The sequence below is a fragment of the Musa acuminata genome, chromosome BXJ3-10, assembly GCF_036884655.1.
Source record: "Musa acuminata AAA Group cultivar baxijiao chromosome BXJ3-10, Cavendish_Baxijiao_AAA, whole genome shotgun sequence".
Classification (NCBI taxonomy): Eukaryota; Viridiplantae; Streptophyta; class Magnoliopsida; order Zingiberales; family Musaceae; genus Musa; species Musa acuminata.
In genome coordinates this window covers 3,757,476-3,901,654 of record NC_088358.1, presented here as the reverse complement: position 1 = coordinate 3,901,654, position 144,179 = coordinate 3,757,476, and the positions used below count along the sequence as shown (strand labels likewise).

Here is a 144,179-nt window from a genome sequence, read left to right as displayed (position 1 = left end):
CTCTAGGACTTCTTTGTCAATTCTGCCAGAACTTTCGATAAACGTCCGGACTTCCGACGAACTCTCGAACTCCCAACGAAATCACGTTCTTGACTCTGGGACTTTATTTTACTTTATGCCTTGCTATCATAGTTAATCCTGCATATGTAAAAACACACTTAGATCTAGACAATTATTATTAAGCATGAATCATGTTGTCCGACATGTCATTGGTCCATCGACGCTTCGTTCGATTCTTCGACGCATCATCCTCTCTTGTGGCCTATTGCCCAATCGGCCAATTGACCTCTGCAATTCTGATATCCTTAGCGCAATTTCCAATCTTCTTAGCCCGATGCTCAAATCCATTGCCCGAAGCCTTCTATTGATATGTCATCTGATCCTCCGGCTAGACGTCCAATCTTCTAACATGTTCCACCGGCCCAATATGATTGTTCCTACTTTAATTGTCTCATCCTAATCGAATCATCCTACATTACTCAAAAATGTAGATCAATTCATAAACACCTATCAATTGATTTCATCATCAAAATCCAAGATTCAACAAGCGGTACTACCGTTGCTGGTCTATCATTGGGCGGTACCATCATTGGCAGCATTTACTATCGGTGGTACCACTACCCAGAATTCCTAGGATGCTGACTCCCAAGTGTTAGGAATGGGGTCGGCACTAAGAGGGGGGTGGGGGGGGGTGTGAATTAGCGCAGCGATAAAAATTACGTCAGTTATGGAAATTTCTTCGTACATTGAAAATCGATTTCGAAAACTTAACTTGAAACGCGTTCATAAATGTATTGAAAACAGTAAACTATTAAAGAGTGTAGTAGATGTAAAGCAAGTAAAGTGGTTTACAGTAAAGTAAATTACAAAAGAGAAATGCAAACCAGATTTTTATAGTGGTTCGGTCGTCATGACCTACATCCACTTCGCTGATTCCTCTTCCGTTGAGGCCACTGGCAACTACTATCGGTTTTCTTTCAATGGGCAAAGACCAACTACCCTTTTACACCCCTCTTCTCCTTTTCACATGTTTAGGAGATAATCTTTTACAACCCTCTTTTATAAGGTATCCCTCTCACACCTCCCTTAGAACTCTCTCTAAGCTTTGGGAGGAGAGAACTCAACTTTCTAAAGTTTACAACTTTAGAATCATAGAGTTTTGCTCCATATTTCTTACTAATCCATGGAGAAATAGCTGGGGTATTTATAGGCCCCAAATGGATTCAAATTTGGAGCCCAAAATTCAAACCCCCGAAATTTCAGGGTACGGGCAGTACCACCGCCTGCACTGGGAGGTACCATCGCTTGCAGCCTGACACTGGGTGGTACCACCACCCAGATAGTCTCGGATACTGAGTCTGGGTTGTACCATCGCCTGACATAGTCTCGGAGATTGTGCCATGACGGTTTCACTTGTTTGGTCACTGTTTGGGCCTTTCTCTTGGCCCAACACAGCCCAAACTTGGCCCAATTATAATCCCTATTATGTGCTAACTATGAATTTTAAGACATTTACTAAGCTAAACAAAGTCCGTAAGTCTAGGTTTCTTCGGATGAGCTTCTAGCGAACTTCCGATAATCCCTCGGTAATTTTCCAGCGGACTCCCGGCAAGCTCCTGGACTTCACGATGATCTTCTTGGTGAGTTCCGATGAGCTTCTTTGGCAAGCTCTAGGACTTCTCGATCAATTTCAATAGAACTTTCGATGAACGTCCGGACTTCTGATGAACTCTCGAACTCCCAACGAAATCGCATTCTTGACTCCGGGACTTCATTTTGCTTTATGCCTTGCTATCATAGTTAATCCTGCACATGTAAAAACATACTTTGATCTAGGCAATTATTACTAAGCATGAATCATGTTGTCTGGCATGTCATTATTCCATCGACGCTTCGTCCGATTCTTCGACGCTTCGTCCGATTCTTCGACGCATCGTCCTCTCTTACTGCCTATTGCCCAATCGGCCAGTTAACTCTGCAACTCCGATATCCTTGGTGCAATATCCGCTCTTCTTGGCCCGATGCCCGAATCCATGGACCAAAGCCTTCTGTCGATATATCGACCGATCCTCCAACTTGATGTCTAATCTTCTGACATGTTCCACCAGCCCAACATGATTCTTCCTGCTTTAATTATCTCATCCTAATTGAAGTATCCTGCATCACTAAAAACATAGATCAAATTATAAATACTTATCAATTGGTTTCATCATCAAAATATGAGATTCAATAATCTCTTCCTTTTTTATGATGACAACCAATTGATGACGGAGTTAACCTTAACTCTCCCTATCAATATATCATATTGATAGAATCTTGAATTCAAGCTGAATTCAAGTCATTGTAAATTTCATCATAAATATTTGCAATACGTCATCATGCATAGCACGATCATACTTCTCCCCCTTTGTCATCAACAAAAAGGAGAAGTGTAACTTTCATTTGTTTGAGATACAAGTTCAATACATTGCATCATAAATCTCCAATTTTATCATTATCATAAGTTAAAGTATAACATGCATAATACCAAATTATCACGTATATTTCCAAAATATAAAATGTATGATTCCAAATCATTACATCAATATTTCAATCATAAAAAATGAAAGATCAAGTCTAAAATTCAAGAGATCAAGATCATAATCCGAAAAATGTATAAGAAGAATTCATGCATTTGGAAGATCTAATATGTCTAGTTTATCATTCAAGCTAGCAAATTTGGTTCTCTTTAAGATGCTAGCTATTTTCATTCCCACTTTTTGTCATTCTAAACAAGAAACAAGAAGTAGAGTGGAAGAATACAATTTTCACATCAATGCTCTACTTATTACATGAGGTTTACAACCACAAATACAAAGGAATTTGCATATCATGTCATGAAAGATAATAATATCAAATCATGAATGCTACAAGACATGATTTATTTAATCAATTTTTTTTTATAAATAACAAAAAGAAATATAGGAGATCAAATGATATAATATCTTGATTCATGCATAAGAAATCTCAAGTTATAAATCTCAAAAAATCAAGATAAGTCTCATTCAAATTCAACTCATCAAAATCATTTTCATGCTCCAAGAGATTCATAAAAGTGATATAAATAGATTCATTAATCTCCTTTTTGGAAAAATGGATAAAGTAGGGAAAATTAATTTTTTCAAGGAGAAACCTTTCCTCTTTTCAGTTGTTTCAATTCATGTGATTTATTTTATTTATACCAAATAAAAATATGCATCAACATTTAAAAACCGAAAAAGCCACTTTCATTACCATAAAAATCGATAATCTATAAATCTTAAGAATCATCATTTATAATTTCGAAATTTATTAAGCATGATCATTATGCATTACATCAAAACATGTTTTTAAAATATTTAATATTTTTATTACATAATTACATCATTATGCATCATCGAAATTGATTTCATCAAACATAAAGCATTTTTCATCAAGATCATTTTGTTTATAGTAGTCATGCATTTTTCTTTTTAGGTGAATCTAACTTTTCATTCTTAGTTTTCCATACAAAAGCCATGCATCATCATTAAGCATGATATCAAACCTCTTAATATTTTCATTAAGACATCAAACATGGTTTCAATCAAAATCGAAAATCATCAAGATACACATTATTTCTTTAAAATATCTAGCATGATTTAAGTCCAAAATTTTGTTCCTTTATCATAACACATACAATTTTCAAGATCATTACTAGAAGGATAAGCATGATTCCTAACTTTTTTGTATTTTCATTACATTATTAAACATGCAATTTTCAAGAAAAATGTATATAATTTTCTTAAACTAAATTAAAAAATACTAATGAAAAATATCAAGTAATTTCAAAGTAAACTAAAGGAGTTTCGTTTGAGTTGTTTACCTCATTGACGAGAGTCACCAAAGCAAGGTTCGCCACTTCGTCTTCATCGGTTTGCTCCTCTTCTTCGGATGCATTTGTTTTGTCCCAATTTGTGTTCTTTTTAAGTTTGTTTTTATTTTTTGATTGTTGTTTCATGGACCTTTTAAATTTCATGAGTTCAAGTTCACCATCACTTGAGCCTATGCTTGAGTAGTTTTTAATTGTTCTATGTCCCAAATCTTTCATGTTCTTTGGAAGGTTATTCTTAAGTTCTTTACGTGCATTGCACGTCATTTTATAGGTCATCAAAGACCCTATAAGATCTTCAATTGATAAATGGTTCAAGTTTTTTGATTCTTGAATAGCCATTACTTTTGAATCCCAACTCTTATTAAGAGAACATAAAATTTTGTTTACAAGTTCAAAATCCGAAAAACTTCTATCAAGTGATTTTAAACCATTGATGACATCCGTAAAATGGGTGTACATGTCAACAACGGTTTTACTTGGCTTCATTCGAAAAAGTTCAAAATCATACATTATAAAATTAATTTTTGAATCTTTAACTTTGCTAGTGCCTTCATCTATGATTTCAAGAGTATGCCAAATTTAAAAGCCATTTCGCACATAGAAATTCGATTAAACTCGTTTTTGTCTAAAGCACAAAATAAGGCATTCATAGCCTTTGCATATAAAGAAAATGTCTTCTTCTCCAAATCATTCCAATGGTTCATTAGAAGAGAATACATTCGAAAACTATTTTCAACAATGTTCCATAAGTTCAAATCTAAAGAAAGCAAGAAAACTCTTATTTGAGTTTTCCAATATGTGTATTCCGTCTCATTGAACAAGGGAGGACGAATGAGAGAGTGACCCTCTTGAAAGCCGAAAAGAGTCATTTCTCTTGATTGTTAAACCAAATGAGAAATACAAGGCTCTGATACTAATTCTTAGGAATGGGGTCGGCACTAAAAGTTATATCGGTTACGGAAATTTCTTCGTATGTTGAAAATCGATTTCAGAAACTTAACTTGAAACATGTTCATAAATGTATTGAAAGCAGTAAGCAATTAAGGAGTGTAGTGGATCTAAAGCAAGTAAAGTGGTTTGCAGTAAAGTAATTTACACAAGAGAAATGCAAACCCGATTTTTATAGTGGTTCAGTCATCGTGACTTACATCCACTTCATCGATTCCTCTTCCGTCAAGGCCACTAGCATCCACTATCGGTCTTCTTTCAATGGACAAAGACTAACTACCCTTTTACACCCCTCTTCTCCTTTTCATAGGTTTAGGAGACAACCTTTTAAAATCCTCTTTTATAAGGTGTCCCTCTCACACCTCCCTTAGAACTCTCTCTAAGCTTTGGGAGGAGGGAACTCAACTTTCTAAGATTTACAACTTTAGAATCATAAGGTTTTGCTCAATATTTCTTACTAATCTATGCAGAAATAGCTGGGGTATTTATAGGCCCCAAATGGAGTTAAATTTGGAGCCCAAAATTCAAACCACTAAAATTTCAGGGTACGGGCGGTACCACCACCTTCACTAGGCGGTACCACCGCCTGTAGCCTGACACCACTCAAACTGATGGTACCACCATCCAGACTAGTGGTACCACCACCTAGATAGTCTCAGAGACTGAGTCTGGGTGGTACCACTGCCTGACATAGTCTTGGAGACTGTGCCACAATGGTTTCACTTATTTGGTCACTGTTTGAGCCTTTCTCTTAGCCCAACACAGCCCAAACATGGCCCAACTGTCCCCTAATTGGGTTGGCCCAATTATAATCCCTATTATGTGCTAACTATGAATTTTAAGACATTTACTAAGCTAAACAAAGTCTATAAGTCTAGGTTTCTTCCGATGAGCTTTCGGTGAACTTCCGACGATCTCTCGACAATTTTCCAGCAGACTCCCGGCAAGCTCCTAGACTTCATGATGATCTTCTTGCTGAGTTCCGATGAGCTTCTTTAGCAAGCTCTAAGACTTCTTGGTCAATTTTGATAGAACTTCCGATGAACATCCGGACTTCCGACGAACTCTCGAACTCCCAACGAAATCGCGTTCTTGACTCCAGGACTTCATTTTGCTTTATGCCTTGCTATCATAGTTAATCCTGCATATATAAAAACATACATCGATCTAGACAATTATTAGTAAGCATGAATCATGTTGTCCGACATGTCATTGGTCCATCGACGCTTCGTTCGATTCTTCGACGCATCGTCCTCTCTTGTGGCCTATTGCCTAATCGGTCAGTTGACCTCCACAACTCTAATATCCATGGTGCAATATCTGCTCTTCTTGACCCGATGCCCCAATTCACGGCCCGAAGCCTTCTACCGATATGTCGATCGATCTTTCAGTGCGATGTCCAATCTTCTGACATGTTTTCCTCCAACCCAACATGATTTTTCCTGCTTTAATTGTCTCTCCCTGTTTAAAGTATATTGCGTGACTCAAAACGTAGATCAAATCATAAATACTATCAATTGGTTTCATCATCAAAATCCGAGATTCAACACCCTTGACCCATTGTTTGGGTCACTGATTGGGCCTTTCTTGTGGCCCAAAACAACCCCAACATAGGCCCAATTGGCCCCTAATTGAGTTGACATGATTACACTCAAAACCAACTCAATTAGCCATCTAAACTACTTCAATCTAAACAAATTATTATAAGCAAGAATTCTAGGTTATCCGGCATGTCATTGTTTCATCTAGTGCTTCGTCTGAACCTTCGGTGCATCATCCTCTCTTGCGGCGTATTATCTAATCAGCATGTTGACCTTTGCAACACTTGATCTCCTTGGTGCAATGTCCAATCCTTCTGGCTTGATGCCCGATTTCATGACATGAAGCCTTCTGTTGACATGTCGACCTTCCTCCGGTCCGATGTCCAATATTCTAACATGTTCCATTCCGGCCCAACTTCTAATTCTACTACTTTAATCGAATTATCTTCCCTGATCGAAGCTAGTTCTGCATCACTTAAATGCACATTAGATCATAACTTTATAAATTGGTTTCATCATCAAAATCTTATATTCAATAGTTGCTACAAGTAGAGGTTCGGTTATGAGATATCCGTTGGAGCCCCTATCTTATTGGATATCCAATAAGCCCCTGATTTATTTGATCCTATGGATGAGATCCAATAAGAGCTAATAAGAGATTATTAGGTAGAGACCCACTAATCTTAAAGGCTTGGGTAGTTGGATGGAGATCCAATACCCAATATGGTAGGATCCATAAGGGTCAAGTTGATAGGGGGCTTCTATAAATAGGAGGGAACTAAAGATCCATAGGCTAGAGGTTCTTTTTGGCTGCATCCTCCTATTCGCATTTCTCCCTCTCCTCCTCATACTACAACCCCTATTTGGGGTGTGTGGATAGCAAGAAGGGGTAGCCTATTAAATCTCGGATTTTGATGATGAAATAAATTGAAGTGTTTGTGATCTAATGAGCGTTTTGAGTAATGCAAGACTAACTTTGATCAGAAAAGGCAAATTGATTAAAGTAGGAGGAATCAAAAGTTGGGTCAGAGCAAACATGCCAGAAGATTGGATGTTGGGCCGGAGGAATGGTCGATGTATCGGTAGAAGGCTTCGGGCCGAAATTTGGGCATCGGGCCAAGAAGATTGAACATTGCGCCAAGAAGATCAGATATTGCGAGAAGACAATATGCCGATTGGGTAATACACAGAAGGAGAGGACGATATACCGAAGGATTAGACGAAGCACTAGATGAACCAATGACATGTCGGACAACCAGGATTCGCTTGTAATCAATTATGTATAAATCGAGTTAGTTTATAGTCTAATTGAGTTGGTTTAGAATGTAATTAAGCCAACTCAATAGGAGCCAGTTTGGCCCAAGTTTGGGCTGTATTGGGCTAAGTAAAAGGCCCAAATAGTGATCCAACAAGTGGCACTATCGTGGCACTGTTGGGAAATCATAGGGGGGCGGCATCATATGCGCAGCGAAAGAACAAAAAAACAAAAATCCCCGATTCCCAAAAAGATGTTCATCGTCGTGCGAAGATTGGTGCGCAAAATCCGCAAAAACACAAAACTACGTATAGAGATTGTGTTACCTAGGGAGATCGTATATCCCTGTTTCCTTGCAGATCCTTAGGAGAGGGTGAAGGAGGTCAAGCGTCCTCCTCTCTAGCGGTGATCCACACAGCAGGGTTGCGACGACGCTCCTCAAAACTCCAGGCCTACTCTGAGGTGGAGAGGGAGAGGAGAATAGGAAGGGCAAGCAAAGACTCTAGCCTATGAGGCTGTGAATCCCTCCTATTTATAGAGATCCCGTGTCAAAACCCTAATGGGTCCTTTCCCTAGTGGGTATTGGATCTGCATCCAATAAGACAAGGGCTCCGTCGGATATCTCATATCCGAACCTCTACTCATCGCAATGCCTACCATATGTGTGTGACCCTCTAGGCCCAATATCGAGCTGGCCGTGAGTCATACCTGTCAGAACTCCTTCTAACTCAGTGAATTATTATCTCTGTAATAATTCACTCGACTCATCGACTACGGAAGTACTAGGACACTACGCCGTAGTCCCCAGACGATACAGGGGAATCCAATCCATTGGACCTGTCTGTCCTCAATTACCATGTACCTATAGTCCCTCATCCATCTAATATCCCAGAGACCGTATATTGAGCATGGTGCTGTCAGACCCATACGGTTTCTACTCGAGTCTCGCTCTAATCGGATTCTCCCGGAGATCTCTTTCTCTCTCAACCCGAATGACCCTGGCCAGGGATTTGTCTGAGCAAGAACACATGGGATATTCCTCTCATGATACCGAGAGTGGATGATCCTCTATCGACACTCAATAGCCCTCGTAAGGTCGACTACCACTCCCAATGACCAGCTGTACTAGATCTGGGAACAGCCAAACCTATAAGTCTGGTATCAAAGAGTGGAGCACTCATACAGGACATCCTTGGTGTCTCAAGTCTAAGAACCAGATACACCACTAGGACTACGGAATCGTTGTCTGACAATAAGGCATCATCAACCATCCAGCATTCCGTAAGCGGATCAATCAGTGAACTCATTCTCCAATGAGCACCTGTACTGTATCCCTAGTGTCCCTACACGAGCAGCTATGAGACCAGCTGCATCCATCATATGGACGGGTATACAGCACACCAGTCTATCCGGTTATCACGATGTCCCTCTCGAGTAACCTATGACCGGGATTATTTAGGATATGTGTTTAAAGGTGAATCGATCTCATTATCGTGATCTCATCACGATCCGATTCCCATTGCACAAATCCAAGGACATCACAATATATATGCATTTATGCAATAGTTATAAAGTGATATACGCCAAAATATAATAAGCAAAAAGATTCTGTATCAAGTCACACGTGCCATCACTCACGTGATTGGCTTGTTGGGCACTTATGACTAGCAAACTCCCACTTGACCTAAAGCCAATCACCTATGTGTCTGATCCCCATCAGACCCCTGTGACGCTCAAAGACAATCTGAGACAATGGCTTTGTTAGTGGATCTGCAATGTTATCTTCGGATGGAACTCTTTCCACTGCTACATCTCCTCGGGTCACGATCTCTCTGATAAGGTGGAACCTCCTCAGAACATGCTTAGATTTCTGATGAGACCTAGGTTCCTTCGCTTGAGCAATTGCCCCGTTGTTGTCGCAATATAGGGAAATCGGCTCCTCACTATCCGGCACGACTCCCAAATCTGTGATGAACTTCTTCAACCAGACTCCCTCCTTTGCTGCATCTGATGCAGCAATGTACTCCGCCTCTGTGGTCGAGTCAGCAGTGGTATCTTGCTTGGAACTCTTCCATCACACTGCTCCTCCATTCAAGGTGTACACATACCCTAAATTCGACTTGCTATCATCGACATCAGACTGAAAACTTGAGTCAATGTAGCCTTCAACCTTAAGGCTATTACCTCCATATACTAGTAAAAGATCCTTAGTCCTTCTCAAGTACTTAAGGATACACTTTACTGCTTTCCAGTGCTCCAAGCCTGGATCCGCCTGATACCTGCTCGTGACACTCAGAGCATGCGCTATATCAGGCCTAGTACATAGCATGGCATACATGATAGACCCTATTGCTGAGGCATAAGGTATCATATCCATGTTCGCCCTTTCTTCTGGAGTCTTTGGGGACATACTCGTAGAAAGCGATATCCCATGTCTCATCGGTATGAGACCTCTTTTGGAATTTTCCATGCCAAACCTTTTGACAATAGTTTCTATGTACCTGGACTAGGACAAGCCAAGCATCCTTTTGGATCTATCTCTATAGATTCTAATCCCCAAGATATAAGATGCTTCTCCTAAGTCCTTCATGGAGAAGTGTCTAGATAACCAAGCCTTTATTGTGGATAGCATTCCTATGTCATTCCCAATGATGAGGATGTCATCCACATATAACACCAAAAAGCTAATAGCGCTCCCACTTACCTTTCTGTATACACAAGGCTCATCTTCGTTCTTAACGAAGTCATAAGATCTGATTGCCTCATCAAATCTTATGTTCCAACTTCGGGAAGCTTGCTTTAGTCCATAAATGGATCTAAGCAACCTACACACCTTATCTGGGCAGTTCTTGGACACGAATCCCTCAGGTTGCATCATATACACCTCCTCCTCCAGGTTCCCGTTGAGGAATGTGGTTTTCACATCCATCTGCCAGATCTCATAATCATAGTGTGCTGCAATAGCCAATAGAATTCTGATGGATTTTAGCATTGCTACGGGTGAGAAAGTTTCGTCGTAGTCAACACCTTGCCTTTGACGATACCCCTTAGCCACTAGCCTTGCTTTATAGGTCTCTACCTTTCCATCTACTCCGATCTTTTTCTTAAAGATCCACTTGCAACCGATGGGTACAATACCTTCGGGTGCATCAACTAGGTTCCAAACCTTATTGGAGTACATAGAATCCATCTCAGAATTCATGGCTTCTTTCCACTTCCCGGAGTCTATACTCATAATAGCCTCCTCGTAGGTCTGAGGATCAATATCCTCTACATCCTCTGCTCTAATATGTCCCACATATCTCTCAGGAGGATGGGATACTCTATCAGACCTGCGTAAAGTTGAAACTTGTGTATTAGATACCTGAACAGACTCGGGCTGTAGAGTGGTGCTTGAGCTTGGTTCTCCAACCTCGCTCAATTCTATCATTCTCCCACTGTCTCCGTCAAGAATGTGTTCCTTCTCAAGGAACACTGCTCTCTTAGCTACAAAGACCTTTTGGTCCTCGAGATGATAGAAGTAATACCCACAAGTTTCCTTGGGGTATCCCACAAATTTACATCGCCCTGTCCTTGATTCTAACTTATCGGGGTTGTGTCTTTTAACATGGGCAGAGCAGCCCCAAATCTTAACTACTTTAAGATCAGGCTTCTTCCCTTTTCATATCTCATATGGTGTAGACACCACCGACTTAGTTGGAACTCTGTTCAGAAGGTAAGCTGCGGTTTCTAGGGCATATCCCCAGAATGAGATGGGTAGGTCAGCGAAACTCATCATGGACCGTACCATATCTAATAATATACGATTTCTCCTTTCAGAGACACCATTGAGCTGAGGTGTATAAGGAGGTGTCCATTGGGATAATATCCCATGGTCCTTGAGGAAGTGAGTAAACTCTGTACTTAAGTACTCACCTCCTCGATCTGATCGAAGAGTTTTGATACTCTTTCCAGTCTGGTTCTCCACCTCATTCTTATACTCTCTGAATTTCTCAAAGGCCTCGGACTTGTACTTCATTAAGTACACATATCCATACCTTGAGAAATCATCAGTAAATGTAATGAAGTAGGAGTAACCTCCAATGGCATGAGTTGACATGGGTCCACATACATCACTATGTATGAGTTCCAACAACTCAGTGGCTCTCTCTCCAGTTCCACTAAATGGAGAGTTGGTCAGTTTTCCACGAATGCAAGGCTCACAAGTTGCATATGACACATAGTCGAATGGATCTAGATATCCATCATTTAGCAACTTTTGAATCCTTCTTTCATGGATGTGACCTAGCCTACAATGCCACAGGTATGCACTGTTCAACTTATCTCGTTTCCTTTTGGACACATTTATATTCATGATATGTGGAGTGGTGTCTAACATAAATAAACCATTATGCAATGTTCCTTTCGTGATGATCTTATCATCTAATAATATCGAACAACCATTGTTCTCAAAAATAAATTTATATCCACTAACTGTTAAACATGAAACGGAGATAATGTTTTTGATAATAGAAGGAACAAAATAACATGCATCTAATGCAATAAAAGCTCCACTAGGCAGATGTAGGGCGACCTCGCCAACAGCTAATACAGCAACTTTTGCTCCATTACCCATCTTGAGGTCCATCTCGCCTCTCTCTAGTCTCCTAGGCCTTGCCAGAACCTGCAACGAATTACATATATGATAAGCACTACCGGTATCTAATACCCATGTGTTATCATAAGAGTCTGACAAATGGAGACTGATCATGAATTTACCTGAAGCTTCATCAAGCTTTTGTTTCGCCCTTTCTGCAAGGTACTCTTTGCAGTTTCTCTTCCAGTGCCCATCTTTACCACAGTGGAAGCACTGGCCTTTGTCCTTTGTTGGGTCTTTCTTAGCAACCTTTGCTTTACCTTGTTTGCCCTTGCCCTTTCCCTTCTTAAGGGACCTTTCTGCTTTCCTTTTCTTTCTGGTCTCACCAGTGTAGAGAACTGGCTTCTCTTTCTTAATAGTACTCTCTGCCTCCCTCAACATATTGAGGAGCTCTGGGAGAGTCACCTCAAGCTTGTTCATATTAAAATTCATTATGAACTGTAAAAAGGAATCTGGTAGGGACTGAAGCACAATGTCCACACACAAGTTATCCTCTAGGACCATTCCTAGACCTGTGAGTTTCTCTATCCACTCAATCATCTTTAGGACATGGTTCTGAACCGGTGTCCCCTCAGTCATCCTAGCGCGGAAAAGGCTCTTGGATATCTCATATCGTTGAGTCCTTCCCTGTTCCTCAAACAATTTACGGACATGTAGGAGAATGGATCTAGCATCCATCTTTTCATGTTGTCTCTGTAACTCTGGAGTCATAGAGCCCAACATATAGCACTGAGCAAGAGTGGAGTCATCAATGTACTTCACGTAGCGAGCGATCTCATCCTCGCTTGCCCCTTCTTCGGGCGTAGGCATCACTGTATCAAGGACGTACACGATTTTCTCCGCTGTGAGAACAATTCTCAAGTTACGGAGCCAATCCGTATAATTTGGACCAGTGAGGCGGTTGACATCAAGTATGCCACGTAAGGGATTTGAAAGCGACATTTTCTGAAAATAAAGATGTAGCAAAAATGAATAACATGCAGATTTTGCAAGAAATAAACTATCAAGATATGGACTTCTATCTTAATATGCTCCCACTATTTTACTAACGAGTCACGCAACACCCTCAGCACGTGAAACGGAAGTCTCCGGCAGACTTCTAGTGGGGATCAGGATCCAATCAGCGTCTTAGTGTAACCTCGAGGGACTCGACCAATCACACTAAGCCTAAAAGGTAGACAACTCTTGCCGATCACAACTCCTTGTGATTCCCGTCCTGTTCGGCCTCCGAATCACCATGGCCTCGAGGGACTCGACCAACCATGATGCTCGGTTAAGTCAACACCTTCGTTACAAGATGAGTCTGATTTGATGATATACCCTCGAGGGACTCGACCAAGCATATCATGCCCTCAGGTCACCGGTGACATCTCTATGTCGTAAGCAAGATAGCGAATCGCGATATAGGTGAGTCTCGAGGGACTCGACCAACTCAACCTACACCGGGATTCGGTTCCTACTCATAACGATGGAAGGCCACGTGGGTCAATCTAATTGCCTCACGTTTACCGACTTAATATTATCGAGAGATGTTTCTATGATTTGGTCTCCTAATATGACATGTCACACATATACATATTTAATATATATCTACATCGCATGCAAATATATATACATATCTAGTATGTGTATAAGCAATCACACCAGATGATCATGGACCACAACCTAATATGATTAGGCCCGAGCCAGTAGGCCTAATCACTCACATCAAGATCTATGTGTGCAACGGTGCATCTCCATGCCTTGTGATCGTCCATCTCGTCCTCGTCGGTTCCGTCGACATCTTGATGCATCTCCATGCATCACGATCGTCCGTCTCGTGGGTCCCGCTATGGCTTCCACGCTCCCGCTGCGCCTCCTCATGTGATTACAACTTAATCATAGGCACGCAGGCCCGACAATAAACGAGAAATATAATAGAGGTTCGCAGACCTCAATAATAATAATCACAAGTACACACATCACACGGTCCATGATCATCCGTCCACTCATCATACATCACATGTATAAATAATCATCATCATGTAGGACTACTAGATAATAATAAAAATAATAATCAACTAAACCTTTTAATTAATTAATATTTTCTGAAATCAGGGATATATAGGGAATTTCTCAATTCCTAAGGGTATTTTCGTAATTTGGACAAAAGACAGAAACTGGAATTTCTCAAATTCCGAGGGGCAAAACTGTCTTTTGCGCAGAAAACCCTAATACCCTTTCCCCTTTTCGCTGCTGCCGCCGCCGCCACCCTGCCGGCAGCGGCCTGTGCGGCGGGGCGAGGGCACTGCCCTCGCTTGCAGGCGGCACGCCCGCTGGCGGCGATGCCGCTGCGGGTGGGCGCCCTCTTCGGGCCCCGCCGCCTCCGCGGGCGGTTCTGCCCGCGAGTCAGCGCCCGCAGGTGGTGCTGCCTCGCTGGCGGCCGCCCCTGCGGGGTTTTTGTCCGTGGGAGCAGCGGCCACAGGCGCCGCTGCCCTGCGGTGCCTCAGCCCGCGCTGCTGCCCCGCGGCGCCTCTGCCCGCGGGCTCAGTGGTCGCAGGCGCTTCTACCGAGCGAGCTGCCAGCCCCGCCGGCCGCAAGCCTGCTGCAAGCAGACCGCCGGCCGGCTGCTGCAGGCACAGCGCTTGCGCATGCGCCGGCGCTGTGCTGCCTGGCTGCGGCTGCGGCTGGCTGCAGGCATGCAGATCGAGGGCAGCAACTGTTGCTGCCCTTCCTTGCTTTTGCGTCAACGATTTTGACGTTAATATTCTTCCTAAACACAACACACGCAGTTCAAAAACCAATCATTCGCACGAACAACCTGGCTCTGATACCACTGTTGGGAAATCATAGGGGGGCGGCATCATATGCGCAGGGAAGAACAAGAAAACAAAAATCCCCGATTCCCAAAAAGATGTTCATCGTCGTGCGAAGATTGGTGCGCAAAATCCGCAAAAACACAAAACTGCGTATAGAGATTGTGTTACCTAGGGAGATCGTATATCCCTGTTTCCTTGCAGATCCTTAGGAGAGGGTGAAGGAGGTCAAGCGTCCTCCTCTCTAGCGGTGATCCAAACAGCAGGGTTGCGACGACGCTCCTCAAAACTCCAGGCCTACTCTGAGGTGGAGAGGGAGAGGAGAATAGGAAGGGCAAGCAAAGACTCTAGCCTATGAGGCTGTGAATCCCTCCTATTTATAGAGATCCCGTGTCAAAACCCTAATGGGTCCTTTCCCTAGTGGGTATTGGATCTGCATCCAATAAGACAAGGGCTCCGTCGGATATCTCATATCCGAACCTCTACTCATCGCAATGCCTACCATATGTGTGTGACCCTCTAGGCCCAATATCGAGCTGGCCGTGAGTCATACCTGTCATAACTCCTTCTAACTCAGTGAATTATTATCTCTGTAATAATTCACTCGACTCATCGACTACGGAAGTACTAGGCCACTACGCCGTAGTCCCCAGACGATACAGGGGAATCCAATCCATTGGACCTGTCTGTCCTCAATTACCATGTACCTATAGTCCCTCATCCATCTAATATCCCAGAGACCGTATATTGAGCATGGTGCTGTCAGACCCATACGGTTTCTACTTGAGTCTCGCTCTAATCGGATTCTCCCGGAGATCTCTTTCTCTCTCAACCCGAATGACCCTGGCCAGGGATTTGTCTGAGCAAGAACACATGGGATATTCCTCTCATGATACCGAGAGTGGATGATCCTCTATCGACACTCAATAGCCCTCGTAAGGTCGACTACCACTCCCAATGACCAACTGTACTAGATCTGGGAACAGCCAAACCTATAAGTCTGGTATCAAAGAGTGGAGCACTCATACAGGACATCCTTGGTGTCTCAAGTCTAAGAACCAGATACACCACTAGGACTACGGAATCGTTGTCTGACAATAAGGCATCATCAACCATCCAGCATTCCGTAAGCGGATCAATCAGTGAACTCATTCTCCAATGAGCACCTGTACTGTATCCCTAGTGTCCCTACACGAGCAGCTATGAGACCAGCTGCATCCATCATATGGACGGGTATACAGCACACCAGTCTATCCGGTTATCACGATGTCCCTCTCGAGTAACCTATGACCGGGATTATTTAGGATATGTGTTTAAAGGTGAATCGATCTCATTATCGTGATCTCATCACGATCCGATTCCCATTGCACAAATCCAAGGACATCACAATATATATGCATTTATGCAATAGTTATAAAGTGATATACGCCAAAATATAATAAGCAAAAAGATTCTGTATCAAGTCACACGTGCCATCACTCACGTGATTGGCTTGCTGGGCACTTATGACTAGCAGGCACAGTCTCCGAGACTATGTCAAACGGTGGTACCGCCAATCTGGGCAGTGGTACCACCCAGACATAGTCTACGAGAGGTTGTCAGGCAGTGGTACTGCTAGATTGGATGGTGGTACTGCCCAGTGGCAGGGTGTCAGGCGGTGGTATCGCCGAGTGTCAATGTTAGTGTCAGTACTACAGGCGGTGGTACAGCCCAACACAGGCAGTGGTACCGCTAGTACCCAAAAGACTCAGGATGAGATATTTTTAGGCTCAAGTTTGAATCCACTTGAGGCCTATAAATACCCCTCTCATCTCTGGTTAAAAGACACAATAATTAAGAGCAAAATATAAGAAAAATGCTATTGTAATCTTGTGAAAGCTCCTCTCAAAACTCTAAGTATTAGTGTAGTTTGAGAGAGGAGTAAGTGGGGGTATAAAGGTTCTCTCCTAAGCTTACAAAAGGAGAATAGAGTTGTAAAGCGGTGGTTAGTCTTCGCTTATTGAAGGAAGATCGATAGTGGATGCCGGTGGCTTCGACGGAAGAGGAATCGGTGGAGTGGATGTAGGTCACGACGACTGAACCACTATAAAAATCTGATTTGTATTTCTTTTGAGTAATTTACTTTAACTGCAAACTAAATCTTTACTTGTCTACTGCTTTCAATATATATACAAATGAGATTTGAAGTTATCTTCTTAGTTCAATTTTTATCGTACAAAAAAATTTTTAGAACCAACATAATTTTATCTGCTGCATTAATTCACCCCCCCTCTTATTGCCAACTCATTCCTAACAGTTGGTATCAGAGACACATTTTTCTCATTTGGTTTAACACCAAAGATAAATGGCTCTTTTTGACTTTCAAGAGGGCTTTTCTATCATTCGTCCTCCCATGTTCAATGGGACAAACTACACTTATTGGAAAACTCGGATGAGAGTTTTCTTGCTTTCCTTGAACCTTGATTTATGGAATATTATTGAAAATAGTTTTCAAAAGTCTTCTTCTCCAATGAATGAATGGAATGATTTTGAGAAAAAAAATTTTCTTTAAATGCTAGAGTTATGAATGCTCTATTTTGCGCCTTAAACAAAAATGAATTTAATCGAGTTTCTACTTACAAAATGGCTTTTGATATTTGGCACACTCTTGAAATCACACACGAAGGCACAAGTAGGGTTAAAGATTCTAAAGTTAATATTTTGATGCATGATTTTGAGTTGTTTCGAATGGAACCAAGCAAGACTATTGGAGACATATATACCCGTCTTACGAATATCGTCAATGGTCTAAAAGCTCTTGGTAAAAGTTTTTCGAACCTTGAACTTGTGAACAAAATTTTATGATCTCTTTCTAAAAATTGGCATCCAAAAGTGACGACAATACAAGAAACAAAGGACCTGAACAACTTTGCTCTTGAAGAACTTATCGGGTCATTAATGACCAATGAAATGACATGCAAGGCACATGACGAACTCGATGAACATAAGAACAACCTTCTAAAGAAAAGGAAGGATCTTGCACTTAGAACAAAAGAAGTCCACTCGAGCGAAAGATCAAGTGATGATGAACTTGAACTTCTCACAATAAAGCTTAAAAACTTCTTAAAACAAGAATGAACAAAAATAAACTTAAAAAGAACACAAGAAGAAGAAAGCACTCCTAGATAAATCAAGCTCATCTGAAGATGAAGAGCAAATCAACAAAATAGTTTCAACTTGGACTAAAAGGTCATCATTTATTTGAATGATGTCTTATTTCAATATGACATATTGACTCCGAAGGTGACATATCCTTCATTTATGCTAGTGAGCTTAGAGAATTGAGATGGATCTCCGGTCATATACCTTGAGCATCCACAATCAAGGTACCATCTCTTGTTCCTAGCTTGTGATAGTATATTTTTCTATAAAAAATGATAATTTTTAGATATCCATTTGACCTTAGGTGCCTCAAAAATCGATCTACATAGCTTATCATATTGCATTGAGTCATTTGAGATTCTTTTAGGAACCCAAATTAATTATGTGGACTACATTTCTTGAATTGACAATGATAAGCTACATGCCTAAATTTATAACAAAAGTTGCATTTGTTTCGGGATGAAACATGCAAAGTAGGGCCTTTAATAAAGGTGGTTAGATTTTGGTGAGAGCTACTCACAAATCCGATTCCGCCTTTTCTATGAACGTGACCCTTGTTGGTAAGGATCATGTTCAAGGACTTACTACCAACCTCAAATTTTTCTAAGGTTTATTTAAGTAGCAAGTTTTCCTTTCTAGGTATTTCTAGTTCATCATATTTCGTATATGGAGCTAAACTATCATTATGCTCAACTTTTAATCTATTGTAATCACTAACAACAGAATCATGCTCGTTTTTAATAATTTATATTTTTTACTAATTGATTTGTAATTATCAAATAAATCATGAAAAGTATTTAATAGTTCATCTAATGATAAATTTGCACCAAATGAACTTGTTACCTCATCTCCAATGGCCATTAGTGCATAGTAAGCAACTTGCTTGGTGATGGTAGGCTCCTCTTCTTCGGATGCACTTGAGTCATCCCATGTTGTTTTAAGAGCCTTCTTCTTTGGTTGCCTCTTCTTGGCTAGGGGACATTCGTTCTTGTAATGTCCCAGCTTCTTATATTCGTAGCATATTACTTGATCTTTCTTGGGTTTAAATTTATTTTTTGTGTCATTTTTAAATTTGTTCCTTTTTATGAATTTTTTGAATTTTCTTATTAAAAGTGTCAAGTCTTCATCAAGGTTCTCATCACTTGAGTTTTCTTTCAAGTGATCTTCTTGGGTTTTTAATGTCATATCCTTCCTATTCTTTGGAAGGGTGTCCTCAAGCTATTCATGAGTTTCACAAGTCATCTCATAGTTTATTAGTGACTCAATTAGTTCTTCGAGAGGAAAATTATTTAGGTATTTGACCTCTTGGATGGCCGTGACTTTAGGGTCCCAACTCTTTGAAAGGGATCTTAAAATTTTATTAACAAGTTCAAAATCTGATAAACCTTTACCAAGTCCTTTTAGACCATTGACGACATCCGTAAATCGGGTGTACATGTCTCTAATGGTCTCACTCGGTTTCATTCGAAATAACTCATAAGTATACACTAAAAGATTAATTTTTGACTCATTCACTCTACTAGTGTCTTCATGAGTCACTTTGAGTGTATGCCAAATATCAAAAGCAGTTTCACAAATGGACACACGATTAAACTCATTTTTATCTTAGACACAAAATAAGGCATTCATGGCCTTTGCGTTTAAAGTGAAAGTCTCCTTGTCCAACTCATTCCAATAGTTTATTGGAAGATAAGACTTTTGAAACTCATTTTCTACAATATTCTATAATTTAAAATCTATTAAAATTAGGAAGATCCTCATTCTAGTCTTCCAATATGTGTAATCCGTCCCATTGAATATGGGCAGACGTGTAATTGAATGACCCAATAGGTTGTAAAAAAATGTCATCTCTCTTGGGTTTAAAACCAAATGAGAGTGAACCTTGCTCTGATACCAATTGTTTGGATCAAGAGCGGCACTAAGGGGGGGGTGAACTAGTGCAACGGAAAACTTTTCCAATTTCAGAAAAATATTTGTTTCGATTAAAACTGATTCCGACGAAAATGGTTTCGATTCAATCTGTTTTGGAGAGAATATGAACTTGAAAGCTTTCATAAAAGTGCAAGAGAGGATTAAGGAGATTTGCAGTAATGTAAATTACATAAATGTAAAGCAAACCAGAATTTAGAGTGGTTCGGTCAATGTAACCTACATCCACTTTCGGATTCCTCCTCCGACGAGGTCTTCGGCATCCACTAAAGGTCTTTCTTCAATAGACAAAGGCCAACCACCTTTTACATCTCTTTTTTCTTTTGTCGAGTTTAGGAGACAACCCTTACAAGTCTCACTCCTCTTTCTTGGATGGTTACAACGCTAACAGATGAAGGAGAACTCTTCACTTTTACAACACTTTGACTCAAGAACTCAAGATTATACTAATAGCTTTCGTGCCCTTTCATGCAGAAAAGGATGGGGTTTTGATAGGCCCCAATGGCTTCAAAATTGGAGCCAAAAAGTGTCTCATCATGGATCTCTGGGATACTGGCGGTACCACCGCCTGACACCGAACACTAGGCGGTACCACCGCCTGACAGAGCTCGAAGACCGAGCTCTGGCGGTACCACCACCTGACAGGGGTGGTACCATAACTGGCAGCATTAACTGCCAGCGGTATCACCGCCCAGAAATCCTGGGGCACTACTTTTCAAGTGGTGCCACCGTCGGCCATATTTTCAAGGGTTGAATTGGCTACTCAATTTGGCCTAATTCAGCCCTGTTAAGAGCCCAATTGGCCCCTAATTAAGTTAGTGGGATTACCTTCCAATCCTAACTTAATTTATGCTCTAACTATGATAATTAAGACATGATTACAATACTTCTTGTTCCGGAGTGTCAATTGCTCTTTCGACGAGCTTCTGGTGTACTTCCGGCGAACATCCGATAAACTCTCGGTAATGTTCCGGCGGACACCCGATAAGCTCCTAGACTTCACGATAATCTTCTTAGCGAGTTCCGACGAGCTTCTTTAGCAAGCTCTTGGACTTTTCAATTGGTTCCGACAGAACTTCCGACGAACGTCCAGACTTCCGATGAACTCTCGAACTCCCAATGAGATCTCGATCTTGACTCCGACATAACATCTGCTTTATGTCTTACTGCTATCATAGTTAATCCTGCACACTTTTCTCAATATATAGATTAGATCAACATAAACTTATTTCATAATTTAACCCACAATTCACACATGATTTGGTCTTTTGTAGTGACTTCCTTTTTTAAATTCATATGTCTTGACCCTCTTGTTATCACTTTCTAATTCATTTTCAATCATATTTTTATTGTTTTTCACTAGTGCTCAGCCTCTACTTCCAACACAAAAGTGACAAAAGAAATCTTTTAATCGTCAGAATAATTTCGTACATCAAATATCTTCTTCATTCATATCACCCATTATTCTGCTACTATTCTGCCACCAATGAATTAGGTTCACCACGCTTCTACTGCACCACTCTAATTTAATATCCTCAATCAATCCTATCATCCCTCTTAATTAATTAGAAGCAAATGAAGTAGGAGGATCAAATGTTCTCGTTATCCTAAATTCCTAAAAGACATCAAATAAAATTTTTCACTGATCACTATAGTTTACTAGACCTTAATATAATTTACTAAGCCCCAATGTATTTTTCACACCAAACAAATCAAATATCTCAGTGATCCTCAAACCATGCTCTAATACCACCTCTATCACGCCCTCTGAATTTAATTCTCATTCAGGAGGTGTGAACCTAACTCAAAATTAATAATATTATAAATTAACAAACAATCCAGGATCAAAACACACATTTAAGGCTACTAAGAAAATATTCAAGTCAGAATTCACCTCTATAATCCATAATTCATAAAACCTATGCAGTTTATAATCATACATCATATCACTTAATGATTCATAAAATTCAAAGCCAACTCAACTAAACCATAACAACATCATAAATCCATAAGTGTGGGAATCTATACAATCACAAAACCAACATGTACTACATGTTTATATTATTACATAATTTAAACTTAACATTCCCAAAATCTCGATATGAGAGGTACTTTTCACTACATTTACAAGATACATCAATCCAGATTTGTTGTTAATATTTTATTACATATAAAATGTACTTATAAATCAACCACCTTTCAACTACAAAAGATTTGCCCCAAAAATCTTCTAGCCTTTACCTCAGCCCAATTTAAACATTTTAGCGAGCAACAAGCTATCCTAAAAAAATTATATAGCAAAAGAGTGAGCATATAAAGCTCAGCAAGCGACTAACATATCCATGGCAAAGAGGACAGTTTCGAACAAATAAGGTTTCAAAATACAAGGCAGAGATACAAGAGTTTAAAGATAGCCACTCATTGAATGCAGAATTACAATGTCATATCGTTTGAAGCATGTTTTGTTCATAACAATGGAGTAAGGGCTAATTGGAGCATATCATTGGCATAAAGAGCATATCCATAACATATGAAATATTTCAAAGCATATCAATGGCGGATGAAACATTTCAGAATATATCAATGCATATGAAATGTTTTAGAGTATATCAATAACAAATGAAATATTTCTGAGTATATCAATGACATAGGAAGCATTTCGGAGCATATCAAAGAACAAATACGAAACAGAAGCTCAAACGTCGCATTTGAAATTGCATATATTTTATTCTTATCCAAAGCACATATAGAAGCACATAACCAAAGTTTTGGATATCATATCAAACACATAGATGGTGATGTGGGATCATAACATAATATGGTCTCTCCATTTCTAAATGACTACCAAACATAATCTAGAGCATCGCGGGCTCTAAGCACATACCCTTTACCATTTCTGGCAAAGGTCCAAATAATCTCTTTACCATTTCTGGCAAAATTTCATATTATCCCACAAACACCAGAGTACAAAAGGGTATTGTGAACAATAAATTGGGACATATCGAAAACACATGCAGAACAACGAACTGCATGTGCCTATACGAAACATTACGATACAAACATGAACTTTACATAATAGATTCAAGTATACAAATAATTGAAGGACAAGAGTATACAAGAATTCAAAGTAATAATGTAAAGCTCAACTGAAGTAAGGATATTAGCCGAAATCAATTTCCAAAGAAATAAAACAAGAATAGATGAAATCGACCAAAACTCGATTCTGATAGAATTTAAGAGGTGAATTGCATGAATTATTTGGATAACCAACTATACTCTAATTTACACAAATTAGATGTCATTTGAAAGATATATCAATCTAGATTTAGATAAATTAAGTTTTGAATGAATTGGAGATTCCAACATTGAGTTATCAATAGTTTAGTTACCAAAGGTCAGAGAATATTATCTCTATTTTGCATAATTCATAGAGTTGATTTGAACAGATTTTCCAATAGGCATTTATGCTCCAAATCTTTCAAATTAGGTATGTATAGAAATATATGAGTGTAGTTTCCAATAAATCATATTTCATATAAATCAGAGTTTCTAACATAGAGTTATAAGTAAGAGAATACCGAAAGGTCAAAACTAAAAGTGTCTGTTTTACAGATTTCATAGGGTCAGTTGAAACAGTTTGGATAGGCAAATAGACTTCAAATTTACCAATCTAGGTGTCAAAAGAAGGAGCTATGAGTCTATCTTCAGATGAATTTAATTTCTCTAGAATCCAAATCAATATAGAAAGTTATGGGTAGAACAATACAGAAAGGTCAAATCTTCAAAAAAATCTAAATTCACAGTTTTATTTCCAAACGAAAGGAATACCATGTATAAAGCTAAAATCTTCCAAATTTTCAGGATTAAGATGAAATCAGAGATCAAGAGTTCTATAGGAAGGGGTTAAAACACTTGCCTTAGAAAAGTTTGATTCTCAAATATGGGGAAATTTATGCAAAACCTCAAGCAAAGCAAAGATTCTTCATCTTCTTCTTTAATTCTTCTTCCCTCCTCTTCTCAAACCCACGGTTGTAGCAAGTATCCCTCATTTATTAAGTTTTCCTTTAATGTCTCATCTAATTACTTGGGTTTGTCTAACACAAGGGTTGCAAGGTGGCAAGCATGCATGAAAGGGGCTCATGTGTCATCCATAGAATAAACATAGGTGGCACCATACTTAGGTTAGCTAGTGACATATGTCCTCTATTTTTTTTTAACTTAATGTGAATCTTTGATAAATCATATCAATTTTCTAAGATTCATATTTAGGTCCCTAGCCACAAACTTCTAATATAAAATTATTTAATATAAAATAATTATTAGTTAATCCTCATATTTACAAACAAGCTTCTATAAAATTTTTAAAAATGGGGGATGTTATAGGTACCACCGCCTTTAGCACTGACATTAGGTGGTACCACCGCCTAGTCTAGTGGTATCATCGCCCAGACCAGCAGTACCATCGCATGACACAGTCTCGGAGATTGTGCCATGACGGTTCCACATGTTGGGTCACTGTTTGGGCGTTTCACTTGGCCTAACACAGTCCAAACTTGGGCCCAGTTGGCCCTTAATTAAGTTAGTCTAATTACATTCTAAACCAAATCAATTAGACTCTAAACTAACTCGATCTAGACATAATCAATTACAATTGAATCTTATATTTTCCGGCATGTCATTGGTTCTTCCAACGCTTCGTCCGATCCTTCAGCATATCGTCCTCTCCTTCACGTATTACCCAATCAGCATATTATCTTCTCACAACATCTGATCTCCTTATCGTAATATCCGCTCTTCTTAGCCCGATGCCCGAATTCACAGACCGAAGCCTTTTGCCAACACGTCGATTGATCCTTCGGCCTAACGTCCAATCTTCTAGCATGTTTGCTCTGGCTCAATATTTGATTCCTCTTGCTTTAATCGATTTGCCTTTCTGATCGAACACATATTAAATGACAAACACATCAATTAATTTTATCATCAAAATTTGAGATTCAATAATTAATAATTTAGGATTTATTTGAATCAAGATATCTTATTTGATCTCCTATGATTCTATTTATTATTTACTAAAAAAGAGATTTGTCAAGATGAATCATTCATGAATTGATCTTTCATATTAATATCTTTAATGTCATGATTTTTATATAACTCCTTTGTAATTATGATTTATATATCTCTGAATCATTAATGAAAAAAAGGAGAGATTAATGAATCCATCTATCTTTTTTTATGAATCTCTTGAAAATGATTTTGATGATTTGACGATATGAATTTGAATGAGCCTTATCTATAACATAATCTTGATTTCTTTTGGAATTATAACATGAGATTTTTTATGAATCAAGATCATTTACTATGATTCTTCTTTTTGCTATTTGAGTCATCAAAAAAGAATCATAATTTTTCTCTTGATTTTTCGATATTCACAATTTGAAATTTGGTTCATGATTCCCTTATATTCATGAAGTATATATCTCATCACCCAATTAATTTTTCTTGATATTCTTCATGTGATGATATGAAATTATGTATAAAATACTCATGATATTATGTTGATGCATACAAATGAGAAGTAATGATCATGCAAGGTAGGATGTAATATAATTTGACATTTTGATACCATCATGATTTGAAATATCTATGATTTGGAATGATGCATGTAATATTTATGATTATTTTGATGAAATGATGTGAAAGTCAACAACTATCATTTTCTGAAATGATACCTTATTTCAATATACCATATTGAAATAAGATTGATACTTTTTCATTGTCATGATTTGGAAATTGATGTAAAGGAAAAAGAATTACAATATTGTATTCTTCCTTCTTTTTGACAATGACAAAGGGGGAGATAAATTTCTAACTTATATTTTCTAAAATATTATAAAATTTGCTAGCTTGTATATTCAAAAATGATATAAAACTTGTTAAATTTGCTAGCTTGCACATTGCAAAGGAAGAAAAACTTGCTAGGAATCAAAATTGCTAGCTTGCACTTTTCAAAAGAGAAGAAAAAACTTGCTATCTTGAACATCATCAAGAATTGCTAGCTTGCAATCTCAAGAGAAGCAAAAGTGTTATCTTACTTATCTCAAGAAATAAAACTTGCAAACTTACATATCTCAAAAAAGAAGCTAAATTTGCAAACTTGCATAACTTAAAATTATTGCTAGCTTGTATGTTGTAAAACTTACATATCTCAAAAACTTGCTAGATACACTTCTCTTTTTTGTTGATGACAAAGGGGGAGAAGGAATGATGATGATTTGAATCATGTGTTGTCACGCCCCCCGAATTTAGATCAACAATCCATTCCAAGATCCAAACACACATTTGAGGACACTGAGAAAAACATTCAAGTCATTCACCTCTATAATCCATAATTTATAAAACCTGTGCAGTTTATAATCATACTATCATATCACTTAATAATTCATAAAATCCAAAGCCAACTCAACTAAACCATAGCCACATCATAAATCCATAAGCACGGGAATCTATATAATCACAAAACCAACATGTACCACATGTTTATTGCTAGTCATAAGTGCCCAGCAAGCTAATCACGTGAGTGATGGCACGTGTGACTTGATACAGAATCTTTTTGCTTATTATATTTTGGCGTATATCACTTTATAACTATTGCATAAATGCATATATATTGTGATGTCCTTGGATTTGTGCAATGGGAATCGGATCGTGATGAGATCACGATAATGAGATCGATTCACCTTTAAACACATATCCTAAATAATCCCGGTCATAGGTTACTCGAGAGGGACATCGTGATAACCGGATAGACTGGTGTGCTGTATACCCGTCCATATGATGGATGCAGCTGGTCTCATAGCTGCTCGTGTAGGGACACTAGGGATACAGTACAGGTGCTCATTGGAGAATGAGTTCACTGATTGATCCGCTTACGGAATGCTGGATGGTTGATGATGCCTTATTGTCAGACAACGATTCCGTAGTCCTAGTGGTGTATCTGGTTCTTAGACTTGAGACACCAAGGATGTCCTGTATGAGTGCTCCACTCTTTGATACCAGACTTATAGGTTTGGCTGTTCCCAGATCTAGTACAGCTGGTCATTGGGAGTGGTAGTCGACCTTACGAGGGCTATTGAGTGTCGATAGAGGATCATCCACTCTCGGTATCATGAGAGGAATATCCCATGTGTTCTTGCTCAGACAAATCCCTGGCCAGGGTCATTCGGGTTGAGAGAGAAAGAGTTCTCCGGGAGAATCCGATTAGAGCGAGACTCGAGTAGAAACCGTATGGGTCTGACAGCACCATGCTCGATATACGGTCTCTGGGATATTAGATGGATGAGGGACTATAGGTACATGGTAACTGAGGACAGACAGGTCCAATGGATTGGATTCCCCTGTATCGTCTGGGGACTACGGCGTAGTGGCCTAGTACTTCCGTAGTTGATGAGTCGAGTGAATTATTACAGAGATAATAATTCACTTAGTTAGAAGGAGTTCTGACAGGTATGACTCACGGCCAGCTCGATATTGGGCCTAGAGGGTCACACACATATGGTAGGCATTGCGATGAGTAGAGGTTCGGATATGAGATATCCGACGGAGCCCTTGTCTTATTGGATGCAGATCCAATACCCACTAGGGAAAGGACCCATTAGGGTTTTGACACGGGATCTCTATAAATAGGAGGGATTCACAGCCTCATAGGCTAGAGTCTTTGCTTGCCCTTCCTATTCTCCTCTCCCTCTCCACCTCAGAGGAGGCCTGGAGTTTTGAGGAGCGTCGTCGCAACCCTGCTGTGTGGATCACCGCTAGAGAGGAGGACGCTTGACCTCCTTCACCCTCTCCTAAGGATCTGCAAGGAAACAGGGATATACGATCTCCCTAGGTAACACAATCTCTATACGCAGTTTTTGTGTTTTTGCGGATTTTGCGCACCAATCTTCGCACGACGATGAACATCTTTTTGGGAATCAGGGATTTTTGTTTTCTTGTTCTTCCGCTGCGCATATGATGTCGCCCCCCCCTATGATTTCCCAACATTTATATCGTTACATAATTTAAACTTAATATTCCAAAAATCTCAATATGAGAGATACTTTTTAAATATTTACAAGATACATCAAACTAGAGTTGTCATTGATATTTCATTACACACAAAACAAAACTTATACAATATCAACCTATCAAGTGCAAAAGATTTGCCCCAAAATCTTCTAGCTTTCCACTGCCTCAGCCCAATTTAAACATTTTAGCGAGTAACAAGCTATCTTGAAAAAATTATATAGCAACGAAGTGAGCATATAAAGCTTAGCAAGTGACTAACATATCCGTGGCAAAGAGGATAGTTTCAAACAATAAGGTTTCAAAGTACAAGGCAGAGATACAAGAGTTCAAATATAGCCACTCGACGAATGCAGAGTTATAATGTTATTTCATTCGAGACATGTTTTGTTCATAACAATGGAGTAAGGGCTAATTGGAGTAAGTCATTGACATAAGGAGCATTTTGAAACATATCAATAGTGGATGAAATGCATCGGAATATATCAACGGCATATGAAGCATTTCAGAGTATATCAATAGCATAGGAAGCATTTCAGAGCATATCAATGGCATATGAAATGTTACGAAACATATCAATGGCATATAAAGTATTTCGGAGCATATCAAGGACGTATGAAATGTTTCGAAGCATATCAATAACAAATGAAACATTTCGGAATATATCAATGACAGATGAAATGCTTCGGAACATATCAATGGCATATGAAGCATTTTGGAGTATATCAATGGTAGATGAAATGTTTCGGAATATATTAAAGAACAAATATGAAATAGAAGCTCAAACGTCGCATTTGACGTTGCATTCATTTCATTCTTATCCAAAGCACACATAGAAGCATATAACCAATGCTCTGGATATCATATCAAGTAAATAGAAGGTGAAGTGGGATCTTAAACATAATCTCTCACGTTTGGGAGCATCATCCATCCACGTTTGGATGAAGCCAAAGGGGGCTGGCAGACAATCGCGGGCTCTAAGCATATATCCTTTACCATTTCTGGCAAAAGTTCAGATAATCCCATTATTATTTCTAGCAAAGATCCAAATAATCTTTTTACTATTTCTAGCAAAGGTTCAAATAATCCCACAAACACCAGAGTACAAAAGGGCATTGTAAATAATAAAGTTGGTATATATCGAAAACACATACGGAACAACGGAATACATATGCCTATATGAAATATTACGATACAAACATGAACTTTACATGATAGACATAGGTATATAAATAATTAAAGGATAAGAGTATATAGGAATTTAAAGCAATAATGTAAAGCTCAACTAAAGTAAGAATATTGGCTGAAATCAATTTAGAAAGGGAAGAAAAAAAAGATTAGGCGAAATCAACCAAAGCTTGATTCTAGCAAAATTTTATAGATATTATATAAAGTATTTAGATAACTAATTATACTCAAATTTATATAAAATAGGTGTCATTTGAAAGATGTATCAGTCTAGTTTTAGGTAAATCAAATTTTGCATGAATTGGTGTTTACAACAGGGAGTTACAAATAATTTCATAGTGAAAGGTCTGAAAACATCAGCTCTGTTTTACTGAATCCATAGGGTCAAAGAAAATAGATGTTTTCAGTTTGCATTTATATTCTAAAAATTTCAAATTAGGTAAGATCATAAATAAATTTGAGTCTAATTTCCAATAAATCATACTTTGTATGAATCTGAGTTCCTAGCAGAAAGTTACAAGCAATTAAGCAACAAAAGATCAGAAATTACAGTCCTTATTTTGTAGAATCTGTAGGGTTAGTTAAAATAGAAGTATAAGTAGGCATTTAAACTCCAAATCATTCAATCTAGGTATTAAAATAAAGGTCTTTGAGTCTAATTTCAAATGGATTAGGTTTGCCTAAATTAGAGTTTAGTACTAAAAGTTAGGTCCGAAAATATGTATAGAGATCAAATTATCAAAAAATTATAGATTCATAGCTTTGTATCAAAACGAAAGAAATGTTTGGTGCTAAGCTGAAATCTTTCGAATTATATAGAATTAAAATGAAAACGGAGGTTAGGATTTTTGTGAGATGGGTTTAGAACACTTGCCTTAAAAAAGTTTGATTCCCAAATATAGAGAAATTGATACAAAACCTCAAGCAAAGCTTTTCTTCTTCTTCTTCTTCTTCTTCTTCTTCTTCTTCTTCTCTCAAACTCACGCTGGCCGCAGCTCTTAAGTTTTCCTCTAGTTAAGCTTTCCTTTATTTTCTTCTCTAATTGCATTAGGTTTAGCTAATACAAAGCTTGCAAGATGACAAGCATGCATGAAAGAAGCCTATGTGTCATCCTTAGAGCAAACATAGGTGACACCAACCTTAGGTTAGCCAGTGACACATGTCCACCATTTTTTTTTTTTACTTCAATCTGAATCTTTCATAAATCATATCAAATTTTTAATATTTACTCTTAGGTCCCTAGCTATAAACTTTTAATATAATATCATTTAATACAAAAAAATTTATTAAATAATCCTCATATTTACAAACAAGTATTTACTAAATTTTTAAAAACGAGGGATGTTACATGTGTGATATGATGTATTTTTATATTTTAAAATATTATATGATTTTTTAAATTTAAAGGTTCTATCAATATGGCATATTGATATTGGGAGTTAAACTCCGTGATCAATTGGTTGTCATCATCAAAAAGGGGGAGATTATTAAATCTCGAATTCTGATGATGAAACCAATTGATAATGTTATAATCTAATCTGCATTTTGAGTGACACAAGACTAGCTTCGATCAGGAGAGACAAATTAATTAAAGCCGGAAGAATAAGAAGTTGGGCCAGAATTGAACATGTTAGAATATTCGACGTCAGACCGGAGGAATAGTCGACGTGTCAATAGAAGGCTTCATGCCATAAGTTCAGGCATCGGGCCAAGAAGATTGGATATTACGCCAAGGAGATCGGATGTTACGAGAAGGCAACATGTCAATTAGGCAATATGCTGAAGGAGAGGATAATGTGCCGAAGGGTCGGATGAAGTGTCGGATAAACCAATAACATGCCAGACAACTTAGTATTCTTGATTGTAATAATTTGTTTAGATCGAAGTAGTTTTAGTCATAATTGGGTTGGTTTAGAATGTAATTAGGTCAACTCAATTAGGGGTCAATTGGGCTCGAATTGGGGCTATTTTGGACCAAGAAAAAGGCCTATTTAGTAACCCAAAAGTTGGGTCAGGCGGTGGCACCACCGGTCCAAGCGGTGGCACCACCAAAGGCTCAGTCTCCGAGACACAGTCTTAAAGACTATGTCAGGTGGTAGTACCGCCCGACTAGGTGATGGTACCACCTAGTGTCAGGTGGTGGTACCATCCAGTGTCAGTGCTGCAAGTGATGGTACCACTAGTACCCAGGAAACCCAGGATGAGACATTTTTTAACTCTAATTTCAAAACTATTTAGGGTCTATAAATACCACAGCTATTCTTGCATGGAGCAAAGAGAATTAAGCATGAAATTAAGTTGAAAAAGGAGGAAATAAAACTTGAAAAAAATTGGGAAACTCTCTTAGGATTTAGGATGACTTCTTCGTAGTATTTAGAAGTTTGTCTAAATGGAGAAGTGAGGTCTAAGAAAGAGAAGCTTATAAGGGTTGTCTCCTAAACCTATGAAAAGGAGAAAGAGTGTAAAAGGGCAATTGATCTTCGCATATTGAAGGAGGATCATTAGTGGATGCCGATGGCCTCGACGGAAAAGGAATCGAGAGTGGATGTAGGTCATGATAACCAAACCACTATAAAACTCAATTTGCATTTACTTTAAGCTCTTTACTTTCATTGTAAACTACTTTATTTACTTATTCACTATGCTTCCATATGCTTTCAAGTTAATATATTTTCGATTCGGATTTTCATCGAATGAATAATTTTCAAACCAGTGATTTTCTTCTAAAATATTAATTCAAACTCCTCCCAAACTCTTAGAGCCGACTCAATCCTAATAGATAATTGGATAAAGATCCAATTTTTATTAAGCTAAGGATAATTGGATGGAGATCTAGTATCCAATATGCTATGGTACTTGAATGAAGATCTAATACCCAATTGAGCAAGATCCATTAGGGTTAGAGACAGGAGCTTTCTACAAAAAGAGATGTGGGACTAAAAGGGTTATAAGGCTAGACCCTTAGCCGCCACCTCCCTAACCTCTCCCCTGCTTCTTCCTCAGTCAACTACCCCATCTCTAGTGTGAGAGGGCAATAAGAAGACTACCCTTGCTACGTGGTGGTGCGCAAAAGCGAGGAAAGAACACAACACGAGAAAAGGTGCGTCATCGCTTTATCTACCATATAGATCATCGCTAAAGAGAAGAATGCAAGATCTCCTTCATCCATGGATTGGGATATGCAGATCAAGGATATACTAGTTCTCTTAGGTGCAATCGTCCAATATCTTTCACAGCTTTTGGATTTAACGAGTTTTCCACTCTCGATTATCGTAGGTAATTTGATATAATTTTATTTTTAAAAAATTAATTTTTTCACTGCACATATAATGCTCTCCCAGGTTTCCTAACATCTATACTATTTTGTTAAAAATAAAAAATTAAGAAAATAAATAAATGATAGATTTTTTAGATCTAAATAAATAAGAATAAAATGGAATAAAATCTCTAAATTAAATATATATATATATATATATATGATATATATCCATATGGTAACAATGTAAATTATGAAGATTTTAAATGATTTTAAAAGATTTTAAATTATCCATATGGTACCCTATTTTTTATTTCACCCCAAAAATAGAATATTAGATATCAGGAATTGACTTTTTTGACTAAATTTTTATCATGAGTTATCCACCTATTTAGATACTTAAACATCAAGGAAAATAACATGGGTCCACACTATTTTGCTTGAAATAAAAAAATATAAAGAAAATAGAAAAAGGATAGATTGTTAATATGCTGAATAAATCAAAAAAATAAATATCTAAATTAGAAAAAGTATGATACATGTCCGTATGAGTGTAATGTAAACCTCTCATAAAGATTTCAAATGATTTCGATGACTCATCTTTGTACACGATATGTTGTTTTTTATTTGTCCCAAGAACAGGATATTGTATACTAAGAGTTGACTATTCTACAATATCACTTTATCATGAAATTGACTATTCTAGATCAAATATTTATACATGAAAAATATATCAACTAAGAATGGCTAGTTCAATATTGGATTGAACTAAGAGGTGGGACATAAAAAATACTGTTTTGTGTGTTTGTGCATAAACACTCTTTGTAAGCTTAGTGCCAAATTTCCATGATAATAACTATTTTCTTAACTTGTCATAATTTATTTCATGTAAAATTAAAAATACTTCTTTTTGGCAAAATGTGACAGAAGCTTGAAAACAAGCATTGTCAGAATGAACAAGGTATCGTATATTTATTGGAACTCGATGGCGGTAGTGGTGGAAGTAAATTATCACAATAGGAACTCGTGGTGGTGATGATGACACTCGAAGTTAACGGTGAGAACAAGGCACTCGTTGCGATAGTGTTGGAAGTTGATGGTGTAAGGTGTTGAAACCCTAGACCCCAACCAATTCTTGTCGGAAGTTAATGACAATGACATTGGAACTCAATGGAGAGACATGATGAAACTTGATGATGGCACTAGAAATAGAAGACATGATGAAACCCTAGACTGTCCTTATTGATATTTGAAAATTTAAATGCGAATGGAACTAGAGATGAAACGATAATTGTGAATAAATACGTTACATATGAAAGGTTATACAGTATACGTTTTTCAGAATTGGTTCATATCAAATCAGTTTGTTTCCTGGTTCAAGTCAATGTGACCATAATTAGTTAAATAAGGATATTTTTGTTATTTTAAAAGACGGGTGTTGTATCAAAATTTTTAAAACTTAGGACGTTTTATAAGAAAAAACAAAGTTAGGAACCTTTTTTGATCCTAGGTTATGTGGTTGGAGTCTATTGATTTTTAAGAAAAAAGATCATAATAATAGCAAAAAATACTAATAGTACTAAATAGTATAACAGTGTGCAGTCCATTGGATTAGATTATTACAATTTTAGTACTAAATAGTATCAATGTCTTTCAAACTTGTGATATACTTATAAAGCAATATTTTAAGCATCATTTATGGGTTCTATTAATTTAAATAGCAATAAAAATTTCTATTGGTTTTAGATTTATTAGGTATTTTCTTATAATTAGTAAGGTTCTCGAAAGTATATGTTAGATGCTGATTTCAAAAGAAAAGAAGTTTTTTATATAGCCAAGTGCATTCAATTGATTTCAAAAATTCAATTATGAATTTAATCATAAAAATAATTTTTTATTGGGTTTATTATTTAAAATTTATTTTTGTATAAACTTTATACATGTTATGTTTATAATTCTTTTATTTTGTATATCTTATATTATACATGTATATTGTGGGTGCACTTATTCTATCACATCTTGTGCTTATAGTTATGGAAGGCTAATTACATATTATCTCTCTTGTAGTTGAATCTATTTAGTATCTCAATTTTTAGACTTGAATTTACATTCAAATCTCTATAGTTATGATAGTGAAATATTTATCTTATTTATGCTAACGTCATTAGTTTTATTAACAAAAAATACAGTACATGACAGCACATGTATGAAATAAAAAATAATGACAAAAGGATAATTTCAATAGTAGCGATGGATGATGGCGTAATGGGTGGTTATTATGATGATGGTCAGCGAGACGATGCAGTGGTCGATTTTGTTGATGTCAATTTGAACATTAACGACGAGGAGGAAGAGGGCATCTGTGTCGGTACAAGAGGAGAAAGAGGAGGGAGGTAAGCATCTACATTAGCATTGCACCGCTATGTCTCCTCTTCCTCCTCTGATGCTACTCTACATTTGCATCAGCACCGAAGGAGGAAGAGGAAATATATGAGGCATCTGCTTCGTCGATAACAAGGAGAGAGGAGAAATAGCAGAAAGGTGAAGCAAGGTTGATAACCACGATGTTCTCGTCGACCACCACCGTAACAACTACACATGACGCTACTGTTTTGTTATGATCAAGAGCGGCACTAAGAGGGGGGGTGAATTAGTGCAGCGAAAAACTTTTCGATTCTCGTATAAAATATTTCATACTTTCAAAGGAAATCGATTTGGAAAGATAGTAACTTTAAAATGTAAGAGAGCGTAAGTGTAGTGAAAACAAGATGAGGAGAAGAAGCACTTTGCTATGAAATGATTTGTAGTTAAAGAAAATTGCTCAAAATGAAATGCAAACCAGATTTAGAGTGGTTCGGTCAATGTGACCTACATCCACTTTTGGATTCCTCCTCCGATGAGGTCTCTAGCATCTACTAAAGGCCTTCCTTCAATAAGTGAAGACCGAACACCTTTTTACAGCACTTTCTCCTTTTCCCGGGTTTAGGAGATGAACTCTTACAAGTCTCACTCCTCTTTCTTGGATGGTTACAAGGCTAAGAGATAAAGAAGGAGAACTTTAACTTTTACAACACTTTAAGACTCAAGAACTCAAGATTATGCCAATAGGTTTCGTGCCCTTTCATGTAGAAAAGGGTGAGGTTTTTATAGGCCCCAATGACTTCAAAAATAAAACCAAAAAGTGTCTAATCCCAGATTTTTGAGGTCCTGGCAGTACCACCGCCATTACTGGGCAGTACCACTGCCTGACACCTAACACTGGGTGGTACTACCGTTCAGTCTGGGCGGTACCACGGCTTGACAGAGCTCGGAGACCGAGTTCTAGTGGTACCACCGCTTGACAGGGGCGATACCACCGTTGGCAGTAATAACTGTCGATGGTACCACCGCTTGATAGGGGCGGTATCACTTCCCAGAATTCTTGGGAGACCGAGTCTCCCAGGTGGTGCCACTACCGGCCAAGAATTCAGGGTCCTGCTTAGGCCTTGAATCCGGCCCAAACCAGCCCAACTTAGGGCCCAATTGGCCCTAATTAAGTTAGTGGGATTACCTCCCAAACCTAACTTAATTTATGCTCTAACTATGATAATTAAGACATGATTACTTCACTTCATTATCCGGTGCGTCAATTGCTCTTCCGGCGAACATCCGACGAACTCTCGGCAATGCTCCGGCGGACTCTCGGCAAGCTCCTGGACTTTACGACGATCTTCTTGGCGAGCTCCGATGACTTTCTTTGGTAAGCTCCTGGACTTCTCAGTTGGTTCCGATAGAACTTCCGACGAACTGTCACGACCTTAGCTGGTTTTGCCTAAGGCGTGCGGCACCCTCGCGCGTCCGTCCGCAAAGGTCAGCCTCCCCGAAGCCTCCCATTGTCCCTTAGGACCAACAAAAGAGAGAACGGGTTAAAGAGAACGCCTCAATCGGGATCCACAAGCAAACATGTCCGAAAAACACTTCCTAGACAATGCAAAATACAAACAGACTTTACAAGCTCTGAACAGTGGCACAACAAAGGGTAAAATGGTCCATTACAGACCGAAAAGCTCTCAAACGTGTCCACATGACACAACCTTTATTTACAAGCCTAAAGAGGCCACCAACCCAACTAAAATGGGACTATTAAGCCTTCGGCCGCCCCTTTACATTCTGTGCAAGGCATGAACATGCCAAAAGACAACGGACAGACATAAGCATTACATCCAACATCTTGTTTAGAAGTTTGTCCGTTACATTCTCCCCCACTTATCCCTTCGACGTCCTCATCGAAGCCTTTGTGAACACTGCAACTCTTCGCCTTTGCTGAGTCTTCAATGTTCCGCTCCAGCTGCAATGCGCCTCCTGGCTCCCAGCTGCTCTCCGCTGCTGTTTCTGAGTAGTCGAACCTTTGATCCACCATGCTGCTTCAACTCGCCAATGACTCTGACTCTGGTGTGGGGTTGGCTGAGTTGTATTGATCCTCGTTGATTCCTGCGGATCCACCAAATGAAGGAAAAGACCATTCTTACTGCGCCAGTTTCTCAAAATTTCCACATGCTGCTTGAACTGGGTGGATGCTTGTTGGAGCTTTAACGAGCATCGCCTCGCAAACTTCTGAAGTTTTGGGTCCTTCCTCCACAAAATCTGCTCATTGACTCTTCTTTCAGTTAGTTGTCACATCCAAGTAGGTTCGCATCACTTCCGCTTTCGATTGGCATTTCGTTGGGAAATGAAGCGGACAATCTACTCTCAGTAGCACTGATCACCGTTGGTGAGGATTTTGACAACTATTGTCTTCCATTATCTTCGAAGGGTCTTTGAACTTGTGCAGAGCTCCTCTGCTGGATAGATAAGAGAACTGGGGTACTCGGTTTCGCCCATTCTCTTAAGAGTTGAGAAGGCAAAGGTTACTTGACTTCGCCCGCCTCCTCGAGGTTGTACTTCATGCATCGAGCTGGTTACTGGCCTTCGCCTGCTCTTTGCTCACACTTCTGAAGCACTTGAAGTGTTTGCACTCCTTGCGTTGAGTTAGCTACTGTGATTCACCTTCTCAATGCCATTGAACTTCTGGAATGCAGGAAGTTTTCACCCCAACTTGGAGTAATTCTCTGATAGATGAGGTCGCCTCTGGGATTGTACCGTCTTCTCCATCAACCCTGCCGCCTACTCCACTGAGTAGCAAAGGTACAGCACCACGTACTGCCTGCTTCGTTCCTTGGTCGTGCACTCTTGCATGACCCGAAGTCCTTCACTTACGGCTATCTTGATGAGAAACTTGTTGACACCGGTCTTACGAAGTTTCTTGGCCTCTGCCCTTCAGCCTTGTCTCAGTACTTGGAGATTGCCTCTGCATGCTCCACCTCCTCGGCCCCTTTCACGACCAAGCGCTCTCCCTCCGTGAGAGCAAGGGATCAATGACTTGCACGGAAGTCCCGCCTCTGCGGTACCATGGCGCTGCCATGCCCATGGCCCTACTATCCGTCGCTTCGCCTCTATATCCCTTTCCTTCACAATCAGTAGAGATGTCTCCGTGGCACTCCTCTGAGTCCACCTCCATTCTAACTGATGCTTGATTTTGGGTAGCTAAGTCCCTCTGGACTCATCGTCGCTTCCTCGCCCCTTTCGACCTCCTGCTTCAACACCTCTGTGTTCTCCAAGCAGTCTGTTTGGTCGATGGAAAGACAGACTGCAACTCCCATGCATGGCCTCTGCCATCACATTGTAGGGTTTGCACCGATTCTGTTCTCCTTAGCTTCCTTGGTAGCAACGTTCGCTTACTCGACCTTGTCCTCTGACTTGTCGGGCTCCCTTAAGCGAATATGAGCTCTGGAGCAGTCCAACTCTCCAGCTGCTTCAATCATACCTCTGCATGATCAAGTCCCTCTCATGGGACTCACTGGTACTTGCATTCGAACTTTTCCCTTGGTGGAACCCAGCCCCCATATGCTGATGACCAAGGTTTTCATCCGATGCAAAATTCGGTGCACGCCCGGAAGACCCGCCTCTGCGGTACCATGGCCTTCACTCCTTGAATCCATAGCCCTTCTTGCCGTCGTGTTGTTCACCAAAGCGGAGCTCCCAGTAGCTCCCGATCATACCTCCATATGATCTCATCCCTCACGGGACGTGTCGTGTGTGTCGCATTGCCACGAACTGTTCCACCACGATCCGCTGCACCATGTCGCCTCCTGGTGACATCTCCATTGCATTCTGATCCTTGTGGAATAAACTCGAATTGTGAACCCTCCATGTGTGGCCTCTGCCAATACATCGCAGGGTCTCCTCCACCTTCGATTTTGTTCGCTCCTTTGGTAATCGACCTTCATCCACCCACTCTTGGGTCACACCTAGATGAAGCACCGCTCTAGGATAGTCCGTCGCCTAGTAGCTCCCGAAGTCCACCGACTTCGCTGTAATTTGTGCACCATTGCCTGGATCCTGGGCCTCTGCCCCTACCAGCACAATCTCCGCTGCACACTGCTTCCTTCATAGCAACTTGAATGGCAACACTGTGGCATATTCTTCAAGAGTACCCGCCTCTGCGTCCTCTTGCCCCGTGCTAAGGCCTTCTGTACCCAACTTCGCCTCCGCAAATTGAGTCGCCTTAGTTCCTCCATCGAATGCTCCTCCGAGATAAGGTGCATGTGCCCCGAAGCTCCCTTCGTCTTTGGCACCATGCAAGATGAGTCCGCTCTGTCAGAATGAAGGACCCAAGGAACAGCATGATTCTACTCCTGCCTCTGCAAGAGTTCATGTCCTTGACCTCTGTCTAGGGAAAGCGCTGTGCCTCTGCTCCATGTTCCAACTTCTATGCTGGCTCCCTTCATGCGGCTTGGGTACTTCGCCAAGTTACACCCAAGGTGCTCCGCTCCTCGTTTTTGCATTGAGTCGATGGTGGCCCTCGCGCCCACCATTCCACGGGTCAGCCCTCCCTTGAGTCCGATCTCCATATCGACTCCAAGTGTGCCTCCATTTGAGTTGCTTTGGGTCGCTCCCCCACTTGATCTCGCAATGCATCCACCAATGCATTCTCTCAAGCGAGATCATGCGACGACTCCTCGCCGCTTGCTCAGTCCATCGAGCTTCGTGGAGTTGTTGTTTGTGAGGTACTCCTCCTCAACATGTGAAGTCCGTCTCACATGATTCTCCCTCTGGAGAGCTGAGACTTATCCCTCCTGGATAACTGTCCCGTTGGAGCAACATCTCTCTTCGTTTCGGAGACCACCATCCCCTTGGACTACTCCGATCTGCTGAACAAACTGTGCATTGTTCTGCCTCTTGCAAACGCACTTACTAGATTGCGCCTCCACGTCAATACAGCCACCGCTGCACCCCTCAAGGCCTAGCAACATGCTGAACTCGTTGCACACTTCAGCCTCCTCCGGACGTATCCTTCGCATGTCGAAGAGAAAGTTTCAATGCTCCATGGCGCCGAGTCTCGACCGCCTTGGGATGGCCACGAACAATCCATCGTCCGCATACAAGCCCATGCATGAGTACCGAATTCTTCGAGTTAGCAATTCCCCTCACCTCTGTGAGCTTTGCACAACTCTTTCGGTCGCTGAGCAACTCATTCCACTTTGCATGGTCTCGTCCTTTGCCAAGCGCCTCGCTTGCCTTGAGCACCATCAAGTAAAGTTGTCAACGTTGAGCCGTAGCTCAAACTCAGCCATCCCAACCTTTGTGCGCTCCAAATTCTTCCAAGCTTGCCTGTTCTCGTGGTGCCTCTTGCGCGAAGGGTTGGCCATTCCTCTGAATGCCAATCTCAGATGCCCGCTCCTCTGAGCGACTCTTTTCCCTACATCTCCATGCCCGTTTTCCCTCAAACGGTCGCGCGTGTGCTGACTGCCCTCAACGCAGCCCCGCTAGGTCCCCCACGTTTGCATGTCAAGTGTTTCTATGAGTGCTTGTCCCGCTCTGATACCACAATGTCACGACCTTAGCTGGTTTTGCCTAAGGCGTGCGGCACCCTCGCGCGTCCGTCCGCAAAGGTCAGCCTCCCCGAAGCCTCCCATTGTCCCTTAGGACCAACAAAAGAGAGAACGGGTTAAAGAGAACGCCTCAATCGGGATCCACAAGCAAACATGTCCGAAAAACACTTCCTAGACAATGCAAAATACAAACAGACTTTACAAGCTCTGAACAGTGGCACAACAAAGGGTAAAATGGTCCATTACAGACCGAAAAGCTCTCAAACGTGTCCACATGACACAACCTTTATTTACAAGCCTAAAGAGGCCACCAACCCAACTAAAATGGGACTATTAAGCCTTCGGGCGCCCCTTTACATTCTGTGCAAGGCATGAACATGCCAAAAGACAACGGACAGACATAAGCATTACATCCAACATCTTGTTTAGAAGTTTGTCTGTTACAGAACGTCCGGACTTCCCACGAACTCTCGAACTCTCAATGAGATCTTGATTTTAACTTCGGCAATACCTGCTTTATGTCTTACTGCTTATCGTAGTTAACCCTGCACACTTTTCTCAACATATAGATTAGATCAAATAATTTATAATTGACTTCATTATCAAAATCCGAGATTTAATATGTTTATCATCATTATTGAAATTATCTTATTGGCCATCGTATTCATGTCATTCATGCATGTGTTATCATATGCTGTATCTTTCATTGCGAAAATCGATAGCGTCAAAGTACATGAGATTAAATATTTTATTTTTATAATTATAAAAATTTTAATATAAATTTTTAAATTTTAAGAATCAAGATATCAAAGAGATCTAATTACTGGCTAATACTTAATGAGACAGTTGTCCGTTTCCCACGCTTACACTAGTCTTTCTTTTGTGATTACTTCTGATGTTCCTTATTCACCGCCACCACTACACATCGATGCGGTTCGCACCGTTCCGCTTGCGACCCACCGCTACACCGGCCATCCTCCGCGCCAACTCTCTTATTCACCGCTATGGCCGTCTCGGTCGCATCGAGGAAGCCGAGAGGATCTTCCACGCTATGCCCGAGCGCACCGTCGTCTCCTTCAACGCCCTTATCGCCGCCTACTTTCTCAACCACCTCCCCCTCTGCGCCCGACACCTCTTCGACCGAATGCCCCTCCGCAACACCGCCTCCTACAACGCCATGCTCTCCGGCCTCCTCCGCTGCCCCCGCCGCCTCGCTGAAGCCCGCGCCCTCTTCGACTCCATACCCCACCCCAATGTCGTCACGTGGACCTCCATGATCCGCGGCTATGTCCAGCACGGCCTTGTCGCCGAGGCCGAGGAGCTCTTTCTTCGCATGCCCGAGCGCAACGTCGTCTCATGGACAGTCATGCTTGGCGGTCTCATCCAGGACTGCCGCATCAATGACGCCAGGCAGCTTTTTGATCGGATGCCCGAGAAGGACGTCGTTGCCTGGACCAACATGGTCTCAGGATACTGCATCGCTGGCCGCATCGCTGAGGCCAGGGAGCTGTTTGACGAGATGCCAAGGCGGAATGTTGTCTCCTGGACGGCTATGATCTCGGGGTACTTGCAGAACCTGCAGGTCGATGTTGCAAGAAAGCTGTTCGAGGTGATGCCGGAGAGGAACGAGGTCTCTTGGACTGCAATGATCACCGGCTACACCCAGGCAGGCCGTGTTGGGGAGGCAGCGGAGCTTTTTTGGAGGATGCCGGAGAAATTGCTGGCCGTTTGCAATGCTATGATTCTTGGTTTTGGGCAGCATGGCATGGTGGAGGAAGCAAGGAAGGTCTTCGACGGGATGGTCGATCGTGATGATGGAACTTGGAGTGCGATGGTCAAGACATGCGAACAGAATGGGCTTGAAATGGAAGCACTTGACAACTTCCGCCAAATGCAGATGAACGGGATCCAGCCAAATTTTGCTTCAATTATCAGCGTGCTCTCTGTTTGTGCCAGCCTAGCAATTCTTGATCTTGGGAGGGAGGTCCATGCAGCACTTGTGAGGTCCCATTTCAACGATGATGTCTTTGTTGTCTCGGCTTTGGCAACGATGTATGTTAAATGCGGTGAACTTGTGAAGGCAAGGAAGGTCTTTGATAAGTTTGATGCAAAGGATGTTGTGATGTGGAACTCAATGATCACTGCCTATGCTCAACATGGTTTAGGGGAGGAAGCTTTGAATATCTTTAATGATATGAGGGACATAGGTATGGTGCCCAATGAGATTAGCTATATTGGGGTTCTGTTGGCTTGTAGTTATTCAGGAAAGATCAAGGAAGGGCGGGAAATTTTTGAATCAATCAGTTCAAATCCTTTGGTTGAGCTAAGAGCTGAGCACTATGCTTGCATGGTTGATCTACTTGGTCGAGCAGGCCTTGTTGATGAAGCAATGAATTTGATCAAAAAGATGCCAATGCAAGCTGATGCTGTTGTTTGGGGTGCTTTGCTAGGTGCATGTAGGACTCACAGGAATACAGATATCGCTGAGATTGCTGCCAAGAAGCTTCTACATTTGGAGCCTGGTAATGCTGGACATTATGTCTTGCTATCTAACATTTATGCTTCAAGTGGGAGATGGGAAGATGTTGCTGAGCTGAGGAAGGTGATGAGCTCAAGGAAGGTGAGCAAGTCTCCAGGTTGTAGTTGGATTGAGTTTGACAAGAAGGTGCATATGTTCACCTCAGGGGACATGTTGGCACATCCTGAGCATGCTATTTTAAGTGGCATGTTGGAGAAATTAGATGGTCTGTTGAAGGAGGCAGGGTACTTTCCAGATGGTGCTTTTGTGCTCCATGATGTTGATGAGGAGCAAAAGGCTCATAACCTGCGATACCACAGTGAGAGGCTGGCAGTGGCATTTGGAATTTTAAAGATTCCTGAAGGATTGCCAATCCGTGTCATGAAGAACCTGAGGGTTTGTGGGGATTGCCATTCAGCTGTTAAGTTGATTGCAAAGATCACTGGCCGAGAGATCATTTTAAGAGATGCTAACAGATTCCACCATTTCAAGAGTGGATCTTGTTCTTGCAGGGATTATTGGTGAATTCAAATCTTGGCATTATCACTTCAAAGGAAGACTTGAAGTATGATGTTTTTTTTCTGAAGTTTCTTTTTGCTTAGAGTTTATTTATAATGTTTAGCCTTCTATACTCATATATTATAGTGTTCAGTGCTCTTAATTGCATTAACACTTGTTTTGCATTTGAAATAGCAGATATTTTGTGTCAAGGTGATCATTCTCGGTCTTACATTTTCCTCGTGTTTATAATGCGGGGAAGGCAGCCCAGTCTTGGTTATACCATATTGAGTGGTTGGTTTTATCTGTCATATTCTTTTTCTGGATTGGACCTACTTCTGATACCAAGTGAGGAGATACAAGATGTTGCCAGATGCAGGGTTAAATATAATATATGCTGCGTAAAGCAAACAGTTCAAGATCCCAAGGCTGGTTACTCCTGATTGTCATCTCACTATTTCACCTATCCAGAAGCTCAGAAAGTTACTGAACTCTAGGTAAATGCTCAAGATCTCATATTAGTACGAAAAGAGAAACTGACTGTACCATTCTGATTATCTGCGGAAGCTCCTCAAGTGATCACTCTTACAATTTTATTCTAGAAATATCAATGCCAAAAGAGGTTTATCTGATGGAACTTATGGGTGTTTAGTAGATAATCAAGTTGTATGTATAGTGTGGGAGCCAGATTGTCAAGCAAAGAACTTAAAAAAGATAAGTGAAAACCATCACATCTGATTAAAAAATTTTGTTCATGTTATTCTGAACATCTTCGATTGTTTTACTTTATTTGTTTTTATCCATTGGTTTTCGAGAAAATAAGTAATCTGATCCGAAATAAAAAGAATAACTATGACTAGTGTTTTTTACTCAATTTTATCTGTAGCCTCTTAAAAACCTTTGCCAACCAGAGGAGTGTACTAAACACTTGGGAGTTATGATCTGCCTGATGTTGGGAAAGCAAGTAGCATTAAAGCGACTGGTAATGTACCATTTGATGCTAGTGAGATTCTTAGAAACTTTGTGCTTATGAACATTACAGATGCATCTGTTGAGATATGGGACTTAAAGCACAATGTGTAAATCTGGATTCAAGCAAAGAAGAAGAATCTTGCATCTCATTTTGTTTTGTTTGGGAAGATAATGCCGTGAACCCATTAGCCACAAACAGTTCGTGTTGTAGGGAATTTCCAATTTTACTTGGGTCAATTAGTAGAGGAAAAGGCATACAGTTCAAACTTACACCGAGATAAATACATCAGAATATCCTACGTTCAAAGGCTATGTTTATTTGCAAACTGGTTCTATTAGCTTAACATAACATTTGAGACTGGAGCAAGTAATAGGATACCTTTTTTCCGCATCATTATTCTTTTTTGATTGATATTAATCAAGACCAACACCACTTTGTAGTCCTTCTGATTTAGGTTTTTATACCACTGAAATCGACAGTGATCAAACGTTGCATTCCTAATGAAGAAAGTATTAAGCTATTGGTTTTAAAATCAAATTAAGAGTTTAGTAGATTTTGTTGTGGCTGTGGTAATTTGGTATAATTTTTTCACTATTTTACTTTTTTATTAACCAAGTGTTCCCTTCAGATGTATCCAATTGAATTTTCAGCTTTTTCCTTCCAGCTGCCAGTTTTTTTACAGAACTATATTTTCCTTGATAGATGCCTATGTGTTGATTTATTTTGTATGTTATATATATGTGGTTTCTATAGTTTCTATGGATTCATGCTACTTCTATATTGATGATGCTTTGACCAAGAAGATACTCTAGTTGTCTGCGGACACCTTAGCTCAAATCAAATATGCGGACGGACGGATGGACGGACGCTCGCATTACTGTGAGCTTGCGCCTCGCTTGGACACCTCAGCCCAAGTTCATTGCGTCGTGTCAGATATTTCGGCCACTTGCACTGTTGCTTTTAACCTCGGTAGCATGGAGGGCAATTAAATTTGGGGGATTTCAGAAGGGCCCCGGTGGGGGGGGGGGACACGAATCCGTGCGACACAGGGCTGGATCTCAGTGGATCATGGCAGCAAGTCCACTCTACCACTTACAATGCCTCATTGCATATTTAAGTCGTCTGCAAAGGATTCGGCCCATCGTCCGTGTGAAATTTCACTCCCCGATGGCCACCCGTGGCTATACCACCATGGGGGCTACACTGATGACACGAGCCCATGGTTGTTGCAGGTGAAAGCTTGAACATAAAAGCTATTTGATGCATCAGTTGGAGCAATCTGCCCTGAAAAAATTACTGGTGTAATGAACTTTATTGTAGCTTGAAAGGCCATTGAAACGAGTAGGATTCTTTTTTGCTTTACCCAAGCTTTCTAAGATCTTGACAAAGAATCACTCTCGAGAGCTGAAAACTTGTATTGCTTCATCCAGGACTGGTCCAAGATGCTCCTGATAGTTTTCTGAGAGGTTTTTTTTATGAACAGCTTTTATTGTGAGGGAAGCAAAACTATAGGACACTCAACTGTACAATGGGAACACTGCAGCTGCTGGACTATTGAACCTTGAGGATGTCAAAGATGCTAAGGATGCATTTGATGTGGAGTAGAATGGTCTCACAGTTACCTTTGCTGCAAACTGTTGTACCCGAGGATTTTTAATGCTCGTGGCAAATTTTCCTTTTTAAATTATCACCTTTATCAGTTTCTTTTATTTTCCGTTCATGGTCAGTTATTGTTTTACCATCGTTGAGCATCTTTTTGGTGTACTATGATGGTATCATTAGCAACACATACAACTGTCCAGTGTCTGACTTGCTTGCAAGGTGATCTGATTGGTGAGCATTATCTCGGTCTGCTATTGCAATATCAGTAACTACAGAAAGGTAATCTTAGTGGCATAACAAAAATTATTTTGTGTGTCATGTCTATCTGATACTATTTGTATTTTATTATAGTAGGATGATGGTGAAAAATTGAGCATCGCAACCTCTTGCAGCTTACGATGATGTCAATACACCATTTAGTGCTCGCCCTGTGGTCGATTAAATCGACTTGATGAATTCAACCACTTGGTTTTTTTGGCACTGATATAGTGACATGTGACATTAAAAATGATGGGTAAAATCATACCATTCAACCATATTGCCGGCGTCAGTAGATATGGAATCGGAGGATCCAATGAAAAAAGTGTCCATATTGGTTCCTTTATCTCTAGTTGTATCTTTGTTCCTAGTTTGAAGAAAGTTTAGAAAAGATTGGAGTTCATTTTCTAGCAAGTATTAGGCTTTCTTATCAGGACTTGAGATGGCTGCTTGTTTCCCTCGTGGATCCTCATACAACCGTGAAGATAGGATATACATTCAAGACATATAGTTCTTGGAGGGACCTCGCTACAGGGCGAAGATGGTGGAAGCCCCTCCCCCACCTCCCTAGCTTTCTTCATCATTACCGTCTCCTTCCCCACGCAAGGGAAGAAGCCCTCTTTCCCCTTCCTATGTTTGTCGGTTACTGTACCTTTGCTTTATTATCTCATTCGATGTTTCCGATGATCAAAAGTTTTTTGCTTTAATTTCTCTCTTTTCTATCATGTAAGAGACGTTGGATGGAGGAGGTCATACTGGGATAAAGATCGAGAGTGAAGTGATAAAAGATTGATTGACTAGGAAAATATGTTCTATGAGAATAACGTAAAAATGGACGTTCTGCCCCTTTAAAAAGAGAAAACAACGCAGATATATATATTTTTTAATATTTTATTTAGTTTTATGGATAAAAAAAAGCTTTATGCTTACTAATCAGGCATTATGGAAGCTTTCCGCGGACCCCTCTGAGACCAACCAATCCTCGATTTTGTGGTCTACATCTATTGGTATCCGGGTTTGTGTTCCGACTCTCAGTCCGAGAGCTACTTAAAGTGACCGAACTGGTTATCTCTAGTTTAGACAGCTCCCGACCCTCTCGACCTTGAGGTTTGCTTCGGTCATACAAGCAGTGTTAGTGGGTACTATCGTCATTTCGGATAAAAAGGTTCGACCTCTTTATATTTATGTACCTGAATATCCCAAAACGAGACGTCACTTCACCGACCCAAGTGCCAAAATTGAGGTTCATCGGATTCGTTCATCCTCCACACTTCTTACCGATCTCTTTTAGTCGCCGGCTTTCTCTCTCCTGGGATCCCATTTACTTGCCCCTTCGTCGTTAATTCTTTTTTGCGCATCGTTCGGGTGTATTATCGAAGATTGTTGGATTTCTGTTTCTTGCAGCACAAGGGTTTTGGTTTCTCGTGGTATTTTAGCTTCTGAAACCCATAAAATACAAAGTTTTCTCGTCCTTATGCCTTTTCTTTTTTCTTTTATTTGTTATTTTAGCGATAATACGTTTGCCTTTGTTTTTTGTTTTGAAGAATTATGGGATGTTTGAAAGAATGGTTTATTGCCGTTGTTTTACTGCTTTGTTCCTGTGAACCGCAATGTCTAGTGCTTTCTGTAAACCACATTAGTTGGTTCATCTTCTTAATGTATCTTATATTTTTCACTGCATTGTTCCTGTAAACTACGATTCCTTCTTTTGCATGGTTGGTTACAGTAAAGGTTTCTTTTGTTTTTTTTTTTCCGATAAATTATTTTTTATGATTTTAGTAAATGGGTCCCCATATATAAAAATCTACGTTTGTGCTACCGAAGGTTCAATTATGAGCCATTCCTGATGATTTGTTACTGAGACGGGTCTTTCGTGCTTCTTTTGGTCTTGTAGAAGGTCGATCTTGCAAAAGCTATTGAAAGTTTCGTATGTAAGAGGACAAAGTTGCAGCAAAATGGTAATTAGTGGAATCAGGAATGGCATCCTTTTTGCTACTTTTTGGTTTTATTTTTATGCTTTTTACCTCATTTTTATTTTAAGGTCAAGGTAGAAGATTGCACAGACAGCGGTAGTTCTTCTGATGTTGAAATTCTAGAACGCCAAAGATTGCAAGTTACTTGGTCAGACTTGAAACCAGGCTCTGCGCCAGACTTAGAAGATGAGGTAGTGTACTGTGCTTTAGAGGTCTGCTTCTTTTGTTTTCTTAGGTTCTCGTTAATAGGAAATTTAAACATGTTCCATGCTTTATATTTTGTTTGACTGAGAACTTTTTGGTACTTTTGTACCAGAAATTCCCTGGTTGCAACTAAAACAAGATCTATGATAATGCTTTACCTTTGTTCTATACATGTACACACATGCTTGGTGATTCAGTTCACATAAGAGAGCAAAAGAAAGATCGAGCTTGTTATAAGGAAAAAATGTTTTAAGTAACTTATCCTGTTTTTAATGTCATAAAAAGTGTCCATAACATGGCTTTACACATGCATGTACATACTTGGTGATTTAATATATTAAAAAAAAAAGGATTGCTCTTGTTCTTGTAAGAAATTGACAAGAAATGTTGTTAATAAACTGGACACATTTGATATTATTTATGATGTGGTCTTGCATTTTGTACTTGAACTTTGTAATTCTTTTGTAGATATAGTTTTAGATGTAAAACTTTGGAAAATGGTCACATGCAGACAAACATTTAACAGTATATCACATTTACATTTATTTGAGCACGGACACTAACAAGTAAGGTTTGCAATACCATCCAGTATGGTTCTGCATAGACAGTATTCACTGGTCTAGCAGCTTGCCGATACACAAACTAGGGTAAAACGAGCAGAACTCGAAATAAGGCATACACTCGATACTACCTTGTACCGATGTGTCACGAACGGTCGTCGCGCACCCGCATCAACTCTGTTCAACGAACCGTTCGTCACTCTCCTCTACATGTACAGTTACTTGGCAGCCTGTTTTGCCTTGGTTTTGAGTCATTTTGCTTGTAAAAATGTAAGTTCGAACAAGCTGCAACGTTACAAAGCGACCGCTCACCGGACCGAGCAAAACAGCCCCAAAATAGCCCAAAACAGCTCTGTTTTCGTGTGCCGCGGGCTGATTTCTGGAATCTGCCTCCGCTCACCAAAACGTCAGCCATCTTAGCCCCTTTGAACCCCCCGGGTGGCACAGGGCTGGATGAGGCTTCGGTATAGTTCCGGGTGTTGAACACTCATTCGCAAGTTCGCACGTTGCCTTGACGGGAACTTGTTGTCGCGCCGGGGACTCGATGAGCAGCTGTTTGTGGGCTTGCAACTGTTCGTTCAACCTTCTAAAGCCCTTGTTTTCCCCTTCTCCCTCTTTTCTCTTGTGCACGCAAGGTGCTCGCTGAATTGCTTGTAAAGCTTCCCCTCTTTTCGCGAGACGTCGGGACTTGTCCTTCGCTCGTTCTTTCGAACTAATCAACTTTCTCTTTTACAGGTCCTTCGGGACTTGCGAGAGGTTACAAGTTGGCTGATCTTTGCGGAGCAATATCGCAAGGGCGAAGCGCGACTTAGGCAACGCAAGCTAAGTTCGCGTCTTGGCCGCAAGGGTGCCTCACGTCTTAGGCAATTCCAGCTAAGGCCGTGACATTGTGGTATCAGAGCCGGCAAGCACTTCGTGCGAGTAGCGAAGGAACTTCGCAACTTCGCCATGGCAAAGCATTGTGGCGAATCCAGCAAGACGGGGCAAGCCGGACCCTTGCCCCAAGCAGCCGCAGGTGGGCTGCATGTGCACACTCGCTCTCATGCTGTTGGAGCCGCTCAAGAGGAGCGCGATAGCGAACATGATGAGCGAGAAGTTGGCTACTCTCCGCGAGCGGAGGAGGCGCAATCTGGAGCGCCAACTGGGAAAAAGAGTCACAAGGAGAGACTCACAACGGCGGAAACCCGCCTGGATGTTCTTGAAGCGAGCGTGGAGGAACTCTACCATGGCCAACAAAGGCTTGTTGGGGTAGAGAGCTCGCAGGAGGAAGCGGAGTCCAGGATCGATAAGGTCGAGGCCCTAGTCGACCGACTGTCTGATGACACCAAAGGCTCCGTGCAACACTTACAGGATGTTGTGGCGGAACTCACTTCAAAGGTGGCCATGCTCACAAGAGCACTAAATGCGGGAGGAAGCAACACCCGCGTTGCACCACCACAAAATTTGAGGGCACCCGAGCCTCATGGATATGGAGGGGCTAGAGATGCCAAAGAGCTCGAGAACTTTCTGTTCGACATGGAACAATACTTTCGAGCTACGAGGCTCGATTCTGAAAATACCAAAGTTTCTATAGCAACAATGTATCTGAACGGAGATGCAAAACTTTGGTGGGGAACTCGCTGGGAGGAGATCCAATAAGGTCGGTGTCGGGTTGACACTTGGGAGGACTTGAAGCGGGAGTTCAGAACTCAGTTCCTACCGGAGAATACTGAGTTCGTCGTAAGAAGGAAGTTGAGACAACTCCGCTAGAGTACCATCATCCGAGACTATGTGAAACAGTTTTCTGCACTAATGCTGGACATACAGGACATGTCCCAGAAGGACAAGTTGTTCAGCTTCCTCGATGGTTTGAAGTCATGGGCTCAGCAAGAACTAAATCGAAGGAATGTTACCGATGTGGTCGGGGCAATTGCTGCTGCAGAAAGGCTCACCGACTTTGTTTCCTCTGAAGACCCAGGGAAAAGGAAACAATCTTCAAGCAATCGCCCTCCAAAACATTCTCGAGGGAAGGAGCTCGGGGGCGAACAAAAGAAGAAGAGTTCCCACAAAGGGCCAAACCCGAAAGGCAAGGCCTCAAAACCTGGAGGATGCTTCTTGTGCGGAGGACCGCACATGGTGAGGGAGTGCCCACAAAAACAGGCACTCAATGCGCTAACAGCTTCCATCCACCCTCCCAAATCAGACAAGGGCAAGGCTGTCGCCCTTAGTTCAAGTAGTTCTGAAGCCAGCAACGACGATGAGGAGTCGCAAGGACCTCGGATGGGAGCCATGCGTTTGTTGAACGCCATGCGGGGTCAAGTGGGGGAGAACCCGAAGACAAGGCAACAAAAAGCAGGAAGTGGCGAGCTAATGTATGTTGACATCAAGCTCAATGGCCAAACAACTCGTGCAATGGTGGACACGGGCGCTACCCACAACTTTATAGTCGATCGAGAAGCAAAGCGACTTGGGTTGATCTTAGAGAAGAGCCCAAGTCGAATGAAGGCAGTGAACTCGGAGGCCAGGCGAATCTCCCGGTTGGCGAAGGGAGTCCCCATCAAAATCGGGACATGGAGCGGGAACACCAACATGATGGCAGTGCCATTGGATGACTTCCAAGTGATTCTTGGAATGGAGTTTATGCATGCGGCGAAGTTGGTGCCAATGTCGTTCTTGAACTCCCTGTGTATGATGGGAGGCGACGATCCCTGCGTGGTTCCTGTCTCTCGGAGAGGAACTAAGGAACTGCAACATATATCGGCGTTGCAACTGAAGACAGGGGTGCGAAAAGGTGAATTAACCTTTGTGGCTGCGATGAAGCTAGAGCCACTTGACGAGAAGGCTATTCAAGAACCTGCTGTGGTGGCGAACGTCCTGAAAGAGTTCAATGACGTTATGCCACCCGAGTTGCCGAAGACTCTTCCACCACGCAGGGGCGTGGATCACAACATCGAGCTGGAGCCAGGAGTGAAGCCTCCAGCGAGACCACTCTACCGCATGCCCCCAGTAGAGTTGGCAGAACTCAGGAAGCAGTTAGGTGAACTGCTAAGCGGTGGTCTCATCCGCAGCTCTAAAGCACCTTTCGGAGCTCCAGTCCTCTTCCAGAAGAAACAAGATGGGAGCCTCCGATTATGTGTCGACTACCTAGCCCTTAACAAAGTGACAGTGAAGAACAAGTATCCCATCCCACTCATCGTGGACTTGTTCGACCAGTTGGGCAAAGCTAAGTATTTCTCGAAGCTCGACCTTCGGTCGGGGTATTAGCAGGTGCGCATTGCTGAAGGCGACGAAGCGAAGACTACCTGTGTGACCAGGTATGGAGCGTTTGAGTTCTTGGTGATGCCTTTCAGCTTAACCAACGCTCCGGCCACGTTCTGCACTCTCATGAACCAGCTATTCAAGGAGTATTTGGATAAGTTCGTGGTCGTCTACTTGGACGATATCGTCGTCTACATTCAAACGCTCGAGGAGCACGTCAAACACCTTCGGACAATTTTCAAGGTTCTCAGGGAGAACACTTTGTTCGTGGAAAGGGAGAAATGCTACTTTGCTCAAACTGAGATCTTATTCTTGGGGCATCGAATCGGTGATGGCTCCATTCGGATGGATAAGTCGAAGGTGCAAGCGGTTGCGGAATGACGAACTCCAAAGAAGGTGCCAGAGTTGAGATCCTTCCTTGGTTTCGTCAACTACTATCGACGCTTCATCGCGGGGTACTCGAAGCATGCAACTCCACTGACGGAGTTACTGAGGAAAGAGCAGCCTTTGAAGTGGTCTGATAGATGTGAAATAGCATTCCAAGATCTGAAGGCTATTGTTATGGAAGAACCGGTGCTCAAATTGCCAGACTATGGGGAGCCTTTTGAAGTCCATACAGATGCTTCGGACTTCGCTATCGGGGGAGTACTGATGCAGGAGGGTCATCCGGTGGCCTACGAGAGCCGCAAACTCAATGAGACCGAGCGACGGTATCCAGTGCATGAGAAGGAGATGACAGCGGTGATCCACTGTCTACGAGTTTGGCGACATTATCTCCTCGGATTGCAATTTGTGCTGAGGACAGACAACATCGCCCTGAGTTATTTCCAAACTCAGAAGAAGCTCTCCCCAAAGCAGGCGCGATGGCAGGACTTCCTGGCTGAATTTGATATGGCAATGGAGTATAAGCCTGGGAAGGCAAATGTCGTGGCCGATGCATTGAGTCGGAAAGTGGAACGTGTGAATGCCGCACAATTGGAGGGCGGAGGCCAAGCAAGTCAGTTGCACTCCAACTTCCTTTCTAGGATCAGGGATGGACTGTATAGTGACCCCCAGACAGTTATCCTGATGCAGCTCATCAGAGAAGGCAAGGCACGACAATTTTGGGTCCAGGAGGGACTCGTTTACACAAAAGGGAATAGGGTTTATGTTCCCCGAGTGGACAATTTGAGGCGTGAACTCTTGAAAGAGTGTCATGATTCCCTTTGGGCTGGACACCCAGGTATTCACAAAACGTTGGCTCTCGTGGAGAGGGCCTTCTACTGGCCGAAGATGGGGACTGATGTGGAGGAATATGTTCGAACATGCCTTACTTGCCAACAAGACAAGGTGGAGAAGCGGAAGTCGGTGGGTCTTTTGGAGCCGTTGCCCGTACCAGAAAGGCCGTGGGAGAGCATTTCCTTGGACTTCATATCAAGCTTGCCACTTGTAGGGAGACTCGGATCGATACTCGTGGTGGTCGATCGGTTTTCAAAGAATGCAACTTTCATTGCTTCTCCCCTACACTGTTCAGCAGAGGAGGCGGCCAAGCTGATGATGAAAGATGTGGTGAAGTATTGGGGAGTCCCGCATAATATCATTAGTGATTGAGACGCTCGGTTCCTGGGACGATTCTGGACCGAGCTATTCAAATTGTTGGGGTCAAAGTTATACTTCTCTACAAGCCTCCACCTCCAGACGGATGGCCAGACTGAAAGGATAAACTCGCTCCTGGAGCAATATCTTCGGCACTACGTGAGTGCCAACCAACGAGATTGGGTGAAGCTGTTGGACATTGCCCAATTCTCCTACAACTTACAGCGGAACTCTGTATCCAACAAGAGCCCCTTCGAGATCATTACCGGACAACAACCGTTGACTCCGCACACCATGGCCATTGGGTATACTGGGAGTAGTTCGTCAGCCTACCATTTCGCAAAGGAGTGGCATCGAAATGCAGATATTGCGCGGGCTTACTTGGAGAAAGCGACAAAAAGGATGAAGAAGTGGGCAGACTTGGGAAGGCGACCGCAAGAGTTCAAAGTTGGCGATTTGGTGTTGGTAAAGCTCCAACCAGCATCACTCCAATTCTTTAGGAACAAAGTCCACAAAGGATTGGTGCGCAAGTATGAAGGGCCCTTCCCAATTATCAGCAGGGTAGGCAACGTCTCTTACAAGTTGCAGCTGCCGGCGTGGTTCAAAATTCACAACGTTCTTCACGCCAGCAACCTAAAAGCCTACCACTCGGATTCGCAAGATGCTTCCCGAAGTGTTCCAACTCGGCTACCTCCCATCATAGCCTCCTACGAGAAGCGAGTTGAAACCATTCTGGCGGACCGCAAGATAAAGCTACCCAACGGAGCTGAGCAGACAGAGTACTTGGTGAAGTGGCGAAAGCTTCCCCGAACTGAAGCCAGTTTGGAGCTTGAAGACGCCCTGCGACATAAAGAAGAAATCATCAACAACTACAAACAAGCGTCGACGAGGGCGTCGATAGTTTAAGTGGGGAGAATGTCACGAACGGTCGTCGCGCACCCGCATCAACTCCGTTCAACGAACCGTTCGTCACTCTCGTCTACATGTACAGTTACTTAGCAGCCTGTTTTGCCTTGGTTTTGAGTCATTTTGCTTGTAAAAATGTAAGTTTGAACAAGCTCCAGCGTTACAAAGCGACCGCTCACCGAACCGAGCAAAACAACCCAAAACAACTCCGTTGTCGTGTGTCGCGGGCTGATTTTTGGAATCTGCCTCCGCTCACCAAAACGTCAGCCATCTCAGCCCCTTTGAACCAGTGATTGCAAAAGGCGCTCGGGCGCTCGCCTAGGCGCTCGGGCGAGGCGAGGCGAGGCCCGAGCGCCTCGCTAATGTCCCAGGCGGCGCGCTTCAAACAGGCGCCGCCTGGGCGCTCGCCCGAGCCCAGGCGCTGGGCGCTTCGGGCGAGCGCCTGGGTAAACCAAGGCGACCGAACTAGAATTTTAGGTCTGGTTCGGTCCTGGTTCGGTTGTTAGTTGGTTCAATCGAACCAACTAAACCGATATAACCCCAACCCTAACCCTAACCCAACACTAACCTGCTGCCGCTCTCGATCGCGATCGCGATCTCGTCGCTCGCTGCCGCTGCTCCCGCTGACGTTGCTCGCCGCTGTCGTTGCTCGCGCCTCCCGCGGGCCTTCCCGCTGCTCGCGCCTCCCTCAAGCCCTCTCGCTGCTCGCGCCTCCTGCTCGCGCCTCCTGCGAGCCCTCCCGCGAGCCCTCTCGCTGCTCGCGTCTCCTGCGAGCCCTCCCGCAAGCCTTCCCGCTGCTCGCGCCTCCCTCGAGCCCTCCCGCGAGCCTTCCCTCTGCTCGCGACTCCCGCTGCTCGCGCCTCCCGCGAGCCCTCCCAACTGCCGCGAGCCCTCCCTCTGCTCGCGACTCCCGCGAGCCCTCCCGCTACTCGCGCCTCCCGCTCCCTTTCCTTTTCCCCCCGCCGCTCGTCGCTGCCGACGCTGCTTCCTTTCTCCATCAAGCTCAGACTGCTCAGTATACTCTTAAATCTTAATATTAAGTTTATTTAAATTTTGAAATGATTAATTTTCATTAATAGATTAATAATATATTATTTTGATTTTAATGTTATTAATTTTGTGATTTTCTATCTTAGATTATTTTAATTTAATAGCATATTTTTATTTAAAATTTTAAATAATTATATTTATTAATTATATTATATATTTTTATATTTTAGCGCCTCGCTTCGCTCGGGCGAGCGCCTAGGCGAGCGCCTAGCGCCTCGGGCGTTTTTGGACCTTGGCGCCTTTTGGTGCCTAGCGCTTTTTAAATCACTGCTTTGAACCCCCCGGGTTGTCACGGCCTTAGTTGGAATTGCCTAAGGCGTGAGGCACCCTTGCGACCAAAGACGCGAACTTAGCTTGCGTTGCCTAAGTCGCGAATCACCCTTGTGGCAAAGACGCGAACTTAGCTTGCGTTGCCTAAGTCGCGCTTCGCCCTTGCGATATTGCTCCGCAAGAATTAGCCCACTTGTAACCTCTCGCAGGTCCCGAAGGACCTGTAAAAGAGAAAGTTGGTTAGTTCGAAAGAACGAGCAACGGACAAGTCCCGAAGTCTCGCGAAAAGGGAAAGCTTTACAAGCAATTCAGCGAGCACCTTGCGTGCACAAGAGAAAAGAGGGAGAGGGAGAAAACAAGGCTTTAGAAGGATGAACGAACAGCTGCAAGCCCACAAACAGTCGCTCACCTGGTCCCGAGCGCGAAAACAAGTTCCCGTAAAGGCCACGTGCGAACTTGCGAAAGAGAGTTCAACGCCCAGTATATAACCGAAGCCCCATCCAGCCCTGTGCCACCCGGGGGGGGTTCAAAGGGGCTGAGATGGCTGACGTTTTGGTGAGCGGAGGCAGATTACTGCAACCCTCCCGCGGCACGCGAAAACGGAGCTGTTTTGGGCTGTTTTGGGGTTGTTTTGCTCGGTTCGGTGAGCGGTCGCTTTGCAATGCTGCAGCTTGTTCGAACTTACATTTTTACAAGCAAAATGACCCAAAACCAAGAGAAAACATGCTGTCAAGTAGCTGTACATGCAGGTGCGAGCGACGAACGATTCGTTGAACGGAGTTGTTGCGGGTGCGCGACGACCGTTCGTGACATTCTCCCCCACTTAAACTGTCGACGCCCTCGTCGACGCTTGTTGGTAGTTGTTGATGACTTCTTCTTCATGTCGCAGGGCGTCATCAGGCTCCCAACTGGCTTCAGTTCGGGGAAGCTTTCGCCACTTCACCAAGTACTCTGTCTGCTCAGCTCCGTTGCGGTCCGCCAGAATGGTTTCAACTCGCTTCTCGTAGGAGGCTGTGATGGGAGGTAGCCGAGTTGGAACACTTCGGGAAGCATCTTGCGGATCCGAGTGGTAGGCTTTTAGGTTGCTGGCGTGAAGAACATTGTGAATTTTGAACCACGCCGGCAGCTGCAACTTGTAAGAGACGTTGCCTACCCTGCTGATAATTGGGAAGGGCCCTTCATACTTGCACACCAATCCTTTGTGGACTTTGTTCCTAAAGAATTGGAGTGATGCTGGTTGGAGCTTTACCAACACCAAATCGCCAACTTTGAACTCTTGCCGCCTTCCCAAGTCTGCCCACTTCTTCATCCTTTTTGCCGCCTTCTCCAAGTAAGCCCGCGCAATATCTGCATTTCGATGCCACTCCTTTGCGAAATGGTAGGCTGATGGACTACTCCCAGTATACCCAATTGCCATGGTGTGTGGAGTCGACGGTTGTTGTCCTGTAATGATCTCGAAGGGGCTTTTGTTGGATGCAGAGCTCCGCTGCAAGTTGTAGGAGAATTGGGCAATGTCCAACAGCTTCACCCAATCTCGTTGATTAGCACTCACGTAGTGCCGGAGATATTGCTCCCAGAGCGAGTTTATCCTTTCAGTCTGGCCATCCGTTTGGGGGTGGAGGCTTATAGAGAAGTATAACTTCGACCCCAACAATTTGAAGAGCTCGGTCCAGAATCGTCCCAGGAACCGAGCGTCTCGATCGCTAATGATATTGTGCGGGACTCCCCAATACTTCACTACATCCTTCATCATCAGCTTGGCTGCCTCCTCTGCTGAACAGTGTAGGGGAGCAGCAATGAAAGTTGCATACTTTGAAAACCGATCGACCACCACGAGTATCGATCCGAGTCCCCCTACAGGTGGCAAGCTTGATATGAAATCCAAGGAAATGCTCTCCCACGGCCTTCTGGTACGGGCAACGGCTCCAAAAGTCCCATCGGCTTCCGCTGCTCCACCTTGTCTTGTTGGCAAGTAAGGCATGTTCGAACATATTCCTCCACATCAATCCCCATCTTCGGCCAGTAGAAGGCCCTCTCCACGAGAGCCAACGTTCTGTGAATGCTTGGGTGTCCAGCCCAAAGGGAATCGTGACACTCTTTTAAGAGCTCACGCCTTAAATTGTCCACTCGGGGAACATAAACCCTATTCCCTTTTGTGTAAACAAGTCCCTCCTGGACGTAAAATCGTCGTGCCTTGCCTTATTTGATGAGCTGCATCAGGATAACTGCCTGGGGATCACTATACAGTCCATCCCTGATTCGGGAAAGGAAGTTGGAGTGCAACTGACTTGCTTGGCCTCTGCCCTCCAATTGTACGGCATTCATGCATTCCACTTTCCTACTCAGCGCATCGGCCACGACATTCGCCTTCCCGGGCTTGTACTCCATTGCCATATCAAATTCAACCAGGAAGTCCTGCCATCGCGCCTGCTTTGGGGAGAGCTTCTTCTGAGTTTGGAAATAGCTCAGGGCGATGTTGTCCGTCCTCAGCACAAATCGCGACCCAAGGAGGTAGTGTCGCCAAACTCGTAGACAGTGGATCACTGCTGTCATCTCTTTCTAATGCACTGGATACCGCCGCTCGGTCTCGTTGAGTTTGCGGCTCTCGTAGGCCATCGGATGACCTTCCTGCATGAGTACCCCCCTAATAGCGAAGTCCGAAGCATCTGTATGGACTTCAAAGGGCTCTCCATAGTTCAGCAATTTGAGCACCAGTTCTTCTAGAACAGCAGCCTTCAGATCTTGGAATGCTATCTTACATTTGTCAGACCACTTCCAAGGCTGCTCCTTCTTCAGTAACTCCGTCAGTGGGGTTGCCAGCTTCGAATATCCCGCTATGAAGCGTCGATAGTAGTTGACGAAACCAAGGAAGGATCTTAACTCTAGCACCTTCTTTGGAGTTCACCATTCCGCAACTGAGCAAAGTAGCATTTCTCCCTTTTCACGAACAAAGTGTTCTCGCTGAGAACCTTGAAAATCGTCCGAAGGTGCTTGACGTGCTCCTCGAGCGTTTGACTGTAGACGACGGTATCGTCCAGGTAGACGACCACGAACTTATCCAAATACTCCTTGAATAGCTGGTTCATGAGAGTGCAGAATGTGGCCGGAGCGTTGGTTAAGCCGAAAGGCATCACTAAGAACTCAAACGCTCCATCCCTGGTCACACAAGTAGTCTTCGCTTTGTCGCCTTCAGCAATGCGCACCTGCCAATACCCCGACCGAAGGTCGAGTTTTGAGAAATACTTAGCCTTGCCCAATTGGTCGAACAAGTCCGCAATGAGCGGGATGGCATACTTGTTCTTCACTGTTACTTTGTTGAGGGCTCGTTAGTCGACGCATAATCGGAGGCTCCTATCTTGTTTCTTCTGGAAGAGAACTGGAGCTCCGAAAGGTGCTTTAGAGCTGCGGATGAGACCACCGCTTAGTAGTTCACCTAACTGCTTCCTGAGTTCTGCCAACTCTGGCGGGAGCATGCGGTAGGGTGGTCTCGCTGGAGGCTTCACTCTTGGCTCCAGCTCGATGCTGTGATCCACGCCTCTGCGTGGTGGAAGAGTCTTCGACAACTCGGGTGGCATAACGTCTTTGAACTCTTTTAGGACATTCGCCACCATAGCAGGTTCTTGAATGGCCTCCTCGTTGAGTGGCTCTAGCTTCATAGCAGCCACGAATGTCAATTCGTCTTTTCGCACCCCTTTCTTCAGTTGAAATGCCGAAATGTGTTGGGGCTCCTTAGTTCCTCTCCGAGAGACGGGAACCACGCAGGGGTCATCGCCTCCCATCATACATAGGGAGTTCAAGAACGGCATCGGCACCAACTTCGTCGCGTGCATAAACTCCATTCCAAGAATCACTTGGAAGTCGTCTAGTGGCACGGCCATCATGTTGGTGTTTCCGCTCCAAGTCCCGATTTTGATGGGAACTCCCTTCGCCAACCCGGAGATTCGCCTGGCCTCTGAGTTCACCGCCTTCATTCGGCTTGGGCTCTTCTCCAAGGTCAACCCAAGTCGCTGTGCTTCACGATCGGCTATGAAGTTGTGGGTAGCGCCTGTGTCCACCATTGCACGGGTCGTTTGTCCATTCAGCTTGATGTCCATATACATCAGCTCACTACTTCTTGCTTTTTGAACCTTTGTCTTCATGTTCTCCCCCACTTGACCCCGCATAGCGTTCAACAAATGCATTGCTCCTATTCGGGGTCCTTGCGACTCCTCGTCGTCGCTGTTGGATTCAGAACTGCTCGAACTAAGAGCAACAGCTTTGCCCTTGTCCGATCGGGGGGGCGGGGGTGGATGGAAGCCGTCAAAGCATTGAGTGCCTGTTTTTGTGGGCACTCTCTTACCATGTGCGGTCCTCCGCACAAGAAGCATCCTCCAGGTTTTGAGGCCTTGCCTTTCGGGTTCGGCCCTTTGTGGGAGCTCTTCTTCTTTTGTTCGCCCCCGAGCTCCTTCCCTCGAGAATGTTTTGGAGGGCGATTGCCTGAAGATTGTTTCCTTCTTGCTGGGTCTTCAGAGGAAACAAAGTCGGTGAGCCTTTCTGCAGCAGCAATTGCCCCGACCACATCGGTAACATTCCTTCGATTTAGCTCCTGGTTTCAAACCATCGAGGAAGCTGAACAACTTGTCCTTCTCGGACATGTCCTGTATGTCCAGCATTAGTGCAGAAAATTGTTTCACATAGTCTCGGATGGTGGTACTTTGGCGGAGTTGTCTCAACTTCCTTCTTGCGACGAACTCTGTGTTCTCCGGTAGGAACTGAGTTCTTAACTCCCGCTTCAAGCCCTCCCATGTGTCGACTCGACATCGACCTTGTTGGATCTCCTCCCAACGAGTTCGCCACCAAAGTTTCGCATCTCCGTTCAGATACATTGTTGCTATAGAAACTTTGGTATCTTTAGAATCGGGCCTCGTAGCTCGGAAGTATTGCTCCATGACGAACAAAAAGTTCTCGAGCTCTTTGGCATCTTTGGCCCCTCCATATCCATGAGGCTCAGGTGCCCTCAAATTTCGTGGCGGTGCAACGCGGGTGTTGCTTCCTCCCGCATTTAGTGTTCTTGTGAGCATGGCCACCTTTGCAGTGAGTTCCGCCACAACATCCTGTAAGTGTTGTACGGAGTCTTTGGTGTCATCAGACAATCGGTCGACTAGGGCCTCGACCTTGTCGATCCTGGACTCCGCTTCCTCCTGTGAGCTCTTTACCCCAACAAGTCTTTGTTGGCCATGGTAGAGTTCCTCCACGCTCGCTTCAAGAACATCCAGGCGGGTTTCCGCCGTTGTGAGTCTCTCCTTGTGACTCTTTTTCCCAGTTGGCGCTCCAGATTGCGCCTCCTCCGCTCGCGGAGAGTAGCCAACTTCTCGCTCATCATGTTCGCTATCGCGCTCCTCTTGAGCGGCTCCAACAGCATGAGAGCGAGTGTGCACATGCAGCCCACCTGCGGCTGCTTGGGGCAAGGGTCCGGCTTGCCCCGTCTTGCTTTATTCGCCACGATGCTTTGCCATGGCGAAGTTGCGAAGTTCGTTCGCTGCTCGCTCGAAGTGCTTGCCCGCTCTGATACCACAATGTCACTGCCTTAACTGGAATTGCCTAAGGCGTGAGGCACCCTTGCGGCCAAAGACGCGAACTTAGCTTGCGTTGCCTAAGTCGCGAATCACCCTTGTGGCAAAGACGCGAACTTAGCTTGCGTTGCCTAAGTCGCGCTTCGCCCTTGCGATATTGCTCTGCAAGAATCAGCCCACTTGTAACCTCTCGCAGGTCCCGAAGGACCTGTAAAAGAGAAAGTTGGTTAGTTCGAAAGAACGAGCAACGGACAAGTCCCGAAGTCTCGCGAAAAGGGGAAGCTTTACAAGCAATTCAGCGAGCACCTTGCGTGCACAAGAGAAAAGAGGGAGAGGGAGAAAACAAGGCTTTAGAAGGATGAACGAACAGCTGCAAGCCCACAAACAGCCGCTCACCTGGTCCCGGGCGCGAAAACAAGTTCCCGTAAAGGCCACGTGCGAACTTGCGAAAGAGAGTTCAACGCCCGGTATATAACCGAAGCCCCATCCAGCCCTGTGCCACCCGGGGGTTTCAAAGGGGCTGAGATGGCTGACGTTTTGGTGAGCGGAGGCAGATTACCGCAACCCTCCCGCGGCACGCGAAAACGGAGCTGTTTTGGGCTGTTTTGCTTGGTTCGGTGAGCGGTCGCTTTGCAACGCTGCAGCTTGTTCGAACTTACATTTTTACAAGCAAAATGACCCCAAACCAAGAGAAAACATGCTGTCAAGTAACTGTACATGCAGGTGCGAGCGACGAACGGTTCGTTGAACGGAGTTGTTGCGGGTGCGCAACGACCGTTCGTGACAGGGTGGCACAGGGCTGGATGGGGCTTCGGTATAGTACCGGGCGTTGAACACTCATTCGCAAGTTCGCACGTTGCCTTGACGGGAACTTGTTGTCGCGCCCGGGACTCAGTGAGCAGCTGTTTGTGGGCTTGCAGTTGTTCGTTCAACCTTCTAAAGCCCTTGTTTTCCCCCTCTCCCTCTATTCTCTTGTGCACGCAAGGTGCTCGCTGAATGCTTGTAAAGCTTCCCCTCTTTTCGCGAGACGTCGGGACTTGTTCGTCGCTCGTTCTTTCGAACTAATCAACTTTCTCTTTTACAGGTCCTTCGGGACCTGCGAGAGGTTACAAGTTGGCTGATCTTTGCGGAGCAATATCGCAAGGGCGAAGCGCGACTTAGGCAACGCAAGCTAAGTTCGCATCTTGGCCGTAAGGGTGCCTCACGCCTTAGGCAATTCCAGCTAAGGCCGTGACAGATGTACCACTCAGTATGGGCTTGTACCAAGTGTACCACTTGGTATTGGGCATGTACCTAGCATACCTGTGAGGCCAAGGTTTTTACTGCTTAATATGGGGCATGTACCCAGCATACCTGTTAGGACAAGGTTTTTACCACTTGTATGGGGCTTGTACCACCCAATATAGGCGATATAGGCTTCTACCATGCGGTAACTTTTTTTTTTCTTTTAATTTTCATTGTTTTTACATGTTTTCTTGAAACATAATACACACTGAACCATTACATGGTATGCTAATATGGATTGGATCTGTGGTGGTCTGAGCCAGGATAATGCAGGTCCGTTAAATGAAATTGAAATATTGTGAGTCAATATTTGAGTGGGTTTAGTACCTAAAATTAAAATTCTAGCTGACAAGGGATATAATACCAATGATTTCGATTTCTTATCAGGATATCGTATAGGGTGTGCCGAGCTAGTATGTATTGTTGGTTACGGTGTGCCAACATTCAGTAAACTAGTATAAACCAATGTTGAAGAAGAATAGGCTGTGAATTCACCTAAGGAAGAAGAGAAGACGTTGTAGGAAAAGGAGGATGAAGAAGGAAAAAGAGGAAGTGGAAGGAAGAAGAGAAGGATGAAAAACAAAGAAGGGGAAGGAGGAAGAGGAAGGAAGAAGAAGGGTTGATGGAAGAAGAGGAGGAAGGAGGAAAAGGAAGAAAGAGGAGGAAGAGGAGGTGGTGGAGGAAGAGGCAGAAGAAGTGGAGGAGAGGAAGTATAGTTGAGGTCGGCGGCATGGAGGTAGGGATGACATTGGTAAGGAGGTATGCATCAGCTCATGATTTCGTGCTCCCTGCATATGGAGAAGAGGGCTCACATTCACAAGCCCTAATGGAAATAGTAACCTTTAAGTTTTTCTTTATTAATAGACCGCACCAGACCACCCAAAATGGCAGCGGTCTAAAGTGGCTCAATTTGGGCTCGAACATAAATACTAGTCGGTACGAGTCAAACTATAGTCCGTGATTGATATAACATGAAACTGATATGTAAGGTACTGAGAAATGGGTAAATCAACATAAAGGACGTTAAAAGTGTACAATAAATATGATAATACTTTATTATATTTAGTTTGTTAGGGCATATATAACGATTTAAGTATTCTGGATTTAACTAAACATATAGCTTTTTACATACTCTGAACTTAACTATATATAAAGATTTAAGTATATTGAACTTAACTAAACATATGACTTTTTACATATTTTAGTGATAGCAAAAGATTCATGTAATCGACTCCAAATAATCGAGACTTATGACTTTGTTATTGTTATTGTAGGATATATATAACGATAAAACAATAATTTATAAAAATGATTTAAACCTTACTAACTATTCATATTGAAAGATAATATGAAATCATTGTTTGCATTAATAATTATTGTCTGATGCTCAATGCAAATGACTTATGAAGTTGGAGTTAAATAACAATGTCCATCATAAAGATATCACTGTTTAAGAAAAACAAGGCCTAGTTATCCATGTAGGATTCCTGATTGTTCTATTAACATTAATTTCTCCTACTTAAATAAATGCTTAGTTGATGTATATCATCATACAATTTATGAAACTAGAAATTTTAATTGGAAAATTTATAAAATACAAACAATGAAAATTTATGTACATTAAGTAAGAAAATGTCTATGATCAATTAGTAAAAGGTAAATATTTGTCATTTTATAAAACTATTTTATCATACTAAATGACTATTATTATACCATATGAAATTAACCAAAACTTGTCCACTTGTAATTTTGAAGAAAGCCCTTAATGTGGCTTCTAAGCTTTTCTCAAATCCTATGACAGTGCCTTTCTCCACAATGACATTGCTACTTAAGAGGTTTAAGGCTACATTTCCCCTTATCCTTTATTTTATGTGGTGGTATTGATTAACATTGTAATAATAACGGCTGATGACAAACGCGATGACTGTGGTGAATAATAAAGCCCATAGTAGTAGAATTTCCTACTCTATTTCTTAGTTATAATCACAATTCTTCTTTTGGATTTCATCACCCTCCTCTCTCTCTCTCTAATCTCTCTGCTTTTCTCCCCCTCCTTTTTTTCTTTCTTTCTTTGTTGTTGTCAATTTAACTAAAATTAGTTAAAGTTGAACTTCAGTTAAGTTCAATCACTTTTATAAAATTTCACTTGATTTATGAGAATATGGATGAGAAGTTGTTTAAAATAAAATCAGCCTAGGACAATGATTTGTACAATATTATGAATTGCATGACATGATTTTGATCAATATTCAGCTTACCATGAGACAATGCTTTTCAAAATTTTCTGTTATGGTTGGAAAATACTACTAGGTCTCTTAATTAGTGATATGAAACAATTATTTTAACTGCTAAGCGATGATGTTAATGTGGACTCTCTATCGCAAGAGCAATTACTTAGAACCTTGCATGAACTCTCAATCATGTTCCTACACAACCTGATTAATTCGATCGGACACTTATCATCCATTTTCATTGTGCAACTGTTTAACAGCATGGAAAACCAATAGCTCTATCAAGCCAACCTTTTGTCGATCTTTTTTTTTTAAAATTTTTTTCTTTATATATTCTTACAAGTGTTTGGTGCATCTGTAATAGATATGAAGTAATTATGTTAAGTAATTTACTATTATGAAAAATGCATTAGCTACTTGAGATGTTCCCCAAGAAGTGTGTTGATCACTTATCATGTAAAAGGAGATGGTTTTCAAAATACCTTTCTTGAGATGAAAGGATCAAATGATTCATTAACTCTTCTTACATGGGGAGGAGTTCTATTTATAGTATCGAGGGGCACATTTGGGACTACATTGTAAGCAATCTGCAAGCTGATGACCTAAAATTCCGAGGTCCAATAATAAGTTGGGTATATTTCCTCAAAAAAATTTTAAGTTGGGTAGAGTGATCATATTTAAGAGAAAATCAAGGTATACAGCAAGGTCCGCAATACCGTACCATACCGGTGTTTCGAGGTTGGCTCGGTACGGTACGGTACCGTGTACCGAGCGGCACGCCACGGTGTATCTAGCGGTATACCTAATTTAAGGTGTAAAACCCTCTGAAAATACCTGAAAATAAAAAAAAGTTAGGATAGGGTTTTTAAGTTAGAAATAAATATAGTAATAGTATAAGTTTAACAAAATCAATGTAAATTAGGTAAGAATAGTATCACATATCTTTTTCGGGTTTTGAGGAAGGTTTGTTCAAGGTTCGTATTTCAGTCCGTTATGGATTGTCCTTATGTAAATATTAAAATATCTACAGAAAAATCATTTGAATTGTTAGACTATTTTATTACAATATAAACTCTAAAATTCAAATGAATTAAATAATCACATATGTAGATATACCTAATTGTTGATTCTACCACCAAAATGAACGATGGGCCTCTACGGGTGGTGGATCGGGGTCCTCGATCCTATACATCTGCGTATCAATATGATATGTTTGTTGGATCCAATCATGAAATTAATCCCATGACATAGTGTATTGATACACTGTATGCCATTGATGCATCAATGTGGTGTTGATCGTAGGCTGATCGTCATGAATCATATTTGTCCGAGGCAGCTCTTGAGGCATATACTGGTGAATGTCAGAGCTTCTACTTTCGCTACTGATCTACTGCTCTGTATCATTCTGTTGCTTAGAGAAGGATGACCAACTATCACCATACTGCTGTTGCCCGTATGATTCTCCATAATACGATGACTGTGAATACGATGAGCTTCTTTCTGTGAATACATGTAGGCTCTGTCGCATTTGCTCAAATTCATCCACTGCCTTCCTTTTCCCCTTCCCCTTCCGCATATAAACTTGACCAGTACCTTGTTGAGTTCCATGATCTGAATCTTGGGTGACATGTGTAAAATATTGCTCCTCAGTCCATGCACCACCCTCAAGTTGTGTAGACGAGACCAACGACTGCCCGGCATCACCGCCATCATCCGTCGAGGCACTACTGTCCGTGTTGCTATTATGTCTCTGGACCGAGCGAGTTGCTGAATGTGATTGTGAAGGTGTCTCGTCGCCCGACTCGATTCTTTCCAACGATGCAACTGATGTTACTGCCTTCCCCTTTGCCTTTGCACGCTGGGCGGACGACTGTGACCGTTGGGTGTTTGTAGTTCCTCGAGCAGTTTGACTCGATGTTGTTTGACTCCTACCACGTTGTAATCGAGGGGGATTTTCCACCTGTTGTGGTTGTGCTTCTTCTTCTTCTTCTATTGCCTCGGTGATAAAACGTGAAGGACACTGAGGATCTCTTGCCTCATCAAGTAGAGGATCCTCTTGATTCTCTGCTGCTTCAACCCAATCTAACATTGGCTCTGAATCTTCGTTGTAGAATTGGAGGTCAATGAGATCAATATCTGGTTCCTCTAGCTCCTTATCCAACTCAGCACATCGCAATCTTAGCCGTATGTTATAATGGACAAATACTAGTTTCTCTAACCGTCTGTAGGAGAGTTTGTTGCAGACCTTCGTATAAATCAATGCAAACGTTGACCAATTACGTTCGCAACCATTAGATGTTGTTGTTTGTGAAAGTAAACGAACGACAACCTTCCTTAAATGTGGTGCATCCCCTTCAAATTGTAGCCACCACTCGACTGCAAAAAGATATAAATAAGATTTTATTAGCATAACAAATAATTAATATTAAATATAATTGATAATCAATATGTATAACTTTTCCTCACTAGGATCCATAGTGTAACGACACGATACAACTACAACGTCGAAGAATGAACCAACTGTTTCTTGAAATAATCGATCCCCCATAAGAGCATCGGCTGCATCAGTAGTGTTTGACAAGAGCCGATATATAATATTTCGTAGTGTCGTTAGGAAATTATTTTACGTTCCGAGAGCACATTAATATTGAATTGTTGGGTTTAGATAATACGCTGCAAGACATAATTTTGTTAGTATGATTTTTTATTATCTAAATAATAATAAATTAGATTATTCTGAATATGAATTTACCTGCATTATGGATATCTTGATCCATATGAACTTTGGTCTGACGATCAATGATCCGTACGTATTGGTCGGCCTTAAAATCATCTTTGAATGCTCTCCCGAACTCCTCTCTTGTTGAAATTAGCATATATTTAAGATACGGCATCTGTGGACGCTTGTCCATATCGACCTTACGGAGGACAATATAAAGTGGTTCCACACGTTTTATAATTTCTACCGTAGTCTCCCAAAATCTAGAGGAAAGAATGGACTTTTCTATCTTCTTTCTATCGCTCAATTTCGAATATCTGGATTCAGACCACTCTTGTGAGGTGACCATTGCCTTCAAGCCATGCCTTTTTTGCTGTAATGATTTTAATGCAATAAAATTGGTAGCAAACCGAGTAATTCCAGGTCGGAGTATCATACCGTTTACATACTTTTGTATTAAAGCGTGGACACAATGATGATTATATATAAACTTTGTAATTGATTGTGCTCGAGCTATACAATTCTTGACTGCATTTTACACACCAATATCCTTCAGCGTTAGGTCTATGCAATGAGCTGCGCATGAAGTCCAAAATAAAGTTTTTCTTTTTTTCATCAATTGCAAACCAGCCTTTTTGAAATTCGCTCTATTGTCTGTTATTATTTGGACAACATACTGTGGTCTAATCTCCTCTACTATAGTGTCCATCAAGCTCTCATTTTAGTTTGCACCTTGGATCTTTTCAAAAGCATTAACAGACTTATGAAACACCACTCTTCTGTTGCAATAAACAAGAAAGTTGATTGTACTCATTTTTGTTGGTCCTATCTAACTATCACACATTAGTGTCACCCCATATTCGTCCTATTGCCTCTTGAAGGATTTGATCCAATCCTTTAGTTCTATCACCTCCTCATCTAAGTATACGTCGTAAATCTCCTTTGGTGTTGGAGGTTGGATCCCCGTGCCAGACTTTTAAATAGAAGATACCATGCTCTAATAATATGGACCTTGGGTTGTGTTGGTTGGAATCATGTGGAAGTTGAACCATTTTGAGATTGCCTTCCCAATATCCCCTTTTTTCTCTTTTGTGTATGCATCGTCAATCCGTGTATGTTTCGCTGTTTGTGAGGGAGACTTGCGAATCAATATCAACAATATCTGATGCGGACCTCCTGTCAAGACCTCTCATAAAACCACGGAGTCCACCATACCTCATGCTACTAGTTCGGCCTAACTGAGAAGGAGCAATTGGTTGTCTCATGCTAGTCGACCTCTGGATTCCACTACCATTGCCGTGCTCCAATTGTGAGTCAGGTCGTCGATGCCTTATTGCTTCATCGACCGTATATTGATTCTCCAATGATGCACGAATCCCAACTGTGAGATCCGGGTCGACTTGATCGCCGCAACCCTCATACCGATCATAAACTGGTTCCTGTGTAGCCCTATAATATTTTTCATCAACTCTTGTTTTTTTTTTTTAATGTATCTTCCTTTGCTTGTTGTAGCTTGCTTTAAAATAATTTACGGATCTTCGTCGGAACCTTCTTGCATTTTGCAACATCAGGATACTTGCCAGCCAAATGCATTTTCACCCAAGTTATTCCTCGACCCTTGTCGATGTAGTCAAAATAAATACATTGCCAATGATGACGATTCTCATCTATCTTTCGGACATGAACCCATGCATCATCATGTGGTTGTACCTTTGGTGCCATGATCCTACCAAATTTAAATCAAATAAACTATAAAGTATAAACATATTAAATTGACCAAATATCGATAAAAAATCATTAATCGCAGCATTAAATAATTTTATTATAACATAACTAATCATATTTTATCATCATAAATATGTTACATACATAAAAGAAGCATTAAATATATAATTTTGATCCAATATGGTTCAAATTATGATAAAATCATCATTAGATATACTAATCACCCGATTAACATAGTTAATTTCCTATTAATTACTTCTTATTCAACATTATGAAATGGTAAACACCCTAATAGGTATTAAACACATTGAATTGATATAAAATTAAACAAATTTTGATTAAATCATCATTAAAATGACTAATCACAGTATTAAATAACTTTAATAAAACCTAATTAAACTTATTTTACTATCATATATATGTCAAACACATAAAAGAAACATTAAATATATAATTTTGATCAAATATGATTCAAATTATGATAAAACCATCATTAGATACACTAATTACATGATTAACATAGTTAATTTTTCACTAATTACTTCTTTTTCAATACTATAAACATGGCAAACACCCTAATACGTATTAAACATATTGAATTGACATAAAATCGAACAAATTTTGATTAAATCATCATTAAAATAATTAATCGCAGCATTAAATAACTTTAATAAAACCTAATTAAACCTATTTTACCATCATATATATGTCAAACATATAAAAGAAATATTAAATATATAATTTTGATCCAATATGATTCAAATTATGATAAAATCATCATTAGATACACTAATTATATGATTAACATAATTAATTTTTCACTAATTACTTCTCTTACAACACTATAAACATGACAAACACCCTAATAGGTATTAAACATATTGAATTGACATAAAATCAAACAAATTTTAATTAAATCATCATTAAAATGACTAATCGCAGCATTAAATAATTTTAATAAAACCTAATTAAACTTATTTTACTATCATAAATATTTTTTAATATTTAATATGCATGAAACACACTAATCATAATATTAAAGATCTTAATTACTCTCTAATTAAAGAAAGAGAATACATACCTCTTGATTAGAAAGTTCTTCCTCTTAATCTTCCCAAATTAACCTCGATTGAATTTACAAATCCTTGTTTTGTAGAGTTTAGGAGAGAAAAAAGAGTTTGAGATAGTTTAAGAGAGTATGAGAATCTATTGGAGTGAAATAGGGGAGAAGAAGGGTTTAAATATTATAAGAAAGTGCTCCAACGGTTAATTTGACCGTTGGAGCATTGTAGCACTTTTACAGTGCGGTAACGGTCAAAATCGACTGTTACCGAGTTGTGCCAGGTGGTAACGGTCGAATTTCGATCGTTACCACTCGATATTACCTTGTATCGTCTGATATGCGGTGCTTTTAAACGTTTCGCCCGCAACTCGACCGTTACCACTCGATATTACCTTGTATCGTCTGATATGCGGTGCTTTTAAACGTTTCACCCGGTTGCGGGCGGTCCGCGTACCGATATACCGTCGGACCGGTATGTACCGCTCGGTATTCGACCGTTACCGCTCGATATTACCCCGTATCGTTTGATACGCGATGCTTTTAAACGTTTCGCCCAGTTGCGGGCGGTCTGCATACTGGTATACCGTCGGACCGGTACGTATCGCCCGTATCGGCCGGTATCATTCGAAATTGCCTACCTTGGTATACAGTTTCGAATAATATCGCCTGTACCGGGTGGTACGTATCGGTCCGTCAGCTGATCGGTACACGGATCGCCAGTTACCGGACGAAATATATATATATATATATATTAATATATATTTTTATATATAAATATTTTTATGAAAGGTTACGTCACGTCGCCTCGGTGACGTATATATATATATATATATATATATATACACGAGGCGACGTCGCCCCGCTTGGGAGAAGAGAGAGGCGACGTCGCTGAATTATATATATATATATATATATATATATATATATATATATATATATATATTCTGAGCGGTATACCGAATTGTATACCGTTCGGTATATAGTATATCGTACCATACCGAGCGAATGTCGAAACTCCGGTACGGTATGATTTTTCAATCCTTGGAGAAAAAATATATATTTTTAGTTTTCTCTCTATGCAGTCAGAATTAGCAACTTCTTTCATTTGGGCTGAGATAAAAATTAAGGTAAACATATTTGGCTCTTCAGAATGCAGGTCCTGAAGCATCAAGCTCTTTGGATGGTTTTTCTAGTCCTGAGAGGGAAGAAGCTGATTCTCTTTTTGGGTCTGAGTTAGATGATAATGTTGATTCTGAGGTGATCCCTATGTTCTTTCTCTTTTCTTAAATGCTTATATTACTCAATGCATGTGGGTGGTTTAGGCTACCATTAGTGGAAACTTAGAGAAAATATGCATTATTGGACTCTTCATCTTGCTATTTATACTGATTCTTAGCTTGGAATTTTTATGCTCAGGTCCACATGTCCATTTATTGTAGTTTGTTCTGAATATTGTGCAAGTTCTATCCTGTGCCACGATATTGTTTTGCTTGTGATAAGTCCTATTGCATTCGCTCTTGTAATGGAGGCAGGTTTGCTTTTTTCAAGTTATTAGCAGTTGTGGGATCCCTTGATTGCATCTTCATGGTACACTAATGCAAATGAAATCAGGTTCCTAATAATAAATTTTTAACAAAAGATAAGTTTTTTGTCCTCATGTTGAACTTCTGATTTTTTTCCTTTTAAAAGTTGCAATACTGCTGCACCTCCTGGACCCCCTGGATGACTTGGGCTGACTGTTGCTTGGATCAAAACCAGAAGTAATTGCTTACTGATAAGGAGACCTGTCGCCTAAAATTTCTGTTGAAGGAAAAAAAAAGTAAGGAGAAATGTGGACTATAGTTTAGAGAGTGGTTTGGGTATATAAACTGAGAGCTGTAGGGAACAGTGATGCAAGAAGATACCAAGTTAAAATAACAAGATTAAGGTGACTTCTTGATTTATATTATCGGATGTGTTTATACTGTTACCTCTTTATGGGCAATACAGTTGCCTATTTATTTTCTTAAGTTAATCAGGTAAATTTGGGAATCAACTAAGTCAATTAGTTTGATAGGTGGCTAAAAGCCTAAAACTATAACAGAAAGCATGCCATGTGATTGTACAAGTTGTAGGACCCTATTATGCCTCAAATTTGACCAGCTCATGACCAGTTAAGATGATTCAGTTAGCGCATTCTATTGCAACTGTAACATATTAGATGTCCTGATTCAAATTACTCATTATTTCTGAAACATGAAAACTTAAATAAAGATGAATGACACTTGATCAGTATTAAGTAGTAAAAATAAAAAAAACACAACTTTAGATTAAACCAAATTTAACTTCAGAAAACGTATAGCAGTTGGGAGCATAATTAGTTGATGGTCAACTTGATTCATTTGAAAGTCCAGCTCTTGTACACATGCATGAAGAAGTTAGTCTACATCCACTAGGACATGTTTTTGAGGTTATGCTTTGTTGACATATATAAGGAAATAGAAAAGTCCAAGGTTGATCCTTGCACATTTCAATTCCTAATTGTACACATGCATAAAGATCTTCCTCGGTATCTCTCTCTGTCTCCTCCTCTTCCTCTGCCATCGCATAGTCCCTTCACCCTCGTCCCTCCCTTCCCCTCCTCCCCCTCACACCACCCACCCCCCCCCCCCCCCCCCCCCCCGGGCTCCCCACCATCGCAGTTGCCACCACCGATCCCTCCTCCCTTTTCCCCCTTCGTCGCAGCTGCTCCCTTCCCCGACACCAACCTCCTTGTCCTTCTCCTTTGACCTCCCTCTTCCCCCCTTCATTGCAACCCTCGCCCCACAGCCTCCCTCCTCTCGTGCTGCAGCTCCTTGTTCTTGATAGCATGCTCCTCCTTCCTACCGTGGCTCAAGAAATTTATTATTAATTTTGATGTTAATTTTAAATTATTAATTTTTTGCTATAATTTTAAATAATATTAATTTTGATGCTAATCTTACTTTGTTTTGTTATTTTATTATTAGATTATGACAATCTAGCAGTTTAATGTTTTGTTGCTAGTTAAATGAATGTAATTTAATATTTAGTGGTGGTAATTTGAATTTAAAATTATATGGAACTCATATCTTGTCTAAATTTTATATTAATGATGTTAATTATATTCTTTTATCATTTTATATTGACGAACATCTCGTTTCGCTTGGGTGAGTGCCTAGCATCTCGGACGCTTTGGAACCTTGGCACTTATTGCCTTTTTGATGACACTGATTAGATGTGGGAGCAGTTCCATACATGGGTCTTATAGACATACCATATCGATCTATAATGGAGTGATATCAGGGACCCTAACTTACCTTTCATCGACTTATGATGATCATTTTAGTGGTAGGTGCAGGTATATGATCATATTTGACATTGAATTGATCATGCTTAATTGCTTAGATACTAGAACTTGTTTGTGTATACATTTATTCTTTAGATACAACTGATGATCCTTTTCTCGTTTGTTACAAAGAATATTTATTTATTTTTTAGTTTGAAACCAGTTTAATTTTGTTTGTATTATTAAGAAAAGGTGAGAAAGAGTCCTAAAAGAAGAATTTTGAAGGTTGTAACTAATTGAAACGGGTCTGATTGTAAAATTACTAATGAAGAAGGGAGCTGGTACAATGAACTCCTTGCTATTGGAGGAGTTCAAACTGCAATTAGTGAGGGCTTTTTGATGCTGTAAATAGAGATAGATTGCTAGAATCCTCAATCAGTTGGAAGAACCATCATAAAGATTTTCGAATTGTGTTAGAAATCTTTTTGTGGCCTTTAGTGAACTCCAGACATTTAAAGTTATTCATAATTTTTTTAGAGAGGCTAACCGTTGTGCACACTGGTTGGCTAATTTTCCTAAATGTAATCAGTTATAATGTATTTGATGGTCAAACTGGCCTCCTGATTTGCTCTCTTTTGAGCTTCAAGGAGCAGAGCTTAGGTTGTTACCTAGTAAAGTTGAACCTTGCTTTTAAGGATGTGACAACAGTCTTATCCTTCTCTTCTTCTTTGCCTTTCTTATTCTCCCTCTCTGCCTTCTTTTCCTCCACCTCCACTTCTCTGTTTTTTTTCCTCTCAGCCTCCTCAGTCTTGTTCACCACCATATACTCATTTTCTTCCCCTTTTCCTTCTCTTCGACCTCCACCTTGTCCACCACCACTACCTCCTCTTCCTTTCTTCTCATCTTATCTCTCTTTCTCGATGGTTTGAATGGTTGTCATATCCTAGATTTTTTCATAAAATTACAACATCTTTCTATAAGTACATCAAGAGCTAAGTAAATAAATATTATTTTATTAATATGCATAAATTATAAATATTTATTATAATTTATTTATTCATTAAATATAAATCAAAAGTAGTTATGGGCTTTATTGAGAAACATAGTGTTGCCCACTCAAAAATAAAGTCCAATTGGATTTACCTAGCGTTTGCTCTCTACTAGAATCTGGTTAGTGCTATTGGGAGATTGTTCTGAAAATCAAAAACAAAATAAAAAAATTTCAATAACGTTAAATAGGAACGCCTCTAAGTCAATTGTAAAATAAATACATGTCCGAAAGTCAATCATCCCAGTGGAGTATATCAAATACCTGAACGAGCACTCTCTCAACAGCGGATGGAGAGGCTTTATCCTACGGGACGAGTTTGTGTTCTCCCAATAGCGGATGAAGATAAAACTATATTGCACTCTCAATAATTGATGGAGTGGTGTCCCTCACTCGTCAAAGTGGGGGCACATTCCTCCTAATAGTGGACGAAGGAATCGTCCAATCGCCACATCTGACGGCTTGCTAATCTCCTAAGGAAATCACCCTACGTACTTTCAGTAGGGAAATAAAATCATCTCATACTAGTCATGTTTATATCGGGATGAAATAATACATTAAAATATCTCAATTTATCTTTTAAACATAATTAATATCAAATAATATCAATCAAGGTATGCAGTTTCGAATAATACCGCTCGTACTGGGCAGTACGTTCCGGTTCGTCAGTTGACTGGTACACGGACCGCTCATTACCGGATGAAATATATATATATATATTTATATATAAATATTTTTATAAAAGGCGACGTCACCTTGCGTGGGAGAAGGAAAAGGCGACGTCGCGTCGCCTTTTATAAAAAAATATATAAATATAAATAAATAAATAAATAAAAATAAATAAATAAATATATATACCGAGCAGTATACCGAACGGTATACCGCTCGGTATATAGTATCATACCGTACCGAGCAAATGTTGAAACTCTGGTACGGTATGATATTTCGATCCTTTATATCAATTAGCTCATAATTGACTTGAACCCTAGCTCAATCGATTAAATTGAACTCGATTTAACTAGAACCCAGCTGAATCGGTCTCTAATCCTCATTTAACTAGTATGGAATTATCCTAGATTGGTATAATTTGGATCAGATTGGGTTCAGTTCAGGATAAATAGACTTGAATGTCAAACTAGTTTGGAAACACCTTGAATCGATTTAAACTGATCAAATCTGATTCCGTTTAATCAATATTTGGGCCAAAATCAAATAAAGGACAATGAGATAGATTGTATAACGCTGGGCTAGGTTGGGCTAACCCATGTATTGGTCATGTGCATTGCACATGACTGTACATGCACCAGACCAGGCTGGGCCAACCCATAGCTCATGGGTTGGTCATGTGCACCGCACACGACTGCTCATGTTAGGTTGGGTTGAGCTAGCCTACAAGCTGGGGCTTGACCTACGGGTTGGGTCTAGCTTGTTGGTTAGGTTTGGCCAATTGGCTGGACCTAGTCTGCGGGCTATGGCCTAGCCTATTGGTTGATTTCAACCCAAATTCAAACCAGTTCTCTCAATTCCAAATTATGACATCATGAAATTATAATCAAAACATTTATTCATTAGCATTCAGTTATTAAAACATAATAAATAACAGCAGATTAAAAAGATAAAATTACATAAAGGAGAAATAATATTTTTAATAAAGTATTATATAAATCTAATGGAAATCAAATATCATGCATCCAAGATAAAAATTTTAGAAACTGCATATGACATGAATAATTGCAATATGTTTTAATCCCAAAATAAAATTTTAAACCTTTAAAGAGATAAGAGAGAATTTTAGAAACTTCATATAACGTTAATAGTTATAACAAGTTTTAATCCATTTATAAAATTTTAGACATTTAAAGGAATAGAAGAAAATTTTAGAAACTGCATATAATATGAATAATTATAACATGTTTTAATCAAAAGATAAAATTTCAGACATTTAAGGGAACCGAAAAATTTTTTTATTTTTCAAGAAAGGCAGGGGAACCTATCTCTCCTTAGTAGGATGCAACTCCTTATTCCTGCTGCTAGGCTTGGCTTGGTAAGGAATGAAGGAGAGAAATCCTTCTCCTTAAATAGGAGGTGAACCCTGCACAAAAGGTAAATTTTTTTTATTTTTATCTTTATTTAATCTGTTTTCATTAATTTACTGACAAAAATGACATCACCCTATTTGGAATGTTGAATAGTTATTTCCTAAATTTCATTAGCAAGAAATGAAATGAAAAATTATGCTTAAATTGGGGATTTGATTACAATAGTATTGATCTATGTTGAGCGTCGATATGCTAATGGATACCAATTCTAGACTAGTCTGATTGCTAATTGGTACTAGACAAACCATAAAAAATTGCCAAGAGGATGCAAATAACATAATTATGTTGTGCAAAACAATAGGTTGTGCTTTTGTTTAATAAAGCTAATGAAATAAACACGATCAAGTAGGAACAAAGCAAAAGAAGAGATAGAAACAAAAAAACTGTAAAATAAAACTAAATAGGAGAGGTATGCCTCAACAACCCATATATAAAACTGTTGTGGAGCCAAGTAATGAACCAGCTTAAGACACTACTCCAAATGCCCATATAGCTATGTGCCACCCGGGTAGCTCTACGTGTTGTGATAGTTGACATTTCTGGCTGCTCTGTGCACATTAAAAAACCCAAAATGGTTGTCTGGTGGCTTTGTTTTTGGGCAGTTTTGCCTCCCCATGATAGGTAGATTCTGTTTTTCTTTAAGAAGCAATTCGGAGATTCGTAAAGAGGAGGTGGAGGAGGAGAGGTATTTATGATGGAGGAGAGGCGATGACATGGGTGAGCAGTTGTAGAGGGGAGGAGCAATGGGGCGGTCAAACTGAAAGAACTGACAACAGAATAAGAGAAAGAAGAGGGAAAGAGAGTACGTGATCACTAGCATCAGACAATAAGACGTGCAGTGGAGGAGGGGTGGTACTAGTGTAGAGGAGGCAATGCAGATTAACTGTAAGAACCACTAGCAGAAGAAGAGATGAGAAAATGTGAGAATACAAAAGATATGATGGGCACTGGTATTGGATGATCCAGCTCAATATCAATCAGTTTATCACCCGGATAAGACTGACTGAAATTGCTTGGTCTGCATGTTGGTCAGCCGTTTGATCTGTAAAAGCCAGATCTTAGTCATGATCAAGATGTTACTTTGCTGTTCCTCCAGTGTCATTGGGTTCTTGGGTGAATGCAAGTTGATTGCCCTAGTTTGTCATCATTCTCCTAATAAAGAATTCAGATCATCGAAATCTGAAGGAGAACACAATGCATTAAAGTGAAAGTTGCCGCCCACCAACACAAATCAAACTGAAAGAATAAAGTAACAAGACAAAAGCTATTTACTCATTTGAGGAGGAAATTTGACTCTCCTTAATAATTCCAGATTTTTTAAGTTCCCAAACTCCTCATCTCAAAGTTCTTATGGCTTTACCTATTGAAACATCTAAACTTTTAAAAATAAATGAAGAATAAAGTTAGAACAAATTAAATAACCTACAAAATGAACAATTTAAGAAAGAGACTTAAGGCTATTGATTTAGTAGATTTGTGGGTGGAGCCATAATTGCCTGTTGTGGTGAAAATATGTACACTCAGATTGCAAAATAAAGTTGCAATGCTTGATTTAGGGGAGGGTTAGATATTTGTTTGTAATGAAGTAGAATGCTTGAATCGATGGGCTTCCTGGATGATACTGTCCCACTTCCATTTCCAAAATCAAAGTGATGGAGAGTAGGGTAGTGGTGGAAGGTAGCAAAACAGTTGAGAGGAGCAGAAGGTTGCCTGATAGAATACCACCATTTAGCGAACTCATTAGGTAAGGTAACAATTTCATTTAGTGATTTAATTCAGTTGAAGTGCTGCTGTAGTTTGTCTTTTGCACATAATGAGCCTATATGGCAGAATCTGAGTGGAGATATGTTATAATTATTCTACAGTCAGGTTACTTTCTTTTCCCTCTTTTTTCCCTAGTGGATTTGAAGATTTTTTTAGGAAGGCTTGTGTTCATAATTATAGCTTGGGATAGTTACTTTCTGAACTTCCTAATAGTGTTCTCAAATTTCTTTTAGTTGCTTGTTTGCTTAATTGGATTCCTAGAATATCAAAGTTTTTCTAGTTTCAGCAAGTCATATGTTGCATTTTTTTTTTCTTAAAAGGGTAGTCAATTGGTGTCCGATTTGAACTTATAAAAGGTGTGGAAGTATTAGAAGTCTATGGAGTTGATATAACTTTTTGAAAACTTAATACAATAGTTAGCTGTTTTTCTTCTCATTTCCTTTCTCTTCTTTATTATTCTATTTTTGTGTCATTCTTATATCTGGGTCTGATTAATTACCTTGAGCATGTTTATGTTCCATCTGAGATTTTTGTGACAATGCCTGATATATGAGATTATGATCTAGTTTATTTTTACCGGGTAGATGGTGTTTGGTTTTGGTTAATTATCTGTTATGTTGGCCTTGAATTGTCAACCACTTGCATAATCTTGTGGAGCTTTCATTTTGCCCAAATTTGTTTTGCTTTAATTAGAGCCATTATGGTATCTAAATGTGATAAGGAATCAAATGATCTAATATTGACTCTGAACTAATAAGAGGCTACTACAATCAGATATCGGATTGGCATACCCATGCTAACATGGATGTTTCATAAATTCTATTTTTGTTGCTGAGGTTCTATTATGGTTCACTTTATAATGATGCATCTTGCTTCTTTTTTGCTTGAGCAATTCATTTGATGTGTTGATTTTAATCATATTATTTTCTTGTCTTGGTAGAGGATTTTCTTACTCCAGAATAGTGTATCCTTAGCTGTCCTTGTGGTTCTCTTTTATTTTCCTCATATTTTAATCTAATTAACTGATTGGTATTACTACATGGATTGCTTGACTGTGGTTAATTTGGTTTCATAAATATTCATTTTGGCGAAGGAATATTCATGTTTTGCCATTGCGGCCTTACATTGATTGAAATGATTATCCGCTTTATTTGACTTCAAATTTAACTTGTCTTGAATTTTCCTCATATGTCACAGTACCACAATGTGCCTTCTGTTCAAGATGGAGATAAGAGATTGTACCTATTAGCCATGAACTTTGCAGAAGAAGAAGTTGATTTGGCACTGAAACAGCTTGGCATGTCATGCTTGCCTCAAATGAATGGATTTGCATTTATCTATTTTTGCCTTGGGAATCTTTAAATGCTCTATGTTCATTGCAGTCTGAAAGTACTTGCTAATATTACTTGAAAATTATTTCTTTATTTTTTGATTTGATTTTTGAGTATATTGTTTGTTTTGGGTGATTCTTTAAAAGAGTTTTACATGTTTGTTAAGCAATAAATATATTTAAACATTGTTGAGTAGAGACTGAAAGTGCATTTAGTCATATTTAGGACTGGAGGCAAGTGTTTTGCTCATTTGAATCACATTGACAAGTGGGTGCACAAGCTATTGTTATTTACTTTTGGTGACTGTAAATATAAATAAGCTGAGATCAACTTACTGTGCTGGTACCTTTCTGTTGGCTATACGTTTAGGTTCTTTCCCCTCATCTAAGCCATAAGACTGCAATATTCTAGTTGAATGTTGTTTGTTGAATTTTTGGACCTGTCAAGCTATGGAAATGCCATATGCAATTTGTAGAATTAAAAAAGACAAGATAAAATGTAGTTGTGTCGCTTTAAATGGCACATTGTTCTTGAGAAAGTTTTTCTAGCTTTTGTTGAGTATGTTTTTGGGTTTTGTTTGCAATAATTTTAGAAACTTGGATCTGTCATCAGTTGAAAAATGTTAAACAACAGCAAAAGATTTCAAAAGGCAAAAAGAAAATAAAATGTAAGCATGTCAGTTCAAGTGCTTCGGCCTTGTGGTTAATATGACAATATTGATCATTTTGCTGAGTACTTGGACCTTTAATGAGTTGGATATGCCAAATAATTGTTGTTGATTCTGAAAATACAGCATAGATTGTATCCATTGAGTACCTAATATTTCAGTTGTTTTGAAAGTGAAATGCAGTTTCCTGGTGTTTTGCAAGTTTTATGTCGGTAATGATAGTAGCACTGATCGTTTTATATACTTTCATTGGTCTCGTGTTTTTGCAGCTTTGCTTTATATCCTGATCATGTATAATTTAGCTTAAAAAGTTTCGTTATTGCAATTGGAACACCCTGATTAGGCCTACATTGGAAGTGGGCTAAGACTACGAATGATTTATTAGAGTCTAATAGATGTACTTTTGTTAATTTTAGCTTAAGAATTTTGGTCATTGATTATTGCAATTGGAACACCCTGATTAGGCCCACATTGGAAGTGGGCTAAGACTACGAATGATTTATAAGAGTCTAATAGATGTACTTTTGTTAATTTTAGCTTAAGAATTTTGGTCATTGGTTTGGAGTGACAGACTAGTTATCCTCGTCACAATTGGTATCAGAGCCAACCTAGTATTGGGGTGTGGTAAGGGGCTCGAGTAGGTTAGGGTTACTCGTGGACAAGGTTAGAGAATACATCATGGCATGGAGCGACCACTAGGCTATGCCTCACATGCATTATGCTAAGGCTTGATCTGGGCCGTGTTGTACTTTGATAAAGACATCAAAGCCCAACATCGAAAGTTGTTCTATTTTGTACCTAGTGGCTTCTGATGTTGGGCTACTTGTTGTTGTGGTAGTGGTTTAGGTCCCTAGGAAAGAGAGCTTTAAAATTTTGTCTTTTCTTATGTGAAGGATGGAGGAGGATGTCACTTGTTACAACTTGTAAGGACACAAAAGATGATTAGTTTTAATTCCTGGGAAATCAATTTAAATATATGTTGAGCAGTGTTGAGCTGATGAAGTAATTTGCTTTGAATATTTTGTTGTAGTTTGGTGCATCATCGGCAATCCTCTTGGCAATTGGAGGAGAAAATAGCCCGCTGTACACAACTTCCTCAAATGCTAAGGCTTGATCTGGGCCGTGTTGAGCTTTGATAAAGACATCAAAGCCCAACATTGGAAGTTGTTCTATTTTGTACCTAGTGGCTTCCGATGTTGGGCTACTTGTTACCATGGTAGTGGCCTAGGTCCCTAGGAAAGAAAGCTTTAAAATTTTGTCTTTTCTTTTGTGAAGGATGCAGGAGGATGTCACTTGTTACAACTTGTAAGGACACAAAAGATGATTAGTTTTAATTCCTGGGAAATCAATTTAAATATATGTTGATCAGTGTTGAGCTGATGAAGTAATTTGCTCTGAATATCTTGTTGTAGTTTGGTGCATCATTGGCAATCCTCTTGGCAATTGGAGGAGAAATTAGCCCACTGTACACAACTTCCTCCTCAAGGGCTGATATCCTAGCCGATTTGGAGGCTTTGAAGGTGGAGATCTTCAGTGGCTGATCATCGGGATGCATTTCTTCATGTTTCATCTCTGCCACTGAACCAAACTTCTTTGAGTTTTGTTCCTGCAAATAGTGACAATCCAAGTGAGCCTTGGTGTGGCTGACCTTATGTTGGGGTAGCTGGTAGATCCCAATTATTGTAGATGCTAAATTACAATTTGCACAACTTGAAGAATGCATATGTCAAGGAAGTTTTTATGATTGATCCAACGATCTCTCCAACATGTGGAGGCTGGAGTAGGCATGTCAAAGGTTGTTTGTACACCTGGTAAGGCTGGACTAGAAGTAGTCTCCTAACCTTGCTCTTTGGTAGGCTCCAATCCATCAACTTGTTTTTCCATTCATCATTGCTAAATATTAGGTTGGAGAGGATTAGTAGGTTTACTATGTTTGATTATGCTATTTTTTTAGTTGGATCTTGTGTAGATATGGTGATCACCCTTAAAATCTTCTTCTTTTCTGACTTCGATCAATCACTGATTTCCTGAAACTGGAGTTTAAGATTTTGAAAGCACGATAACATCCTCAATATCAACTCTTTGAGGCTGTCCTCTTGTACTTGAGCTATTGTAGATGAATAGTTAGACACCTTTGCTGATACAAAATTAATCGAAGTTTAGTGCCTCCTACTGATCGCCCTCCTTCTTTAAAGACACTTGCAAAAGAGAATCAAGGAGAAAGTGATAAGAGAAGAGGTATTGAGAGGAACAACACAGAGTATTGAGAGGGATCAAAGTTTGTGATGCCACTGGGATTTACAAAACTTTTATTTCTAGCATCTTACCCTTTCTCTATCTTCTATCTAAGCAATATGGGACTATTATAGATCTTTTATGTTTGTAGATAAAGTTTTATCTTGAATCTCTTTGAAAGTCCCACTCAAAGTGGACATTGTAGCTCTTAAAAGACAAGTGGAACTATGTACAGAAATACTCGACACCCATATTAGGTCTTTAAAGCCTTAATTAGACTCAGAATAAGGCTCTAAGGAGTTGTCAAAATTGCCTCTTGAAAGCATAACCAAATGATAGGTAAATTCCTAGCCCAAGTAGGTCCAGGACTTTCTTTAGTTACACAGGCTAGCCTAAAGACTCGGTCAGTTCTTGATTTGGGTATTGACTTGGAGGTATATTTAGATCGAGGAAGGGATCTTGTAATCATCTATGTTTTTGTCAATTTGCCATATCATATTAGTGACCCCTACTAATACCAAAATGAATGTTGTGGTATCTTAGTCCGTGGTTGTAGCTGGAGGTCAACATTATAGTTTTATAGAACTCATGATTTATTTTTGCTAGAATCTTGTGAGGATTTAAGCTAGATTTACGTACATGTAGCTTAGTCTATTTAAATCTAGTCAAATTTATGTGGATTCAGTCTAGAACTATGCGAATTTTGGATGAGTCCATACAAATCTAGGCTAGATCAGTATCTGGTTAAAATTTGTGGAGCCAACCAAGATCGCCACATAAATCTTGGTCGAATCCTTGAGTATCTAGTTTAGATCTGTGTGGATCAGGCTATGATCAACATAAACTTAGGCTGGATTTGCACTGATTCATCTGATTTAGATTCAAGAAGATCTACACTAATATGTAGACAGATTAAAAGTTATCATGAATCAAGCCTTACACTTGGTACTCAAAAACAACAAACACAAAATTTAGAAAAATGACTTCAGATTTACTTGATCTGAAGAAGAATGTCATACTTTTTGTGAGATCCAAACTTGAATAGGATGTATTACCAAGACACAATGCTTCCCGAGGATAGTAATGGCTGTTTGAGAGAGAACGTGAGTAGTTTGAACTGAAAAAGATTGGAAAGAGGTTCTTTTGTGATGATAACAAGTTGGAGGGTTGATGGTTTGCTGGCCACCTTGTGAGTTAGCCTTATCTGTTGAAAACCAGGTGGTAAGACAGATTTTCTTGGCTTACTGGGGTACAAATTAGGACTGCTTGGTAATGGTTGGTCTGCTTACTGGTTCGAGGTCACATCAGTAAATATTGGTTTGTACAAACTGGTACACCCAAAATTTTAATCCTGCTTTAAACTGAGTTATCATTATTTTTGTTGTATTTATTATCTTTTCCATGCTTATGATTGAGGAATGTAATCTCTGGTATCGGACTGTAATGGTCAAGGCCCTGAGCCGGATACTATATATACCGTGTGGCTTTGCTGGTATGTACCTAGTTTTGGAAAAAAAAACTTAAGAAAAGACTGCGAAATAAAAAAGTTACTGCCTGGTACATATTCTACATCGGCAGACCACCCAGGTTGCCCTCTTCTGCATTAGCGGCATCCCTTTGCTGCTATTTTATCAATTCATAAAATCTATATCAGAGTTAGTTCTTTTTGTCAAATTGTAGAATACTACGCTAGCTTGTCAGATTACTATAAATCTTTTAAAAGTATATATTCTTTTTGTTCAGCGGTAGTAAAATTTTTGTTTTACTAAGTAAAAGCAGCAATGATTCCCTGTCGTGTGTTAATGTTAGAATCTCTTCTACACTAGTAAAAGTCTGAGTCATTTCTTCATGAAAGATGGTAAACATATCTTTTCTTTATTGGCTTAATATATATACAGGTGAAAGTGCTCCATTATCAGAACTTGCAGATTTCATAGTAACCGCTCAAACAGCAGGTTCCTCAGGAGTAAATAGTATGAAAGGATCAGAAAGTAACCTTGGAAAAGATGAGGTTTTTCTAACCTTCTTTTCTCATTATTGGAATGCTTGCGACTAATTGTACTTTTGCCATTCTAGCTTTCCTATCGTGAAATATACAATAGGAATTGATTAATGCCATTTGTGATATTCCTGTTTCAGATTTACCTCCTCTTATATGTGCACATTGGTTCATTCTAATCTTATGCAGTTTAACATGACAGTCCACTTGTGCAACAAATTTATCCTATTTCTAGATTTAGGCGGTCCATATCAGAAGCAGGAATGAACAATGGAACTGTTGACACTTATGTATATAATGTTAGCAACCACCAAATTCAAGCTTGAAAATGCAGGTAAGTTGTTAGTAACTATCTAGGTTAGCAAAATATAATCTTAATCACCATTGTGAAGATCGAAATAGCCAACTAAAAGTCAAGGGGAAATATAGAAATAATAGAATAGGGAGAAACAAGGATATAGGACAAGGCTCATATCCTTCTGAGGCACCACTTGTGTCCCACTTCAAAGAGATGGCTTTATTGATGGGAGACAAAATTTTCTCATTTTTTATAGGTAAATTAAAAGGATTTTGATAGTGCTAATGTCAATCGAGATACAGATTTCAATTTGCATCACAATATAGTTAGTTTGGAGGTACCATTAAGTAATTTTCATGAGAGGGAAGTAGGCATTAAAATTGTAACAAATTGGGGATTAAAGCAGCATCAATATATCCTGTTAGAGATATATGACAATATAGAATAGCTCGGAGTGTCCCATTCAGCAATTACTATATGTGAGAGATGATATAATCTTGACGATACTCAACCAGAGTCTCGAACAAGCTCCAAAGCTCACCCTACCTGGCCAAACTCAAGGCAAGTCATCACTAAAGCTTCAAAACCCAATTCGGCCAGCCCAAGTTAACTCCTACTTGGTGCCACATCAGCCCAAATCTCAATCCGAGTGGGACTCGGATTAGGGCAGCATGCGACCAATTGATAAGGTACAATTAAGGGATTTAGCCCTAGCAAGTCTTAAAGGCATTCGGACTCTCTTAAGTCCCAAAAGGAGTAGGACTCTTGGGTGGCCCTCTACCTATAAAACCAAGGGGATGCAGCACTGCTGAACAATCCCAAAAAACACAGCAGCCATTCGGCCCTAGTTAGCAGCTTTTGGCTGAGATAGAGGAGAGAAGGAGTGAGGAGTACGACAGCCATCAAAGTTCCGGTCGATCTCCAAAGGCAGCAGCCCTTCTTCCTTATATCCAGCCTCCAACTGGCCTAGGGTTGAGACTCTAGTCGAGAGCAACTGAAGAAGAGAAGAGGAAGAAGCCTTTGGCAGTTTGCAACCAAAGGAGTTTGCAGTAGCAACTCATCAACTTGCAGCCTAAGAAGCACCGACACGGCACGACATGGGCACAGTGACACACTATTTTTCAAAAAATTAGGACACATGTATTTTTAATATATATATATATATATATATATATATGTACATATGTACATATATATATACATATGTACATATGTACATATATATATACATATGTACATATATACATATATACATATATATATACATATATACATACATACATATATATATATATATATATACATATATATATATATATATATATATATATATATATATATATATAATATTTGATTAACATGAGGGTTATGGTATTTATACTTCAATTTTATAAACTCCCAAGTTTAAATTAAAATCATCTAAATGATTTTATAGTATTTATACAAGTTTAAATAATTAAAATCATCTAAATGCAAGCATTCAAAATAAAGTTACTAGACACATTTTTTACGTCATTGTCACCTCTGTCCTGTGATTCATCCACAACATCAATAAACATAATTTTTCCATCTTTGGTTCATTCGATGATAAATTATAACTTCAAGTACTTTAGCATCTTCAAATGAATCTAATTTATCTCTTGCAATATCCCACATCTTAGTCTCACCCTCAAAGTATTCTAGAGTTGTCCTATAAAGAATATGGAAATTACTATGAATGAATATCAAATCTTTTGGATGTTGAGTCATTTTGTTCTTTTTAAGTGAGCGCACTTTTTGGTAATAACCATAGATTGAAGTACATCTTTGATAAGTTTAAACATTCTAAGCATAACAATAGTTGAAGCAAAATGTGTTAGCTACATAGAGGAACTTCAATGACACAAACTCATTAAATATGATAACTCTCATCGAATGATTCATAATGAAACTTTTGATCATCACAACATCACGTGCAATATCAGGTATCCAAATGCGTGCATCATATGTTTAACTTATTTTGTTCAATATTCTTTGTTCCACAAATATCTTTTAGCACTATATTAAGAGTATGAATCATATATGGGGGCCATATGCCATGTCCAACAAAATAAAAAATAAAAAATAAAAAAAACATAGTTGGACACATGTCCAGCCTTGTCAATGACGTATTCGTCTTTGACACATGTCCAGCCTTTGCATAAGAAGCATCCGTCAGGTTTTGAGGTCTTGCTTTTTGAGCTTGGCCCTTTGTAGGAGCTCTTTTTCCTTTGTTCGTCCCGGACTCCTTCCCTTGAGAATATTTCGATGGGCGATTTGCTAAAGATTGTTTCTTTTTCCTCGAGTCCTCTAAGGAAACAAAGTTAGTGAGCCTTTCCGCGGTCGCAATTGCCTCGATCATATCGGTGACATTCCTTCGATGTAGTTCCTATTGTGCCCATGGCTTCAGGCCATCGAGGAAGCTGAACAGCTTATCCTTTTTTGATATGTCCTATATGTCCAGCATCAGTGCGAAAATTTGCTTCACGTAGTCTCGAATGAAAGTACTTTGGCGAAGTTGTCTTAGCTTCCTCCTCGCAATGAACTCTGTGTACTTTGGCGTAGTTGTCTTCGCTTACTTTGGCGAAGTTAACTGAGTTTTCAATTCCTGCTTTAAGTCCTCCTATGTGTCCACTCAACACCGACCATGTTGGATTTCCTTCCAATGGGTTCACCACCAAAGTTTTGCATCCCTATTCAGATACATAGTTGTTATCGAAACTTTGGTATCTTCAGAATTGAGCCTTGTAGCTCGGAAGAATTGTTCTATGTCAAACAAGAAATTCTCGAGCTCTTTAGCATCCCTGGCACCCCATTCAAGTTTTATGGTGGCGCAATGCGGGTGTTGCTTACTCCCGTATTAAGAGCCCTTGTGAGCAATGTCACCCTAAACATGAGTTCCGCCATGACTTCGTGCAGATGTTGCACGGAGTCTTTGGTATCTTCCGTCAGTCGATCGACCAGGGACTCAACCTTATCGATTTGAGATTCAGCTTCTTCTTGCGAGCTTTGTACCCAAGAAGCCTTCGTTGGCCTTGGTAGAGTTCCTCTGAACTCGCTTCAAGAACATCCAGACGGGTTTCTGCTATTGTGAGTCTCTCCTTGTTGCTTCTGTTCTTGGTTGGCGCTCCAGATTACGCCTCCTCCACTCGTGGAGAATAGCCAACTTCTTGCTTGTCTTGTTCGTTGTCGCGCTCCTTCTGAGCTGCTCCAACAGCATGAGAGTGAGTTTGCACTTACAGCCCACTTGCGCCTACTTGGGGCAATGGTCTGGCTTGCCCCATCTTGCTCGATTCGCCACGATGTTTCGCCATGGCGAGATTACGAAACTTCTTCGTTGTTTGCTTGAATTGCTTGCTCACTCTGATACTACAATGTCACGGACTTTTCTTAAATTGCTTAAGTCGTGAGGCACCCTTGCGGCAAAGTCATGGGCTTAGTTGGAGTTGCCTAAGTCGTGAAGCACCCTTGTGCCAACTTCTCGGACTTAGTTGGGATTGCTTAACTCATGAAGTGCCCTTGCGATATGCGTCCGCAAAGGGTTAGCCAATCAACCTTGCTCAGGTCTCGGAGGGCCTGTAAAAAGAGCAAGTTGATTAGTTCGAAAACGAGCGGCGGACAAGTCTTGGCGTCTCACGGAGTGGGCAGCTTTTCAAACAATTCAATAAACACTTTGAATGCAAGAGAGAAAACGAATAGTCGTAAGTCCACAAACGACTGCCCACTGGGTGTTGGGCATGATGGCAAATTCCCGTCATGTTAATATGCGAACTTGTGTATACCAATTAATGCCCAATACTATCCCGAAGCCCCATCCACCCCTATGCCACCCGGGGGGTTTCAGGGGTCTAAGATGGTTGACATTTTGCGCGCGGCTGCGATCGGCAGAAAACAGAACGTGGCACGCGAAAACGGAGTCATTTTGGGGTAGTTTTGCCTAGCATGGTGAGCTGTCGCACTGCAGTGCTATGAACTATTCTTGCTTACATTTTTCAAGCAAAAACATACAAAACCAAGGCAAAATATATTGCCAAGCATCTATACAAGCATGCAAAAGTGACGAATAGTTCATTTAGCGAAGATGTTGCGGGTGTGCGACGAGCGTTCGTGACAAGCCGACCCTAGGTAGTAACCATTAGCTGAGTTAGAGAAAAGGAGAGAGGAGTTCAGCAGCCATCGAAGTTCAAACTGATCTCCAAAGGCAGCTGCCCTTATTCCTTTTATCCAGCTTTCAACCAGCCTAGAGTTGAGACTAGTCTAGAGCAATAGAAAAAGAAGAGAAGAAGAGAAAAAGGCCTTCGGCAGCTTGCAACCAAAGGAGTTTGCAGCAGCAACTCCATCAACGGGTGACAACTTGACTTCTTGTACAGAGCAACAAGCCATATCGTCTTCTTCTTTGTCAACTCCAGTAGTTGCTATGGGAATCCCAGGAATCCCTGAAGCCCTGTTGCTCTTTGTCTAAACATCAGGAGGAGGTTCCAACAGTACGGGAGGAGGAGACTGAAACCAACGTCTTGCCGAGAGCACCAAGGTGCTGTCCAAAGATAACCTGCATTTTAACATATTTTCGTTCAAATCTTTTATTGCTCTTGTTTCCGTTGCTTAGCTCCTTGTAGTTGGCACTTTAATTTACGAGCAATATAGGTTGTTTTCCTTTCGGTTTTATGTTTGTGTCTAGCGATATTTTTCTCCTCTGCCAAAACTTTTCATTCGAGAGGTGATATCGGATCGACAAACCATTGTACTCGAAACCCATATGAATAAAGAGAGAACCAGATAGTGAAATTTTAACAAATTGAGATCAACATTGATTAAACTAGTATCAACATGTTAAGAGAGTTGTGGCAGTTAACGATATTTTTTTCCTCTGCCAAAACTTTCCATCCGAGAGGTGATATTGGATCAACAAATCGTCGTACTTGAACCCCATACAAATAAAGAGAGAACTAGGAAGTGAAATTTTAACAAAATTGAGATCAACAGTGACTAAAGTAGCATCAATATGTTAAGAGAGTTGTGGTAGTACAAGTCATTTTTATTGAGGATGACATATGGGAGATTCAAAGAACTGGAATGAGGAAAACCAGGAAGCGGAGAGTAATATAAGGAGAAAAATCATTATAGGTGAGAGGCTAATATTAGAGAATCAGCATATAATCTCTCTCTTTCTCTGGCTTAAACTAGAGGATGTTCTTATTGCACATATTAGAGAATCAGCATTATAATCTCTCTCTCTGGCTTAAACTAGAGGATGTTCTTATTGCACATACGATAACAAGCTGTAATTGATTTGACTATTAGAATCAGCTGCATGAATCATTTTCTGATGTGGAGATAGGTCGAGGGAAACATCATTAGTTAACACAGGGATCAAATTTCTTTTAGGGCATAGTTTAGTGAAACTCTTGCATGTTTCTCTGCTACTTTTCGTGTTACTTGGAAGGTAACACCTTTCTTTAGATATTTGGTGTTGAGTCAATGATAATTCTATTCAAACTTCATTTGCCATGCTTTAACTGGTAAAGCCATCATCAGATATGAGAGAGCTTCGGGTGTTATCTTACTGTGACCTTCCAATTTGAGCAACTGGTCCTTCTGGACACTATAGTCATGTCCTGTGTTTCATGTTTTTTTCTCTATGTGACAGCTGCTACTATAGTTTTTGTGGCGAAAAAGGAAAACTTTGGTATTTGAGGAATGTAATACAAGAATATGGACCGGTTCCAGTTTTTATATTGGCTAAAACAATGACATTATTTCATAAGTAGAACAGAATCTTTTTTTCTGTCTTGTTGTTTATGGTCTCTTTTTGTTAAAAATTTTCGGAGTTCTATGGTACAGTGTTATCTATGATAGTAGTGCATACAGGATGTCAATTGCTTACAAACATAATATGGATATCCAAAAGATTATTTCCGAATCTTTTGTGCATTTAGTAATAATTCCTCATGAGTTCAATCATTCGTTCTTTGACTTCCAACATTTCTGGAGGCTTGACAGAATAAAAGAGAATTTATAAATCTTTTGTGCATTTATTAATAATTCCTCATGAATTCAATCTCTTTCTTTCTTTGAGTTTTAATTTTTTTGGAGGCTTAAAAGAATTTCTGGATTATTTTAAAAATCTTGAATTAACAATTTGTAGGAACAAAATGCTGAAGGTTTATTTGGGATGATGGACAAGACAAATTATCTGTTTCAAATGGGTTTCACTGAAGAAGAAGTATCAACTGCTATTGATAATTTTGGTAAGTTGAAATTTTAAATGTACTGGTAAGGGTTCATCTTTTTCTTATGAACCAGCTGTTATTGTGAACCTGATTATACTAAATTTCTATTTTTTTTGTGGAAATGCAAGGACATGTCATGATGATTTTTTTTCATATAAAGCTGATATTTATTGTCATTGGATTCAGTCAAAATAATGCATGGCATTGGTCAACCTTTTTGGGTTTTGTCACCCCATTATACAGAATTAGCTGATACAATCTGCATGAGGGCTGGGATTGGACTGATAAAAATTGGGTAATTCAAGTTGGTCAATTTATGTATAAACTCCAGAAACATACCTTACAGATTCTTTTTCCTACTTTTATTTGTTTACCTCTGTTGTTGCTATTTCATAATGGTTTCTCAGCTTTCTCTAATTACACATGTTTGAGTGTTGGTGGTATTGCTTAGGATGCTGAATTGGTGGTACACGGGAGTTTCAAATGCATGTTTTTGATGCACTTGCTCAAACTTATGTGTTACTCAGAAAAAAAACTTTTAATTAACCTTGCCACACCTTATATAATGTTAAAAGAAGTGCTAAAGAGAATGAAGTGGTCTGTTGTAATTTGAAAAACAATATCAAGGTGTCGAAATTTGTAACATTTGGTACTCAAAGAGGTTATGACGCTTAACCAGCAGGTTCTGTACCTGTTTTCATTAAGGATGATAATTTTGTTGCAGATTTTGGTCACAGCAAATAGAACAAGTAAATAGTATCATCTGGTATAGAAACAGATGGGTCATTAGCCATAAAAAAGGGGTAAGATAAGTCAGGAAGAGCATTGCGGGTGATGTGAAACAATAGAAAGAGAAGATAAGAGGGCAAGAAAAGAAGTGATATATAAGAGAAAATAAAAGAGAATACTCTTTTTTTAAGAAAGGAGATAACTAATAGCTAGTAGCTCAAAGATATAAAAAATTGTTATGGTTTCAAAAACTGGACTACCTCAGAAATCTTTCTCCCCTCCCCTTTTGTGGATGTACATTAAATCTTTCAACCACCTAATTAATAAGTCATAATTTACAAAAATTCAAGCACAAATTACAATACATAATGAATACATGGTACTTTGTACTTGGCCGCTTAGAGTTTGAAGAGAAACACAAGATACAAACTATCTTCTTGGAATTTGATGAGTTTGAGACTTGGAAGTTTGTTATCATGGAGTTTGGGAGCATTGAATGCTCACCATAGACTGCACCATCCTTCGCAAGTGAGAAAGAACTCGTCCACCAGTGACATCATTGTTGCCATAACAAATTGATAAGTCTTGGGTATTGAATGTGGAGTGTGTTTAATCTCATAAGCATTATCATTGATCCTCTTGAGAGCTCGACAGATACTAATTTTCTTCTCCTTGAGTTTATTATAAGTTCTTGCTAAATTTTTTTTTTTTAGTTTTTTCAAAAAGACCCAAATAAGATCTTCTTCAAAGGTCTTCGTAGGTTGATGCTTGTTAGCCTTTTTTTGTAAACTTTGTAACATAATCTTCATGATGACTCTCTATGCATAACTTTCATGAATCTTCATGGTTAGAGTATCTCTTATTGCATCAAATCCGTTTAATTGAGCAAGCATAATATTAAGAGGTGATAGTTGTCAATTGAGTGCATATGCTACTTGACTATGTGACAAAAGTATACAATTGTAAAAATACTATCCATCTTGCATGTCACCTATTGAGATTTGCTTGAGAATTTGTGTTTAAGAGCTTTATGATCAAAATTTAGGATGAATTCTCTTTGAATTAAATAAGGTTTTCAATGCCGTAATAATTGAACAATAGCTTAGGATTTTAATATCATAAGTTTGATCGTTCTTTCTTGTATTGTATAGTTTTTCACTAAAGAATGCAATTGAATATCCTTGGCTAAGTACTCCACCAATACCTACGTGAGAGGCATCACAAACAATATCAAATACAACAATAACAAAGTTGTAAGTCCCAACTATGTAGAGTTGGCTATATGGATCTGTTGTCACAATCAACATCAAATATTTTAGAAAAATCCAGTAATGTAATAATGGGAGCAGTGGATAATTTTACCTTTTAATAGTTCAAAACTGTTGTTTATCTCAGGATTATACAATAAGAGGGGTTATAATAGTGCTGAAATTATGAATAAATCGATAATAAAAGGATGTCAACCTGTGAACTTTGAATATCTTGTAAGGAAGTTGGTATTGGCAAGTCTGGATAGCATTAGTCTTCTCTCGAAATCCACTTGGATGCCTACAAGGATTTAGATTAACTATAGAAAAAATAGGTTAGACTTTAGAGAACATGATGGAGCATTTCTTAAGATTTACATATAACTTTTTTGTCTTCGATGTTGATAGGATAGCTCTCAAATGTTTGATATGATTATATTTGTTGCAACTATAAATAAGAATATCTTTAAAATCGACAACAACAAACTTCCTAATATAAGGATGAAGAATATGATTCATTACTCGAATGAGGGTACTTGGAGCAATTGAAAGTCCAAATGATATAATTAGCTATTCATATAAACCTTCTCAAGTCTTAAAAGTAGTTTTTCATTCATCTACTAGTTTAATATGGATTTAGTGACGGTCACTTTGAAGATCAATTTTAGAGAAAATTTGAGCACTAGCAAGCATATCAAACATATCCACCACATGTGGAATAGGAAATATGTGCTTGATGGTGATCCGACAAGTCAATCTTGATATTATCATTTGCATGAAGAAATCTCTCCATGAATGAGCCTCCAATAGCTTCTCTAGATACAAAGGGATTTATGTTATCAAATCCAACACTTGCATAACCATGGCTAGAGCCTCTAGAGGCATGAATTTCTTGATGCTCGAGGCGCATGATAAGCTCTTCAACTTGTCTTCGTAGTGCTTCAGAAGTTGCTTCGAAAAATAAAATACGTCACAAATCTTCCTCTCCTCCCCTTTTATAGATGACTTGTACATTAATTCCCTCAACCACCTAATTAATAAGTCATAATATACTAAAATCCAAGCACAAATTAAAATACATAATGAATTCACAGTGCTTTGTACTTCGTGGCTTAGAGTTTAAAGAAACAACACAAGATACAAACCATCTTCTTGGAAGTTGATAGGTTTGAGGCTTGGGAGTTTATCTTGGAGTTTAGAAGCATTCAATGCTCACCATGCACTTGTATCAGTTTGAGGGAGGGAGAGGGCTTACTGACCTAGTTAAATGCAAGGACTTAAGTTTGCCTGAACCGGTATGAAATGTGCGGCACGTATTGGTCCGAGCGACAACCAATATGCAGATCCACCCTGGCCTAGTCCATCATATGAAGGGGAAAGTGGGAAACTCTAAATCCCACTTCCACATCGCCTCCGCTCCTCATGTAGTCGTGATTGGTGCTGCGGCTTCTCATTGCGACTTCTTGCCTCTGTTTTCTCACTGCGATCGACGCTGCCACTTCTCATGCAAGCTGCTACCGGCGACCTCCGCTTGCCGTGATGTTGCTGTACACTGCCACACACGATCTTTGCCTTAGTCACTTCTCAAGTATGTATCTTCCCCTCCTCCCCTCCTCTTCCACATTCCTTCTCTGCCATTTCTTCTTTCCTCTTTCTTCCTCCTTCCTCCACCATCCCTTTCCTTTTCTTCCTCTTTTTCTTCCTCTTCGAAACACGTACCTATTGGTGTACCATGTGTCGGCATACCGGTATGTACTGGTCTGATAGATCTTAGAGATGGGTCCAGTACCCAAAACAGTGAATGCTGGTTAAATGAAATTTGTGACCTCTTGTTCAAAGTATTCAGGTGACTAGAGTGGCTGAATACCCTCTGTTTAATACATTGGTCGAGGAAATCAAACTCTGGTCCTGCATCCAATTCTAATGATAACTCTAGTTGGAGGACATCAAAGCTTAGACATATCTTTTTAGAGGAGATTGTTGTCTCTTTTCATTAAAATGTTGCTGCTAAAATACCAGAAAACAAGAATTTTAAGACCTAGGCTCAATAGGATTCAATTAAGTCGATTCTAAGTCCCAACGTAAACACAACAGGATCCTACACTAATCCGACTTGCATCAGTTTACTTCTGCCTACAGTCACATCTCTGGGTCATCTGATTTTTGGATTGTTAATCAATTGATGTAACTCCATGATTTGGGGATGAAAAGAACATACAAATGGTTTGATGTGTAATGGATAATTCGGCGTTTGGGTAGAAGATAAATTTACCAAGAAAGGGTCCATAAAAATTCATGTTTTTGTGTTCTTTTTCACTTATTGGTTAATGAATATGGTCTTCAATTTATCTTTATCATCAACATGATTGTCTTCCAGATAATTCTCCTTATCAGCATTTGAAAATAAATATGAAAGGAAAATGACTGTTGGTGGTATCTCTAAAATATCTGTAGCTATGCTCTTATGATTCCAACTCCATTGGATCCCAATTATGATAATTCAAATTTTCATTAGAAACAGCTCATGTCATCCAATGTTTCCCTTTTATATTCTTGTAGATAATTTCTGTTGTTGTTCTCCATACAGTTAATCTATCTAGTAACAAAGGAATCTTCCTCGATTGCATACTTGTTCGTGGTGCCAATAGAAGTTAGCAAAAGTATGAGCAACAGATCTATTTAGTTGCTCGCTGGTTTTGGATTAAAGTGTATCTGGTCCAACGTTGATACCAATTGATGCGAAAAAGCACAGCAGAGGATGAAGGGGTCAGTGATCTAGATTTGGGCTTGCCATTGAAGTTTTTGCAAATACAGGGCTGACAAACTTTCGACACTAAAAAAGGTGACAGCAATGTTCGTCCAACTGGTTCTGCATCCTTTGATCAAAAGATTGAAAGACGCTGCTGATTTTAATCTCGGTGAATAGAACCATATATATATATATATATTTATATATATATTCATTGTGATATATTGCATCATGATTTCCAAGGTTTGGAATCTCGTATTGGACTCTGTACCAGTTCGATACCGAATTGGTACATATTGTTGGTACTGATACTGACAACTGGTACCAACATTTTCTTGAGAGAGGGAGAGTAGGGAAGAAAGAAGGAAGAGGAAGAAGGAAAAAGAGAAGGTGATGGAGGAAGAGAAGGCATGTCAGAATGAGATGGATGACGTTCTATGCAAGGCAAGCGCATGTGAAGGAGGCATGTAAAGGAGGATTGACACTAGTGGCTCATGAAGGAGAAGAGGGTGGTGCGACATTATCATCATCATCATCATCATTATCATTATCGTTATGAAATTAGGGACATTAATCCACTAGATAAGAGAATATAGTAATCGTGATATCATTATTATTATTTATAATGCAACGGACCAGATCGATCGAAATGGAGGCAATCCACATAATGGTTTTTTGTGTTCAGATGGTAATTATCAGTTGGTACAATCGTATCAATGGCGAAATCACAAACCTAATACTGAGTTATGGGTACAAACATGGGATGGAAACTTGGCATGTCGTAGATATACTAAAATGTCAAAATCGTATAAAGTAGGACATGTCACGACATGAACATGGATATGAATAATGTGTATATTTTCTGTGTACCATATAGTTTTATACTATATTTTCTATATAATATTTATAGTTTTATACATTGTACAATATAGATAATCTGTTACTATCATATACGAAATTTACAAACATACGTTCAAATGGTTAGCGATCATTTACAATCTACTTCAATCTATATAACATTAAGGAGTTGCAAAAGCCTAAGTAAAATGCTTATTGTCAATATTTGATATATTCTATAGCCTTGTAGAGATCATATAAGTTGCTTACATATATACAATACATCAATATATACGCTGATGGTATGAGTCCTAATATATTTTGATGTGCTCAACATGTGTTAGGAAATATGTTGTCTTCCATTCTCTCTCTCTCTCTCTCTCTCTCTCTCTCTCTCTCTCTCTTTGTTTTCATATGTTGGTTGGCATGACATTGAACGAACTATTTTAACGGCCATAGAGAACATTAGGACCACGTGATGGGGAAGTGGGAATTTTTCGAATTTGTGTTACTGACTTAATCTTTTCTTTTTGGTTTCTTGGATACATCATGTCTTGTGAAGAGCGTCTATAATCTATGCAAGCTTGTAGTCTCAATTCTAAGTTGACTATCGTTGATTAAAATTTCCAAGCCATTGAAGGCAAGGATTTTAATTTTGAATAATACTGCCCGTATCGGGTGGTACGTATCGGTCCGTCAGCATACCAGTACGCGGACCGCCCGCTACTTAGCGGTAGCATCGATTGGTGCTGTTTCCGCTCCGTTATCACCCTAAATCGACCGTCACCGCCAGCCAAGGTTCGTAATACCGTACCGTACCGGTATTTCGACCTGGGCTCGGTACCGGTATGGTATACCGAGCAGTACACCCAGGTGTGTCGAGTACTGTAGCATTGCTACAGTGCACTGCTACAGTACTACACTGCATTGCCACAGTGCTACAGTGCACTCGGACCGGTAATAGGCGGTCCGCGTACCGACAACCTATCGGACCGGTACGTACCGCCCGTATCGGGCGGTACAATTCGGTACGGTAGACCCTGTTGCCAGCTACCAAATGATATTAGCAGAGGGAGAAGAAAAGGGAAAACCGGAGATCCGACGTCACTCTCCCTCGATGATCTTGATCCGTTGCCGCCCTCTCTCGTCGGACGCTGCAGATGATGTCGCCTCCTCTTCTGAGGTGATGAGGCCTCGACGTCGTCGGCGACTTCTCCTTATCTGCGCGGGGAGAGAAGAAGCCTCGGCGACGTTACGGGGAGAAGCGGTTTCTTTCTCCCTACATAGGCAGAAGGAACGAGGCATTTTTTTCTTTTTTTTTTACTTTTTTGCGTAGGGAGAAGGAACCCTCGATTTCTTCTCACCACGTGAGCAGAAACCGAGTGACGTTGCCTTTCTTTTTTTTTTTTTTCGTGCGGGGAGAAGAAAACGGTTTCTTCTCCCCACGTGGGTAGAAACCAAGTGACGTCACCTTTCTTTTTCCTTTTTTTTTTGCGTGGGGAAATCAGGCGATGTCGCCTTTCTCTTTTTTTTTTCACGCGGGGAGAAGTAAACGGTTTCTTCTCCCCACGCGGGTAGAAACCGAGCGACGTCGCCTTTCTTTTTCCTTTTTTTCTTTTCGCGGGGAAACCGGGAGACATCACCTTTCTCTTCTTTTTTTTTTTTTTTCGTGCGAGGAGTAGAAACCAAGCAACGTCGCCTTTCTTTTTTTTTCGTGCAGGGAGAAGGAAATGGTTTCTTCTCCCTACATGGGTAGAAACCGAACGACGTCACATTTCTTTTTCCTTTTTTATGTGTGGGGAAACTGGGTGACGTCATGCGAGCAAAGCATGGGGAGAAGGAAACCTCCTCCTCACACGGGCAGAGAGTGGTATACCGAAACATACCGCTCGGTATACTTATACCATACTGTACCGACCTGAGTTTGAAACTCTGATACGGTACGAAATTACTAACCTTGATTGAAGGTATATAGTTGCTGTAAATTACTAGAAAAAATCTAAACTGTATATTGTACTGTTTTTGTATCTATTTAGTATTTACAATATTTTCCTCGTATAGAGAAGGCAACCATGCTGTGCATTGGTTAGCGAATTTTGGGGAGTTAATAGATGTTCTAACTTATTGGATTAATGAATTTCCTGTTGAATTCGATGTTTTGACCTCGTCTAATAGGAGAGGAGATGGATATACGGGGCTTCTGTTGACTTCTTAATACAGTCTCTTTAAAAATAAAACAATATTTTCCTCGTCTATGGAAGGTTTCAGTTTTTACTTATTCCTAGAGTGAGGCTAGCAAATTATTTTCAGTTTGGTGTTAACCTAGCATCAGTTATGCCCGTAGCTTGTCCCAATTTCTGACTCGTTGTTCTATCATCAGTTGGATTCTTTGCCTGTATGAATCTAATTGCAATATTTTTTCCTGTCTATGATACGGTGTTATGTTTCCTTCATTATCTTTTTATTCTCATTGTGGACTTCCCAACTGTTGTCTATTCTTTGCAAAATGTTAAATAGAGGTCATATATAATCATTGTGAGGCATCCTTCATTACCTTTTCCTTCTCAATATAGATTTTTCAACTGTTGTCAAATCTTTGTAATGTTAGTTATAAGCATCATGAGGCATTATAAAAAGTGGGAATAAGTTGTATGTACAATGCAAAAGTTATTGCTATCGATTTCACTTTCTTTAGTAATAAAGTGAATTCTTTTATCCATTTGCAATTGTCAGCTATCGATAGCCATAATTATGCATGACACAAAGTGGGAATGAGTTGTATATACAATGCAAAAGTTGTTTCCATCAATTTCACGTTTAGTATCAAAGTGGATAGATCTTTTATCCATTTGCAATGATGAGCTATTGGTATTGCTTGGTGGTTAGATATGTTTAATGTTACTCTAACCTAATAAAATCCTCATATTACTATGGTGAAGAATACTCCATGAATTGCAGTTGGTGGCACATGAAAGTTAAAGTGCTACAAATTGTCAAAGGAAGCAACAGAAAACAAAATCAATAGAGTGCTTGAGGCAACTGTCATTCTGGGATTTAGGGGAGAATTAGATGCAAATAACTTTATCCTTGCATGTGAAGAGGTCTTTTTTTTAATCCAGCTCCATGATGTTGTATCACTTTTAATGTATACTTGTCCATTCGAAGTGAAGAACAAGTCTCCCAAGAACTTCCAACTAAACATCACTACTAGTCTAACATTTTATTAAGCATAAATTGGAAAGCAAGCTTCCAAGCATCAACCATCATGTCTCACAGTCATGTTTATATAGGCTTTTCTTTGGTTAGTCTTGTAGACTAACTAGGGGTCTAACTAGTTAGAAATCTTGATTTAATAGATAAGTAATATGTTGAAAATTGTATATTAAGCCTATGCTATAGTAAGGCTAGTTATGCTATAGTATCTGTGCAGCACTACTGAAAAATTGATATATTGTTTGGAGAAGGAAAGTGTTCTCCATGTAGAATGGTGGTCTATTGGTAGGTTCTTTTTGAATTAGGAATCACGGATCTCGATCTCCTACAAATTGTTATAGGGGCTTGTATCTTCTAATTGGTTGATTCTTATTTGATGTGCTTCTTATTTCCAATTCTACACCTTATAACCTTTCAGCTTTTCCTTGTCAATAAAAAATTGATTAGATGTTGAAAGGGCTGCTGCATCATCACCTAAGCCCTCCAAATTGAACAACCCTACTGGAAATAGGGCTGAGAATATAGATTTGCCCGATACAGTACTGTGCTGGTTAGGCCATCCTCTTGGTAACCATTGCCTGAGCTTGATCAAGCTCACATTGGTTTTGTAACAATTCTGCTCTCCTGTGATTCACCTCATCTTAATGTAAAATGACAAATTTGCCAATTCAAAGCATGTCGCATATTAGGGACTTCACCTCTTGACACTTGAAACAAGTGTCTTCTTGTCATTTCAGCTTTCCTGTTGTCTCATAGTGTCAATTAAAATTCCATATTTCTTTATTGAACCACTTTATATAGGGAACAGCATTGGCTCCCTTGACATCTTTCCAAAAGAGATTGACTTGGTACTTCTTTGTATGGAATTATTCATGCTTCCAATTTTACAAATTTATCAGCCATCCTTTACGTGGATAGACTGCAAAACAGTTGATGGTTTCTGCTACTAACCAGTTTTCTTAATGAGGCAAATGGCAGCTAATAGTGCAACGTTTAGGTAGCCCTGTGTGAAGGCATTGAACTGCATAATAATTGGCAGATGTTCTTGTTCCAATGTAGCAATTTTTAAACTTGTGAATGTTGTGATTTTAGATTGCCATCAAAATCCTCTTGATCATCTTTTGCTATGATTCTGTTTAGGACCATAAGATTGCCCGACTTGCGACTGTGTTTAAGAGCTCATTTTTCATTGTGATGGAAGCAAATTTCTGTGGGTCACCATTTTTAACTATATCTTGTTGTTTGCTAGTTTCACCAAACTTATGGTTGATGTTACTTTCTAGAGAGCTCGGGTGGTGTTAATATTGCAAGGTAATTGCAGTTCAGTCTTCTGTAGGTCTGTCATGATTGGTCTCTCTTAGTTTCAAATATCAGGAATTTCCTTGTAACAGAAGTAGCAAGGATGGCCATTTTTCAGCAACTTGGGCTTCACTTATTGCATAGTTAATGAGATTGGTTTTGGTAATAGGGATCAGTAATGAATGATAGATTGGAATTGACAGAACTGATTGGATTGGATTTGGAGGATTGAGATCCATATAACTAAAACTAATTGTATATAATAACTAGTGTTTTGAAAAGGCCCTTGCCTAGGAGCTTGTGCAAGGCAAGGCAAGGCCAGGCTAGAGTCTTGAAGAGGGTCGGGGCGAGTTGTTTTAAACAGGAGCAACTGGGTGCATGCTTGTGCCAATCGAAGCTTGGGTTCGATTTGGCTAGCTTGGGTTCAATCAATTTAGTTTAGTTGGTTCAGCCAAACCAACTAAAGTCCCACTTAACATATGCAATTCTTTTACTTTTACTTTTATGTTAAAAAGAACTTGAGAACATAAAAATATTATATGTTAATTTGTTTTTACATTTACTTCTAAAAGTATATGTAAAATAAAAAAATCTAATTAAGTAATGGGTAATAGTTAAAGTGACTATGATATTTTCGAGGGAAAAAGTATTGATCATATCTTACAAGTATATTGCTATACTAAATAATTATTTTATATTTGTTGTATAGAAAGTCCCATAGTCATCCATTTGCAGTTTTGATGATAGTATTAGCTCTACTATATGACCCTGTAGCTAAGATAAGTAATAAAAATTTGTTTGAAGAGAGCATACGTAGAATAGTGGATTAATTTTGGATTCCATGATATCTCTCTTCATCATGAAAGCATTATAATTACTTTAGTATGTTGAGAACTGATTCCTATTCTTCCCTGGTATCTCCTATATCTTTTTCTCTGTCTAATATGGTGAATGACAACCATTCTTCAATAATGAGAGGCAACAATGCAATGATTGCAAACAAATGGTGAATGCAATATTGTTGCTTATCCTACTTAAGTTTGTAGTAATGGTTATGGATTTATTTTTGTTTTTTTTTTCATCGAGATCTGTCCAAAACATAGTTGAACCAATCCATATCCTGGCTGGCCACAGATTGGCCATCTCTTGAGTCTGGTTCAAGCTTGAACCACTTCATAATGAATGTCTAAGTCCCATTAGAGCAACATTGCAACTATACCAAGGTTTTTTAACAAAAAAGCAAAGGCAGCTGCAGAATTATATAGATGGGAATTAAACACTTATTATTGCTTTGTTCTCCATTATCTGATAAAGCATGAATTTCAACTATCTGGGGAAGTTTCTGTTCTTGGTAACTAAACCCTAGTGGCCAATAATTCATTTAGTGTGTTTGAGCTAGAACACAAATGTTGTGGGTTTAATTTGGACTGGCATTGATGAACGAAGTTCTAAATTCCAGTGATTAAATCAATTAGATCAAGTGTGTCCCTATGGAAATTCCAATCAATCTGAAGGTTGTAGTATCTTAAGTTAAAGTTTCCATAGTTTTTCTTTGTATTTGTTTTCTTTTTTATCCCGTGTGTTGTTGAAAATTTGAATAAGTAATCGTGAAGAGGACTACCTTGTCAAAATAAGTGGAATCTTGGATCCTATAGGAACATTTTCTCATAATCTGGAATGAACATTTGGGTGGAATTTGAGGTGATTTTGCAATGGTAAATAGCAGAAGTTTTTCACTCTTAAATTGTATTAAGATTAGTGTCTTTTTGTCTTAATTTAGGAATGGAGGCTTTTTGAGAGCCAAATAACTGCAGTCAGTTTGTGCTATAGACCACTATTAATATAGCTCTTAATTACACAAATATAAATAGTAGTGCATGTGAATAGCACCAGAACTCAAGCATGTCATATCAGTTATGGTAAAGCTAGTTGTAAGACAGTATCCACATTCCTCAGCCCTTGACCTGAAATAAATCAAACCAAGGCTTCATCTTAATTTTAAATCTAACTTGAGGTCAGGTTAAGTTGGAACAAGATCAGGATGTGGAGTTGTGAAATTGCAGCAACAGATTCTGTATTTGAGATGTAATAAGTTGTGAAGATGAAAAAAGACGGTCATAGAAAAGATATCTAATGTGGAAAAAGTTGATACACTTTGGTGATGACTGATGACATCTAGAGCAAAGAGTGTTATCTGGCTTGAGCAATCCTTGGAAATGGATTGTCATCTATCGAGTCCACTGCTTGATGGCTCGCATATTGAGTTATTTTGAAGCGTCACAATGATGTATTATTGAAGAGATTGAAAGGGGTGATTGAGGGTTTCAGCAGCCTGCTCAGGCGTCATTAAGGATGCCATAGCAGATGTCACCATGGCAAGGAAGCTAAAAAATGAAAGGCAACAATTTGACTGGGATGGGATATTTTTTAGTTTTGAGACAAAACTATATTGAAATTAGATTGCCAATATTTCAGCATCAATCTGGCCAGTACTAAGATCACATCGGCTTGATTGATCCCTGCTCAGACTAAGCTCAAGGAATCCCTTATTAGTGCTAGGACTTTGGGTTAGTTCTGAATTCCAAGTTCATTCATGTTTACTTGTATAAGTTGCAGCTATGGCTATAGGGTTGGAAGAGTTTTGATAAAAAATCTCCATAATGTTACAAACTTGATGTGCAACAAATGAATTGACTAATAACTTTGACATGTTTGATGAAAACACAACAGCCATTTATTTTTGCTTTATATTTATTATTTTGAAGTATCATTTAAACTTGAGATATATGTAGATTTTTCTGGTTAAATTCTTTTATCTACTTTTGAGTATCCTTTATTCACAAAGGTAGTGAACCAAATGGACTACCATGTTCAGTTATATGACAGGCGTGTAGCACTTTTATCGGTCTTCATTTATTTTTTATTCTGATTTCTGTTCATAATATTTTTTTAATAAATAGTTATTTCGTTTTTTATAGCTAACTTCGTGTTCATTTATGAAGTTTGTTCTTTGTGTGATCTGTCCCATGTCTTGTATTATAAAGAAAACTTTGGAAGCCAACTGTATGGCTAACCATTTTTTATGGATCAAAGAGTTGAATGATTAAGAAAGAAGACAGAAAAAATTGATATAGATTTGAATATTGGGGTGGATGTGTCAGATTGCTAGAAGAGATAAATTACTTTTTTTTTTCACGAATAATTAGGTTAGACCCAAAAGATGATAAATGAGAAAAAATGAGTTCATGTTGACATATTCAAAGAAGGATCTGGCAATGCTCTGGTTGGATTGAGTCAAGTTGATTAGAATTAGTGGAGGGGTGCAGAGATATCTAAGAATACTTTATTAAAACGAATTGAAGGAGATTTGATTACTCTTGATATAGTTAGTGATGTGCCTCTAAAGAGAGCGTAGTGGTGCAAAAAGATCGGGAAGCTGACACCAAATAGCTGGTGTGATTGATTGTAAGCAACTTAGGGTTAATATTTCAATAGGCCAAAATCCTTGTCCATATGTTTATAAACTTTTGCTGAATTTCAGGTCCAGAAGTTTCCATTCAGGAGCTTGCTGACTCAATTTTTGCTAGCAGGCTCTCTTGTAGAATCAAAAAAGTAGGTGCCACTCTTTTCTTTAATAGTTGTATCATTTTTGAACTTAATAGTATCTACTTTTCTTATGTTTTGAAATCATTTCTAATTTATTAAATCTTCTTGTAAATATTTATTAGAAGATCTATGTGTAACTTGTCTGTTATTTTGAATGATGGCATGTAATGATGCTTGAATTAAAAAGCTTAAGCCAATGAATTGGATAATACATTAGAAGGTGCTGGATAGATTGGCTGGTAAACATTTTATCAGGTCACCGCAAATTCCTGTATCAAAACTCATCTTCACCACTTACCCTTTGTGAAAAACAAGATAATGTATCAAATATTTATAAGGTTGCTTTCAACAGGCATCATTGTAGTTGAATAGTGCTGTGTGTTACATTAGCTCAACTCGGACTTTTCTTTCTGCTTTCATCTGTCGTCTGTCCATTTGTTACTATGATAACTAGAGAATACAGATGTCTCAATTAGGGAAGATAATATATTTGATTTTAAAGAAGCCAAACTATCGAATTTATAGAACTCCGTTCCATCTCAATATGATGACCTTAAACTCAATATGATGAATATGGTTCTTCTCTCATATCTGCAGGATCAAACAGTCGATGGAAGTAACATTAAAACTGAACTAGATTACACTGACCATGCATCAGAAGAATTAAAATGCTATCATTCTGTAACTGACGCATGGGAAGCTCATGCATCAAGTTCCAACAAAGAGTTTTATGACTATGAAGAGAAGGTGCGAGTGAAAAAGGCTAAAGGCACAGTTGTGGATGGTGAATCATCTTTCAGCCATAGCACTAAACAGCAGGCTAGATGGGAAGCAGCATGGCAGAGCAAACCTAACATTTTTAGTAAATTTGAGATGTCTGATCCAGTATTTATCAAAAAAGAAGTGCCTGAACAAATGACATCAAATCTAAATGGGAATATTCATGGGATCCTCTCCAGAGCACCTTATTTTTTCTATGGAAATGTTGTGGATGTTTCCAGAGAAACATGGAGAAGATTATCTGAATTTCTGTATGGTGCTGAGCCAGAATTTGCCAGCTGTCAGTTCTTTTCTGCTTTCATGAGAAAGGAAGGTTACCTACACAACCTTCCAAGTGGAAGAAGATTTTACATTCTCCCCAAACCGCCTGTGACCCTCGGAGAAGCGCTTCCACATACCAAAAGGTGGTGGCCATCATGGGACACCCGGAAACAGTTAGGCTGCATCAATGCTGAGACCAAAGTTGTTCGGCAGGTGTGTGAGCAGCTTGGAAAGATGATGATGGATTCACAAGGAATGCTTTCGAAAGAACAGCAAGCAAACGTTCTTCACCAGTGCAAAACACTAAATCTGATGTGGGTGGGTCAATACAAATTGAGTCCCATTGAGCCAGACCAAGTGGAAGGCATCTTAGGATATCCAAGGCATCATACTCGCATTTGGGGTCTGGAATCAGATGAAAGACTTAGGGCACTCAAGTACTCTTTTCAAACGGACACCCTAGGCTATTACCTTTCGGTATTGAAGTCTATGTTTCCTGATGGGATGCGGGTGCTCTCTATCTATAGTGGAATCGGAGGTGCAGAAGTTGCCCTTCACAGACTTGGTATCCATCTTAAATGCGTCATTTCCGTTGAACCATCTAATATCAATAGAAGGATAATCAGGAGATGGTGGCAGTACACTGGACAATCCGGAGAGCTAATACTGGTCAGAGGAGTCGAGAAGCTGACAACTCAGATGCTTGAAAATCTTGTCCACAAGTTTGGTGGATTTGACCTCATCATTGGTGGGAACCCAGGTCCTTGTATTCCTGGAAGTTGTAACGCGAGCATCTTGATGGGGATGGGTCCAAACCCCTTCTTTGAGTTTGTTCGTGTGTTCCAAAGAGTGAGAAGCATAATGGGAAGAAGCAGCAGCTGATGACAAGTAATATCACTTGTGGTAGATTCTAAACCAAGTAGAGTTTTTAAAAGAGAAATGACTTTTGCACACTATGATGGTTAGCAGTATGAAGATGTAACTTTTGTGGCAGCAAAATCTTCCTAGATTACGCTTGTGGTGTCACTGGATACCCCATCTACTAAATTGCATCTCGATTCTCTTGATTTAAGGGTATTGACAAAGAGAAAAGTTCTTACATGAAAGAGGGATATTAATTATTATATAGCGATATTTTAATGGCTAATCTATTATGTTTTATTTGGCTTAAGATGAACTGTAGCTTCCAAGTCGTAGAGAATGGTGGATATTCGAGGGGACATGTTGACCAACAAGTAAGTATAAGGTTGAAGCTATTAACTATTTACGAGGATATTCCTATGGATGGGGCTTGCGACGGGTAATTTCGCATGGCCAAAAAGAATATATATATATATATATATATATATATATATATATATATGTATGTATGTATATATGTATGTGTATATGTATGTATGTATGTGTATATATATATGTGTATATGTATGTATGTATGTGTATATGTATGTATGTATGTATATATATATATACATATGTATATATGTATATATATATTTATGTATATATATATTTATATATATATATATATGTATATATATATATATGTATATATATATATGTATATATATATATATGTATATATATATATGTATATATATATATATGTATATATATATATGTATATATATATATATTATAGGTTCAGAAGATATTCATCTAAGTTTTAGAAGATACATATTTCAGATATTCTGAATCAATCAATAGGTTTACCTTTTCTGATTTTAATGATTTATAATGATAGACTATTTACCTAAATTCATACCTTTTAGAATTTAATTAATGAAACTCGTATTATAATTAGTGATTCATGCTGTATGATCTGTTCGAATAAATTATTGGAACTTGGTGATGGTTGCATCACTCAAAAGGCAAATCGATATATGCTTATGGAAACATATAAAGGTTTGTATTAGAATAGATCATCTCTTGCCAAACAAGCATCATCGAGTTAAACCTCTATTGTAGAGCGTGCGTGATGCTTGCTGACCAAGCTATTGAGACAATGATGGAACGGCAACCCCAAACAAAGAGAAAAGAAGAGGGTGCTTGTAGAATTATCCATAAAATCCCCTCTTGAGATTGATTATACCGAACATACCTACCTACCTACTTAAACTATGTAGGAAGGGTTATGGCCCTATCAAATTGGTAACGCACAATTGGCTTCGCAGAGTCGAAATGCCAATAATAAGTAGTCAAGTTTGTAGATGATGGATGAGTTTGACATTATTTATAGCATCCTACAAAGTACGTTGCACATATGGCTATAATGCATGCAACTCGGTTTCACAAAAGGACGGGAGTTAATAACCCAAGAATTTTCCGAATTGGTTGTCGCAGGAAGTAATAACCGAAGCTGAAGCAAAATAACTCAACAAGTTATTTGTGCGTCTATTGCTTCCCTTTGAAAATTTGTGATAACCATGTTGGTCATGGACAAAGAGAGCGGCTATTTTTTATCTTACGTTTTACAAGAGGAAACACTCCTTGTCATCATTATAACAAGAGCCATAGACGATTTGTAGAGAGAGATAATCCACCCAAACCTTGGGTTTGAGTAAATGCGTTAATTTGAGTATTGAATTCAGCAAGGATTATTTGTGATTGTTTCTATTTTGAGCAAAATTGAGGATGATTTTGTTTGACAGGGGTAGGTAGGTTTGTTTGTATCAGCATTGAAATTTATTTTTTAAGATGCTAGAAAGAGCAAGTTTGGATTGGTCCACCTTCCACTAGTCTTTTTCAAGTTGTCTTATGAGAGAAGCTCCCCTTTGTTTTTTTTTGAATGCCCCTTCTTAAAACCACAGCAGTTCTCTCCTACAAGTAGGTCCTCATCACCGACAACGGTGAATGATGCCCACTACATTTGCTAAAAATCTTTCTCTGATATGGAGGGGCAATCTATCTTTAGTGATGATCATGTTGGGCTGATAGCCCATATTCAGCCCATGTGGGCTAGATCAAATCTACAGTACCCTGCATGACGACTTGAAGATCAATTTAGTACTCCTTTTCAATTTAGTACCCTGCATATGGAATAACTTTGTCCAAAATCTGCTCTAATACCAACAAGGACAACACAGAGAGACTGTTCTCAATCATCTAGCAGTGTTCTCATCTCAGGTTAGATCAAATCTATAGTAGACTCTTGCTGTGATTACTTGGGGAGGTTTTAGATATTGTGGGCAGTGACGTGACCCTTGTATCCCAGTTATTCTCTTGTGGTTGTTGCTAGGGTTTTGGGCAAGAGATTGAGATTTGTATATTCATTATTCTTATAGTGGATTATCTCTAGTTTGCCCCGTGGTTTTTACCCTTCACATTGAAGGGGTTTTCCACGTATATCTTGGTATTCTGTTTGATTGTGTTTCCATTTTATTCCGCTGCGTATTATGGTCTTCTAGTATTTGTTCATAAACAAAGGTTATTCCTCTTTATATCCCTATCAACTAGTATCAGAGCGGGGTTTTGGTGATTTAATTTTTGTATTTGAACATGGAGGCCAGTAATATTTCTCGCATGATTAGTTTGAATGGAAATAATTGGATGATATGGAAACCAAGAATGGAAGATCTCTTGTACTGCAAAGATTTGTATGGACCTTTGCAAGGGGATAGTGCAAAACCTACAACTGTGACAGATGATGAGTGGAAGAGGTTAGATCGAAAAACAATTGGGTTTATTAGACAATGGCTTGATGATAGTGTCTTTCACCATGTTTCTACTGAAATTTCTATATATTCTCTTTGGAAAAAATTGGAAAGTCTCTATGAAAGAAAAACAGCTGGCAACAAAGCTTTTTTGATCAGAAAACTTGTGAACCTAAAATATAGAGAGGGTGCTTCTATTGCTGAGCATTTGAATGAAATGCAGAGTATTACTAACCAGTTATCCTCTATGAAAATGTCTCTTGATGATGAGTTGTAGGCATTGTTACTTCTCAGTTCATTACCAGAAAGTTGGGAGACATTGGTGGTTTCCCTTAGTAATTCTGCACCAGATGATATTGTCACTATGAGTCAAGTAACAAGAAGTTTGTTGAATGAGGAGTTGAGAAGAAAGAGTTCGGCAACATCTCAGAATGATTCACAGGCACTTATCTCAGAGAATAGAGGAAAGTCAAAGTCTAGAAGCAGTTCACGTATGGGTAGGAGCAAGTCAAGATCAAGAAAAGATATTGTTTGCTATAACTGTGGTGAGAAAGGACATTACAAGAACTAATGTAAGCAACCTAAGAAGAACAAGAAAAAGGAAAAAGAAGTGGAGTCTACAGAGTCAAAGGATAATACTACAGCTATAGTGTAGGGTGGTGATTATTTGATTTTGTCTCCTTCTGATGATATTTTTTCTTGTATGTGTCAGGATCTTGAGTGGGTGATTGACACAGGTGCTTCTTATCATGCTACACCTCGGAGAGAGTTTTTTGCTACATACAGGTCTGGAAACTTTGGTGTTGTCAAGATGGGCAACTATGGCACAGCAGATATCATTGGCATGGGTGATATCAATTTAAAGACCAACCTTAGCTGCAAGTTGGTACTTAAGGATGTGAGGCATGTGGTTGACTTAAGGCTGAATTTAATTTCAGTTGGAAGACTAGATGATGAAGAGTATGAAAGCATATTTCACAGAGGGCAATGAAAGCTCAGTAAGGGTTCTCTTGTTATAGTTAGTGGAAAGAAATGTCATACTTTGTACAGGTTGCAGGCTAAAGCTTATGGTGAGTAGTTGAATGCTACAGAGAAAGACTTCAGTATGGAGTTGTGGCATAGGCAATTGGGACACATGAGCGAGAAGGGGCTGCAAGCTCTTTCCAAGAGAGAGGTATTACCAGATCTTAGAGGTATACATCTGAACCCTTGTATTGATTATTTGGCTGGTAAACAACATAGAGTTTCATTTGCTAGTGCTGCTTTTTCTAGAAAAATGCATGTCTTAGACCGTGTTTATACAGATGTATGTGGTCCTTTGAGGACAAAAACTCCTGGTGGATCTGTTGATGTTCTTGGTATAAGTGGTGCACTTTATTTTGTCACTTTTATAGATGATTTTTCCAGGAAAGTTTGGGCTTATGCTTTGAAGACCAAATATCAGGTTATTAATGTCTTCAAAGAGTTTCATGCCAAGGTTGAAAGGGAGACAGAAAGGAAATTGAAATGCATAAGATCAGATAATGGTGGTGAGTATACGGGATTGTTTAATGACTATTGCAAGTCACATGGGATCCAACATGAGATGACAGTTCCTGGTACACCTCAGCATAATGCAATTGTAGAGAGGATGAACCGCACCATCATGGAAAAGATCAGATGTATGCTTTCACAGGCCAAGCTACCCAAAAGGATTTAGGATGAGGCTTTGAGGACTGCAGTTGATGTGATCAACTTATCACCATGTACAGCCCTAGATGGTGATGTTGCAGAGCATGTATGGTCAGGGAAAGATGTTTCCTACAGGCATTTGAGAGTGTTTGGTTGTCGTGCATTTGCACATGTTCCAGATAATGAGAGGTCCAAGCTGGATGGTAAGTCTAAAGAATGTATTTTTCTTGGTTACTCACATGATCAGTTTGGTTACAGGCTTTGGGATCCAGAAAAGCAGAAGGTGTTCAGGAGCAGAGATGTGGTCTTCTTTGAGGATCAAACCTTTGAGGATTTGAAGAAGAAGGCACCAGCCAAGACTTCTGCAGAAGGATTAGCAGATTGTAACCCAGTTATTCCTCCAGTATATCAGGGTGATGGGGGAGATGTGCAGGAAAATAGTGTAGAGCCTGATGTTGATTTACCTGTAGGACATGTTGAGCAAGAAGAAGTAGGAGAGCAAGTTCCCGCAGAACCTCAGTTGAGAAGATCTTCTAGACAACGTCATCCTTCCAGAAGATACTCTACAGATGAGTATGTGATGCTTACTGATGCAGGTGAACTAGAGAGTTACCAGGAAGCAGTTGAGAGTGAGCAGAAAGAGAAGTGGTTAGTTGCTATGCAGGAAGAGATGGATGCTCTTCAGAAGAACCACACTTATGATTTGGTGCTGCTACCAAATGGAATGAAGGCCTTGAAGAACAAGTGGGTTTTTAGGTTGAAGACTCAAGAATATTGTTCTCAACCAAAGTACAAAGCTAGATTGGTTGTGAAAGGCTTTGGTCAAAAGAAAGGTATTGACTTTGAAGAGATATTTTCTCCTATTGTTAAAATGTCTTCTATTCGTGTTGCTCTTGGTATTGCTGCTAGCCAGGACTTGGAGGTTGAGCAGTTAGATGTGAAGACAGCTTTCCCTCATGGTGATGTGGAGGAGGAAATTTATATGGAGCAACCAGAAGGCTTCAAAGTCAAAGGTAAAGATAATTTTGTCTGCAAGTTGAAGAAGAGCTTGTATGGGCTAAAGCAAGCTCCAAGACAGTGGTACAGAAAGTTTGATTCATTTATGATAGAAAATGGATACAAAAGAACGGCTTCAGATCATTGTGTGTACATCAAATGGTTTGGTGAGGATTTTATTATTCTCTTACTTTATGTTGATGACATACTTATTCTTGGGAAAGATATATCTAAAATTGACAGGTTGAAGAAGGAACTGAGTGAGTCTTTTGCAATGAAGGATATGGGGCCAGCAAAGCAAATACTAGGCATGCAGATTTCTTGTGACAGGAAAAACAAGAAGATTTGGTTGTCACAGAAGAAATACATCGAGAAGGTATTGGAAAGATTCAGTATGAGCAATGCAAAACCAGTTGGTTCTCCTCTTGCAGGTCACTTCAAGTTGTGCTCAGAACAGAGTCCGTCAAGTGATGAGGAGAAGAAGAAAATGCAAAAGGTTCCTTATGCTTCAGCAGTTGGAAGTTTAATGTATGCAATGGTATGTACGAGGCCAGACATCGCATATGCAGTGGGTGTTACTAGCAGATTTCTTGCAAATCCAGGTAAAGAGCACTGGGCAGCAGTGAAGTGGATTTTTAGATATCTCAGAGGGAGCTCTAAGGTTTGTTTAAGCTTTGGAGGTGGACCACCTATGTTGACAGGTTACACAGATGCAGATATGGCAAGAGATATAGATACGAGGAAGTCCACTTCAGGTTATGTACTTACTTTTGCAGGGGGAGCTGTGTCATGGCAATCCAGGTTACAAAGGTGTATTGCTCTCTCCACCACAGAAGCAGAATATATTGCTGCTATAGAGGTATGCAAAGAAATGTTATGGATGAAAGAATTCTTACAAGAATTGGGGCTGAAACAGGAAAATTATGTGATGCATTGTGATAGCCAGAGTGCCATCCATTTGTGTAAGAACCCAATGTTTCATTCCAAGTCAAAGCATATAGATGTCAGATACCACTGGATTCGAAATGTATTTGAAGAGAAGCAGTTGCAGCTTCAGAAAATTCATACAGATGACAACGGAGCAGACATGTTGACAAAGACCGTACCAAAAGAAAGACAGGAGATATGCCGACAGTTGGTCGGCATGGCTTCACATTGAGGAGTCATGGGACAGCATCTCTTATGGGCTGAAGGGGGAGGTTGTTGGGCTGATAGCCCATATTCAGCCCATATGGGCTAGGGCAGCCCACAGCCCACACCCCCTCTTAACCTAACCCTAATTAAGATTAGGGGGGTGTGGTGGCTGCGTTTAGAAGCAGAAAAAGGCTATAAAAAGGCAGCAACGAGGCAGATCTTGAGAGCAACGGGATTCCAAAGAGAAGAAGGAGAACAAGGCAGAAAAGGAAGAGAAAGAAAGGGAAGAAGACAAGGACAACGCAGAGAGACTGTTCTCAATCATCTAGTAGTGTTCTCATCTCAGGTTAGATCAAATCTACAGTAGACTCTTGCTGTGATTACTTGGGGAGGTTTTAGATATTGTGGGCAGTGACGTGATCCTTGTATCCCAGTTATTCTCTTGTGGTTGTTGCTAGGGTTTTGGGCAAGAGATTGAGATTTGTATATTCATTATTCTCATAGTGGATTATCTCTTGTTTGCCCCGTGGTTTTTACCCTTCACATTGAAGGGGTTTTCCACGTATATCTTGGTGTTCTGTTTGATTGTGTTTCCATTTTATTCCGCTGCGTATTATGGTCTTCTAGTATTTGTTCATAAACAAAGGTTATTCCTCTTTATATCCCCATCAGATCATTTGTTCAGGCCTTGGATTCACATGCAACATTGGGGACTTCATTAGTGATGAAGTCATGTGATGATGTTCATTCTGTTAGGACTCTAGCTAGGAGAGTCCTAATTGAGAGGAACATTCATGTAGGAGGTTTTTTCTTAGAGAAGAATTAGGAGTTGTAAGGGAATAGGAGTCTTGAGTAGGAGTCCTATTAGGAGTTGGTTAGAAGTAAGAGTCTTAAGTAGGAGTCCTATTAGGAGTTAGGGTTTAGAAGCCCTATAAATAGCCATGTATTCCTTCTCTTTTATTAAACAATAGATGAATCTTTTCTGCAGCCTTTGAACAGTAACTTGGAGGGAGGAACCCTTATAAAGTTCCAAGGAGGCCGATCCCCTAAAGAGATCAACCCCAAGTTTAGAATCTGCAAGGGTTCTAACACCTGGTAACAAAGTAGCGTTCTTAGCATCTCGTTGCCCTTCCATAGCCATCCATCAGCCCTCCACAGCCGCCCAAAGTAATTCCCACAATTGCTTAAAAGATCGTCACCAAATTCCGCCATCATCTCCACCACCACAGATCATCCTTTGTTCTCCACGTAAATTGCAACAGGTTCTGGTTTCCTACCTTACTACTGCTGTAATTTAGTTATCCCTATCCGAAAATCCAAAAAAAAAAAATTGTTCCTATATTACTGCATAAACTTTTCGTCATAAAGTTTTCATCTCTACAACGAAAGATACATTGCAGAATTTCAGCCGCATAGCACTGTTTGTTTGATCTTGATACTATATTTTCTCTATCCAAACCAATCCCCCAACCCTTTCAACCATCACTTCTCTCAACCTATACATGCCTTTAACCCGTCAACAAAAGAGAGATCTTAACATCACAGATTTGGAGTCATATACTATGGCATCTGAGGAGGTAATCAATGCTAAATTTGAAGCCTTCGAGGCCCGAATGGAGGATAAGATTCTGACTCTCCTTACCGAATTCAGTTTGGGCCGACCACCAAGCTCGAAGAAATCACATCAAGGAGAGAGCTCTAACCAATCACATCATACCCAAAGAGATGACTTCCAAGAGAGGGGAGGCTCTATGACCGACCCCAACTATTCGTGCATGAGAGTGGACTTCCCTAGATGGGAAGAAGGAGACCCAATTGGTTGGATCTCGCGCGCGGAGCGATATTCTCGGTACCATAAAACTACGGATGCATCCATGGTGGAAATTGCAGCTATACATCTTGAAGGGGATGCCATACAGTGGTTTGACTGGTTTGAACACATATATGGAGTCCTTTCATGGCGACAATTCAAAGAAGGATTGCTGAACCGCTTCGGACCAACTTATTACGAGAACATTGACGGACAACTAGCAAAGATCCGACAAACCTCCACCATTCAGGAGTACCAAACCAGGTTTGAAATGTTATCTAATCAAACTCGTGATTGGTCTGAAAAATAGCTATTGGGGACATTTATTGAGGGCTTAAAGCCGGAGATCCGGGGAGAAGTGAAGGCGCGACAACCATACACGCTTATGGCAGCCATCTCTTTCGCACGACTTCAAGAGGAGTGATTGAACCATGAAGCCTGGAGGACTAGGATCACTCCTCGACCTACAATACTAAAGCCCTCAGCCCCCCCTACTATCAACTGAGTCCCTGCACCGAAAAGGTTAACAAGAGAAGAATTTCGGGAGCAATCTGCGAAGGGTTATGTTGGCATTGCGACGAGCCATGGAGCCACAAGCATTGCTGTAGAAAAGGGAGACTTCTTATGATTGAACCAGTAGAAGAGGTCATTGAACATCCGGAAGAGAGCCTTGAATATGAAATAGAAGATATGGAAGAAAAGCCACAACCGACCGACATCACGGTACACGCACTAGCCGGCTACTCAAACCCGCAAACAATGAAAGTTGGAGGCCTTCTCAAACAACAGCCGATTACTATTCTCATCGACACGGGCAGTACTAATAACTTCTTGAATAGTAAGGTTGCTGCTCGGATGGCACTGCATATTGAAGGTTGCACCAAGTTTGATATAAAGGTGGCCGACGGCAGAATCCTAAAGTGCGACCAAAGATGCCCGCAAGTGAAACTATTACTGCAAGACCAAGAAATTATCACCGATTTCTTCCTCCTACCACTTGATGACTATGAGGTAGTACTTGGTATAGAATGGCTGACTACACTAGGTGATGTCTCTTGGAACTTTTCTAAATTAATTATGAAATTCTACTGTAAGGGCAAACAGATCATCCTACGCGGGAAGCGCGGAAGCAATGTTACCACTGTTTCGACCCAACGAATGGAGAAAGTTTTACACAAGGTAAATGGTGGCTTTTTGATGCACCTCCAGTAGCAACCAGAAGGGAAGAAAATAGAAATTGAAGATCAAAATCTTGCCTAATTGCTTACTGAATTTGCCGACATTTTTGCTGAACTATGCGGTCTTCCTCCTTCTCGACAACATGACCATCGAATTCCAATCCTTCCGGGCAAGCCACCAATGAACACTCGACCGTACCGATATCCTCACCTCCAAAAAGATGAAATTGAAAAGATCGTAAAGGAGATGCTTGAAATAGGGGTGATTCGGCCAAGTTGCAGCCCCTATTCCTCACCAGTGCTACTTGTACGCAAGAAGGACGGAACTTGACGGATGTGCATCGACTACCGAGCTTTAAATGGTATCACCATCAAGGACAAGTACCCAATACCAGTGGTGGATGAACTTCTTGATGAATTAAAAGTAGCTCGAGTCTTCACGAATTTGGACCTCCGATCCGGTTACCACCAAATTCGGGTATGTGAAGTTGACATTCCAAAAACTACATTCCACACACATGATGGTCATTATGAATTCTTGGTAATGTCTTTTGGACTCACTAATGCTTCTTCAACCTTTCAAAGTCTCATGAACGATATTTTTCGGACCTTTCTTCGTAAATTTGTGCTTGTATTTTTTGATGATATTCTCATTTACAGCCCTTCTCTTGAGACTCACTTTCAACATTTATGGATTGTTCTGACGATTCTTCGGGAGAATACACTTTTTGTTAAGCAACCAAAGTGTAGCTTTCTCTAGCAAAAAGTAGAGTACCTTGGGCATATAATATCAGAAGAAGGAGTGGCGGTAGACCCAACAAAAATTGAGACAATGCAAGGCTGGACGAAACCTACAAACGTGAAATTACTATGCGGGTTCCTTGGACTAACAGGCTACTATCGAAAATTTGTTAAGGACTATGGGAAGATCAATGCACCACTCACTTCTCTACTGAAAAAAGATGCTTTCTAATGGTCGGACAAAGCCTCTGCTGCCTTCGACAAACTTAAGGTAGCCATGACAACGATGCCGGTGCTAGCGCTACCAGATTTCAGCCGACCCTTCACCATTGAGACCGACGCATCTGGAGTCGAAATTGGAGCCGTTCTCATACATGATGGTCGACCACTCGTATACACTAGCAAGGTATTATCTCCCTCCCATCAAAACATGTTAGTATATGATAAGGAGATGCTCACCATTGTACACGCAGTAATGAGGTGGAGACCCTACCTGATCGGCCGGCGATTTCAAATTAAAATCGACCATAGAAGTCTCAAGTATTTTTTGGAGCAAAAGATATCATCCCCTGAGCAACAAAAATAGGTAACCAAACTTCTTGGATTCGATTATGAAATTATTTACAAAAAGGGGAAAGAAAACATTGTTGCAGATGCACTCTCACGGCTACCTGAGCAAGCTAAGGTTTCAGCCATCTCCCTTCCTACCACTAGTCTCCTCGTGGACATTAGGGAAGAATGGAAGAAGGATCCAGAGATCAGCAACATTATAAAAAAATTGGAGGAGGATCCAAGTGCAATAGCCCACTACACTTGGGATTCGAGGGATCTACGCTACAAAGGTCGTATTGTGCTTATACCTGACTCCCCTTGTATCACAATCATCCTACATGAAATGCACTCCATACCTTCAGCATGGCACTCTGGATTCCTAAGAACCTACAAAAGAGTGAAGCAAAATTTTTATTGGAGAGGGATGAAAAAAATTATTGCTGAATATGTGGCATAATGTGATGTATGTCAACAGCACAAGGGTGAAACTGTGGCAAATCCAGGAAAACTACAACCACTACCTATACCAGACTCGGTGTGGACTGACATCTCCATGGACTTCATTGAAGGGCTGCCACCTGCCAAAGGTAAAAGCATAATTCTCATGATGGTTGATCGACTTACGAAATATGCTCATTTTTATGCTGTGAGAAGTCCCTACACTACTGCTAGTATTGCCCAAGTTTTCATAGAAAATATTGTTAAACTGCATGGGATGCCAAGGTCCATTGTAAGTGATCGTGATAGGATCTTCACTAGTAAATTTTGGACCGAGTTATTCCAATTACAAGGCACCAAACTCAAGATGAGCACAGCGTATCATCCACAAACTGACGGCCAAATAGAGGTGGTAAACAGGTGTTTAGAGACATACCTTCGGTGTTTCGCTAGCGACCGACCAAACGAGTGGGCAAAATAGCTTCCCTGGGCTGAATGGTGGTATAATACTATATATCATTCATCTACAAAATGTGCCCCTTATGAAGCATTGTATGGTCAACCAGCACCTGTGATTCCAAAGTATGTAATTGGCTTGGCCAAGGTAGATCAGGTTGAACAAGAATTGATTGATAGGGACAAACTCCTATAACTATTAAAAGATAATCTCTCTATAGCTCAAGCTAGAATGAAGCAGCAAGTCGACACACAACGAAGCGAAAGAGAATTTTCAGTAGGAGATTGGGTTTATCTTCGCCTACAACCATACAAGCAACTCTCCATCAACACTCGAGCCTCCATGAAGCTATCTCCATGATTTTTTGGGCCCTATCAGATCACAGAGCGTATAGACTTAAATTACCTGAGGATGCCAAAATTCACCCTATCTTCCACGTGTCATGCCTGAAGCCCAAGTTGGGAGAACACGAGTCACCCTAGATCAAACTGCCCAACACCACTGAGGATGGAGTTATTCAAGCTCAACCACAAGCCATCCTCGATCGCAGGATCGTGATGCGTCGTTGACGTCCCTCTACTGAAGTACTAGGGCATTGGAATAATTTACCACTTGAAGACGCCACATGGGAACCATATGAGGAGCTGAAGACCCGGTTCCCTGAGTTCATGGAATCTCAGCCTTGAGGACTGCTAGTCATAGGTGCCCAGCAAGCCAATCACGTGAGTGATGGCACGTGTGACTTGATACAGAATCTTTTTGCTTATTATATTTTGGCGTATATCACTTTATAACTATTGCATAAATGCATATATATATATTGTGATGTCCTTGGATTTGTGCAATGGGAATCGGATCGTGATGAGATCACGATAATGAGATCGATTCACCTTTAAACACATATCCTAAATAATCCCGGTCATAGGTTACTCGAGAGGGACATCGTGATAACCGGATAGACTGGTGTGCTGTATACCCATCCATATGATGGATGCAGCTGGTCTCATAGCTGCTCGTGTAGGGACACTAGGGATACAGTACAGGTGCTCATTGGAGAATGAGTTCACTGATTGATCCGCTTACGGAATGCTGGATGGTTGATGATGCCTTATTGTCAGACAGCGATTCCGTAGTCCTAGTGGTGTATCTGGTCCTTAGACTTGAGACACCAAGGATGTCCTGTATGAGTGCTCCACTCTTTGATACCAGACTTATAGGTTTGGCTGTTCCCAGATCTAGTACAGCTGGTCATTGGGAGTGGTAGTCGACCTTACGAGGGCTATTGAGTGTCGACAGAGGATCATCCACTCTCGGCATCATGAGAGGAATATCCTATGTGTTCTTGCTCAGACAAATCCCTGGCCAGGGTCATTCGGGTTGAGAGAGAAAGAGTTCTCCGGGAGAATCCGATTAGAGCGAGACTCGAGTAGAAACCGTATGGGTCTGACAACACCATGCTCGATATACGGTCTCTGGGATATTAGATGGATGAGGGACTATAGGTACATGGTAACTGAGGACAGACAGGTCCAATGGATTGGATTCCCCTGTATCGTCTGGGGACTACGGCGTAGTGGCCTAGTACGTCCGTAGTCGATGAGTCAAGTGAATTATTACAGAGATAATAATTCACTGAGTTAGAAGGAGTTCTGACAGGTATGACTCACGGCCAGCTCAATATTGGGCCTAGAGGGTCACACACATATGGTAGGCATTGCGATGAGTAGAGGTTCGGATATGAGATATCCGACGGAGCCCTTGTCTTATTGGATGCAGATCCAATACCCACTAGGGAAGGACCCATTAGGGTTTGACACGGGATCTCTATAAATAGGAGGGATTCACAGCCTCATAGGCTAGAGTCTTTGCTTGCCTTTCCTATTCTCCTCTCCCTCTCCACCTCAGAGTAGGCCTGGAGTTTTGAGGAGCGTCGTCGCAACCCTGCTGTGTGGATCACCGCTAGAGAGGAGGACGCTTGACCTCCTTCACCCTTTCCTAAGGATCTGCAAGGAAACAGGGATATACGATCTCCCTAGGTAACACAATCTCTATACGCAGTTTTGTGTTTTGCGGATTTTTGCGCACCAATCTTCGCACGACGATGAACATCTTTTTGGGAATCGGGGATTTTTGTTTTCTTGTTCTTCCGCTGCGCATATGATGTCGCCCCCTAGTGATTTCCCAACAGTGGTATCAGAGCCAGGTTTCGATCCTGGGACGGGGCTGGCAACCCACGGGCAGAGGCGCCGCAGGGCAGCGGCGCCTGCCGCCGAAAGGAAGCGGCGCCTGCCGCCGCAGGGCAGCGACGCGCGACGCCTGCCGCCGCTGCTCCCGCGGGCGAAACCCCCCCACAGGGGCGGCCGCCCGGCGGTACAGCACCGCCTGCGGAGGCAGCGGCGCCCGAAGGGGGCGCCCACCCGCAGCGGCATCGCCGCCAGCGGGCGTGCCGCCTGCAGGCGAGGGCAGTGCCCTCGCCCCGCCGCACAGGCCGCCGCCGGTAGGGTGGCGGCGGCGGCAGCAGCGAAAGGAGGAAAGGGCATTAGGGTTTTCTGGGAAAAAGACAGTTTTGCCCCTCAGAATTTGAGAAATTCCAGTTTCTGTCTTTTGTCTAAATTATGAAAATGCCCTTAGGAATTGAGAAATTCCCTATATATCCCTGATTTCAGAAAATATTAATTAATTAAAAGGTTTAGTTGATTATTATTTTTATTATTATCTAGTAGTCCTACATGATGATGATTATTTATACATGTGATGTATGATGTGTGGACGGATGATCATGGACCGTGTGATGTGTGTACTTGTGATTATTATTATTGAGGTCTGCGAACCTCCATTATATTTTTCGTTTATTGTCGAGCCTGCGTGCCTATGATTAAGTTGTAATCACATGAGGAGGCGCAGCGAGAGCGTGGATGCGATAGCGGGACCCACGAGACGGACGATCGTGATGCATGGAGATGCATCAAGATGTCGACGAAACCGACGAGGACGAGATGGACGATCACAGGGCATGGAGATGCACCGTTGCATACATAGATCTTGATGTGAGTGATTAGGCCTACTGGCTCGGGCCTAATCATATTAGGTTGTGGTCCATGATCATCTAGTGTGATTGCTTATACACATACTAGATATGTATATATATTTGAATGCGATGTAGATATATATTAAATATGTATATGTGTGACATGTCATATTAGGAGACCAAATCATAGAAACATCTCTCGATAATATTAAGTCGGTAAATGTGAGGCAATTAGATTGACCCACGTGGCCTTCCATCGTTATGAGTAGGAACCGATTCCCGGTGTAGGTTGAGTTGGTCGAGTCCCTCGAGACTCACCTATATCGCGATTCGCTATCTTGCTTACGACATAGAGATGTCACCGGTGACCTGAGGGCATGGTATGCTTGGTCGAGTCCCTCGAGGGTATATCATCAAATCAGACTCATCTTGTAACGAAGGTGTTGACTTAACCGAGCATCATGGTTGGTCGAGTCCCTCGAGGCCATGGTGATTCGGAGGCCGAACAGGACGGGAATCACAAGGAGTTGTGATCGGCAAGAGTTGCCTACCTTTTAGGCTTAGTGTGATTGGTCGAGTCCCTCGAGGTTACACTAAGACGCTGATTGGATCCTGATCCCCACTAGAAGTCTGCCGGAGACTTCTGTTTCACGTGCTGAGGGTGTCGCGTGACTCGTTAATAAAATAGTGGGAGCATATTAAGATAGAAGTCCATATCTTGATAGTTTATTTCTTGCAAAATCTGCATGTTATTCATTTCTGCTACATCTTTATTTTTAGAAAATGTCGCTTTCAAATCCCTTACATGGCATACTTGATGTCAACCGCCTCACTGGTCCAAATTATATGGATTGGCTCCGTAACTTGAGAATTGTTCTCACAGCGGAGAAAATCGTGTATGTCCTTGATACAGTGATGCCTACGCCCGAAGAAGGGGCAAGCGAGGATGAGATCGCTCGCTGCGTGAAGTACATTGATGACTCCACTCTTGCTCAGTGCTATATGTTAGGCTCTATGACTCCAGAGTTACAGAGACAACATAAAAAGATGGATGCCAGATCCATTCTCCTACATGTCCGTAAATTATTTGAGGAACAGGGAAGGACTCAACGATATGAGATATCCAAGAGCCTTTTCCGTGCTAGGATGACTGAGGGGACACCGGTTCAGAACCATGTCCTAAAGATGATTGAGTGGATAGAGAAACTCACAGGTCTAGGAATGGTCCTAGAGGATAACTTATGTGTGGACATTGTGCTTCAGTCCCTACCAGATTCCTTTTCATAGTTCATAATGAATTTTAATATGAACAAGTTTGAGGTGACTCTCCGAGCTCCTCAATATGTTGAGGGAGGCAGAGAGTACTATTAAGAAAGAGAAGCCAGATCTCTACACTAGTGAGACCAGAAAGAAAAGGAAAGCAGAAAGGTCCCTTAAGAAGGGAAAGGGCAAGGGCAAACAAGGTAAAGCAAAGGTTGCTAAGAAAGACCCAACAAAGGACAAAGGCCAGTGCTTCCACTGTGGTAAAGATGGGCACTGGAAGAGAAACTGCAAAGAGTACGTTGCAGAAAGGGCGAAACAAAAGCTTGATGAAGCTTCAGGTACATTCATGATCAGTCTCCATTTGTCATAATCTTATGATAACACATGGGTATTGGATACCGGCAGTGCTTATCATATATGCAATTCGTTGCAGGTTCTGGCAAGGCCTAGGAGACTTGAGAGAGGCGAGATGGACCTCAAGATGGGTAATGGAGCAAAAGTTGCTGTTTTAGCAGTTGGCGAGGTCGCCCTACATCTGCCTAGTGGAGCTTTTATTGCATTAGATGCATGTTATTTTGTTTCTTCTATTATCAAAAACATTATCTCCATTTCATGTTTAACAGTTAGTGGATATAAATTTGTTTTTGAGAACAATGGTTGTTCAATATTATTAGATGATAAGATCATCTTGAAAGGAACATTGCATAATGGTTTATTTATGTTAGACACCACTCCACATATCATGAATGTAAATGTGTCTAAGAGGAAACGAGATGAAGTGAACAGTGCATACCTGTGGCATTGTAGGCTAGGTCACATCCATGAAAGAAGGATTCAAAAGTTACTAAATGATGGATATCTAGATCCATTCGACTATGTGTCTTATGCAACTTGTGAGCCTTGCATTCGTGGAAAATTGACCAACTCTCCATTTAGTGGAACTGGAGAGAGAGCCACTGAGTTGTTGGAACTCATACATAGTGATGTATGTGGACCCATGTCAACTCATGCCATTGGAGGTTACTCCTACTTCATTACATTTACTGATGATTTCTCAAGGTATGGATATATGTACTTAATGAAGTACAAGTCCGAGGCCTTTGAGAAATTCAGAAAGTATAAGAATGAGGTGGAGAACCAGACTGGAAAGAGTATCAAAACTCTTCGATCAGATCGAGGATGTGAGTACTTAAGTACAGAGTTTACTCAGTTCCTCAAGGACCATGGGATATTATCTCAATGGACACCTCCTTATACACCTCAGCTCAATGGTGTCTCTGAAAGGAAAAATCGTACGTTATTAGATATGGTACGGTCCATGATAAGTTTCGCTGACCTACCTATCTCATTCTAGGGATATGCCCTAGAGACCACAGCTTACCTACTGAATAGAGTTCCAACTAAGTCGGTAGTGTCTACACCATATGAGATATGGAAAGGGAAGAAGCCTGATCTTAAGGTTATTAAGATTTGGGGCTGCCCAGCCCACGTTAAAAGACACAACCCCGATAAGTTAAAATCAAGGACAGAGCGATGCAAATTTGTGGGATATCCCAAGGAAATTTGTGGGTATTATTTCTATCATCTCGAGGACCAAAAGGTCTTTGTAGCTAAGAGAGCAGTGTTCCTTGAGAAGGAACACATTCTTGACGGAGACAGTGGGAGAATGATAGAATTGAGCAAGGTTGGAGAACCAAGCTCAAGCACCACTCTACAACCCGAGTCTGTTCAGGTACCTAATACACAAGTTTCAACTTTATGCAGGTCTGATAGAGTATCTCATCCTCCTGAGAGATATGTGGGACATATTAGAGGAGAGGATGCTGAGGATATTGATCCTCAGACCTACGAGGAGGCTATTATGAGTATAGACTCCGGGAAGTGGCAAGAAGCCATGAATTCTGAGATGGATTCTATGTACTCCAATAAGGTTTGGAACCTAGTTGATGCGCCCGAAGGTATTGTACCCATCGGTTGCAAATGGATCTTTAAGAAAAAGATCAGAGTAGATGGAAAGGTAGAGACCAATAAAGCAAGGCTAGTGGCTAAAGGGTATCGTCAAAGGCAAGGTGTTGACTACGACGAAACCTTCTCACCCGTAGCAATGCTAAAATCCATCAGAATTCTATTGGCTATTGTAGCACACTATGATTATGAGATCTGGCAGATGGATGTAAAAACCGCATTCCTCAATGGAAACCTCGAGGTGGAGGTCTATATGATGCAACCTGAGAGATTCGTGTCCAAGAACTGCCCAGATAAGGTGTGTAGGTTGCTTAGATCCATTTATGGACTAAAGCAAGCTTCCTGAAGTTGGAACATAAGATTTGATGAGTCAATCAGATCTTATGACTTCGTTAAGAATGAAGATGAGCCTTGTGTGTACAGGAAGGTAAGTGGGAGCGCTATTACCTTTTTGGTGTTATATGTGGATGACATCCTCATCATTAGGAATGATGTAGGAATGCTATCCACAGTAAAGACTTGGTTATCTAGACACTTCTCCATAAAGGACTTAGGGGAAGCATCCTATATCTTGGGGATTAGAATCTATAGAGATAGATCCAAGAGGATGCTTGGCTTGTCCTAGTCCAGGTACATAGAAACCATTGTCAAAAGGTTTGACATGGAAAACTCCAGAAGAAAGGGCAAACATGAATATGATACCTTATCCCTCAGCAATAGGGTCTATCATGTATGCCATGCTATGTACTAGGCCTGATATAGCGCATGCTCTGAGTGTCACGAGCAGGTATCAGGCGGATCCAGGCTTGGAGCACTGGAAAGCAGTAAAGTGTATCCTTAAGTACTTGAGAAGGACTAAGGATCTTTTACTTGTATATGGAGGTAATAGCCTTAAGGTTGAAGGCTTCACTGACTTAAGTTTTCAGTCTGATGTCGATGATAGCAAGTCGAATTCAGGGTATGTGTACACCTTGAATGGAGGAGCAGTGTGCTGGAAGAGTTCCAAGCAAGATACCACTGCTGACTCGACCACAGAGGCGGAGTACATTGCCGCATTAGATGCAGCAAAGGAGGGAGTCTGGGTGAAGAAGTTCATCACAGATTTGGGAGTGGATACAGATAGCGACAAGTTGACTTCCTTATATTGCGACAACTATGGGGTGATTACTCAAATAAGGGAACCCGAGTCTCATCAGAAGTGTTCTGAGGAGGTTCCAGCTTATAAGAGAGATCGTAACCCGAGGAGATGTAGTAGTGGAAAGAGTTCCATCCGAAGATAACATTGCAGATCCACTGACAAAGCCGTTGTCTCAGATTGTCTATGAGCGTCACAGGAGTCTGATGGGGATCAGACACATAGGTGATTGACTTTAGGTCAAGTGGGAGATTGCTAGTCATAGGTGCCCAGCAAGCCAATCACGTGAGTGATGGCACGTGTGACTTGATACAGAATCTTTTTGCTTATTATATTTTGGCGTATATCACTTTATAACTATTGCATAAATGCATATATATATTGTGATGTCCTTGGATTTGTGCAATGGGAATCGGATCGTGATGAGATCACGATAATGAGATCGATTCACCTTTAAACACATATCCTAAATAATCCCGGTCATAGGTTACTCGAGAGGGACATTGTGATAACCGGATAGACTGGTGTGCTGTATACCCATCCATATGATGGATGCAGCTGGTCTCATAGCTGCTCGTGTAGGGACACTAGGGATACAGTACAGGTGCTCATTGGAGAATGAGTTCACTGATTGATCCGCTTACGGAATGCTGGATGGTTGATGATGCCTTATTGTCAGACAGCGATTCCGTAGTCCTAGTGGTGTATCTGGTCCTTAGACTTGAGACACCAAGGATGTCCTGTATGAGTGCTCCACTCTTTGATACCAGACTTATAGGTTTGGCTGTTCCCAGATCTAGTACAGCTGGTCATTGGGAGTGGTAGTCGACCTTACGAGGGCTATTGAGTGTCGACAGAGGATCATCCACTCTCGGCGTCATGAGAGGAATATCCTATGTGTTCTTGCTCAGACAAATCCCTAGCTAGGGTCATTCGGGTTGAGAGAGAAAGAGTTCTCCGGGAGAATCCGATTAGAGCGAGACTCGAGTAGAAACCGTATGGGTCTGACAACACCATGCTCGATATACGGTCTCTGGGATATTAGATGGATGAGGGACTATAGGTACATGGTAACTGAGGACAGACAGGTCCAATGGATTGGATTCCCCTGTATCGTCTGGGGACTACGGCGTAGTGGCCTAGTACGTCCGTAGTCGATGAGTCAAGTGAATTATTACAGAGATAATAATTCACTCAGTCAGAAGGAGTTCTGACAGGTATGACTCACGGCCAGCTCGATATTGGGCCTAGAGGGTCACACACATATGGTAGGCATTGCGATGAGTAGAGGTTCGGATATGAGATATCCGACGGAGCCCTTGTCTTATTGGATGCAGATCCAATACCCACTAGGGAAGGACCCATTCGGGTTTGACACGGGATCTCTATAAATAGGAGGGATTCACAGCCTCATAGGCTAGAGTCTTTGCTTGCCTTTCCTATTCTCCTCTCCCTCTCCACCTCAGAGTAGGCCTGGAGTTTTGAGGAGCGTCGTCGCAACCCTGCTGTGTGGATCACCGCTAGAGGAGGACGCTTGACCTCCTTCACCCTCTCCTAAGGATCTGCAAGGAAACAGGGATATACGATCTCCCTAGGTAACACAATCTCTATACGCAGTTTTGTGTTTTGTGGATTTTTACGCACCAATATTCGCACGACGATGAACATCTTTTTGGGAATCGGGGATTTTTGTTTTCTTGTTCTTCCGCTGCGCATATGATGTCGCCCCCTAGTGATTTCCCAACAAGGACAAGGCTGATTTGAAGAGGGCGGATCTGTTAGGACTCTAGCTAGGAGAGTCCTAATTGAGAGGGACATTCATGTAGGAGGTTTTTTCTTAGAGAAGAATTAGGAGTTGTAAGGGAATAGGAGTCTTGAGTAGGAGTCATATTAGGAGTTGGTTAGAAGTAAGAGTCTTAAGTAGGAGTCCTATTAGGAGCTAGGGTTTAGAAGCCCTATAAATAGCCATGTATTCCTTCTCTTTTCTTAAGCAATAGATGAATCTTTTCTGTAGCTTTTGAGCAGCAACTTGGAGGGAGGAACCCCTATAGAGTTTCAAGGAGGCCGATCCCCTAAAGAGATCAACCCCAAGTTTAGAATCTGCAAGGGTTCTAACACATTCGAATCATGATAGCAATCAAAATCAATCTCTCGATGGCATGACTTGTGAGCTACATCTTTGAGGACGGCTCTTGTGTAGATGAAACAGCGGATCAGGGGTTGTAGATCATAAAATATTGCAAGAATTGTTAGGATCAAGAGCACTAAGAGGGGGGGGGGGGGGGTGAATTAGTGCAGCGAAAAACTTTCGACGATTTAAAATGACGTTCGTACGATAAAAACACTTTCGATGAAAATCCATTTCGAAAAGTTTTTCAACTTAAGATTAAGCGAAGTACAGTTGAAGAAAAGTAATGGAGGCAGTTTGTAATTAAGATAGAGAGCAGAATGTAAATGCAAACCGAGATTTAGAGTGGTTCGGTCAATCTTGGCCTATATCCACTTTTGGCTTCCTCCTCCGATGAGGTCACCGACGTTCACTAGAGGCATTCCTTCAATAGGCAAAGGCCAACCACTCTTTTACAGCTTTACTCATTTTGACGGGCTTAGGAGACAACTCTTACAGATTTTCACTCCTCTCTTGAATGATCAAAACTTAGATGAAAAGAAGAAGAAGAACTTTTGGCCTTTTACAACACTTTTAAGCTCTCAAATTCTCAGAATAAGATTAAGAAAAATAATTATTCAAAAAAAAAAATACATCATGGAAAACATCAAGTAATTTCAAAATAAATTAAAGGGGTTTCGATTACCTCATCGTTGAATGCCGTTAAGGCATAATTTGCCACCTCGCCTTTCTTGATTTTCTTCTCGTCTTCGGAGGAGCTTGATTCATCCCAATTTTTGTTCTTCTTCTTGCGTTCAAAGCAAATAGTTTCATTCTTTTTGTTCTTTAATTTTTATTTTATTAACTTTTTAAATTTTTTAGTGAGTAGTTCTTGTTCACCATCACTTGAGCTTATGCTCGAGTGGTCTTCAAATGTTCTATGTCCTAAATCCTTCCTGTTCTTTGGAAAGTGATTTTGTTCATCATGTTCATCAAGTGCATTGTGCACCATTTCATATGTCATTAATGTACTGATAAGTTCTTTAAGTGGAAAAATATTTAAATCTTTTGTTTCTTGTAAAGCTGTTACTTTTGAATCCCACTTCTTAGAAAGAGAACGTAAAATCTTGTTCACGAGTTCAAAGTTCGAAAAACTTTTACCAAGTGCTTTTAGACTATTGATGACATCCGTAAAACGGGTGTACATGTCTCCAATAGTCTCTCTTAGTTCCATATAAAATATCTCAAAATCGTGTATCAAAAGATTTACTTTAGAATTTTTTATACTACTTGTGCCTTCGTGTGTGATTTCAAGAGTGCGCCAAATATCGAAAGCCATTTCAAACAAAGAAACCCGATTAAATTCGTTTTTGTCTAAGGTACAAAATAAGGCATTCATAGCCTTTGCATTAAGAGTGAAAGTCTTCTTCTCCAATTTAATCCAATCGATCATTGGAAGAGAAGACTTTAAAAATCCATTTTCAACAAGATTCCAAAGTTCAAAATCCATGGAAATAAGGAAGATCCTCATTCGGGTCTTCTAGTAGGTGTAGTCCATCCCATTGAACATGGGTGGACGTGTAATAGAGTAGCCCTCTTGGTTTCTAGCATATGCCATATCTCTTGGGTTTTAATCTGATTGAGAGTTAACCCCGCTCTAATACCAATTGTTAGGATCAAGAGCACTAAGAGAGAGGGGGGGAGGGGGGGGGGGGATGAATTAGTGCAGCGGAAAACTTTCAATGATTTAAAACGACGTTCGTACGATAAAAATACTTTCGATAAAAATCTGTTTTGGAAAGTTCTTCAACTTAAAATTAAGCGAAGTACAGTTGAAGAAAAGCAATGGAGGCAGTTTGCAATTAAGATAGAGAGCAAAATGTAAATGCAAATTGAGATTTAGAGTAGTTCGGTCAATTTTGACCTACATCCACTTTTGGCTTCCTCCTCCAATGAGGTCACCGACATCTACTAGAGGCCTTCCTTCAAAAGGCGAAGGCTAACTACTCTTTTATAGCTTTACTCCTTTTGATGGGCTTAGGAGACAACCCTTACAGATTTTCATTCATCTCTTGAATGATCAAAACTTAGATGAAAAGAGGGAGAAGAACTTTTGACCTTTTACAACATTTTTGAGCTATCAAATTCTCAGAATAAGATCAAGATTTTGGTGCCCTTTCATGTAGGAAAGGGTGGAGTTTATATAGGCCCCAACTGGTTCAAATTTGGAGCTCAAAAATATCATCTCCCGGATTTCCGGGGTCCTAGCGGTACTACCACCTGGCATTGTTCGGAGACCGAGCTCAGGCGGTACCACCACCTGACAGGGGCGGTACCACAGGCTGGCATTCCTGGGAGATTGAGCTCCTAGGCGGTGCCATCGTCAGCCAGGAATTCTGGGTCCGAATGGGCTGATCCATTCGGCCCAATTTGGGTCTGTTAAGGGCCCAATTGCCCCCAGATTAAGTTAATGGGATCACCTCCTATTCCTAACTTAATCTACATGTTAACTATGATATTTAAGACATTAATACTGCAACTTGCTCTGGTGCATCAATCGTTTCTTCCGGTGAGCTTTCAATGAACTTCCGACGAACATCAGATGAACCCTCGGCGATGCTCCGGCGGACTTCTGGCAAACTCCTGGACTTGCGATGATCCACTTGGCAAGTTCTAATGAGTTTCTTTGGCAAGCTCCTGGACTTCTCGGATTTGTTCCCATAGAACCTTCGACGACCGTTCGGACTTCCGTCGAACTCTCGAACCCCCAATGTGATCTTTGTCTTGACTTCGGCTCAACACCTGCTACATGTCTTACTGCCATCATAGTTAATCATGCACATGTAAAATAAACTTCGATCTAGACAATTAATACTAAGCATTAATCAAGTTGTCCAGCATGTCATTGGTCTCTCGATGTTTCGTCCAATTCTTCGGCGCATCGGCCTCTCTTACAGCCTATTACCCAATCGGCTAGTTGACTCTGCAACTCCAATATCCTTGGCGCAATATCTGCTCTTCTTGTCCCAATGCCCGAATCCATGACCCGAAATCCAATCTTCTGACATGTTCCTCTAGCCCAACATGATTTTTCTTACTTTAATTATCTCATCTTGATCGAAGCATCCTGCATCACTCAAATCGTAGATTAAAATATAAACACAATTATCAATTGGTTTCATCATCAAAATATGAGATTTAATAAGAATCCCATTAATAACCAGATTTAGTTTTAATTTCACAGGATTTGGATTCTAACCCCATAATGGTGCTTTTGTGTGATCAATCTAGATCATCATTAATGAACCTTGTTTGCTTCTAAGGGCACACCTAATAGGCATGAGATGGTTGGAAAAGCTATGATGATAACGAACGATTCACTAGGGCATCTTAACTCTAGGGTTTTTATATGGAGCTTGGCATCTATCTGTCAAAAGAATTTGATTTTTGATGGGCCCTTAAGGTTCGAAGCAGCCTATGAGGTTTGACTTCTCTTTACGCCCTCCTTTTATGTGGAGGTCAAGCACCCTAACTGTGTTCCCACCAAGCCATATCACTTCCTCTCGTGTGGTCAAGCACCCTAACGCCCTCCTTTTATGTGGAGGTATGATGCTAGTCATGTTGACTCTCTCTAGGTTAGAATTAAGCCAACTCAATTAGGGGAGCCATTGGGCCTAAGTAAGGGCTGAGTTGGGCTGAATGGAAGGCCCACTCAACCATTTAGAACCATGCTAAGCGGCGGCACCACCCAAGGTGGGTGGTAGAATCGCTTGAGGCTCAGCCTCCAAGGAGGTCTGGGCGATGGTACCGCCCAGACTAGGCAGTGGTACTATCGGCCGCTATCAAGTAATGGTACCACTAGAGTCCAGTCTTTGAGGCTCTGTCAGGCAATGGTACTGCTAGACTAGACGATGGTACCACCTAGTGTCAAAGTGTCAGGCGATAGTACCACCCAATATTAGCGGTGGTACCGCCAGTATCTCAAAAACTAAGGATAAGACTCTTTTAGGCTCTAAGTTTGAATCTATTTGTAACATATAAAAGCCCCATTCATCCCTACTTGCAATATACATCAACTGAGAGCAAAAAAGAAGGAAAACACTATTGTAATATTATGAGAACTCTTCTCAAGCTTTAAGTGTTGGGTGAAGTTTAAGAAAAGGGTAAGTGATTGTAAAGGTTATCTCCTAAATATGTGAAAAGGAGAAAAGGGGTGTAAAAGGGTACTTGATCTTTGCCCATTGAAAGAAGATCGGTAGTGGAAACCAATGGCCTCGAGTGAAGAGGAATCGTGAGTGGATGTAGGTTATGACGACCGAACTACTATAAAAATCTGGTTTGTATTTACTTTAAGCTTTTCATTTTAATTGCAAACTGAATTCTTACTTTCACTGCGCTTATGAACATTTTCAAGTCAAGCATTTTTCTGATACATTTTTATTGTATGAAGTTTTTTAAACCGACTCAATTTTTATGTATGCACTTATTCACCCCCCTCCCTAGTGTCGACTCGATCCTAACAGTTGATATCAGAGCCACGTTTTTTCTTGTTTGGTTTAACACTAAAGACAAATGACTCATTTCGACTTTCAGGAGGGTTACTCTATCATTCGTCCTCCTATGTTCAATGGAACAAACTACACTTATTGGAAAACTCGGATGAGAGTTTTCTTACTTTCTATGAGCTTTGATTTATGGAATATTATTGAACTTGGTTTTCAAACACCTTCTAAATTTATGAATGAATGGAGTGATTTTGAGAAAAAATCTTTTTCCTTGAATGCAAAAGTTATGAATGCTTTATTTTGCGCTCTGGATAAAAATGAGTTTAATCATATTTCTATTTGTGAAACTGCGCATGACATTTGGCACACATTTGAAATCACACAAGAAGGCACAAGTAGGGTTAAAGATTCTCTATCATTCGTCCTCCTATGTTCAATGGGATGGACTACGCTTATTGGAAAACTCGGATGAGAGTTTTCTTACTTTCTATGAGCTTTGATTTATGGAATATTATTGAACTTGGTTTTCAAACACCTTCTAAATTTATAAATGAATGGAGTGATTTTGAGAAAAAATATTTTTCCTTGAATGCAAAAGTTATGAATGCTTTATTTTGTGCTTTGGATAAAAACGAGTTTAATCATATTTCCATTTGTGAAACTGCGTATGACATTTGGCACACACTTGAAATCACACAAGAAGGTACAAGTAGGGTTAAAGATTCTAAAGTTAGTCTTTTGATGCATGATTTTAAATTGTTTCGTATGAAACCAAGCGAAACCATTGGAGACATGTGCACCCATTTTACGGATATTGTCAATGGTTTAAAAGCACTAGGTAAGAATTTTTCGAATTTTGAACTTGTTAATAAAATACTAAGATCTCTTCTAAAAAGTTGGGATCCGAAAGTAATGACAATACAAGAGGCAAAACACTTAACAAGTTTTAAAACTTATTGGTTCATTAATGACATATGAAATGACGTGCAAGACATATAATGAACATAATGAACATGAGAATAACCTTCTGAAGAACAAGAAGGATTTTGCACTTAGAACAAAAGAATACCACTCGAGCGAAAGCTCAAGTGATGATGACCTTGAACTCATAATAACAAAGTTTAAAAAGTTCATAAAATAAGAATAAAAAATAAAAATAAACTTAAAAAGAAGAAGCCATTAAAGAAGAAGAAAGTATTCAAGGCGACTTAGGATGACTTAAGCTTATCAGAAGACGAGAAGCAAACCAACAAAGACAAGGTGGTGAACTACGCTTCAATGGCTTTCAACGACGAGGTAACCAAAACCCCCTTAGTTTACTATAAAATTACTTGATATATTTCATAAGTTATTTTTAAATTAGTATATAAAATAAAATAAAAATTAGAATTGCATTTTTGAAAAATTAAAAAATTGATCATGACAATTGCATTTCTTTATAATAAAGGAACAAAATGTTAGATTTAAATATAATGCTTGTACACCTAATAAGATTAATCCTATATATGTTTTTAATGAAGTAATAATGTGTATCTTGGTGATTCCTATATTGCTTTTCGATTATAAATGATGATGCATTGCCTTTGTATGAAAAATTTGAGCATGAAATCAATTATAAAATTTGGAAGTAAAAGAACTTAAGCAATTTTTAATCTTATATGCATCAATCTATCTTGCTTTACGAAAAGTGATTTTGATGATGATTTTGGATTTCTTTCCGTATGATTCATTTTAATAATGAGATATATCCAATCGAATCATTTATCGATGTTTCCGACTTGAGATGTATTTTATATGAAATATTTTTCTTGATTTATGTATGTTTACTCATCTAAAAGAATATTTATCCAAACAAATCTTGATTCTTGACATTAATAATTTGAGATTTATTTGGATCAAGATATCTTATTTGATCTCCTATGATTCTATTCATTATTTACTAAAAAGAAGATTTGTCAAGATGAATCATTCATGAATTGATCTTTCATATTAATATCTTTCTTGTCATGATTTTTATATGACTCCTTTGTAATTATGATTTGTATATCTCATGATATAATTGAATCATTGATGAAAAAAGGATTTTGATGATTTTGATGATTTGATAATTTGAATTTGAATGAGTCTTATCTATAACATGATCTTGATTTTTTTGAAATTATAGCATGAGATTTTTTATGAATCAAGATCATTTACTATGATTCTTCTTTTCGCTATTTGAGTAATCTAAAAAGGAATCATAATTTTTCTCTTGATTTTCCGATATTCACAATTTGAAATTTGGTTCATGACTCTCTTGTATTCATGAAGTGTATATCTCATCAACTAATTACTTTTTATTGATATTCTTTATGTGTTGGTATGAAATTATGCATGAAATACTTATGATATTATATTGATACATACAAATGAGAAGTTATGATTATGGTATGATGTAATGTAATTTGACATTTTGATACTATCATGATTGAAATATTTATGATTTGTAATGATGCATGCAATACTTATGATTTTTTTAATGAAATGATGTAAAAGTCAACAACTATCATTTTCTGAAATGATACTTTTTTTTAATATGCTATATTGAAATAAGATTGATACTCTATCTTTATCATAATTTAAAAATTGATGTAAAGCGAAAAGAATTACTATTGTATTCTTTCCTTCTTTTTGCCAATGACAAAGAGGGAGAAAGGATTGCTAGTGTACATATCTCACAAGAGAACCAAAATTTGCTAGCTTGCACAATTCAAGAAGAAGCAAATCATGCTAGCTTGCACATAGCAAAGGAAAGCAAACTTGCTAGCTTGCATGTTCTAAAATGATGTAAAATTTACTAGCTTGCATATTCTAAAATGATGCATTGCTATCTTGCTAGCTTGCAATCTCGAGCAAAAGTTCTATTTTGCCCATGTTAAGAAGCAAAACTTATAATTTGCACATTGCAAAAGGAAGCAAGAATTGCTAGCTTGCACACTTCAACAAGAGGCAAAAATACTATCTTGCATATCTCTAAAACTTGCTAAGCTTGCATGTTTTATAATGAAGTAGAACTTGTATTTTTAAAAATCACTAGTTACACTTCTCCTTTTTGTTGATGACAATGGGGGAGAAGATATGTTGATGAGTTGAATCATGATGAGAAGAAATTATGATAACGATCATGCATAAAATGATGATTTTATATTTTAACAATATACATGATGATTTGGTATTATGTATGCAATACTTCAACTTATGATAATATTACATACAATGATGAAATATTCATGATAAAATTTGCTTTGACTTGAATTCAATTTGAATTCAAGGTTCTATCAATATGACATTGATACAGGGAGTTAAGGCTAACTCTATCATTAATTGGTTGTCATCATCAAAAAGAGGGAGATTGTTGAATCTCAGATTTTGATGATAAAACCAATTGATAGAGTTTATGATATAATCTGCATTTTTGAGTAATACAGGACTAGCTTCGATCATGAAGTGATAGTTAAAACAAGAAGAATTAATGTTGGGCTGGAGTGAAACATGTCAGAAAATTGGATATCTAGCCGGAGGATCAGTTGACGTATTGGCAGAAGGCTTCGTATCATAAGTTCGGGCATTAGGCCTAGAAGAGCAGATACTGCACTAAGGAGATTGGAGTTGCGAAGGTCAACATGCCGATTGGGCAAAATGTCGCAAAAGAGGACAATACGCCAAAGGATTAGACAAAGTATCGATGAACCAATGACATACCTAAAACATTTGATTAACACTTTGTAATAATTGTCTAGATCGAAGTAGTGTTAAGATGTAATTGGGTTAGAATTAAGCCAATTCAATTAGGGGGGCCATTGGGCCTAAGTAAGGGCTGAGTTGGGTCAAATGGAAGGCCCACTCGACCATTTGGAACCATGCTAGGCCGTGGAACTGCCCAAGGTGGGCGGTAGAACCACTTGAGGCTCAGCCTCCAAGGAGGTCTGGGCAGTGGTACCACCAACCATAAAGGATATCAAGCGGTGGTACCACTAGAGCCTAATCTCCAAGGCTATGTTAGGTGGTGATATCGCTAGATTGGGTGGTGGTACCACCCAGTGTCAGAGTGTCAAGCGGTAGTACCGCTCAATACTGGTGGTGGTACCATCAATATCCGAAAACTGGGGATGAGACACTTTTAGGCTCCAAGTTTGAATCCATTTGGAGCCTATAAAAGCCCCATTCATCATTGCCTAGAATATACATCAATTGAGAGTGAAAAAGAAGGAAAAATTATTGTAATATTGTGAGAACTCCTCTTAAGCTCCAAGTGTTGGGTGAAGTTTAAGAGAGGGGTGAGTGGTTATAAAGGGTATCTCTTAAACATATAGAAAGGAGACAAGAGGTATAAAAGGGTAGTTGATCTTCATCCATTGAAAGAAAATTGGTAGTGGAAGCCGGTGGCCTTGAGTGAAGAGGAATCGAGAGTGGATGTAGGTCACGATGACTGAACCACTATAAAAATCTGGTTTGCATTTACTTTAAGCTTTTTATTTTAATTACAAACTAAATTCTTACTTTCATTACATTTATGAACGTTTTCAAGTCAAGCATCTTTCTGATATGTTTTCATTGTATGAAGTTTTTTAAACTGACTCAATTTTTATGTATGCACAAATTCACCCCTCCCCTTCCCCCCCCCCCTCTTAGTCCCAACTTGATCCTAACATTTTTCCCTTATTCCTCTCTCTTTTATTAGATGATGTCTTAACCTCTACTATACTGCGTGTTGAATCTCATATTTTGATAATGAAATTAATTGATGGGTTTACGATCTAATCTACGTTTTGAGTGACATTAGACTAACTTTGATAAAAAAAGATAAATCGATTAAAGTAGGAGCAATCAAATGTTTGGCCGGATTGAAATGTCAGAAGATTAGATGTCTGCTAGAGGATCAGTTGATGTGCTGGCTAAAAGACTTCGTGTAGTGAGTTCGGGCATCGGGCCAAAGGATCAGACATTACGCCAAAGAGATTAGAAGTTGCGGGAGGTCAACATGCAAATTGGGCAATACGCTGAAGGAGAAGATGATGTACCAAAGGATTGGATGAAGCACCGGATGAACCAATGACATGTTGAACAACATAGAATTCTTGTCTTGTAATCGATTGTCTTAATTGGTTGTAGTTACATTGTAGTTGCATTGGTTTCGGTGTAACCATGTAAACTTAATTAGGGGCCCATTGGGCCTAAGTTGGGACTATTTTGTGCCAAGTGGAAGGCTCATTCAGTTGTTAGGATCAAGAGTGACACTACGGAGAGGGGGGGTGAGGGGTTGAATTAGTGCAGTGGAAAAATTACATCGATTTGAAAATCTTTGTACGATAAAATTCGATTCCGACGAAAACCGTTCATTTTTCTTGAGTGAGTAGAGAAGAGGAGATTCGATGGTTTATAATGAAGTAAATTTGAATGTAATAAAAAGATTAAGTAGTGTGGAATGAACACACCAGAATTTATAGTGGTTCAGTCATTGTGACCTACATCCACTTCCGATTCCTCCTCCATCGAGGTCACCGGTATCCACTAATGGTCTTCCTTCAATAGGCGAAGACCAACCACCTCTTTACAGTGCTTTCTCTTTTTCACGGGTTTAGGAGATAACTCTCACAAGCCTCACATCTCTTCTTGGATGATTATAAAGCTAAAGAGAGAGACGGAGGACTCTTCTCACTTTTACAGCACTTTTAACACCCCAACACTTAGGATTTTTTTCACACTTTGATTGTACTTTGTGACCTATATCCACTTTCTCTTTTTAATGTAGAAAAGGGTGGGGTATTCATAGGCCCCAATAACTTCAAAATTAGAGCAAAAAAGTGTCTCATCCTAAATTTTTGGGGTACAGGTGGTACCAATGCTAGTATTAGGTAGTACCACCGCCTAGTCTAGTAGTACCATCGCTTGATAGAGTCTCGGATACTGAGCTCTAGTGATACAACCGCTTGACAAGCGATACCATCGCTTGGCAGGTAATAGCTATCGGCGATACCACCACCCAGACCACTTGAGAGACCATTCCCTAGCGATTCCACCACTCCAGTCTGGCAGTGCCATCGCCAAACAGGGTCTAGCAACCTAGTTGTGACTTGAATCTAGCGCAAACCAGTCCAATTATGGGCCCAAGTGGCCCCTAACAGAGTTAGTGGGATTACCTCCCAAATCTAACCCTAATTACATGCTAACTACGATTCTAAAGGTATACACTTGGCAAATCAAGTCCGGTTAGTCTATGTTTCTTCTAGTAAGCTTCTGACGTTCTTTCGGTGAACTTCCGACAATCTCTCAGCAATGTTCCAATGAACTCTCGACAAGCTCCTAGACTTCACGACGATCTTCTTAGTGAGTTTCGACGAGCTTCTTTGGCAAGCTCTTGGACTTCTCGGTTAATTCCGGTAGAACTTCTTACGAATGTCCAGACTTCTAATGAACTCTTGAACTCCCAAGGAAATCTCGATCTTGACTCTAGCACTTCGTTTTGCTTTATTCCTTGATTACTATTATAGTTAATCCTACATACTTTTCTCAACATATAGATTTGATCAAATAATTTACCAATTGATTTCATCATCAAAATCTGAGATTCAATAATCTCTCCCTTTTTGATGATGACAATCAATTGATGATAGAGTTAACCTTAACTCCCCCTATCTATATGTCATACTTGAGAAAAGACACTTTTGAATTTGAGGCTTTTGAATTCGAGCATCAAACCGATAAGTTACATTCATTTAAAATTATCAACATGCATATCATGATTTACCAATTCAAAATACAATACCACGTATTTATCAATAAAAAATAATATCAAAGCATGACATCCATTTTCAAGTCCAATGATAATAGATAGTTATCATTTTCAAGTATGATACGAATTTCAAATATGATATTTAGTAAGATGACAATTCTCGATAAAAGAGGACAATTCATCATTCCAAGGCATGATATCAATTGGAAATAAAGCTCATGATAATGATAGACATTTATCAAGCATTCATGAAACATTTCAAGTATCTATGATACACATGATGCATATACAATACATTTTTATATGTTTCAAGTATTTGCAATGTGTTGTGATGTATCTAACGATTCCAATTATATTTTAAGTATTCGAAAACCTTCAAGCATTTATGACAAGATACATTTTATGCATAAAAAGATACATTTTATATATTTATGCTAATGTGTCATCAATTTGTCATATTTCTCCACCTTTGTCATCAATAAAAAGGAGAATCATTCAACAATGCAAGTATGGTAAAAAAAAAAAATTCAAGCAAGTTCCACACCAATTTATCCAAGTTAGCAAAAATGAGAAGTTAAGCAAAAACTTTGTATGATAACTACTTTTGGATAAGCTAATATTTTTACTTTGGATGTGCAAAAGCTTTTTGGTTCTTCTTGAGATTTGTTAGTTTCTTTCTTCCTTTGTCATAAAAATAAGAAGAGGAAGAAGGGTAAGGGAGTAATTTATCAAGAACCAAATTCATGAAAGGATTTGAACCAAGTCAAATAAAAATAAATGAGTTTCATTGAATCAAGCTTCTAGTTCAACAAGGAGAAGGGATTCATGAAAAGGATCAAGATATCCATACGAAATTAAATCCCCATTCTTGCATGTGATCATCACATACTAAAAATTCAAAAAATTCTTCTTTCATGAGAAGAGTAAGGTAGAATTCATGGGAAAGGAGTATCATAAAAAATCATGAATAAAACTTCATAAATCAAATCCATTTCTCATTAAAAATTCACAAGAGTGAAATCCATGAGAGTTGTATTTGTCAATGAATTCCATGAGTGAAGGGACTAAGTGTATAAAAAATTAATAAGTTTGTATGAAATAAATATGATACCAAGTAGATTGATATTCTGTATTTCATGAAAGCCTTATTTATGAAATGAAATAATTTTATGAAAGCTTTATTAAAAATCGAGAAAGTCCAAAAAAGATATACAACAAATTCATACATTCGGACAATTTAACATCTCAAACTTTACAAATAATCATCATATGAGAAATAATACATCAAGTTGTAAATACCAAAAGTCGAATCTTTTCTTTTGTAAATATCACGAGAAAGAAAAATGTTCTTGATTTAAAAAGAAAATCAAGAAATTCGAAGAGTGTATCAAGAAATTTATGCATTCAAAAGATTTATCAAGTCTAATTCTTAGAGTGATGCAAGCATTAAACCATCATCAAGAAGTACATCATAATATTGAAAAGTACATGACGTCAAAGGGTACGTCATAGAACGTAAGAAGTATAGTATATCAAAGAGTACAACTCATCATGGTACTTTTTAGTTCTTTACTCCCTTTTATCAGCAAAAGGAAATATATAACATATTATGGTGGTGGTAAATGAAAATGCCTAAACAAAGTATTTAGTTGCCGATGAATTTACTGCATCTCGGTTAAGATTTGAACTTGACGTAGTTCAATTTGCTCTTGATGTAGTTCAATTTGATCTAGTCGAGTCACTATTGGATCGGCAAATGAGGAGGGTGCTTGCTTTGTTAGAGGTGCTGCCTCAAAGGGACTTATAGAAGGAGAATGACTTTCCCTATATACATGTGTTTCTGGTTCTAGTTCTGGTGGGGGAGGTTCAATCCTCCTAAGTAATCTAGTCCAAATCCCGTTTCTTACTGTACATCTTAATCTCCTTAATAGGATTCCATTGATGACATTGAATCGATCTAGTTTTAAGATTTCTACATCGGATGGAACAACTATGTTATATGCACGCATTAGTCTAGTGATTAAACCACCATAAGGAAGCATCATATCTTTTGTTGATAATTCAATCATATTTTGTTTTATCAGATATCCAAAATAGTTGTTGTGTCCTATTATAATCCAATACATTGTTCCTAATTCCATTTGACTAACTTCATCATGATGGTGTTGTTTTGGAAGTAGGATACTTATCACTATGTGATATAGCAATTTTGTGCTAAAGGGTAGCAAATGTTCACAACTTTTTGGAATGATGGAAAGACTTTGGGTTATCAAAGATAGTTCCTAATGCCTCAGAATACGTAACCCCAACTAATTCTTCATCCCATAGCTCTCTAAAGTAACAATCTCTTCTTTCCTCAGAAATTCTTATTGTTGAATCTTGTATTTTGATGATGAAACCAACTGATAAGTGTTTATAATTTAATATGCGTTTTGAGTGACACAGGATGCTTCGATCAGGGAGAGACATTTAAAGCATGAAGAATCATGTTGGGCCGGAGAAATATATCAGAAGATTGGATGTCACACTGAAGGATCGATCGACGTATCAAAAGAAGGCTTCGAGTTATGGTTTCAGGCATCGGGCCAATAAGAGTGGATATTGCACTAAGGATATCGGAGTTGAGGAGGTCAACTGACCGATTAGATAATAGGCCGCAAGAGAGGATGATGCGCCGAAGAATCGGCCAAAGCGTCGATGGACCAATTACATACCGAACGACATGATTCATGCTTAGTAATAATTGTCTAGATCAAAGTGTGTTTTTATGTGTGTAGGATTAACTATGATAGCAAGGCATAAAAGAAAATAAAGTCCCGGAGTCAAGACCGCGATTTCGTTGGGAGTTCGAGAGTTCATCGGAAGTTCTACCGGAACCAACCGAGAAGTCTAGGAGCTTGCCAAAGAAGCTCATCGGAACTCGCCAAGAAGATTGTCATGAAGTCCAGGAGCTTGTCAAGTGTCCACTGGAACATTGCCGAGAGATCGTCAAAAGTTCACCTGAAGATCGCCGGATGCTCGTCGGAAGAAAACAGACTTATTTTGCTTAGAATATGTCATAGGAATCGTAGTTAGCCCATAATTAGAGTTGGGATTGGGAGGTAATCCCATTAACTCTGTTAAGGGCCAGTTGGGCCCAAAGTTGGGCTGGTTTGGGTCGGATTTAAGGCTCAACCAGGATGCTGAAAGCTTGGCCGGCGGTGGCATTGCTTGGGAGACTCAGTATCCTAAGTGGTCTGGGTGATGGTACCGCCCAAACTGGGTAGTGGTACCGCCTAGACTAGGTAGTGGTACTGCTGGCAGTAAATGCTGCCAGTGGTGGTATCGCTGGTAGTAAATGCTGCCAACGATGGTATCGCCCCTATCAAGCGGTGATACCGCCAGAGCTCAATCTTCAAGCTCTATCAGGTGGTGGTATCGCCTAGTGTCAGGATGCTAGGCGATGGTACCGTCCGTACCCAAGAAACCCAGGATGAGATATTTTTAGGCTCCAAGTTTGAATCAACTTGAAGCCTATAAATATCCCTCTCATCCTTGGTTAAGAAACACACAACTGAGAGCAAGAAAAGAAAGATAACTCTGTTGCAATTGTGTGTGAAACTCCTCTCAAAGTTCTAAGTGTTAGAATAGTTTGAGAGAGGAGTAAGTGGGGGTGTAAGGGTTATTTTCTAAACCCAATAAAAGGAGAATCGAGTTGTAAAAAGTGATTAGTCTTCGCCTATTGAAGGAAGACCGATAATGGATGCCGGTGGCCTTAACGGAAGAGGAATCCGTGGAGTGGATGTAGGTCACGATGACCGAAACACTATAAAAATCTAATTTACATTTTGTCTTGAGCAATTTATTTTAACCACAAACCACTTTACTGGCTTATTGCTTTCAATACATTTACAAATACTTTCAAGTTAAGCATATTTCCGGGATCGGTTTTGAATGTATGAAAGAGTTTTAAAAAACCAACGTTTTTATCCGTTGCACTAATTCACCACCCCCCCCCCCCTCCCAGTACCAACTCGTTCCTAACAGTTGGTATTAGAGCCTCATAATTTCTCATTTGATTTAACACCTAAGAGAAATGACTCTTTTCGACTTTCAAGAGGGTTACTCTCTTATTCGTCCTCTCTTGTTCAATGGGACAGACTACACATATTGAAAAACTCGAATGAGAGTTTTCTTATTTTCATTGAATCTCAATTTATGGAATATTATCAAAAATATATTTCAAAGGTTTTCTCTTCCAATGAACCATTGGAATGATTTGGAAAAGAAGACTTTTTCTTTAAATGCGAAAGTTATGAATGCTTTGTTTTGTGCTTTGGACAAAACTG

General features: G+C 40.0%; 2 protein-coding genes across 6 annotated transcripts; both read left to right on the top strand.

Annotated features, from left to right (window-relative positions):
- The first annotated feature begins 41,442 nt into the window (after nucleotides 1-41,442).
- LOC135650844 (pentatricopeptide repeat-containing protein At1g56690, mitochondrial-like) lies at nucleotides 41,443-46,261 on the top strand. Of its 3 annotated transcripts, XR_010501644.1 has the most exons (3): nucleotides 41,443-43,635; nucleotides 43,767-44,065; nucleotides 45,295-46,261. XR_010501644.1 is itself a non-coding variant. In XM_065170475.1 (2 exons), exon 1 carries the CDS (start codon nucleotides 41,448-41,450, stop codon nucleotides 43,593-43,595), a length of 2,148 nt encoding a protein of 715 aa, XP_065026547.1. In that variant the 5' UTR covers nucleotides 41,443-41,447; the 3' UTR covers nucleotides 43,596-43,635; nucleotides 43,767-46,261. The 3 variants fall into 3 exon arrangements, 2 of the variants coding, with proteins under 2 accessions (XP_065026547.1, XP_065026548.1); XM_065170475.1 differs by having other exon boundaries at nucleotides 43,767-46,261; XM_065170476.1 differs by having other exon boundaries at nucleotides 43,764-46,261.
- Nucleotides 46,262-47,570: 1,309 nt separating this feature from the next.
- Nucleotides 47,571-107,593, top strand: LOC135651658 (probable inactive DNA (cytosine-5)-methyltransferase DRM3). 3 transcript variants are annotated; one of them, XM_065171921.1, is made up of 9 exons: nucleotides 47,571-47,644; nucleotides 48,296-48,359; nucleotides 48,443-48,565; nucleotides 71,900-72,007; nucleotides 80,145-80,244; nucleotides 85,079-85,191; nucleotides 91,641-91,743; nucleotides 105,341-105,411; nucleotides 106,003-107,593. In XM_065171921.1, exons 1-9 carry the CDS (start codon nucleotides 47,586-47,588, stop codon nucleotides 107,326-107,328), a joined length of 2,067 nt encoding a protein of 688 aa, XP_065027993.1. In that variant the 5' UTR covers nucleotides 47,571-47,585; the 3' UTR covers nucleotides 107,329-107,593. The 3 variants fall into 3 exon arrangements, with proteins under 3 accessions (XP_065027993.1, XP_065027994.1, XP_065027995.1); XM_065171922.1 differs by lacking the exon at nucleotides 47,571-47,644 and adding an exon at nucleotides 47,674-47,828; XM_065171923.1 differs by lacking the exons at nucleotides 47,571-47,644; nucleotides 48,296-48,359; nucleotides 48,443-48,565 and having other exon boundaries at nucleotides 71,959-72,007; nucleotides 80,145-80,336.
- Nucleotides 107,594-144,179: the final 36,586 nt, after the last annotated feature.

Excerpts from the sequence above, each read along its gene's own strand:
- LOC135650844 (XM_065170475.1), top strand. The coding sequence starts at position 41,448 with ATGTTCCTTATTCACCGCCACCACTACACATCGATGCGGTTCGCACCG.
- LOC135651658 (XM_065171921.1), top strand. The coding sequence starts at position 47,586 with ATGTACCTGAATATCCCAAAACGAGACGTCACTTCACCGACCCAAGTG. Across the intron at positions 47,645-48,295 it reads ACCCAAGTGCCAAAATTGAG|AAGGTCGATCTTGCAAAAGC; the intron begins GTTCATCGGATT and ends TTGGTCTTGTAG. Across the intron at positions 91,744-105,340 it reads AACTGCTATTGATAATTTTG|GTCCAGAAGTTTCCATTCAG; the intron begins GTAAGTTGAAAT and ends GCTGAATTTCAG.